The 121,896-nt window shown below is 46.2% G+C and overlaps 1 protein-coding gene across 3 annotated transcripts; it reads right to left on the reverse strand.

Annotated features, from left to right (window-relative positions):
* Positions 1–52,289: 52,289 nt before the first annotated feature.
* Positions 52,290–116,983, reverse strand: HMCES (5-hydroxymethylcytosine binding, ES cell specific). 3 transcript variants are annotated; one of them, XM_078661772.1, is made up of 7 exons: positions 116,858–116,983; positions 104,247–104,464; positions 100,893–101,036; positions 99,040–99,174; positions 71,623–71,783; positions 56,240–56,432; positions 52,290–54,948 (listed from the first exon to the last, which is right to left on the reverse strand). In XM_078661772.1, exons 2-7 carry the CDS (start codon positions 104,433–104,435, stop codon positions 54,742–54,744), a joined length of 1,029 nt encoding a protein of 342 aa, XP_078517898.1. In that variant the 5' UTR covers positions 104,436–104,464; positions 116,858–116,983; the 3' UTR covers positions 52,290–54,741. The 3 variants fall into 3 exon arrangements, with proteins under 3 accessions (XP_078517898.1, XP_078517899.1, XP_078517900.1); XM_078661773.1 differs by lacking the exon at positions 116,858–116,983 and adding an exon at positions 116,669–116,857; XM_078661774.1 differs by lacking the exon at positions 116,858–116,983 and adding an exon at positions 112,717–112,735.
* Between the last annotated feature and the right edge of the window lie 4,913 nt (positions 116,984–121,896).

The raw sequence follows: 121,896 nt of genomic DNA on the forward strand, positions 1-121,896 counted from the left end.
AGGATCACGTCGCGATCCCGAAAGTTGAACAGGCGGGCTAGTACCGGCCGTGGGGGCATTCCTGGCTTGGCTCTGCCACCCGGCACCCTGTGTGACCATTCTACGGAAAAGAAAGTGGATAGTCCCTTAGGCTGCAGCCGCGTTTTAATGAGGTCCTCAACATATAGGTCCATCCCTTGCGAGCCCTCACTTTCTGGAATGCCAAGGATGCGCACGTTATTGCGTCGCGATCGTCCTTCTTGCTCATCCAGCTTGTCGAACAACACTTTATTTTCTTCCTCTAGGCATGTTACAGTTTTTTGCAAGGCTGCTGTTTCTGTGGTCAGGGTTTTCACCGTCTTTTCAACTTCTGTGACTCTAGTTGTGATTTTTTGAAAGTCCGCGCTGAGTAGGGAGACGTCAGTGGATATAGAGCCTACCGTGGTCTGCACGTTGGTAAGCGCCGCCATTATATCTTCCAGGGTCACTTTTGCGGCAGCATCTGTCCCTGCGGCGCCCCCTGTTGCTCCCTGTCCCGCCTGAAGCGGGGGAAAGTCCTTCGAATAGGCGTACTTGTCCAGCCGTGCCTGGGAGTTTTGGTTCCTGGCCCCCCTACCAGACATGATGGCCACTAAAGATGGGTCTAGGTGCCTTCTCGGGAGTCGCGTCGCACCTGGCCTTGCTGCGTGTCCACCGCCGGGTTACGTTGACGGATAGGCCTTTGCGACCCCTGTGCCCAGTATCCCCTCTTGAATCTGTGGGGGGTGTGCAATCCTCGGCAATCAACAGTACCGTCGAGGCCAATGGGAAGGGCGGGCCTGACAACGCCGCCCAGTTGAAAGCGGGCTCAAAGCTGCAAAAAAGGTGTTCCCCCTTTGGCTTCTGTGGGGGGGGAGTCGGGCCCCGGGGCTGATGTAGGCCGCGCTAGGTGTGCGTGGTATTTTTATGGCCAGTTCAGTCTCGGAGCTGTGAGCACCGCTGGGCCACCACCAAGCTGGAATCCCGCCGCCGGATTTGTCTTAAGGGAGTAGGGGGGGGGGGGTCAGCAGGTCTCGAAATCCGCCCCTTGTCACCGCCGCAGTCGGGCCGTACGACGGCCCCGTCACCGCCACCAGGCCCCCTCGCTCATCAGTGCTCTCCGTTGCCTCGATGGTCTGTAGGGAGGTGGGGGGTCACTGCGTGTGGTCCTCGCGGGCCCCGCTCAGGCTAATGTGGTGCGGGCACACCCGGAGCCTTCCGGATGTCTGCAGCGTCGATAGTAGTGCCCTAGTCCGGGCCTCAGTGAAGAGGCCACCTCTGCTTCCGCCCTTTGCGAACTTCCGCACGGGGCCTCGGAGAAATCCAGGTCCGGGCTCTCTATGCGCTGTAGGCCGCAATCACGTCACCTCCGAAGCTCCGGGATGCAGCAACCGATTGGCCCCAGGGTTTCTGCAGTCTCAGCCGCTTGGTCGCCGGCAGTCGCAGAGAGTCCTACAACTCAGCTAGGCATCGGATTATTGTACGGATTTTGCCGGGAGGGTCCCGCTTCGCCGGAGCCTCTCTAGCACACAGCCATCTTGCCGGCTGCTAGCCACGCCCCGCGTAATCTTTTTATTTTTAATCTCTTTTATGCGCGCGTGTGCAGCGCTTCTTTGAATGTCTTTAATGCGTGCATGCACATTGACTCCACACTGCCTCCTTTCTTCAAAAATTAACTTTCCTTTTTGTGCGCCCTCTTCGAATCAACATTAAATACTGGCTCACTGTCGCGTCTTCATTCACTTTTTGACGCGCACACACCCAGCCTTCCGCTTACCCTAATTACTCTGCTCCACTTAACCTCACCTCTGGAGGACTTTTCAGGCAAACACCATAAAAAACATCCCTCGCTCGATCAGCTGCTTCAGGATTCCTCCATACGGACGACTCCTCACAGCTGATTAGTAATCAATCAGCTGCTTCAAGATTCCTCCGTCGACTCCTCGCAGCAAATCTTCATTTCGTAAGTTTTCTTCACGTTCCATCGTCGCCATTGTAAGAAAGTATAGTTATAAGAGTATTGTATATATTATTTATTAGAGCACTTACAGTTTGTCATGACAGCTCTAAGTCCCTGAACTGTCACAATATCTAGTGAAAACCCCTAACCTTCTCTACTAGAATCTATGCTCATTCCAGATGACATCACAGTGTCATCACATCATTACAGTTGTTACTGCCATTAACACTGAACCCTGCATTGATTTAACTGACATTCCATTTCCAACTGTAAACTGATGTACTAGGTTGAAGGATCATGTGTCTCAGAAATTAAGAAGGTGTCTTAGTCACGGGTTATTGTGTATACACTGTATACCAGATTGTAAAAAGTTGCTCTGTTACATCTGCACAAGTGGCTGAACCCGTTGCACTCACTTGTGCCTGCGTCATGGCTGTGAAATAGACTTTTACCGTGTACACAGACTCAACTGTGAATTTGGAGTAATGCATGACTTTGGGCTCCTCTGGATGCAAAGGGACATCTTCACATCTACAGGGACCCTCATTAAGAATGGTCAATATGTACCATACACTATGGTGCTGCTCCAAGATAAGCCCCCTTTGGGAGGGAGCCACGACTCATATGCACACAGCCCTGGGGAAAGCTATAACACTTCCACCACAGCTCGGGCTATTGAACATCTGGGAGGCTACTGACCTAACAGAAGTCGAAAGGCAATTCACAACGCTGGGTTACACACTGGTTAAGAGAGAAGTGGCTAGGGGCACATGCGCCCACCTCATGTCACCCTATGGGCCAAAGAAATGGATAGATGTATGCTGGCGGAGACGGAGGTCTATAAGGCTCGGGGGTGCCCCAAGAAATGGGATAAGAAGTGGTCACGGTGGAACGAACACAGGGGAGATCTATGTGTGTCACCCACAACTGAATTGGAAATGCGAAGGCAGAAGAGACTGGTAGGAGGTATGTATTGAGCAACTCTTGATTAATGTTTCAACTGGGATATTTTGATGAAAGTATGCAATGTGTCGTTCAATCATGTAATGTAATACTGTGATTTTAATCAATAAACAAAGTTTAATAAATAAATAAATAAATGGTCAATATGCCCATATTGTACTCGCTGCACTATTTTTACCAAAGCAGATCGCTGCAGTGAAATGTGCTGCTAATCAGTATCCTCACAATAAGGTATCCAAAGGAATGTCCTGGCGGATTCAGCTGCTAGAGTGGCCTCATTGACTGAAAGTGCTTATATAGCCAGAAATGATACACAAACTGATTTATTTCCTGTGCCTTCTCTGAATGATTTGTCTAGCCACTGAGAGCGACAGGCAGTATTGGATCAATCAGAAATGTGAAAAGGACCCAGAGGGGTGTGGAGGGACAGTACTGGGTGTGCTATTGCATCAAAATGTCTACTCCCAAACCTTGCACAGATGTATCACGGTGCCATCCATGTCGATAGGATGACATGTTACATGTCGTAACCACCCACCGTTTCTTTCCTCTATAGCCCAAAATCAAAGCCACTTCTCTGTCACTTGCCAGTCCCATAATGTTGGGAAAGGATTGAGACCACCCAGCTACTCACTCTCCTCCTAGGGGGCTCTTTGTGCACCTGCAGATGGATTTCATCCAACTGCCGAGGTGTGCTTCATACTCATATGTCCTGGTGATAGTCTGTATCATTTCAGGGTGGGTGGAAGTCATCACAGTTGCAAAGCACAGACTTTGGGATTTTACCCCATGATCTGAAATCCTGAGTCGCCTCTCGAGCGACTAAGGGACATACTTTAGGTGTAGTGAAGGAGATTTGCAAGGCCTTAGGAATAGATCCGCACTTCCATAATGCATATCATCCACAGTCAGCAGGCAGAGTGGAAAGGAATAACGATACCCTTAAGAATAAAATACCAAAGATAAGTTCTGCGATAAAATTAAAGTGGCCTGATGTTTTATCCTAAGCTTTGTGATCCATCAGGGCTGTACCGACATGGAAAATTAATCTTAGCCTATAAGAACGAATCATTGGATGCCATATGATGTTGCCTTCAAAGCCTCCCATCTCTGCTGCTAAGTTAGACTTACAACTGAATCATGATGCAGTCTTATAATACTGTGAAATCTTATATGGTGTCCCCATAGTTTCTGTTTTTAGGTCCAAGCTGCTTTACCTGAGTTCCCAGCTGAACTCCATTCCCTTTGTCTGGTGAAAGGGTCTTCCTCTGCCATCAACCGCTTTGGTGGGGGGCCTACCAAGTCCTGCTGATCACAGCTGCTTTGTATTATGGTCTGGCGATGTGGATCCATTCCTCCCAGTGCAAGAGTGCTGCACCGCCCACAACAACATTTCAGCCTTTCCAACCTGATGTTACTCATCTTGCTATATCAAAAAGGGGATTGGTTTGCGAGCATGGCAAAGAGGACAACCAAAGGACCTCATTTATGAGAAACTGATGCATCGGCATTGATGCGTCAGTGCCCTCCTTGCAACATGATGGATGCGCTGTATTTAATGTACAGCACTCCATGTTGCAAGGAAAGACAGATGCGTCAGAAATCCTGACGCATCTGTCGATGCAAAATCCATGCATTGCTGGAGTAGTGTCATAAGAATGTCGCAACTCCAGCAATGCATGGGGTATGGCACTGTGTCACCTTTACGCCTGCCATAAGGCTGGTGTAAGGTTTTGACGCATTGGCGTTCTAGAAGTGGCGCAGTGAAATCTGATAGATTTCACTGTGCCATTTCTACGAGACTTACTTGCGGGGAATGCCCACCCTGCATACATTATACCTGATGCAGGGCTTTACAAAGTGACGCATCTTCCTTGATGAGTCACTTTGTAAATAGGGCGCAGCGTGGCACATATTTTACGCTGCCGCTGCGTCACAAAAAGTGACGCAACAGCGGCGTAAAAGTGGTGCAGGGGCTCATAAATAAGCTCCAAAGTGTCTTTGTGGGCCACGCAAATGTGACACTTGTTGTAAAGACAATAGGTTTTATATATCCTCCCTGTGAGTACCAACTCCCCACTGGTAAGTTGTTTCACAAACATCAACACTGAGAAGGATATGCTCACTTAATCTGAAAAGGAAGTAAAGCCTGTCCATAGCTGCCTCAAGAGGGGACTGAAGTCTGTTACTCTGGTTATGTCATTCCTGCTATTTGACATTCTGCTGTTCACTCTTTCCCAGGCAGCAGGTCCACCGTGAGATTTATTTTTTAATTGATTCTTTTCCATTCCATTTTCTACGTATGGTGTAGCGCAGGCTATTCAAAAGGCTTGGGCAATGCCAAAGTACTAGAATTGCTAGCCAAAGCAAACACCAGTTCACTGGATTAGATTACTGGTCAGTTAGATGCCCAGAAAACCATGCTTCTCCAGAACGGAATGGCTTTAGATTACCTCCTGGCTGCCAAAGGAGGGGTCTGTGCAATAATCAATCAATCAATCAATCAATCAAAGTACTTGTAGAGTGCGCTACTTACCCGTGAGGGTCTCAAGGTGCTGAGGGGAGGGTGTGCTGCTACTGCTTGAAGAGCCAGGTCTTGAGGAGCCTTCTGAAGGCGAGTAGGTCTTGGGTCTGCCGTATGTGGGTAGGGAGGGTGTTCCAGGTCTTGGCGGCGAGGTAGGAGAAGGATCTGCCGCCTGAGGTCGTTCATTGGATGCAGGGGACAGCGGCGAGGGCGAGGCTGGCAGAGCGGAGTTGGCGGGTGGGGGTGTAGAAGCCGAGTCTGCTGTTAAGGTAGGCTGGTCCGGCATTGTGGAGTGCTTTGTGTGCGGGGGTGAGGAGTTAGAAGGTGATCCTCTTTTCGACTGGGAGCCAGTGTAGGTCTCTCAGGAGGGGGGGGATGTGGCTGCAGCGGGGTACGTTGACGATCAGTCGGGCGGAGGCGTTTTGGATGCGTTGTAGTCGTCGTAGGTGTTTGGCTGGGATTCCTGCATAGAGTGCGTTGCCGTAGTCCAGTCTGCTGCTGACGAAGGCTTGTGTCACTGTTCTTCTTGTTTCGGTCGGGATCCACTTGTAGATACTGCGGAGCATGCGAAGGGTGTTGTAGCAGGAGGAGGAGACGGCGTTGACCTGCTTAGCCATGGAGAGGGAGGTTCTGTGGGCTTTATGCCCCTCACCAACACCTCACATAGTATACAAGAACTAATAAACCACATTATGAATAGTGTTAAGAAATTAAGTGAAATTCAAAAAGGATTTAATTTTAACCTAAGTGGCATCTTGTCTTGGTTGTAAGGGATATTCAGGAACTGGAGAATGAAAATATTTAAAGTTGTGATTGTGATCATTTTTATTGTGGTTACCATATATGTATTGATCAAACTAAGGGCCTTATTATGACTTTGGTGGTCTCAGAGTGAGGCCGCCACGCTACCACCCTGCTCTGAGACTGCCAAAGTCATTAAAGACCGCAAGCAAGAGTTATTTTTACTCCGGCTGGTGGTTCTTTGGTGGTGCCTTTGAAAAAGGGCCCGCAATGGGAGCGTCAAAGGCAGTTCCTGCAGGGCATGGACTGTCAAGTCTATGCCCTGCAGGAACTAAGGGTGCATGCACCTAGGGGGGCACAGCATGCACCCCGTTGCACAGAGGCAACAGGGGGCCCTGTAGGACCCATTTGTTTCCTCAATGTCACACTTTTCATGGCGTTTGCACCCCCATGAAAAGTGTGGCAGTGAGGAAACTCCTAATATGCTTGGTGGTGACGCAGCGGCACAGCCAGCATATTAGGGGCCTCAGACCGCTAGGCAACCACCAGGGATTGTGAATCTCTGGCGCCAGCAGCTGTCCAGTGGTGGTCCAACCACCACAGGCCACCCGCTAGTCGGACGGTCCACGGAACACCAAGGGTTTGGTGGTCCATTGGGCTGCCAAAATCGTAATCAGGGCCTATGGCATCACCCATCACTCTTGCATTAATAATGGGTTGTCCTGCTTATCCGCTTAATACATTTAATGATGATGAAGATAGTGATAATGAAGAAATGGAGACTGGAATAATCAGACTCTACGCAATTAAATTGTTGTCGAGGTTTTGCCTCCTGGCAAAAGAAACGAGCCTGGGAAAGTAGATTTACTTGTATCTGTTCCTTTCAAGACCATTGAATGTATTACGAACACCAATGCTTCTATATGCCTTAACCCGTTCCATGCGTCGGACTGCCCCCGGCCGTCCGACGTCACGGTGGGCATGTGCGTAAGACGGCGAAGGCCGTCCGAATCACGCCCGTGTGGAATTCGCCCGCACAGTAAGGGCTTAAAAACTTGGCTCTTTCCCAGCTAATTTTCTCTCCATTTCCCCCCTCTATACTTGGTTGTCGTTTGTTGCTAAGCGCCTTGAGACTTTTGAGAAATGTGCGCTATACAAGAAATTATGACTATGACTATGACAGCGGGGGAATAGGCACAGCGGTGAAGGTGTTAACATGTATCATTGCATGTTTTTTATTACTGAACTGTTATGTGTCATTTTAACCCCTTCACTGCGGGGGTTAATCCCTCGCTGTGCTGGGGGGGGAGGGGCGCACGCACAGCGCCCGCATGCCCATGACGAGCTCAGCTCGTCATGGGGCACGGCGCTCCTGTGCTCTTGACGAGCTAAGCTCGTCACAGGTGCATTACCTGCCGTGGAACGCTCAGCACAGCTGGGGAATTATCCCGGCATGCGAGCTCAGCTCGTCATGAGCCTCGAAGGGGTTAAACCAGCCTAAAGACTATTAAAACCCTAGTACAGTAACTGAAGTACATGCATTTCTAATATACTGATGACATTTTATTTCATGTTGTACAACTTCACATTTTTTGCACTGTGTAGTAAGCGTAACTTCGTTCTGAGGATTGGCACAATGAAGTAAGAATTTTTTCGTATAGAGCTGAAGGTCTTTTCACATTCGTTTTCAGAAGATCATACAGCGGCGGACCCCCATTAGGGCGGAGGAGCGTTGCCCCCCTGCTGCTAGTTCAGCAAAGGTGAAAAATAAAATGGTAATAAAATGAATTGTCGTTTTCTTTTTCACTGCTCCCAGCACGAGCAGTGTTTGAGGGAGGGGCCATTGCTGCTGTCTGGCAGTAGGGAAGGAGTGGCAGTCACTCCTATTTAAAGTGTACATGTCACTTTGGCCGGCTGTCTTGTGACAGCCAGTGTGACATGCGCACTTTAATCCTCTCCACCTAGCTGGCTTAGAAAGCAGGGTGGAGAGCAGGCACAGGCCTTCAGTGCCTGCTGGAGCGCTGCCCTCTCCATCCAATCTTGGTGCTGCTCTAATGCGAACACCTGGACTTCACGCCTTCTGGACAGCGGGGGGAGAATATACAGAATTTTGCAGAACATTTTGAGAATGCCATGGCAGCTGGCAGAGAGCTTAGTAGCCAGGGCTTCCAACAACATTGCTGAGCCATACTCCCACACTTTTTAGAACCACCTTGGGGGCGGGAGGTGAGCCCAGGCGTTATGGCCAGCACAGTCTCAAGTGGAGGTTGAGGTTGTTTCCTAGTATCATTAGGTTAGTTTTGTCACCATTTAACTTGAGGCAATATTTATTCATCCAACTGGCAATTCTTTCCATACAGGGGCCAAAATAGGAGGATTGGGGATCCTGTTTTGGAGAGAGAGAACCAGTTGGATATCGTCAGCGTAAGAGACTGGAGATCCCAAATATTGATACAATGTCTGCCAATGGGTGCATGTATAGGTGAAATAGCGTAGGGCTTAATGACAAGCCCAGAGGTACTCCAGAGCTCACAGGGAGAATGTCAGCGGTGCAGGGACTCAAAAATATGGAAGGTCTTGGCTCTAAGGAAAGAGCTAAGCCATTTCAGGGCTAATCGTGAAACTCCCACACAAGAAACTCTTTCCATAAGGATGTCATAGTTAACAGTATCAAAGGCGGCGCTTAAGTCAAGGTGGATGATAGCTGTAGAGTCTCCCTGATCCAGTAGCCTCTTTGATTCCTCCACCACCAAGAGGGCGGTTTCTGTGCTCTGCCAGGGTCGAAATCCTGTTTGAGTTTCATGAAGCGTGTTGTTAAGTTTTAGAAATTCTGGGTCGGGTTAGCATGGTTTTCAAGTATTTTGCTCAGATCAGGAAGCAGCGAGATGGGTCTGTAATTTTTAGGACGCACAGAATCCAGTGTAGGCGTTATTATTAGGGCTTTAACCATGGCATGTTTCCATGCCAACGGAACAATTTGCTTTGCTAGCAAAAGATTAAGCACTTCAGTCAGAGTGGGCATGATGTGTTCTACTGCTTTAGCAAAGATGTGTGGAGGGACAGGGTCTATTTGGGAACCTGATTTCACTATGTCAAAGGGAATTACTGATAGATCAATCTTGCTGCTTATTTCTCTTAGGGGAGGGGCTAGTGTCCTTGGCGGGTTCTTGAAAAGTTAGATATATATCAGTGATTGGGAAAAATGTCTGGACAGATCATTACACCTGGATACTGATGGTTCAGGCTTGGAGCCACTGCAGGATGGCTCTAATAGTGCCTCAACAGCCGGAAATATGTCACGGGAGAACAGAAGGCTTGGTTGATTTTAGCATCAAAGTAAGCAATTTGAGCGATTTTGATTTCCGAATGATACTTCCTTATTAGTTTACGATAGTTTGATTTATTGGTTTCGCTATAGTCTTTCCTCCATTTCCTCTCTGCCTTTTTGCATTCTTGTATTTGTCGTCATAACTGGGGGATTGTACCAGAGAGCAGATTTTGCTTTGCCGCGTGAATTTGGGTTTGTTATAGGGATACAATGATCGAGTGATTGTGTGATCCACTGTGACACCTTAGTGTTCGCAATTGAGGGGTCAGAGCCCAAGTAGGGGCTTGAGAGCCTGTATCCAGGTTTGATTATCTAATGTACCCCATCTGCGGTCTCTCCAGGTGTTTGTGGTCGGGGGAGGGCTTTGAGGATCATGAAATGTTAGGGCCAAATTACCAGGAATGGGTCCAGAACTTTTAAGAAAGGTTCATTCGCAAAAATGGGGTCAAGCAAGTGACCTTTTTCGTGAGTGGAACCAGATACCAATTGGATAAATTGCATTGTGGAAAGGTCTTACAAGAGTCTGGCTGCTTGTGGACCGAATGCCTCTTCCATGTGGATATTTAGGTCTCTTGGTAAGGTAAAATTAGGTTTTTGCTTGGCAGAATGGCAATTGCATTGGACACGGCCTGGGTGAAGGATCCGCTGGTCCAAGAGGCCAGTAATGGAGCGCCCCTGAGAAGGTATATATAGGAGATAGCGAAGGTGATAGCTTCACAATCTGGAAGATGGGGTTCTTAGAGACATCTAAAGGGTTCCTTATGTATTATTGCAAGCCCCCCACCCTTCTTGTTTTCTGGGTCTTTCCGCCAAATATAATACCAGAAGGCAGGGCCTGGGCGAGGTCAGGACCTGACTCCGCGTGGAGCCAAGTTTCTGTTAGAAAGACCACATCCGATTTATCTTCTAAAAAAAGAGAGGAGTTCCAATTTATGGCGAGGTAGGGATCTACAATTAATCAGAAACATTTGGCAACTAGTCCTATCCGTGTTGAGAATCTTGGGACTGCAGGTGAAATGGAGGGGAATAAGGTAGTTTTTGCACTGAGATTCCACTTTAAACAGATTTACTGAATGAAGGCAATTTTCCTTGATGTTTCCCTAAGAGCAAATAATTATGCAAGGAAATAAATTACCTTGTTTGAATGAGAAGGAGTTGGTTGGAAGCACCACTCCCGTCTCACTGCTGCAGCTTTTGTTACATTGGGCCGATATTGCAGCTATGCTGCAAAACCGGCCCTCGGTAACAAAAACGGCCCCCAGGGGTCCAAAACTGGCCCCACTCTGGCAGCCCACTAGGGAAAGGCCCGGTGCCCGCTACGCCAGTCTAGCCCTGCCCCTGGTCCTGTTCGGGCGCAGACAGGCTTGCCTTTGGCACACCTTCTAGCCCTGGCCAAAAAAAGCTCTTGAATTAAATCTTTAACTTTATCAATCAATCAATCAATCACATAATTTATGTAGCGCACTGCTCACCCGGTAGGGTCTCAAGGTGCTGGGTGGAGGGGTCCGTTACTGCTCAAAAAGCCAGGTCTTGAGTTGCTTCCTGAAGGAGAGATGGTCCTGGGTCATCCGAAGGTGGATGGGGAGTGAGTTCCATGTCTTGACTGCCAGGTAGGAGAAGGATCTTCCTCCGGTGGTGGCTCTGCGAATGCGTGGGACGGCGGCGAGGGTGAGGCTGGTCGATCGTAGCTGGCGGATGGGTGTGTAGAAAGTCAGGCGGTTGTTGAGGTATTTGGGGCCCAGGTCGTGGAGAGCCTTGTGTGCGTGGGTGGGGAGTCTGAACGTGATCCTCTTGCTGACGAGGAGCCAGTGCAGGTATTTCAGGTGGCCGGAGATGTGGTTGTGTCGGGGGATGTACAGGACGCATCGTGCGGAGGCGTTCTGTATGCGCTGGAGTCTTTTCTGTAGTTTGGCTATGGTGACCGTCTTCCTGGGTTCGGTGGGGATCCATCGGAAGATCTTACGGAGCATGCGCAGGGTGTTGAAGCACGATGATGAGACGGCGTTGACTTGTCTGGTCATCGAGAGGGAGGAGTCCAGGATGAAGCCCAGGTGACGTGCGTGATCCGTTGGCTTGGGAGTGGTGCCCAGGGCAGGGGGCCACCAAGAGTCATCCCAGGCGGAGGGCGATGATCCCATGATGAGGACTTCCGTCTTGTCTGAGTTCAGTTTCAGGCGGCTGTTCTTCATCCACTCGGCGACGTCTTTCATCCCTTCGTGTAGGCTGGCTCTGGCGGTGGCGGGATCGTTGGTGAGGGAGAGGATCAGCTGGGTGTCGTCGGCGTAGGAGATGATGTTGAGGTTGTGTTGGCGTGCGATGGCTGTAAGAGGGCTCATGTAGACGTTGAAGAGGGTTGGGCTGAGTGATGATCCTTGGGGTATGCCGCAGATGACTTTGGTGGCCTCGGATCTGAACGGGGGAGGCGGACTCTCTGGGTTCTTCCGGCGAGGAACGAGATGATCCACTCCAGTGCCTTCTCTTGGATTCTGATGTTGCTGAGGCGCTGTACTAGGGTGCGGTGGCAGACGGTGTTGAACGCCGCAGAGAGGTCCAGGAGGATGAGGGCCGCTGTTTCCCCGTTGTCGAGCAGGGATCTGATGTCATCGGTGGCTGCGATCAGGGCGGTCTTGGTGCTGTGGTTGGCTCGGAAACCGGACTGCGAGGGGTCGAGGGAACCGTTCGTCTCGAGGAAGGCGGCGAGCTGTCTGTTGACGGTCTTCTCGATGACTTTGGAGGGGAAAGGGAGGAGCGAGATGGGGCGGAAATTCTTGAGGTCGGTGGGGTCAGCTGTAGGTTTCTTCAGGAGGGCCCTGAGCTCGGCATGCTTCCAGCTCTCCGGGAAGGTGGCGGTGTTGAAGGAGATGTTGATGATGTCCCGGAGTTGGGGTCGATGATGGAGTCGGCCTTGTTGAAGACGTGGTGGTGGCAGGGATCGGTTGGGGATCCGGAGTGGATGGTGCTCATCATGCGGGTGGTGTCTTCAGTGCTGACCAGGGTACAGGCGCGGAGGGTGGTGGTGGGGGGCGTTGGTTCTGTGGTTGGGTGCGTGGTTGGCACGCCTAAGCTGTTGTGTATGTCAACGATCTTGCGGTAGAAGAACGAGGCGAGTGAGTCGCAGAGGTCTTGCGAGGGAGTGATGTCGTTGTTTCCGGCGCTTGGGTTGGAGAACTCTTTGACGATGCTGAAGAGTTCCTTGCTGTTGTGCGTGTTGTTTTCCAGTCGTTCTTTGAATGTTGTCCTTTTGGTGGTGGGGATCAGCTGGTGGTGTTTGCGGGAGGCGTTCTTGAGGACAGTCATGTTTTCTGTGGTCTGGTCGTGGCGCCAGGCTTTCTCAAGGGTGCGGCAGTTCTTCTTGGAGTTTTTGAGTTCGTCGGTGAACCAAGAGGCTTTCTTGCTGCCGGGTCTGCTGGGAGGGTTCTTCAGTGGTGCGAGGTCATCTGCGCAGTCGGTGAGCCACTGAGTGAAGATGCGGGCTGCTTCGTTGGGGTCCGTTGTGCTGGTGGGAGGTTTCTGGCTGAGGGAGGTGGTGAGCTGGTCGGCGGTGATCTTGCTCCAGCTCCTGCGGGGAACCTTTTGCGGGTGGTGGTGGGTCGTGGTTCTCCTGAAGCTGAAGTGGATGCAGCGGTGATCCGTCCAGTGTAGTTCGGTGGAGTGGCTGAAGGAGATGTGCTTGCTGGAGGAGAAAACGGGGTCAAGCGTGTGGCCGGCGTAGTGGGTGGGGGTGTTCACCAGTTGCTTGACTCCGAGGTTGGCGAGGTTGTCCAGAAGGGTGGTGGTGTTGCTGTCGTTGTTGTTCTCCAGGTGGAAGTTGAGGTCCCTTAGGAGGATGTAGTCAGAGGAGGTGAGGGCGTGCGGGCTGATGAAGTCTGCGATGTCTTCGCTGAATAGTGTGCGTGGTCCTGGGGGTCTGTAGATGAGGGTGCCTCTGAGGGTCGTCTTTGGGTCGGTGTGTATCTGGAAGTGGAGGTGTTCGGCGGCGGTGAAGGTGTCGTCGGAGTTGGTCGTGATGCGGATGGTGTTCCTGTGGACGATGGCGATGCCTCCTCCGGTCTGGTTGGCGCGGTCCCTCCGGGTGATCTTGTATCCGTCCGGGATGGCTACGGCGATGTCAGGCGCTGAGGAGGCGTTCATCCAGGTTTCCGTGAGGAAGGCGACGTCTGGTGATGTTGCGTCGAGCAGGTTCCAGAGTTCGACGGCGTGTCTGTGGACGGAGCGGGTGTTGAGCAGGATGCACTTGAGGTGGTTGGCGCTGGTGCTCGGCTTGGCGGGTGCGGTGCAGGTCCGGAGGCAGGTGAACTTGCAGGCTTGGCAGGTGAAGGGTCCGTGGGTGCGTTTCGGGGTGGCTCGGTAGCAGTCGGGGTTCCGGTCGGGTTTGAGTGCGTTGAGGGTGGCGGCGTCGTATGTCCGTCGTGTGGGCTGGCATCTTCGGGGGCCAGGGGTCATGGCGCTGGGCGCAGTCCAGGCGCGGACGGGCGTAGACGGGCTTGCCTTTGGCGCGCCTTCGGCGCACAATCGGCGCGCCCGCTTCGCATATGTGCGGGCTCTATATGAGGCTAAGTGGGAGGGAGGAGCAGCTGGGGAGCGGGGTGGGGGTACTGAAGAGAAAATGGGGGCGGGGCCGCGAGGGAGCAGCGGCGGGAAGCGGGGAGCGGGGGGGGCACACCAGAGGGGACAATGAACAATAAGCACAATAAGCACAATATCACTAAAAAGCACAGTATCACATTACCAGCAGACAGGCAGGGAGCAAGTACAATCACGAGGGGCTCGAAAATGAGGACAGGAGCAGCTTAGAAGAGCGAGCAGCAGCGAGGGGGCACCGGGGTCACAGCTGGCGAGCCGTGCGGCGTGGGGGTGTCCTGGGGTCACTTTAGAATAGAATATTGACAACCGTGGTGTGTTTGGGGGAAAGTCATGGCTTTTAAATAAAAGCTAAGCCTTCTACATTCTCTCAAAACTACAATTAAAATGTAATCTTTCTGATGGCTACATCTAAGTGCAGATTCTTTAACTTTTGAATGTTTTATAGGGGCCAGATTGCATACACCGCAGCAAATAGCGGTCTTTGGGGAGGGCGAACTACAATTTTCAGGTGCAATGCCAGCTTCCTCTGGAGCACCTTCGGCTCCCATGGAGTCGCAGGGGCCTCCAGTCGGAGCAAGTGTGTCCTCTCCTAATGCCATCCGCAACCCCCTGCAACACATTCCAGGGCCCTTGTTCTGGAACAGTCTCTTACACTAGCTCTGAGATCCACACTTGTTCCTGCTGCACTAATGCCAACTCCGGCACGGCTAACGACCCAGTGCTAACACTCTTGTCAGATCCCCAAATTAACTCGGCCAGAGCCCAACCAATGTTAAGTTGAGATTATAAAAGCACGGCCGGTTGCCCTTGAGCCTGATTTCAACTCGGTGCCTATATGGCGATGCAGCTACCTCAGAGGTTCTCTTCTCCTTTTGACTCTATGCAGGATCCATGTACGGTTCCTCAGGATACTGTTAATGAGCACCAAGGAGATGGTCTTTTTCCTCCTCCTTATACTGATGACACAGGTCTAGGTATAATGCATCATACTTAGACCTACACAATGCCAGTGAGTTAAACAAATGCTCTAAAACCAAGTTTGACTCACCATATAGACGAGCAACAGAGGAAAGTGCTTTGTTTGCACTAGAAGTGTTACAGCAAACAAATGATGGACAGAATGCTGACAATGCAAACATTCTCCCCCAGTCAAAATATCGAGGTTAAATCCATCGTTCTTTTGCCCACTACGCCACCCCAGTTTGGACCCAGCCATATGCAAATCAGTCTTGACCCTGTGCCTCATGGGAACAGTCCAGACCGAACTGCCAGGCCAGGTCCTCCCTGGACCAGAAACAAGCATCCTGGGACTGGTTTCAGGGTATGTCACCCTTCTTCAGCTAGGTTAGCTTGAATCCAGTGGCACAGTGAGCAAGGGACCCACGTCTGGGCATACCCAGTGTTACAGCAAACAAATGATGGACGGAATGCTGACAATGCAAACTTTCTCCCCCAGTTAAAAGATCTGGGTAGCACTTCCCACCCTAAGTGGGATGGGTATGCCCAGACGTGGGTCCCTTGCTTACTGAGCCACTGAATTCATGCTAGCCTGGCTGATGAAGGGTAATACCTAGAAACCGGTCCCAGGAGGCTTGTTTCCGGTCCAGGGAGGACCTGGCTTGGCAGTTCGGTCTGGACTGTTCCCACGAGGCACAGGGTCAACACTGATTTGCATATGGCTGGGCCTAAACTGGGGTGGCATGGTGAGCAAAAGAACGATGGATTTAACCCAGATCTCTTGACTGGGGGTGAATGTATGATTTATTCAGCATTCTGTCCATCATTTGTTTGCATAGCACTTGTTTGCACTAGAGGACGGGAGGAGCTGAGGTGCTAGAATTGCAGTTACCCTCCATTGAAACATAGTCATATGTCCTCAGAGAGATTCTTCAGCCAGGACCTAAGACCTCTGATTGCCTTTTATAGAGGATCTGACCCTTTAATAGCTACATGGTTAAAACCTTGTTCTTCCCAGCAGTTGCATACCATTAGCACAGCGACACAGACCTGAGCCTGGTGACCGAGTTTTTTTGATTAAACACCCTACACCGGAGAGCCTTTTTGTGCAGGCTATTGATAGCAAGGGTAAACTGAACTCTTTTCTGAACAGCAATGGTAACCCTAACTCTTTACTGACCAACCAGACAGGGAATTTTTACAGATTGCCGCATTTCAAGAGAATGTTTTCATCTGCGTGTTTGGCGCCAAGGTGCCTAAATGCTCTCAGGGACATGGCCAGCAAGATCTTACTGACAGTTCCAAAGTATTTCAGAACCTCCTTGATAATAACAATACATTAGTGGCAGGATGCAGAAAAGATTATGATGTGTGCTGGCCTGAATACTACAGATTGCACTGGCAGAGCTGTTATTACCAGCGTGGTCTTGAGCCAGGAATGGATAAAGTTTCAGGGAAAAGCCAGATTCCGCTCTAGACCGGTTGAAAGGCAGCTGAGCCACAGCATTATCCTTAGAACTATTGACACCAGCTAAAACAATTTCTCCACCAGTTCCATAAGTTCAAAGGTTTCTCTAGGGGGGTTGGCCTATAAATAGTGACAGTCATTCCAACTAGAGATGCAGCAACCAGCTCAGTCCTCTCAGGACACCGGACAGAGTACCAGCAGACAACTAACAGTTCAGCAATGACAACAGTCCTCCAATTTTTCTTCTTCTTCAATGACTACCAAGCTTCTTTAATTTTAATTTGTCCTTGAAGGCCTATGCTAGGCCAGTGGGGGATCGTATCCAACGTTTCCTCCATGGATGGTGAGCCATTTCTTCAGACAAATGGATCTTACAGATAATTCAAAATGGACACATTTCCTCCCCACCCCACTTACCTCCCAAACCAGAATTACCTTTGGGGGGAGCATGTGCAAATCCTGAGGCAGGAAGTATTCTTGTGCTCCCCAAAGGTGCCATTTAGCAAGTATCGTACTCAGAGAAAGGCTAGATGTATTATTCCTACTATATACTCATCCCTTGCACTGAAAAGGATTGGGCCCCAGGCCTATTCTGGACCGCCGCTTGCTAAATTCCTTCCTATGGAATAACAAATTCAGTATAAGTTCTTGGACGACTGGATGGTATCCTTGGACTTGCATGATGCAAATTTTTATATACTCATCCTGCAGTCCCACAGTCGTTACCTGTAGTTCAAGGTGGACCAAGTACACTTTCAGTTGCCCATTCTTCCCTTCCACCTTACATCAGCTCCTGAGGTCTTCACAAAAGTGATGACGGTGGCCGCTGCCCATCTTCAAAAGTCGTGAGTACATGTATTCCTATACTGCAATCTCTTGCTGATAAAGATGGGCTTGCCACTGTCATTTGTGGACTGGCTTCAGACTGCATACAGCCTTTTGACATTGTTGTGGTTTGCTAAAGGTACACCTGACGTCTCACAGAAGACCTCACTCATTTGGGCAGTCCTGGATACGGTGGCGATCAAAGCGTTCCTCTCCATCCACCACGAGTCTGGGATGGATTAGTTACTTACCTGTAATCTTAGTTCTCTTCCAGGGGTATACTCATTAAAATCATAAGCAATGAACAATCTCCGCCCATGAGCGGGAACCCGGAACACATAACCAAATACATATATGTGTGTAAATATATCACAAGCACTGGCGTTGCCAATAGGTCTCGCAGTAGGAAAGTTGGAGCTATTGGTTTTGTAAATGACATTTTATATTTATATATCGTTATTGGCATTGTCAATAACAATATATAAATATAAAATGTCATTTACAAAACCAATAGCTCCAACTTTCCAAATGCGAAACCTATTGGCAACGCCAGTGCTTGTTTTGAAGATGTAGTCCCCAAATTTGAGACTCCATGACAGAGAGCGGCTGTGAAGGACGAAGAGGCGACAGGCAGAGACCACATGTGGAGGACATCAAAGGAAGGGTGGGAGGGGAAAAAACGCATTAGCGAGCGAGAAAAGCCATAAACACCAGGGGGGCGGGGAAGCAGATTGCCTTCAAGCCTTTGAAGACAAATGATGGTGGTGCCTCTGATGTAATCACCAACACCCTTAAAGTACAAGACCACAGAGAAAAGATAGAGGGAGAGGGGCAGGGAGGGGGGGGGGAGCGTTCATGAAGGCCATACATGTAATAAATAATCACAGATGTTTTAGTTTAACCAGCCTATGATGTCTGAAGGGACGTCCTGAACTAGATTCTGGCATGTAACTACGAAAGGATAAACATTGAACACATTATGTGGATTCAATCTTTGCCAACAATCGATATCAAAATAAACCAAACCATGAAGTGATGCGAACCATTGCAAAATTGTATTACATTAATCATCCCTATGTTTTAATTACAGCTGAACTCCGCATGCGCCACGAGACACGCTGTGTCTGATTTGCAATCATGATAAAGAACGAATGAGTTTGAAATCCGCTTCATACCTTTACTCTTAAAAGTATTGCATTAGTGACGTTCAATTACAAGTCATGCAGTTGTGTTACCTTGTAGCTTTGCATATGACATCATTCTCGAAAGGAAAATAATCCGCACAACAAACATGCTGTTGTTACACTACATGGTTTTCTTGTTGGTGTCCATACAGGTCCATGCGTGGAGCGTTTGCAGGCATGGTGCAACAGACGGGGGCGAGGGAGGGGAGACAAGCTGAGTGCAGGGAAATGAAACCAGCAAGATGTAAACCACAAGAGACCCTGTTGTTTGGGATGGTCACGAGCTGAGTGCAGGGAAATGAAACCCGCAAGATGTAAACCACAAGAGACCCTGTTGTTTGGGATGGTCACGAGCTGAGTGCAGGGAAATGAAACCCACAAGATGTAAACCACAAGAGACCCTGTTGTTTGGGATGGTCACGAGCTGAGTGCAGGGAAATGAAACCCGCAAGATGTAAACCACAAGAGACCCTGTTGTTTGGGATGGTCACAAGCTGAGTGCAGGAAAATGAAACCCGCAAGATGTAAACCACAAGAGACCCTGTTGTTTGGGATGGTCACGAGCTGAGTGCAGGGAAATGAAACCCGCAAGATGTAAACCACAAGAGACCCTGTTGTTTGGGATGGTCACGAGTTGAGTGCAGGGAAATGAAACCCGCAAGATGTAAACCACAAGAGACCCTGTTGTTTGGGATGGTCACGAGCTGAGTGCAGGGAAATGAAACCCGCAAGATGTAAACCACAAGAGACCCTGTTGTTTGGGATGGTCACGAGCTGAGAGCAGGGAAATGAAACCCGCAAGATGTAAACCACAAGAGGCCCTGTTGTTTGGGATGGTCACGAGCTGTGGTTGGACTTGAACATGCAGCAAGCAAGAGCATGTTAGAGAGCATATTGCTTATAATGCAAATACCGCTTTTAATAATGCAAACCGTTACTCGGTGAACCTCATGTAGGATTACCACCTTCTTAGAACAAAATGTGTTTACCTTTTGATGTCAAGTAACGCATAATAAGAACTGTTATGTAGAAAAAAATCGAACAAAGAACAAGAGCGGCAGGGAAACTGAAAGTACGGCCGGCCACCGGCCAGCCATGAATAATTAGGGGAGGAGAAGCCGCAGAGCACACGCTGGGAGAAGCCCTTTGATGTGGTGGCGGCCGTGAAAAAATGCAATTAGGAGGGAGGGAGGGAGGCTGATGCGCGTGCTTGTTTGGTCACGTGATTCACGTGATCTCGAAGAAAACCGCACTAAAAAACCCGTGGTTTCACGAGTATTTTGAGCACTTGAATTCTCGCCATTTCCCATTCCTTCGGAATGGAAAAGGCAAGACCTAAAAAAAAGATGCGAGCACAGTGTGAGGGTGAGGGGGCAACGCAGGGGGCAGGATTACAAACACCACGGGAGAGGGGAGCAATTGGAGTGCGGCGGAAGCATCAAAGGGCTGGGAATGCGTGGGGGGGAGGGGCGCAACACAGTGACAATGTCACATACTTAAGTGGAATGAAGCAGCAGTTGCATGCAGTGATAAAAAGAGAGAATGTATAGGAAGCAAAGAAGACAAAGGGATATGCAGAATCTAGCATATAGCTTCAGTTTTTAGAAATAAAGCTAAATGTTGAAAAGGTCATACCTCCCCATTAAAATGTCTGTGGTTTTGATTTGTGCATTAAATAAATTACTTCCTAATGTATTTGTTTGATGTACACGTTTCTGTATTATGGTGTATTGTTTGGGGGTTGACATCGTTAAAAATTGGTTAGGCGGAGATCAGTGGCTACTAAAAGGGATTCATTGGAGGTCCTCAGCATTCAGAAAGTTAAGCAACACTTGCATAGCGCTTCGACTTTTAAAAAGTGCTGAAAAGCTCAAATCTTTCCATAAATATATCAATATATTTTGTTTCTGAATTCAATCAAGTACGAGAACAGGTGTAAAGCCGAAAGAAAAATAGAGAGGGGACCATTAGAAAACGCCAGTGCACTCGTCACACATCTCTGTAGCGTTCACACACAACGGCTAAGTATGCAGGCGCTTTTTTCAAAGCGGCGCACAATACAGACTGGTAAGTTCAAACAAGCGTAACCCATGCATTTCTGCGAGTGTAAACTCTGCAAAAATAAACTTGAAAAACAACACCACCAGAAAGAAATGTTTTAGAGAAATACAGTCATGCTATTTTCCCAACAATCCACTTTACTATGACCTGGTTTGAACCGCAAAGAAGCACAACCTTCAACAGCGACAACAAATGCATTGGACATATGGACATATTTTGATTTCAGAAATAGTAAAAATATAAAAAGTAAAAGAAAACAAAAAATCACAAAAGAAAAACATGTTTTCACTCGCACGTGGGACCTACATCTCCACAGAGCCTAATGATGCCAGGGAACACTGGGACAAAAACAAACAAAAACATATTTAATAACGTTAAAACAAGTAGATCAGCATTTAGTAAGACACTCTTCTTACATCGTATTTCTATGCTAACTCGTACTTGGGACAGTCACGAGAGCTGCTGAAGCGGGGAGTTGTCCGATTGCTGTCTGCAGACTTTGTCCCAGAGGAAGAAGTAGCGCTGAGAAGCAGCAGCAAGACACCCAGAACGCAGTACATTTTGTTTTCAGGCACAACTAAATAGCACGCAAACACGGCTCGGGCTTCTACAGAGCAGCAACAAAAATGCCTGTTAGTTGCTCTGTGCTGAATTTATAGGTTCCCTCCTCTGATGGTTGTATAATCAGGGAAAGGGTTCTACACACGCATGCATACCATATTTCAACAGTATACCAAACATTGAAACATTTCATCGTATACGATATGCGGAAGTCATATTTTGCATGAAATACGTCTGCATGCGACTTTAAAGCTTCTACTGTGAGTAAAAGCTGAATCAACCCTCAGGAAACATGGCTTTAATGTGAGATTACCAACCTTGTGGTAGGCAAGGCTAGAGCCCGTGCAGGAATGGAGACAAGTTTAACAAGAAGCGCAAGCAACAAGAGCGGCCGGGAAACTGAAAGTACGGCCGGCCACCGGCCAGCCATGATAATTAGGGGAGGAGAAGCCGCAGAGCACACGCTGGGAGAAACCCTTTGATGTGGTGGCGGCCGTGAACAAAATGCAATTAGGAGGGAGGGAGGGAGGCTGATGCGCGTGCTTGTTTGGTCATGTGATTCACGTGAACTCAAAGAAAACCGCACCAAAAAGCCCTTGGTTTCACGAGTATTTTGAGCACTTGAATTCTCTCCATTTCCCATTCCTTCGGAATGGAAAAGGCGAGACCTAAAAAATAGTACATAGTACTAAACAAATTTTACACATATACATGTATAAACCAATAATATGCAGCCCAACCATAACCTATAGGCTAATAAGGCCATCATTACATACTTTCTGCAGCATGAAAATACACCATATAAACAATGCAATAAACAGGCATGAGCCTAAAATGCATTCCATAAATAGCAAAACCTTTTATTTTCATCAAAGAACCTGTAATAAAAGGCAATTAGCCTAAGCAGGCTGCATATAGAAAAAATATCCCTGTACAGATAATCAGACTGACAACTCGCCTTTAAGGCCTCAGAGAATGTGAACACTTTGCCTTTAAGGCCTCCAGGGGAACTCTGTTCCCATCATGCCCCACAGGTGACAGTTAGGTCAGTTCTTTTGTACGGTACAGTAAACCTCGCAGGTATCTGCATATAGAAGTGCAATAATAACATATTACAACTGTAAAACCACTGCTCGCCCGGGGAGTCGGGAGGGTGCTTATGACTTTAATGAGTATACCCCTGGAAGAGAACTAGGATTACAGGTAAGTAACTAATCCTTCTCTTCCAGGGGATACTCATTAATAGTCATAAGCACTGAATAGAATAGCAAGCTCATACCCACTTAGAAGCGAGCTAGCTGAAAAAGAAAATAACAACAGCTTTGACACACATATCTTAGTTAGAATTAGCAAATAAATTCCTGAGCGATGCCTGCCCAACCTGAGCATCTGCCTGTGTGTCTGAATCAAGACAGTAATGGCGAGTAAAGGTATAAACTGAACGCCATGTAGCTGCCTTACAGATTTCTGCCATAGAAACATTTCTAAGGAGAGCTGTTGTGGAAGCTTTCCCTCTTGTTGAATAAGCCTTTGGCCTTCCTGACAAACACCTGTTTGACAACTGATACGCTAGGAGAATGCAAGACACAATCCATCTAGATATGGACCTCTTGGAAGCCGCAGAGCCCGTATTAATAGGACCATAGTTAATGAACAAACGGTCTGAGTGTCTCAAAGTCTTTGTTCTGTCCAGATAAAACTTAAGAACTCTCTTAAGATCTAAAGAGTGTAGAGCTCTTTCAGGAGGATTGGTAGGATTTGTGAAAAAAGTCGGCAAGGTTATAGTCTGATTAATGTGAAAATCTGACACTACCTTGGGCAAAAAGGCAGGATGCGTCCTGAGTACTACTCTATTAGTATGGAACACAATGAAAGGTTCCTTGCAACACAGAGCCCGGATCTCGCTCACTCTACGAGCAGATGTAATGGCTACAAGGAACGCTACCTTCCAAGTTAAGTGTTGCAAGGAGGCCTTATGTATAGGTTCAAAAGGAGCACCCATTAACTTAGTTAACACCACATTAAGCTCCCAAGGTGGGGAAGGTGACCTGACCGGCGGATACACCTTTCTTAAACCTTCCAGAAATGTTTTCACTACAGGCATCCTAAAAAAGGAGGTCTGAGTAGGCGATTTCCTGTAGGCCGTGATCGCTGCAAGGTGGACTTTAATAGAGTTAAACTGAAGACCAGACCTCGCCAAATGTAACAGATAAGGTAGAATCACCTGTTCCTGACCATGTATAGGATCAAAACCATTGTTCTCACACCACAGAAAAAATCGTTTTCATTTAAAACCATATGATTTCCTTGTAGAAGGTTATTTCGCCTCTTTAAGGATATGCATACACTCTGGATTTAACTGCAAGTGTCCATACTGGATGACTTCAGGAGCCATGCTGCCAGGCGTAGGGAGGACAGGTTGCGGTGGAACACTCTCCCCTTCTGCTTGGACAGAAGATCCGGGAGACACGGCAACCTCCTGTGTGGCACTTCCGACAACTGAAGGAGTGACGTGGCCACTCGGGAGCAATCAGAATCATCCTGGACTTGGTTTTGTACATCCTGTTGATTACTGTTGGTATCAATGGGGTCGGAGGAAAAGCGTACAGTAAGTTCTGACACCAGTCTATCAAAAGGGCATTCCCTCGAGACCCGACCTGGGGAAACCTGTACGCGAAGACGGGGCATTTTGCGTTTCCCACGTCTGCGAACAGGTTGATATCTGGAATTCCTTATGCCTGAAAAATACTGTTTGCGACCTCCTCGATGAGGACCCAATCGTGAGCCTCGACGAAGTCCCTGCTGAGGAAATCCGCCTGTGAGTTGAGGGACCCCGGCAGATGCACCGCTGTTATCGACAAGTCTCTCGCCAGTAACTAATTCCAGATGGTCTGGGCTTCCATGGAAAGAGTCCTGGACCTGGTACCCCCCTGCTTGTTTAAATAATACATTGTAATTGTATTGTCTGTTTGCACTAGAGGGACCGAGACTGGAATGATGGAAACAGGGACTTGAGAGCCAGATGAATGGCCCTCAGTTCCAGCAGGTTGATGTGATTGCCCTTCTTGGAGTCTGACCATAGCCCTTGTACTTGCAGAGGGCCCATATGAGCGCCCCAACCCTGGAGAGAGGCGTCTGTGATCAGAGTTTGAGTAGGAGGATCTTGATGAAATGGCACTCCTTGCATTAAGTGGGACCTCTTCATCCACCATCGGATGGAATCTTTGGCGGACTGATGAAGGAGTATTCGATCCTCCCAGCACCCCGTCCTCTGTCTCCATTGATCCTCTAAACACTGTTGCAGAAGATGGCGGCGTGAGCGGACGCATCCTTCTGAGCTCCCGCCGTCGGCCTTCCACAGCACGGGCTCCGGCCTCTCGGAGCCCCTCTTCAGCGACCCCATCAGCTCGCCTGGCACCCCCTGTAGCACGGGTGATCGGCAGGGGCATTTTTTGGGTGCGCGACGCGCTCACAGCGAACATTGCCGACCGATCCGCGGTGCGGCCTACAATCGCGTAAGACGCTGGGGGAGGAGCGGACGCCGAGTGAAGCAGCGGCCGGGCCGGAGGCCCGAGATCTGGGCCCACCCTTTGCGAGGTCTGGTACGACTTCGGCGGGTCTGACCCGCTCATACCCTGGCGCGAGGCATCGGCGGACCCCCCGCTCGATTGCTACTGCGGACCCGCCGCCCAGACGCAGGAGCAGTGGATGGTTGCGGGGCCCACAAGGGCGAAGAGGTGAGGAGGTGGGGGAGGCGGCCACGTATAGAGACTCGCGCCGAACACGGAGGCCCGACCCAACAGCTGAGGGATTCGTGGTGCGAACCGGGACCGGGCATCATCTCGAGGGACTACTCAGCGGCACCGAGGCTGGGGGCCCGAGGCCTGGGGCATTTCAGTGAGGTCTAGGACGGCTACGGCGGGCCCGGCCCACGCACGTGTGTTGCATGATGCAACAGACAGGGAACGCGTCTGTTGCTGATGCGGGCCTGCCGGGTGGACTGTTTGGAGGCGATTGCGGACATTTGCCCCGGACCCAGTGGTGTGGAGAGGACCGCGTAGTTGCCGGAAATATTCACCGTCAGATTGCACCTTGGCCCTTGGTCTGGGCTGTGTTTGAAGAGAGCGGTGGCCGGTGGTAGAGGCTGTAGCGTGACGTAGAGAGCTGTGACAGTGCCTACAGACACCTTGGTTGAGGCGACCCCAGGAGCGGAGTGAGGAGTGGGCCGTGGTGTGAAGCGGAGGTGTTACGGACGGCGCCCAGAGTGGTCAGGGTTTTTGAGTTGGGGGGAGCCCAGTTGGCGCCACTTTCCTAGGCGGCGGGTGTCGGCCGACAGTGTGCAGTTCAGTAGCTGGCGTAGCCTAACCATACGACTGTCTGGGTGTCCACACGCCCGACGACTGCTCTGGTGATCTCCACGGGGGAGACCCTTGCCACGTGGCGGCCATGTTGACGGGATCGAGGGCCCGTAAAGACAAGACGGTGAAGGAGATGTTCGCCAAGGCTCAGTCGCCCTCAACGGCTAAGGACGCCTCGAGCACTGGAGCACGTCGGAGCGACCCGGAGGTGGCGGGTTCGGAACCCATCATGAAGGCCTTCCTTGAGTCCCTCTTCACGTCTTTAAGGGAGGACATCCACACCCTCAAAAAAGAATTCTCAGACGAGATCTGAGCGGTGCGGTCAGACTTGGACGGCGTTGGAGAACGAGTGGCGGAGCTCGAAACGAAACAGGACAATCGCGATGTCGAAACAGAGGCACTCCAACAGGAGAATATACGATTGCATGACCAACAGGTGGACCTCCAGGCACACCTAGAAGATCTTGAAAATCGCTTCAGGCGACACAACATACGTATTCGGGGAGTGGCTCGCTCGGACGAAGACAAGGACCTTTTTAAATTTACCATGGGAGCTCTTCAACCATGTCCTGGGCCGGCCGGGAGATACGGCACTCACGATAGACAGGGCGCACAGGGTTGGGCCCCAGCGAACCGGGTCGACCTTTCTGGCGGACATTCTGGTGTGCGTCCAGGACTACCGCACTAAGGAAGATATTATTCAGAAGGCGAGGCAGATGCACCCAATTTCCTTTCGTGGCCATTCCCCGACTCTCTTCCAGGACCTATCGGCACTTACTTTGCAGAAACGCCGCTGCTTCAAACCGGTCACGAGCTATCTCCAGCAGCAAGCCATACCTTACAGTTGGGGGCACCCGTTCAGGATCGTGTTCAAACTCAATAACAAACTTTACCAACTCCGTTCTCTAAAAGACGCTTGTCAGGTGCTGGGCATAGACCCGTCGAAAGAGGAGGAAGAGCAACCGCCACGCCAAGGAGGCGCCGGAGAGTCCTCGTCTCAATGGCGCCAACAACGGAGTCGGCGCTGAGTCAAGAAACCCCCGAGGACGGAGATCGAGGATGGCCAGAGGGCAGCAGTGGAAGCAGTAGCTACGGACTTGAATATGCAGCAGCCGGGTTGATTTTTTGCCTAGGACTCGCACCATTTGGAGGTCGACGGAGGGAGGGACAGAAGAAGAATTTGACTTCATATTCCCCGCAATACCTTGTACCCAGTCATCTGTGAGAGATGACGGACAATTGTCTAGTTTTCTATTTTTTCATTTTCAAGGTTGTGTTTCAGTTGGAAAGGGGATGGGGTGGGGGAGGATGGAGGGAGGGGTGTTGGGGGAAAGGGGGGGGGGAGACGGGTTGCACGACTTTGTAGGGGTGATGGGGGGGTTCCAGGTCCTTGGGGATCCGCTGAGGAAGGACGCTAAGAGTTCCCAGAGTATTGGGGCAGGTTGCACTGGGTTGCGAAGCGGGCCGGTAGGTGAGCCATCCATGAGGGGCGGTGCCATCTCGGGGGCGGGTCTCGGGGGTGTAGAGCAGTCACAGGTAGGAATGACTCATGCCCCCTACTGAACTCCGCATCCTCTCCCTAAATGTTAGAGGGCTCAACAACCCGATTAAACGGAAGGCAGTCTTCTCGTGCCTTGAACATGCGAAGGCCGACATATGTCTCCTGCAGGAGACGCATCTACTACATAAGGACTTATCTAGGATGAAGGCGCGTGGCTTCCCACAGCAATTTTTCTCGTCCACCACGAGTAAGACAGCTGGGGTTGCGATCTTAGTTGCGCAGCGATTTAGAGGGCGGGTGCTGCGGAAGGGAGCGGAGATAAAGGGAAGGTTGCTATCCCACCATTTTTCTTTGGGGGGGTCCGAATTCACGATCTGCTCGGTGTACGCCCCCAATGAGGGTCAGGAACAGTTCTTTCAGGCAGCGCTTAGCGAAGTGGCGGCATCCGCAGACAGACATATCCTCATTGGCGGGGACCTCAACTTGGTACTAGATAACACTTTGGACAGATCGGCGCAGCACACCACACAGACGGGGACCCTCTCTGACGGGGGGCTGACGAGATTGGGGGAGCTGGGTATGGTAGACCTCTGGCGCAGCTTCCACCAGGGTACTAGAGCATACTCCTACTTCTCGAGCGCACATCGCACATACGCAAGATTGGATTACTTTTTAGCTTCTACCTCTCTTCAGGCCTTGACATCTACGGTTGACATAGGGGTTGCATCCCTCTATGATCATGCCCCAATTTCCGCGACGTTCCTCTTTCCCCCGTTGACACGACCCACACGCTGCTGGCGACTCCGCGACATGCTGCTACACCGCAAAGACATAATTGAGAAAATAGTAGGCAAGATAAAAGACACATTACCACTGATCTAGGCGCTATCGTTGGGGGTGAAGAGGCTGACCATAGCCTTCCACGCTGCTCCTGTTGTTGCTGCCTCATTGTCTGCCGACTGCCTGCTGCCCCAGGACATCGCGGCGCGGCGGCGGCGGACCGGGGACTACATCCCCCAGCGGCCCTAGCGCCAGGAAGGCGCGCACGCCCTGTCCCGCCCCCGGAGGTGCCTGCAAGTACGGCGAGAGCTCCGGGGGAGCGTGGGTACACATTACCACTGACCTGGGCGCTATCGTTGGGGGTGCAGAGGCTGACCATAGCCTTCCACGCTGCCCCTGTTGTTGCTGCCTCATTGTCTGCCGACTGCCTGCTGCCCCAGGACATCGCGGCGCGGCGGCGGCGGACCGGGGACTACATCCCCCAGCGGCCCAAGCTCCAGGAAGGCGCGCACGCCCTGTCCCACCCCCGGAGGTGCCTGCAAGTACGGCGAGAGCTCCGGGGGAGCGGGGGCCACATTACCACTGACCTGGGCGCTATCGTTGGGGGTGCAGAGGCTGACCCTAGCCTTCCACGCTGCCCCCGTTGTTGCTGCCTCATTGTCTGCCGACTGCCTGCTGCCCCAGAACATCGCGGCGGCGGCGGACCGGGGACTACATCCCCCAGCGGCCCTAGCGCCAGGAAGGCGCGCACGCCCTGTCCCGCCCCCGGAGGTGCCTGCAAGTACGGCGAGAGCTCTGGGGGAGCGGGAGAAACATTACCACTGACCTGGGCGCTATCGTTGGGGGTGCAGAGGCTGACCATAGCCTTCCATGCTGCCCCTGTTGTTGCTGCCTCATTGTCTGCCGACTGCCTGCTGCCCCAGGACATCGCGGCGGCAGACCGGGGACTACATCCCCCAGCGGCCCTAGCGCCAGGAAGGCGCGCACGCCCTGTCCCGCCCCGGAGGTGACTGCAAGTACGTCGAGAGCTCCGGGGGAGCGGGGGACACATTACCACTGACCTGGGCGCTATCGTTGGGGGTGCAGAGGCTGACCATAGCCTTCCACGCTGCCCCTGTTGTTGCTGCCTCATTGTCTGCCGACTGCCTGCTGCCCCAGGACATCGCGGCGCGGCGGACCGGGGACTACATCCCCCAGCGGCCCTAGCACCAGGAAGGCGCGCACGCCCTGTCCCACCCCCGGAGGTGCCTGCAAGTACGGCGAGAGCTCCCGCGTCGCGGGACCCGCCCGGGCGGCGCCGGGCTAAGCCCGGGACAAGGGCGGGACCGTCTGTGGCTGTCCGGGGCCAGAGGAGGCCGGGCTGGGCCACCCCCCCCTTAGCTGCATCATGGGTAAGCGCAAACATCTGGGCACTGATGGTCAAGGGGTTAAAAATGCCAAAGTTCCACGAAAGGCTGATACTATTATATCGTATCTAACGTCAGCTGTAGGCGCTATCAGCAAAAAAATCGCCAATGCTGAGAAAGAGCTAGAACTTGACAGGGCGACTGACTCACATATCCCAGATACACTATTTGGTTCGACATAGGCCCCGAGTGAGCGCGTACACGCAGAGGCGCTATTTAGTCAAGAATCTGTGCCCCAAGCTCTGCTAGTTTCTCTAGAGGGATCCTGCTCCAATGAACCTTCGACTTCGGTTAGACCCAAGTCAAGAAAATGTTTCTGAAAGCTAACCCCCTGAGTCACGAACATAATGATGACATTCTTGCAGACTTGGGGGATAAAGTGAAGGAACTGTTTATTGCACGATTAGAGCCCCTGCTGGTGGGCATTGGTAAAGACATTGTTGACTGTTTGAACACATGTGTAGCTGGCCTACTTAAGAGGCGTGAGAAAATTGACTCTTTCATAAAAGAATACCGAAGCCTAGACTGCCACAAGGCGAGTGACTATAAAACTGTTGAGAACCAAGACACAGAGCCCATGGTATGCTCAGGGTTAAATGACCACCCAGGGAATCCACGCCCCCATGTGTCTCAAAAATCTTTGTCATCAGCAACTACTCTGGATACGGCGAGAAGTGGCACTGGATCTCTTACTACACTTTCAAGGGCTCTACCTGATATAAAGATAAACCATAACACACAAGCTCTGTGCCCTAATATTTCCAATGTCGCATCTAAGTCTTGTACCCCCAGGTTACACCTCCCACCTGATGCTGCTCCCTTTGTGGCAGTGTTAACGGGGGTCCCTCCCCTAGAATACAAGGGGAGAGAGTCTACTGAGGAGCTTTTAGGCAAATCAAGGGAATGGTGTAGACACTACTCAAGTGGGGAGGGCGATATATCATCTTCTATCATCATGGCTAGAAGGGTGGGGTGGGTAGGTCACGGACCTAAGAACATTACCGGTGACTGCATTGTTGTAAACTTTGGTGGGAAGAATATTGCCGAAAGATTGTTCTGGGATGGATCTGATTTCTTAAACAAAGGAATAAGACCAGTACCTCTTGGTTTTTTCTATCCTCCACGGGTTAACCAGAACACACGTCTCCCAGCTCAGAATGTAACAGCAAAAAGAGATACCCCCACCCTAGGACCGTGTGATTTTGCTATGCTCCCAGATAGTGGTGTCTCTGCCCCTTTACCTTTGCATCCCCCCCTACCTCCAGTGGCTTTGCAGATTCCCGAAGTCACACAGAGCGGGGACTTGCTATTGTCAAATCGTTTCCCCCCCCTGCTCCAGTTAGAAAATTCTGATTGACTACATAACCCATGTGGCACTAGAAATCTGAGTGCCCCTAATCCAACTAACAGAAACTCCTGTAGAATACTTAGTTGGAATATCGCTGGGAGTAGATCTAAAATCCTTGATGAGAACTGGGTAGGTTTTGTCACATCTTTTCATATAATAGCCCTCCAAGAAACCTGGGACACAGCAAATAGCCCTTTTCTAGATGGGTACATCCACTTTAGTATTCCCGCAAAACCTAGTATGGCGGGGAGGGCAAAGGGAGGATTAGCATTACTAATCTCATTAAACATAAATGGGTCAGCAAAACAACTAGAGACAGGTTCACTGCATTGTTTAGCAGTAGAACTACTGGGCGATAACTCCCCCACCGTTTTATTTTTACATTTTTATAATTCACCAGCAACTGTCAGTCCCAATCAACATCTAGAATCTCTTGGGGAATTCTTAGAGATGTATAGAGCAACACACAACAGTTTTGAGGTCATCCTCTTGGGTGACTTCAATATACACCCATGTCCCTTGGAGTGCACTACGGCAGAAAATGGGGGGCCACCCTATGCGTTGCCCACGCACTTTGAACACACACATCAAGGGGATGTTTTGGAGAGTCTTCTGGCCTCCTTTAACCTTTATGAATCAAGCTGTTGTGTTGACGGGCCTAGACGCCCCACGTTTAAAGGAAAAGACACGGGATCGGTTATTGATTATATTTTTTTATCAACTTTTATTTTATCCATGATTTTAACATATAGGGTAGAAGACTCTACTTTTAGCGATCATAACCCTGTGACATTGGAGGTTGCTTTAGGGGGTTTATTGGACTTTAAAGATATTGCGGTCACATGTGCCATGGATCTGACAACTAAAGATCAGGGTAGGAGGCTGAAATGGTCCAAAGTCACTCCGATCACCTTTCTACAAGATGTGCTGGCCAAGGTTGAAGCAGAGGTTGGTATTTGCTTAGATGCCACAGCCTGTAATAGTGGGACAACTAAGGCATTTAATATAATATGCCAACAAGTGAATACTGATCTAACGGTCAAAAGCAAACCAGGCGCTAAAAGATGTAAAGATGGTTCGATTCAAATTGTTCTAAGGCACACTCTGCTCTCCTAAAAGCGCTGAAGGAAACACCTAGAAATAGAACACACATAGTTTTCCTTAGGAAGCAATACAAACAGGCCATTCAGGATCGTAAACGTCAGATCAAGGATGAGGCATGGAGTGACCTTCAATCAGATGAAGTGTTGCGGGATAGTTCTAAATTCTGGGCGGTCATTAACCAGCCCTTTTTCTCAGGGGTGGAGAACCAAAGTGTGGAATGCATTATCCCAGATGAACAGTGGATTGACCACTTTGGAAGCATTTATAGTCAGTCAACCCCTGGCCCCACACAGGAGAACTTTTCCTCCCACTATGCAGGGCCAATTTTGGCCTTTGAGGAGGAAGATGTGGAAAAAGCCATAAACGAGACACTCAAAAATAAGGCCCCGGGCCCGGATGGGGTTCCTGCGAACTTATACAAGTGCACACCAAAATTTTGGGCCAAAATTTTGACCAATGTTTTTAATGCCTCAAGAGAAAACAACTCTCCTATTTAAGAAGGGCCAAAGGGGTGATCCTGCCTGCTATAGGCCTATTTCCCTAATAGACTCTGCCGTTAAAATCCTGGGCAGAGTCATCCTAGGCAGAATGACAACATGGCTGGAAGGCAGAGGAACCCTGTCCAATGCCCAGTACGGCTTTAGGGCCAAGAGGAGCACATTGGATCAATGTGTAAATCTTCATTTGATCATCAGCAAATACACAATAGTGAAGGAGGGGGCCCTGTACATGGCCTTTATGGACCTCTCCTCAGCATTCGATCTGGTCAACAGGTCGAGGCTGTGGAGGGTCCTTTTGGACATGGGCATCGATCCCCCTCTTGTGGGTTTCCTAGCTGACCTTCATTGCGGTTTACAGGCCTCTGTTAGAGTCACCCGGGAGGGAAGGTGCACCAATTACTTCAAATCGGAGAGGGGGGTGCGGCAAGGATGTATCGTTGCCCCCTCCTCTTTACACTATATATAAATGCACTCGAACCAGCCTTGGCCACCTCAACGGTGGACGTTCCGCGTGCAGGGGAGACCAACATCCCGGTCCTCTTGTACGCGGACGACGCCGTTCTTTTGGCACGCACTGGGGTGGCCCTTAATAGATTATTGGTCTCTTTCGGCGACTTCATGACCTCACTAGACCTAAAAATAAATACCCAAAAATCCCAGGTCATGATTGTCGGATCATCTAGCAGGAAGAAGAAATCAATAACTTTTTTTTGTACAGGCAAAGAGGTAAAGAGGGTCCCGATTTGTACCTATTTGGGGGTGATCTTTGATGATAGAGGAACTTGGGGTGCCCAACATAAGTCAAAAACCAACGCAGTAGCAAGATCAGCTGCAGCCCTGTTGAGCTTTGCTAAAAGGATGGGGGCACGACCAATGGAGGCTATCCTTAAAGTATATAAAGCCAAATGCTTGGCTATAGCCACCTATGGTTCTGCGATCTGGGGATATATTAAATCAGACAACATCCAGACTGTGGAAAATAAATTCTTTAGGTCTTTGCTTTCTGTTCCCCAGTCCACTCCTACTTTTACAATACATACAGAGCTAGGCATAGGGTATGTAACAGACCTAATAAAATCCGCTCCCGTCATTTGTTGGTTAAAAACCTGGCTTAATTTGGAAATTTCTTTAAACCATCTGATCCTCAAAGACTGTCTTGCACTGGACAGAGCCCATAGAATCCCGTGGCTGGTCTATGTCAAATCAATGCTTACAATGGTGGGGCGCACTGATCTCTTTCATTTTCCTAACCGCATTAAAAAAGAGGATGTCATGGAGATAAAATCTGCACTGGTAAACCTGTTTGTGGCAGAGCGGGAGGAGACTGAGATGAGAAAACCATTTGTTAGAAGGAATTATGTACTTACAACTGTCCCAGGTATTGAACCATATCTTATCCTTGTAACCAGACCATTCCATCGTTTTCTTTTAACTAGATTCCGTTTTAACTTGATACATTTTTTGCTCAGTTCTTACACCAACTGGGAGATCCCTGCTAACGCTAATCCATGCGATTGCGATCACTTTTCCACACAGGATACATTACATTTCACCATGTTCTGTGAACACTATGCACAAATAAGGAAAAAATATTTGTTACCTATTTTGCGGGAGGCGGGCTTTTTACAGGTCAGACCAGCACTCCTGTTTTTACAACTTTTATCGAGTGCACGTGTAACATTCCATGCAGCAAGCTTTTTAGTGGCAGGTGTTCGCAAAAATAAGAAGCGCTCTAATTTACGTCACAGACATACAACAATTGAATCATGTTTGTAGTGTCGTTGCCTTCCTAAAACCATGTAGATAATTTGTCAAACGGAATCTTTTAAATTTTTAATTGAACTCATGAAATATGTTCATTTTAAATATGAAATGTTATTTATATTCTTGATGTTTATAACTAATTGTAATTGTATGTAATGCCGTATTGTTTTGTATGTGATTTTTTGTACCCCGTGTCTTTTTCTGATTTTTACTAATCGAATAAAAGTGATTGACTGACTGACTGACTATTTGCTTCATAATACCACCTCCGATACCTCGCCAGCGACACATTGGGCGGCTCTGAAGGCAGTTCTTAGAGGAGAGTTTATAGCCATATCGGCGGAGGAGAACAGAACGAGGGCAGAGAAAAGGGACGAGCTCACACAAAAAGTTCAGGAGCTAGAACGCATGCACCAAAGGACATGTGCCCCCAGGATTTGGAGGCAACTGACAGTGGTTAGGAAGCAGCTGAGTGCGTTGGATCAGGATAGGGCAGAATTCGCAGCTTTGAGGGTGCGTCATATGTACTACACCAGGGGGGGTAGATGCGGACGCTTACTGGGCCGGGCACTTAGGGAAACGCGGCAGCGTCACTCAGTGAAGGAAATCAGGAAACCGGATGGAAGTTTGGCAACAGAGGATGTGGAGATTGCAGCCGCATTCAGTGACTTCTATACTTCCCTGTACACGGGGTCCGCACTGGACCGGGCGGCGGGCGAGGCCTTCCTGGACTCTTCCCAACTCCCGGGGCTTACACCGGATCAAGCGGAGGCCCTGGACCGCAACATCAGACCCGAGGAGGTCATCTCAGCCATCTCCAAGCTCAAACTTGGGAAGGCTCCGGGCCTGACGGCTTCACAGCCATTTTTTATAAGACATTTTGCGCACAGGTAGCGCCTTTGCTTACTACTCTCTTTTACTCCCTTTCGGAGCCGGGCGCAATCCCAGGGGACCTCTTGGATGCCACCATTTCTGTTATCCCCAAACCTGGGAAGGACCACTCAACATGCGCAGCGTATCGACCCATTTCGCTACTTAACATTGATTTGAAACTGTATACAAGCATACTCGCGACGGGACTTGCCCCGCTCATGCCGAGCCTGATTGTTCCGGACCAAGCCGAATTCATCTCGGAGCGGCAAACCGTAGACAACACCAAGAGGGCACTACATTTAATTGAGAAGGCCACGCGTACAGAAGGGGAATATATGATGCTCACGATTGACGCGGAGAAAGCGTTCGATCGAGTCCACTGGCCGTATCTGGAGCAAGTCCTGTTCAGGGCCGGATTGGGAGACAGATTCCGCACCTGGATCCTGAATTGCTACTTGAGGCCCTCGGCGACAGTCCGTGTAAACGGCTGCTCCTCACCCCGCTTTCCCATCGAGCGGGGCACGAGACAGGGCTGCCCGTTGTCGCCTCTGCTCTTTGCCCTCTATATGGAACCGCTGGCGCAGGCCATGAGACTCACCCCTGCGGTCCATGGGATTACAATGGGAGCTTTCGAGCATACCATAAGTTTGTATGCTGATGATGTTCTACTGTCGCTATCTTCGCCCAGAGAGTCGCTGCTGGCTTGTGTGGACATTCTCGACGCTTTCTCTGGGGTGGCAGGCTTTAAGGTCAATCTGAGCAAATCAGTGGCACTTGACCACTTCCTAGAGGCGCCCACGCGTGCCTACTTGCAGGGGCTCTTTCCCTTTCCGTGGGCCTCGGAGGCTGTCCCTTATTTAGGCATTCAGCTGGCGGCCACCTTGCAGGGCACAGTTCACCTTAACTATACCCGGCTCCAGCAGACGATCAGGTCCGAATTGGGTAGATGGAGACACCTTCCGCTATCCTGGCTGGGCAGGGTCGCGGCTATTGAAATGACGGTCCTGCCGCAGGTCCTCTACATGTTCCGCGCCATCCCTATGAGGCCCCCGGAAGGCTGGATCTGCCAGACCCAATCCGAATTGGTGCAATTTATCTGGAACGGACGCCGGCCATGGATGAAGCTCCGTTTGGAGATGCTGCCTCCTGAGAGTGGGGGACTGGGTCTGCCGGCTTTGTTGTTATACTATCAAGCGGCGCAACTGCGAACACTGGTGAAATGGAGCAAGTGGGAATCTGAGAAACCCTGGCTCTTTCAGGACCAGGCAGTGGTGGGCCGTACACTCCAAAAGGTTCCTTTCCTGCGTCTGCGCCATTGGCACCCTAATCTCTACGCCCCGTATATCACGAGGACACCACTGGAGGTATGGGATCTTGTGAATGTTACGCATGAGCTGACATCCTTCCCATCTCCGCTGACGCCCTTACTGAACAATCCAGACTTCGGTCCTGGTCAGGATGCTACGGCCTTCGCCCGGTGGGGCCCGGCGGGATGTAGGGTGCTCTCACACATGTACGCGGCGGAGGGAGTCATCCCCTTTGATGCCTTCCGGCGAGAATATGATATGCCCGAGGAAGAGCGCCTCCGCTATCTCCAGGTGCGACACTGGGCACTCCATACACAGATCCGGGGTGGGGCAGACCGCAGACTCAGTGAGTACGAATATTGGCTGATCACGAGGAAGTCTGATCGAAAGCTCATATCAGACCTCTACCGCATGTTGTTAGGGAGATACACACACGTCCACAACTCAGGGAGGGCGAGGTGGGAGAGGGACCTGGGACGCACATTCAGCAATAAAGAATGGGGAGGCATCTGTTACCGGGCCCGACACTCCGCCTATCACATGGGCTTGACTGACACCCTCACTAAAATCACTACATATTGGTACTATACCCCAGAGAAGCTCCATGAGATGGATCGTACGTGTGATGTGTCCTGCTGGCGTGGTTGTAGTGAGAGGGGTACGCTGGTGCACCTATTGTGGGACTGTACTCACCTACAGGGATATTGGAAACAAGTATTGGATGAGGTGGACTCACAATTTGACACAACACTTCCGAGATTCCCCGCGTATGTGCTGCTGGGCTTACCTAATCCCATTACCTATCCGCTGCGCGCCCGTCGGGGTCGACTGATGGCCATAGCTCTAGGCTCAGCGCTGCAGAATGTTCTGGCTTACTGGCGCACCACACACATTCCCACCTTTCAGGGCTGGTTGCACCGTCTTTGGAACATCCTGGGAATGGAGAAGCTATCCTTGATTACAAAGGGGGAGGGGGACAAGTACCAAGATCTGTGGCAACCCTTCTTGACTCTTTTAGCTACGGAATTTAGGGAAGTGACCTGTCCCAGATACCTACGCCTTCTGAGACTCTCACAAGGAGAAGACTCGGAGACATCCAGTTAGACAATAGGGATCGAGTGGATGGAATTTGGACCTGGAACAAGGGGGGTGGGCGGGCAGTTTGGGGGGAGGTGGGGCTCAGAATATGGGGTTTGGTTGTTGTTTTCATCTTTAGACACTGTTATGATGGCCCAAATAGACCTTGCAAGCGCGACCGTTGGCTCGCAGTGATATTGTGTTTCTTCCGCACTACTGTCAGCCGTTTACCTATGCTTCTTAATGCTATTTTACTCAGATGGTCCTGTACTGTACGAATAATTGCTTGTGTCTGTCTTTTTCTGCCAATAAACAGATTTAATACTAAACACTGTTGCAGAGGACGCATGTGCAATCTTGCGTTTGGAACTATGAAGATGCACGACGCCATCGACCCCAGGAGAGAGGTAACTTGGCGAACTGTCGGGGAAGTGGCTTGAAACAGAAGCTGACATTTTGTCCTGATTGATAACCCCTTCTCCTCCGGAGGACACACGTTTTCTTTTTCTGTGTCCAAGAGAGCTCCCAGATAGTGGATTTGCTGGGTTGGGTTTATTATCGATTTCTTGAAATAGACCTGAAGACCCAACTTGTGCATGAGGTGAAGGCATATTGAAAGATGATCTTCCAGAAGAGATGGAGACAAACTTTTCAGGAGCCAGTCGTCCCAGTAAGGATATATGAAAATCCTCTGTCTCCAAAGGAAGGCAGCCAAAATGAGAAAAACTCCCTCGTGACCTATTAATTTCTCAGGGTAGTTACTCCAATTATACAGGCATATCAATACAACACATTTGTTTTACCAAAGAAAGGCAGCTACACCGCCCTACACTTTGAGAATGTTTGGGGAGCTGACTTCAGTCCGAACGGAAGGACTGAATACTTGTAGTGATTGTAGTGATGAACAGACACTTGAAATCTGTGAAATGTGCGATGCCTCTTTGAGATTGGAACATGAAAATATGCATCCTTCAGGTCGATGGAACACATCCAATCCCCCTGATGTAACTGGGGAAATATTTGATGAAGTGCTAACATCTGAAATTTCTCCCTTTGAATGAACCTGTTCAACAATCTTAAATCCAGTATAGGTCTGAATTCTGCATTGGGACCTTTCTTTCTCACCAAGAAGAAGCGGGAGTACAGACCTTGGTTTCTCTGTGAAAGAGGATCTTTCTCTATGGCGTTTTTGCACAAGAGGATGTTTACTTCTTTTTGTAGAAGTTTTTGACTTTGATGAAAAACTCTCTTTGGATTTATGACAGGAGGAGGTGATTTGAATTTGAGGAGATAATCATTTTGGATTATGCTGATGACCCACCTGTCCTTTGTTAATCTTCTCCACTCGTGCAAGTATAAAGCAATGCCTCCTCCTACCGGAGTGGACAACAGCTGTGGAGGAAGTTCTTTCTCAATGCTTCTGAGGCTGTTTCGCAGTAGAGGACTGCTGTCTATTTCCTCCTCTGCCTCGCCCAGGCCTGCACTGTTGAAACTGCGACCTCTGTTGAGACTGGCCCTGGTTTTGAGACGACCAGTTTGATGTTTGTCCACGCTGTTGAAACGACCTCTTGTCGTAGGGGCGAAAACGACGGCGGAACTCCTTCTTTTTCTCTAGGCCAACCGCTTTTAGAGTGTCAAGTTCCGCTTTCATTTTGGTCATCTCATCATCCGCATGAGATCCAAATAATGTTGTCCCATTGAATGGCAGATTGACTATTTTCCTTTGGGTATCTGGCTTAAGGCCCGTGAGGCGCAGCCATGCCGACCTCCTAGAACATATGCCGTGGGCATAGCCATGCGCTGCAAGATCCGCAGAATCAGCCGCCGCACTTATACTTTGATTTGCAACCAAACCACCTTCTTCCACAATCTCAAGGAAATCCTTCTGGTCTTCCTTAGGCAGCTTCTCCGCAAACCTAGACATAGAGTCTCATAAGAGGTGAACATAGCGACCCAGCAAAGCCGCAGCACTGGCCACTCTCATGACTGATCCAGCCATGTTACACATCCCCGGCCCCAAGGAGTCCATGTTTTTACTGTCTTTCTCTGGCGGAGCAGATGAGACAGATGTAGCTGAGTGAGCCTTCCTGGCCGCCGCCACTATAAGAGAATCTGGTGGTGGATCTGTATGCAGGAAAAGAGGATCTTGATCCGGCGCTTCATACTTTTTTGCAATTCTTGAAGGTCCTGAACCCACCGTAGCTGGTGTCAAGAACGTCTTCATTGCCGGTTCCAACAAACCAGGCACCAACGGAAGCAGAGGATTTATGATGTAGAGTTTCAAATATGACAGAAGACTTCACAGGAGGCACTGCCATCGTTATATTAAATTTGCTAGCCCCACGGCACAATACCTCATTGAAAGTTCCCAGATCATCCACCGGATATATCCTGGAAGGTGGTGTTGATGAGATCGTGGGTGAATAGTCTCTGTAAGACGACCTCGATGGAGAGGAAGAGGCAGGAGATCTATGTCTTCTCTTAGGAGTAGAAAACCGATGAGACCTACTGCGCTCCCTAGAATGCGAACGCCTCTTCACCGGAGATCTAGATCTTCTCGGAGAACCACCAGCCGGTGGTCTTGAAGCTTCCAAAGTAAGAGGCAAGTCATTGGGCCTTGGCTGCATCTTCCAATCGCGTATGCTTTCCAGCCATCTAGGAGACATGTTCACAGGAGGTGTTCTACGCACCGGAGAGCCCTCTGGGGTAACCTGCACAATCTGAATTCCCATTGAGGAAGAAGACACGGAAGAAGAACTCCGTATAGACTGTGGAGATCTTGAAACCACCTCTCTGGGGACCAATTGCCTCTCCCTTGACGTTGAATGTCTCGCCGTCGAGCCAGAATGCGCCACAATGGAAGATTCTTTATGCGGAGAGGCTCTGACTACTGAAGACCTGTCCACAGATTCCCTCGACGTCAGGTCTTTTGACGTAGACCTTGGAGTGTCAGCCAAAGCCCTCGACACCGGGTTCGACCTCGACAAAGACCTATGAGAGGTCCGAGAGGCCGATCTAGAATGTCTCGACGCTGACCGTGAAGCAGGTGGCGGAGACCTTGACATCGACTTCCTCGACGTCGGTTGCCCTTTCACGCCTCGAGCCCGAGGCATGTCTCGACGTCGACCCATGTCTCGACGGCGACCTTGATCTTCTTCTTTTCTCAGGTCTCGACGTTGTACCTCTATCTCTCGACGTCGATCTCACTTTCTCTCTCGACGTCGCTCTCACGCTTCCTCTCGACGTCGACCTCACTCTCTCTCGACGTCGATCGTCTCACTCTCGACGTCGTTCTTACAGCAACCGACACCAAATGCCTCGACGTCAACAAGCTTCTCGACGGTGACCTCGATCTCAGCTTCGACGTCGACTTGTGCCTTAACGGCGATGACTTTGACGTTGATGTACTTCTCTCCATTGGTCTCGACGTCAACATACCGGACGGCGATCTAGATTTCGACGTCAAACTCACTTTCTTCAACGTCGACGCTTCCTGATGTCGTTTTTTCTTATTTTCACCTTCAGGAGAAGCAGACCTTCGATGTTTTGCTGAAGAAGAGGGCCTTCCAGATGACAACTCACTTCTTGCCCCCTTTTCATGATGTCTTTCTCTCTCCAGAAGTCCCAAAAGCCGAATCTTCTCTCTTTCTTTCAAGGTTCTTCTGGAAAGCTTGAGGCAATGATAACATTTTTCCACATCATGTGTGGAAGGTAGACAAACCACGCAAACAGAATGGGCATCTGTTTTAGAAATCTTCTTCCCACAGGAAGGACAGTTGTAGAATAAAAGTGGCATAACTGACTAAAAAATTTTAAGACTTAGTCAGAAAAGGTAGAAAATTACCACCAGCAGCAAATACTGTCAAATAAGACAGGAAAAAAACAAATTTTGACTGAAAACAATCAAATTCAGCAGAGCTCAAGTTCCAGGTTCCTCACAGAACAAGCCGGAAAAAAGAACTGACCTGTCACCTGTGGGGCATGATGGGAACAGTGTTCCCCTGGAGGCCTTAAAGGGAAAGTGTTCAGATTCTCTGAGGCCTTAAAGGCGAGGTGTCAATCTGATTTTCTGTACAGGGATATTTTTTCTATCTGCAGCCTGCTTAGGCTTATTGCCTTTTATTACAGGTTCTTTGATGAAAATAAAAGGTTTTGCTATTTATGGAATGCATTTTAGGCTCATGCCTGTTCATTGCATTGTTTATATGGTATATTTTCATGCTGCAGAAAGTATGTAATGATGGGCTTATTAGCCTATAGGTAATGGTTGGGCTGCGTAATATTGGTTTATACATGTATATGTGTATAATTTGTTTAGTACTATGTACTATTTTTTATATATTTACACATATATATGTATTTGGTTATGTGTTCCAGGTTCCCGCTCATGGGCGGAGATTATTCAGTGCTTATGACTATTAATGAGTATCCCCTGGAAGAGAAATTCAGGATATGATCATGATGTTTCGGCATCAGTCTGGGTCTCGATGAGGATGCCACTGAGGCTTCGTAGTCTCCTAGCCTCATGCATCCTCCTTATCCCTTACTGCCAATGGCACACTAAGCCTTGCAGTGGAACCTCTCATAGCAGTGGGTGCAGCATTAGAACGGACTGTCCTGACACCATACTGATCTCACACGAGACAGCTCACAGAAAACCATGTAGAACTAAAATGAATTATTTACTGTGATATAATTTTCAATTTAAGGTAAAAAATAAGATCCCGTGATTATTTCATGGTCAATGTGCCAAGGGAGCAATTAATAGAAACAAAATTATAAAATGGAATCTCCACACCATGTTTCTGCTGGTTGTATCCGATGCATGAAGCCTTCAAGAGTTCACAGAGGAAGATCTACTGAGAGGATTTTAAGAGGAATGTGTGGAAGTTGATAGGTGTCCCTAAATTTTCTGGTCAGCCACTTAGTCCTCCATCATCATCTTTTACATCCCAGTAAGGGGGGGGGGGGCAATGAATTCCTTGCCTCATCTGTGTGCCACTGTGGCGGGAGGGGGGGGGGGCTGTGGGGTGGAAACTTTGGCACATTGTTGAACATCCTGGGAGCAGACCACAACTCAAAGAACAGATGATTAACTCCCAGATCCCTTGTCCCACTCATAATATATGGCACCAGTGATGGTTTCAGTGAACGGAAAAATGCAAGGTAGGCTTTCTTGAGATTCAATTATGATATTCAGATTGAGGCTGTGCACATAGAGGATCTTCTCTGCTACCAGTCTTGAACTGCTTTCAAAGGAACTTGTTGATGAAGGGAACGTCAATGACAAGGCATAGGGCCGTCTGTTTCTTCTGCACCTGGCATGTTTCTCTTATTTCGTTTGCGTGGTGATACACTTCTATCTAATCTTTACTGAAAAGTGCTAGAAGCTCTTTTTTCCAGCCAACAAAGTTGTTCCCCCAATTTCTCATAGCACTGTGGGGGATGAGTCGGCTTCTCTGTGGATTCCTATATGTGGACAGATGCCAAATTTTTCACCGCCCACCTGTCTGAAATGACCGCATCGCACATCGAGACCATGTGAAAAATATCCCCTGCTTGGCTAAGAAGAGCCAACTTGTTATCCTCAGATTCATCACTATTTGCTTCTAGGTGTGTAGTCCCTGTCTCCTGTGATTACCTGAAGCGCTTGTTGACATCACCAGGATTACCAGCAATAGGTCAGGATAGCGAAGAATGGTTGGTGGAATTGTGGATCACTTTGTCCATAAGGGAGATGGATACTCTATATTCAGGGCCCTAAGAGCCTTTACCAAGCCAAATCCAGCCTTGTTTAACTCGAACCCCTGATCAACCTCCTAGCCAAAGAAGTCTAGCACCCTGGCCTACAACTCGGACTGAAAACTGGGACACATTCGTCACATGTCATACACAAACACAGATATGTAGCAAAAGCCGCAATTGTACGGCTTAGTGATGACAGAAAGGTGGAGAGCAAGTCCTGGGCTCTAAACTTATCTTGTCTCATGAGGATTGTCAGCACTGAGTTTGGGTTATTGGGCTCCTTCCAAATGTGGTCCAGCAAAGGTGGGGTCAGTGGTTTCTCCAATTAATTCTCCACCACAGAGGATGTATGGAACGTCTTCCTCTTCAGGCCTAACTCAGATCACAGTACCGCATAAGGTGACAAGATCGAGAGTTGGGACGGACAGGAAAGTCCTTTTGAACTAGTGCCAATGTGCAGGTATAGGTCCTCGCAGTTACAGTCTGATAGTTGCTAGGTAATATCCATACTCCTCGTGAAAGAATAAAAGTACCCTAAAGTGGTCAGTCACAGCTATCTACTCACTTTGTTCCTGCTTGTATCCCTGATTGCCATGGCTTATTCTCTCATATTCCCTGAAGATCTCTTGCAGCAAGCTAACATGATCCTCTGACATATTCAGTTCCTCAGGGAAGCATGGCGTCTCCTCCTATAATCAATGACTTTCAGTGTTGCTACTTGCTTTACTTTACCTCAGGTACTATTTCTTCTTCCTCAATTTCTGCTTCTAGCTCTCCTAGGACTCGTCTTTCTTACGTATTTCAGCTTTTTTTCACTTTAGAAGAACAATTTTATTCTTCCATGCTGAAGTGAGGCAAGAAGTCACTATGGCCAATACTGACAGACGTGATGCTTATGACATCAGAGGCACCAGCATCAGCTAAGACTCTAGCATCAGTATCTGATATGATAACTTAGTGGACTACGCTGCCGAAATAATGGGGCTTGTCAGGGAGCGAAATGGCATCAGTCAGTGGTAAAAGGCTTCCAGGACTCAGGAGAATCTAGACACATTTGGGTCAGCCACTTGGCAAGAGGTCCAATCCTACCTGAAGTCTTCTGTTCTATTCTCTGGTGGTGCTTGAGAACTGGAATCTTTGAAGAGAGAATAATTTAGATTCTGCTCCTCTGGGGACCCCTTTCAGTTTGCGACTGGGTTACCACCTACTTGAAGTAGGCAGTAAAATGCAAATGTTTCGCAACCACATTTTGGTCGCAAAACATTTGTACATAGCACTGTGAATAGCTCTTAGGAAGGAATTCTCCGAACAATTGCCTTCCTAATACAGAATCGCTAAGCCATTTTGTGATTCGGCAATAGGTTTCAGAATGAAAAAAGGCCTTTTTATGTTTGCAAAAACAACAAAAAAGCTGCGTACATGTGGCCCCTGGACACTAACTGGCATCAGTGGGCATTTGTGCACCAACTCAGTTATAAAAAAAATTTTCATGAACACACGCATGTATATTAGATGCATGCCTGGGTCCTTCCCATCTCACGCTAGTTGTAAAGTAACCCTACAATTGGTTTACCTCCGGAGGTACATACTTGACAGTCACACATTTAACTGCATTTATCACCGATAGTTATCATAAAAGCTGCCACAAAAATAGCCAGTACGAATTCTATCCACATCAGGGCTTCCTCAGTAGTGTGAAATACTGAGGGGTAGCTATATACATTTAGGCCACATGCACTGTTCCTGATCCATATGGTTAGGTGATTACAGATGTAAGAGTAATAGCACACATATAATTCAAGTCCTCTTCATAGGCACCTTCTACAATCCACCTGCTACTATTTCTGAACTCCGAAAATCACGGATGCCCTAAACCTGACACTTGAAAGTATCCAACACGCACAGTGACCTATGCTCTGCCAAACACCTCACACGGTTCTTGCACTCTCTTGTGATGGACTTTTTGTTAAACGCCTCTTTCCTTTCAGGAACTGGTTCCAGTTCTCAGAAACAAACCATCATCACCCCCTCCTGAAATACAATCTGGTAATCCAAAAATACTGGCCAATTACCAGACCCTCTCCAACCTTCCATTCCTCTGCAGAATCATGGAAGGCGAAGTGATAACTTAAGAAGCACTGGCAAATATGGGGGAAGAGATTATCCTCTCCCTGGATTGGAAAAACACTCCAATGTTTGTTGACCTGTTCTCAGCCTACAGCACCATCCAACCACACAATACTGGAAACAGTCAAACGCTGGGCGGGTATTCCCAGTCCGGCACTGCAGCGTTTCCATTGAGTCCTCACTGAACGTAGTCAAAAAGTCAGAATCAGATATATGAAATCATCGCCAAGCCCAGTGCAAATAGCATTCATCCCTGATACTCCCTCATGTCTTCTTTCCAACATGCAGGTATGCCGCTCAGGACACCTCCATCAGAAGAACTAGATCTGCATGCAAAGGTACGCCAAAATACAAAACTCCATTTCCACTAGGAAAAAAAGGGTCAGATAACCCATCCAACATTACCATGAGCTTGGACAGCATGTTTTGCTGCATGAAGGGGAGAGACCTGTGCATGAACGGTGCTATTAGAAAGATACTAGTGCCCGGCAACCCTGATCTTGAGGCACAACTACTTAACTGACCCAATGGACTCTGAAAGGAGTAGTTTCTGTCCTGTAACTCCAGTTCTGTAGTAGGGGTATCTCTGTTATAATCATAATCTAGTGAATAGTCCCGCCCATGTGCGAGGACCCCGGCAATCAAAAATAATCTCTTAAATTGTCAGAAAATTGCAGAACTGCAAAGACACTTAAGAGAGAATTTAAAGACAAATAATGGAGCCTATATCCACAGGCTACACTGTCCAGTACTTCAACTAGAAATTCCACCAAAAATCCACAAACAGCAAAGCCTGTCCAGATTTCGCTTGCTTTAACAGCAAAAATCCTCTGGAATGAAAGAGAGGAAGGAATGGACAGACAAGCCCCATAGGCTGCCATTATGTGGCTTAAATAGGATGCAGTGCCTTTAAGAGAACTTTCCAGAACTTCTCCCAGTATCCCAGAATGCACAGCAGGTCCCTCTTACTTTCAGTTCTTTTTGAAGGCGTAACACGCCAGACCTGTAGCATTCCTTTCATGAACATTTCTCCCCACCGGGGAGGCGGGGGGGGGGCGCTTATGACTATAACAGAGATCTCCCTACTACAGAACTGGAGTTACAGGACAGAAACTACTCCTTCTGTAGTAGGGGATCTCTGTGTATAGTCATAATCTAGTGAATAGAATGGCAAGCCCATCCCCACACCAAAGCGGCGGTGGAGAAAAGAGAAATAACACCTCTATTGTGCGAACAGGTTTCGCAGCGAAGCCTGCCCAAACTGAGCATCTGCCCTGGCATCAGTGTCCAGGCAGTAATGCTTAGCAAAGGTAAGGACCGACTTCCAAGTGGCCGCCTTGCAGATTTCTGCAATAGGAACATTACGGAGCAGAGCTGTCGTGGCAGCTTTGCCCCTGGTGGAATGAGCCTTAGGTTTACCCCGTAAGGTCTTATTAGCTTTTTGGTAACACTACTTCTATGCAGGACACAATCCACCTAAAGATAGACTGCTTGGAGGTCGCAAGACCCGTCCGGACCGATCCATAATTAATAAACAATTGATCTGACCTACGAATATCCTTGGTTTTATCCAGATAAAATTTCAACACCCTCCTAACATCCAGGGAATGCAACGACCTTTCCGCTGGAGATGAAGGGTTCTGAAAAAACATAGGCAAAGTTATGGTCTGGTTGACATGAAAATCAGAAATAACCTTGGGAAGAAATTTAGGGTGAGTACGCATAACAACCTTAGCAGCATGAAATACAGTATAAGGTTCATGGCAACACAACGCCTGAATTTCACTCAACCTGCGGGCCGATGTAATGGCCACGAGGAACGCCGCCTTCCAGGACAGGTGCTGCAACGAAGCCTTATGAATAGGTTCAAAAGGTTCCTTCATCAATCTGGACAGCACCACATTCAATTCCCATGAAGGCGAAGGAAGCCTGACAGGAGGGAACACTTTCTTCAAGCCTTCCAGAATGTCTTTGATCACAGGGATCTGGAAAAAGGAAGTCTGTGAAGGGCATTTCCTGTAGGCAGCCAATGCAGCGAGATGAACCTTAATGGAATGGAGATTAAGGCCAGACTGCGCCAACTGTAGAAGATAAGGAAGGATGACATCTTCCTTACATGTCGTCGGATCATAGTTCTTGGACTTGCACCAGATACAAAATCTCTTCCACTTGTACGCATAAGAAGTCCTAGTGGAAGGTCTCTTAGACTCCTTCAGTATGTCCATACAATCTGCAGGGAGATTCAAATGGCCATATTGCACTATCTCAGGAGCCATGCTGCCAAACTCAAAGACGAGAGGTTGGGGTGCAACATCTGCCCCCCGAACTTCGTGAGAAGGTCCGGCCTGCACGGCAGCCTCATGTGAGGAAGGAGAGACCGGTGAAGCAGGTCCGTGAACCACCACTGTCTGGGTCATTCCAGGGCAATCAGTATCATCCGCGCCCTGGACTGGGACAGCTTGATGAGAACCGTCGGAATCAGGGGAATGGGTGGAAAAGCGTACAGAAAGCTGTTCGACCAGTTGATCCATAACGCATTCCCCAGCTGATAGTACCTGGAGGCGAAGTCTCGGCATTTGCTGTTTTCGGCGGTGGTGAACAGATCTACGTCTGGAGTCCCCCACCTTGCGAAGACTTCTCCTAGTACTTCGTCGTTTACGACCCATACGTAGTTTTCCTGAATCAGTCTGCTCAGTGCGTCTGCCTGAACATTCTGCACACCTGGTAGATGGGTAGCCGTTATTGTCAGTCCTCTGGCCAGAAGCCAGATCGCCTGCGCTTCCTGCGACAGGGTGCGTGATCTCGAGCCCCCCTGCTTGTTGAGGTAATACATCGTGGTCGTATTGTCCGTCTGTACAAGTAGGGAGTTGGTCTGGAAGGACGGAAGAAAAGCCTTCAACGCCAAGTGAACAGCTCTGAGTTCCAGGAAATTGATATGGTACGTGGACTCAGTCTGTGACCACGTCCCCTGAATCTGTAAGTTTCCAGAGTGCGCCCCCCAACTGTGGAGAGGCGCGTCCGTCACAATAGTCTGAGTGGGAATGTCCTTGTGGAATGGAACCCCTCTCAGGAGATTCTCCGCCGAACACCACCACTTCAGAGACTGAAGCGCCTGCAGAGACAGTCGTATCCTGTGGTCCCAAGATCCTTTCCTCTGATCCCACTGGTCCTCCAAGCACTCTTGCAACGGTCTCATGTGCAGTCGTGCATGAGGCGTTAGGAAGATACACGAGGCCATCGACCCCAGTAGAGAAGACACCGTCCTCACTGTCGTAGATGGACTGGTCATAAGAGCCTGAGCCTTCCGAAGCAGTGATAATCGTGGCTCCTCCGAAGGAGACACGCTTGCTGACAGCGTATTGATGGAGGCTCCCAAGTACTGTATGCACTGGACCGGAGTCAGGACCGACTTGGACATGTTGATATGCAACCCCAGCTTGTTCAGTAGAACGCACGTCTTCTGGAAGTAAGCTTGCGCTTCCGAGAAGGAGGAGGCCTTGATCAACCAATCGTCCAGGTACGGGTAGACAAACACCTTGCTCTTTCTCAGGTGAGCCGCTACCACCGCCATGCACTTGGAGAACGTTCTCGGCGCAGACTTCAGTCCGAATGGCAGTACTGTGTATTGATAATGATTGGCGCCGACTTGGAATCGCAGGAACTTCCTGTGTTTGCATGCAATGGGCACGTGGAAGTATGCATCCTGGCGGTCTATGGCACACAGCCAGTCTCCCAGTTGCAGCTGAGGATAAATCTGATGCAACGACAGCATGCAAAACTTTTCTCTGCGAATCCACTTGTTTGCCTGCCGCACATCCAGAATGGGCCTGAACTCGTTCTTGTCCTTTTTTCGAACCAGAAAGAACCGGGAGTACAGACCTCTTCCTCTTTGAGACCGAGGTACGTCTTCTATCGCCCTTTTCCTTAGCAGGATATCTGCCTCCGCCTGGAGCTCGTGCAGTTGAAACAGCGAGCTGACCGGTGGGATTGATGGAGGAGGGCTGGTGAACCGAAGACTGTATCCATTGCAAACAATATTCAGCACCCACTTGTCCTGAGTAATTTTTCTCCACTCTGCGAGAAAAAATTGAATGCTTCCCCCCACCGGAGTGGGTAACAGTTGCAGGGGAAGTAAGCGCTCAGGGCCTAGACCCGGTCTGGCCTTTAGTCGCTGTTGCACTGATGACCTGATTTGCCACCAACATCCCCTCATTCAACACCTCCTGGAAGTCTTCTCGCTTGTCACGCGGTAGATGTTCCACAAACTGTTGTAGGGATTCCCAGAGGGCTCGGTCATACCGTCCCAACAAGGCCGTGGCACTAGCGGCCTTCATGGAAGTCGCCGACGCCCCACAAACCTTTCTCCCAGACGAATCCAGCCACCTAGATTCCTTATCTGGTGGAACTGTGGAGGACGGAGTGGTGGCATGCTGCTTACGAGCTGCCGTCACAATCACCGAATCTAGAGGGGGCTCCACCCTTAGAAAGGCCGGATCCGATTCCGGAGCCCGGTATTTTTTCTGCAGTCTCGAGGGTGCCGCCTTAGTCACCGCCGGGGTGAGAAAAAGGTCCATGGCCGGTTCTTCCAGGCCCGGTACCAGTGGTAGTAATGGCCGAGACAAATGCTTCTGGTGCAGTGTCTCGAAGATCACCGATGTCTTGGGCGTGGGCACCGTCAAGGCAATGCCCAACTTTGCTGCACCTCGTAAAAGTACGTCCTGGAAAGACACCAGATCAATCGGTGACACCCTCGTTTCTGGCGAATCCGACAAGGTCGGAGAATAGTCCCTGAAGACCTTGTCCGGGAACGAGATCTGTGCCTCCTGTGGCGTCGTCTCGACCGTGTGGACGACCTGTTGCGCGATCGTTCCCTCCTCCTGGAACGAGAGCGCGATCTCCCAGCACGTGGGCGCTCCACCGGTTTCCGTGGGGGCGTCTTCCGTGGTCTATCCTGGGGTTTAGGTTTTGGAGTCCCTTTAGGCGGTGTAGGAAGCGGAGGCAGTGACACCGATCTCGGTGGTAGGACCGGAAGTACCTCCGGACGAGGAGAGGGCCCACGAGGTGGGACCGGTGGAGGAGGTTGCCCCGCAGGAGGAAGTGGAGGTAGTGGAGGTAGCGGCGGATTGGACGGAGGAGCCTCCTTAGGTAGAGGAGGAGTGTTAGGCCGAGGTGGTGTGTAGACCACCGAGTACACCGAGCCCGGTGACTTCTTCGGGGGAGGAGACTGCGAACCAGACCCCCCAGAACGTGAGCGACGACTCCGGCGTCCTTCACCAGATCCAGCGTAACTTTTCGCGCCAGAATCCCTCGGGGATGCCGACCTCTTTCTGCTCGACGTCGCACGTCGTTTTTCAGGCGTCGAACGTCGACCCTTCGACTCCGGCGTCGAACGCCGTCTCCTCGACGTCGAGTGCTTCTTCCTCAACGTCGACCGTTGCCACCTCGACGACGAACGGTCAGTCCTCGACGACGAGCGTCGACTTTTCCTCCGCGTCGACCGTTTCCTCGCGGTCCTCGACATCGAGGATCCCCTAGACGGCGACCGGCGGTGTCGCTTCGACGGCGAGCGCCGATGCCCGTCGGTCCTTCTCCGACGTTGATGGCTCGACGCCGAAGAAGACGCCGTCGGCGGTGACTTCGACGGTGGCCTACCCAGGCCTCTCGACGTCGACCGTCCACGCTGTTTCGACCCGGAGCCCCGGGGAGAAGGGGAACACACCGTCGTCATCCCTCTCGACGTCGTTGTCGATGCAATCGACGTCGACGGAGACCGGGATCTCTTGCTGGGCTACGTGCCTCTGGGGAGCCCCCCAGAGACCTCAGCAGGGGCAGAGGGAGCATTCCCAGCCTGCCCAGACCCACCTGCAGCCTGCAGTCGCCTCTCTTCCAGGCCTTTGAGCCTAATCTTCAGCCGGTCCCTCAGGGTCCTTGTAGTAAAGGTCTGGCAGATGTCACAATCTTCAGGGACATGTGCTTCAGGGAGGCAGAGTATGCAGACGTCCTGTGGATCAGACTTGGCCTTCTTCCTTCCACATGCTGAGCACTTGTCGAAGAGAGCAGGCATTTTAGAGCCCTAAAAAGCCTGAACGAATACACAGCAATGAGGGGAAACACCAAGCACACAACAGATAAACACTTTTAAATCCAAAAGTGCACAAAATCCAATAAACCCTTGAAAAAGGGAGAGCTCAATGCACCAGGGTCCTGTTAGCGGGAGCCGGAAAAAAGAACTGAAAGTAATAGGGACCTGCTGTGCATTCTGGGATAAGTTCTGGAAAGTTCTCTTAAAGGCACAGTATCCTATTTAAGCCACATAATGGCAGCCTATGGGGCTTGTCTGTCCATTCCTTCCTCTCTATCATTCCAGAGGGTTTTTGCTGTTAAAGCAAGGGAAATCTGGACAGGCTTTGCTGTTTGTGGATTTTTGGTGGAATTTCTAGTTGAAGTACTGGACAGTGTAGCCTGTGGATATAGGCTGCATTATTTGTCTTTAAATTCTCTCTTAAGTGTCTTTGCAGTTCTGCAATTTTCTGACAACTTAAGAGATTATTTTTGATTGCCGGGGTCCTCGCACATGGGCGGAACTATTCACTAGATTATAACTATACACAGAGATCCCATACTACAGAACACCTCTTTCGCCTCATCAAAGTAAGAAACTTGAAAATTCTCTTTGACCCCACTCCCAAAACATAAATACATAGACACTTCAAAACCAGACCGCCAGAATTCACCTTAGCCTTTACTAGCAGGCATATATCAAACCTGCTCTTAAACCTCGCTCTTAAACCTCGCTTCTGGCTCCTGGTACAGGACAGGATTAAACTTAAGGTCTTATGCACGTCACCAAGCATAGTGGGGCAGGAACTGACATAACACTACATCCCTATTAGACACCCCCACTCAATATCAGCCTTTGGGATTAAACGAAGATCCTTAGAAGGATGAAAGATTGTGGAAGATCTGTGGGTGCACAAGAACGGAGTCAAAGGAATGCCCAGAACCACACAGCTAGACTGAACCAAATTATGTCCATGAATTCCTGAAAATTAAACTCTTCAGACTTGCCTTCACTAGTGTAGAGCGAAAAAAGCAAACGTTCTCTTCCAGAATGGGAACAAGAGTGGGTATACTTAATATCCTATGAAGTAAGTACTACCAGTAGAAACTATACTATGTAACATCCACGAGCTGACTTCGTAATGTTCAGGTCTGTCAAGGTGCGCTGCTGGAAAAAAAGAGACTATGCAAGAGAACAATGTTTATTGGAAGTTGTAGCATAAAATATTAAATATATTATTACAAAAACAGATCAAGTTAGAATATTTACAAAATGTTGAAAAGAACAGTTAAGCTAGGTGGAATTAGAATTTTATAACATTTGCAACAGCATATTTAACTAGATCTTATTCGCTACTTTATATAAAAAAGTTGGAACCCTAAAGCAGTTAAAGAACCCATGACATCACCTTACTTTAAGCTGATTGAATGAAGCTTATTTAAAAATGCGGAAACTTACATCCATGATCTCGAATTTTGCTGCTCTAAACCACAGCAGAACACTAAGAAGTAAATGTGTCACAGTCCCCAAAAAAACGATGGCAGGTATTTAAGCTGGTTTCATATGAAAAGGTTGCATGGTACATAAAATGGTGCTGTTTCATCTTAAAAGCCTGAAGTGGATTTAAAAGTATAAAAGCCAACTCTTTCCTGAAAGTGCACATTCAAGGGAGCTAAACTGCCTTACCACTATTATTCTATCACTATTTATATGGCAAATAACCTTCTACTTGGTCCTCAACAAACATCTTGAACTACATAAAAATGTGTTGCAGCTCGCAGTGGTCAGTCATAATTTTCATTAAGTCTTCTAAACAAACTACTACTAGCACATTTTGTCTCTGCTAAACACATTTCCATAGCTGGCCAAATTCACAATATATGTTTCTTACTTGATAGGTGTTTAGATGCACAAAAACTCTACTTTGCAAAAATAAATATTCCGCCCTGAATAACAGAATGAGAATTTGTGAAAGTTTGCATTTTGCAAAGTGCTTTTATAAATGTAAAAATGTGCCGTTAAGGTGTTTTTTAGCATTCACAAATGCAGTAGGGGGGAGAGGGCCAAGGAAGGTTAAGAATTACAATCTGGTAAGTTTGTAGGAATGAATATATCCAACGCAGGTATTTTTCCACCCTGAAAAAGAAAGGCACATTTGCTACTGCAAAAGGCAGAAGAGACTTAGCAGGGTGGAAATTAAGAGGGGAACACCCCACACCCAATATTGGAGTAGATTTTCCACCACAAAATCCATTTTCACCATAAGAAAAAAATTCTATGTGTAAATGCACGTTTGTATCACTTTTATGGAAGCACAATTGTCACCAAATCGAAATTTCAAGCGCATAAACTTTTGGCCTGAGAGTATGCATAGAAATGTTTGATTACCATAGAGCATTTCTTATTCAGGAAATTTGCTGCAAGTGTAGGAGCAATCCCAAGGAAGCAAACTACAGCATTTCAACTAGTGCCCCAATCAGGCCAGTATGCCATTGCCTGCTCACTCATTCCACATTTGCGACATTGCGCAAAGTGGAAGAATGCCAAAATAATGATGCTTGCACTTTCACAACCTGTAAGCAAATCAGTGTCATATTGTATTTAAGGCATATACTGGGTGGTATTTAAGATTAGATGTGCTGAATATTTAAATCACCTTTGTACTACTACAGAGTTTGAAACAGCTCTTCTCGGCATTTTAGTAGAGATTTATTTTTAACACAGCTAAGTTATGATGCCTAACCTTCCAGGTCAAGAGGTGGACTTCACGTTATTACATATAAGTGCAGGATTACACTGAATCAACCATTCCTACCTTTGATCTACAATGTGAACTAGCTAATTCAGTGAAAACAAGCACTCTTGTATGATGTGGAAATCTGCCTCAAAATAAAGTCCTACCTCACTAAAGATGGAAAAGTGACGTTAAGAAGGTTTAACCAATCACTGGGATTTTAAAGGTGAATATTTCATCCTCAAACATCAAAATGTTTTTCTGACGGTACTGGACAGGCTGATGTAAGAATACTACTACAGTAAGATAAAGTTCCACTTTAACAAATGACAGTTGGTCTAAATAGTTAGTTTACTACCTATAGTACTATGCAATTCTATATGGATATCAACTGTGGGTCAGCGTGTTCTTACTAGGCTGACCTCAAATCTAAAATAAACGGAGTCAAATTAGGGGTGGCATCTGATAAACAGACCTAAATAATACATTGGCACTGAAAGAAACTTGTTTCACAAACCCGATTTAAAAACTATCATTAACTCTCTCACAAGAAAATGAGGCTTGTGAAGAGGATGGCATGGATTCAGAAGTGCAATGAGATCATTGGGTCACGCAATCTTATCTCAAAGAACGGCTGTTTATTTCTGGTCAAAGGATTTAAATGGCACTATCAACTACAATAGTGGACATGATTAATGCTTACCGTTTATTAGTGTATAGGCAAAAAATGCCCCCATAAGAACAGGAACAACAACAGATTTAAATGTCACATAAGAAATAACATATAAAGCAAATGTGAGAGGTAAAGTTCGTTATTTGGCACAGAAATGCCCCACTAACACCAGAAAACTATGGGCTGATAATGATGGTTCTATTCACTTTGCAAAACAGTCAAAACTGATCTCAATTCATTTTTGGCCTCTTTGGCGAAGGCTCCTCGTCTTCTTTCTTCAGCCATTTATGCATTAAACCTGCACTGGTTTTCTTTGGTGGTGTCTCTTGTTTGCAGAGAGGTTTGATTGATATGGGAGAACAAAGTACTTCCTTTTTCGGTGATGTACTTTTCAGCCAGCTCAACATCTTCTTGCTGCTTGCACTTAAAACAGGTTCCTTTAAAAACAAAATGTGATTTTGAAAAATCTTTCTTCCAGGTTTATTACATTGTGTGTATTAACAGCAAAATTGAAGGATTGTGATCAATAAATTTTGTTGAATGTTAAAACTTCAAAAACAATCATAATATTGTTAGAAACGAATGCATTTTATCAACATTGAGAATAAATAAGTATTTCTTCTTTCCTTAAATCGCTAACTACTGTATTTAATTTCAAATGGTTGTGTGCTCCAGGGTTTAATAACTTGTTGTTGAAGTAACTGCTTTCGCAGTTGACTTATTTGCACCTCACTTCAGCAGAGGTGTAGTTCGCAGTAGCACTGTGTAATAACGTCTTTCTTGTACTGACATCATTTATTTGGAGGTACGTGTGCGGTTCTATGCTTTCCACTGCTGCCTTTATGAACTCGTAGACTTAATTCAAACACCTGAATGATTGTACGCTGGAGATATCATTTGTTTGTAACGCTTATAATCTAGATCACCTGAATTTTGCTTTTGTATCTCATATAGCATTATCGCTTACCATGTGCAGAACCACAATTACAAATAAAATGTTTAAAAAAAGATTCCTGGAACAATTAAAGATGCTTGCCTCTATATGAACACGGATTAATAAACAACTATGAAGTCAGAACCTAGAAATTGATAAGACAACATAGTATGATACTCAAATCCACCACTGCAATAATTTACAAAAAGGGAAAAGACTGACATTTTTGGAACTCTAGAATAATCAAAAATATTTTTCTGAATTTCTACATCTCAGATTCTGCATCTTGCATATGGACGTCAGGCACAATTGCGTAAATGTTGTTCAATCATATAGAACCAACTTTCATACAGAAAAATCCCTGCCACTACTCCTACATTATCTATGGGAGTTCCTTCCCCATGCACTTAATCCTGGGTTTGACAAGAATACATTTGCATTCATTTCCAAGGTGCAAACTACCTACAAAAGGTATGTAAACTACTACCTACAAAAGGTATGTAAACCCCAAAACTTGTCTTTGAATGCTTACTACATTTGGGCATACAGGTTCCCTAGGTTGACCACAAGTTTGCTGAAGCCCTAAATCTCAGAATGCAGAAATTCCACCATACTGACAGAATTTACATAAACACCTATCCCTTATGTTTGTGTAAAATTCATTCAAAGACACAATCAGTATTGCGATTTTACCCTCACAAACACATTTATTTAGACATCAAGATAAAATAGGATCAATCGCCAACATGAGCATGAGAACAGGCATCTTAAAACTGTACAGACTTTAACCTCACCTTTTTGCATTTCAAGTCAACAGGCACGGTGCACTCCGGTGTATTGTTGCGGGCATTGTTCACTGTTTTGGAGACAGGGTGGCAAGAAACATTTTCTATGGGATGAATATACTTGAGGGCTTCTTGTGCTGGCACCTGCCCGAAGTCGAGCCATTTCTGGATTGCCTCATCACCATCTAGTATAGCTGGCATTCTAGAAATGTAGATGACAGACTTGATTAAAAAAAACAAATTCACCTCTCAAGCAGAAAACTAAGAGTGCCTCAAATTTCTCGTTTAACCCCTTGCGCGCTGTGCTAATTCTCCTGCTGTGCGGGCGAATTAGCGAGTGGGCGGGATTCGGGCGGCCCCCGGCTGTCCTCCGCACACGCCCACCGTCACGTGGGACGGTCAGGGGCCGTCCGCAGCACCGAATGGGTTAAGGTCCTGGCATGTAGTTAAAGGGACTAGAAGTGGAAAATGAGGGTTACTAGAGTGAAGTTACGGTGGAGAAGAAATTACTTACTTACCTGTAACTCCAGTTCTCCAGTGTTGGCATCTTTCATATATTCACAACTTGAGATTGTGATGGAGTATCTCTGCACTGTGTCTAGAGAGGAACCTAGAATACTTTTTCAGTGGTATTACCAGAAGTGTGGATTGTCTCAGATGTTAGCTGTACCAGTACTGGGGTGACAACACCAGGACAATGAGAATCAGGGTACAGCGTCCCACCTTCATCTTCCTCAAATCCCTGGAAAAGAGGGGAAACTGAAGAAATGTGTATGCAGAGACGTCGGACTATCAGACCGAAAAGGCATTGCCCTTGGTTACTGGTACCCAAAACCAGCTGGAGTAGCACCAATATTTGTTGTTACTCAGTGTGGCAAACATATCTAGTGTGGAGTGCCCCTATTTGTGGAGATGCAAAGATTCATTGCACTTTATCCTACTGGAGCACCAACTTGTGGCAGTTCGACACTGCTCGACTGAGTTTGTCTGCCTGACTGTTTTGGCATCCTGGTAAACGTCGAAAGAGATTTTCATCTGGTGGGAGATGGCCCTGTACTATAGCAATGCGCACATCTTCAGGAGAGAGGCTGGGACCTTGTTCTTCCCAACCCGGAGATGTAAAACATTAGCGTTCTGTTGTCATGCTAGTTTTCGGAGGAATGATTGTAAGCGCAGTCTTATAGTTTGCAGCCCCAGGATGTTTATGTCGAGCAAATTTTCTGCAACGGACCTGAGGCCTCCTGTTGGCAGTTCTTGCATGCAAGTTTTCCAGCCCTCCATGAATACATCCATCGTTATCACTACTCTGTCTGATGATGGGTAAAACATGGAGGCCTGCACTGAGATTTGTATAGAACCTCCACCATAGCAGCACCTTTTTGAGTCGGCTTGCGACTTAGTCCATGTCGACCCACGAGCCGCCCTTCTTCTCCTATTGATTATTATGTTTTTGTTGAATGGGGTTTATCCAGAGGCTACAAAAGGGTATTGGGCTCTGAAGGATGACATCAGGTTATGTTATGTTATGTTATTTATTTCTTCTATAGCGCACGGCTACTCCAAAGGAGCATCCCGGCGCTTTAGCGAAGGAAACTTATGCAGAGTAACAAACATAACAACTAAAAGCTGAAAGAAGAGAAGAAACCAAAAAAGAAAAAAAACCCTATACAGAAAAGAGCCAGGTCTTTAATTCCTTTCTGAAAACAAAAAGATTACTTGCTCTTCTTAAAGCCAAAGGGAGCTCATTCCAGCCTCGCGAGGCCAGGTAACGAAAAGCCCGGCCTCCAGTTCTGGAGCGGTTAATGACCGGCACAGCCACTTTGGCTAATGAAGCGGAACGTAGAGCCCTGCTAGGCTGGTAGAAGGAAAAACGTTTCCCAATATACTTGGGGCCAATACCATGAAGGGCTTTGAAAACAAGAGTGAGGCTTTTAAAGAGGATCCTCTTAGAGATGGGCAACCAATGCAAAGCTCTTAAAAGCTCAGAAGCGTTGGCCCGTCTCGGAAGTCCAAAAATAGCTCGGGCCGCAGAATTCTGCACCACTTGCAGGCGGGTCAAAAGATATTTGGGTAGACCCAAATAGAGGGCGTTCGCATAGTCTAAACGCGACCCTATTAATGCCTGCACGATGGTTCTTTTGTGGTGAAGTGACAGCAAAGGAAGAAATTTCCTAAGCGTCCTCAGAATGCCAAAGCATTTCCCTGAGAGCCCGATGACATGGGGCCGAAAGGATAGGTCACAATCAATCAGAATTCCTAAATTCTTAGCCTTCACAGAGGCAGTGTCCGGGGGAAACAAGTCCTGTGGCCACCAGGTCCAGCAGAGATTTGAATAGCCTGGCTGTGACTGACCGCTTGGCAGAAAAGGTCATTGGAATGGCTCAGAGCCCCAATGCTCTATCCACAGAGGGAAATGCCTTCCCCAGTTGTGTGTCCAGTATTGAAGTTTCCTCACTGATTCCATTCTAGTCAATGTATAGTGTCAAATATATTCTGTGTAACAGAGTGATGCAGGCTGCTGTAGAATTCTTTGCCTCTTCACTTAACAGAGCTTTGATGAGCCAGTTGTCCAAGTACGGATATACTTGGTGACCCTGCCCTCTCATAAAGGCAGCAACTGGCACTAGGTGAAAATCCAGGGTACCGGCTTGAGGTCGAATAGAAGTGTCCTGAATTGATAGTACTGCCTCTCCAATGAAAAGCTGAGGTACTTCCTGTGTTTCCGTTGTATGGGGAATGTCAAAATACACTTCTTGAAGATCTAGTGAGGACAGGTAATCTCCTTCCTGAAGCATCAGTAGGAATTCGTGGAGCGTTCCCATGTGAAAGTTCAGGAACTTGTTCAACTTCCTGAGAATCTAGAATAGACTACCACTGTCCGGTTTTTTTCTTTCATCAAAAATAACCTGAAATTAAATCACTGGCTCCTCTAGGATTTCGGGACGCACCCTGAGAAGGAGAAAGATAACTTTCTATTGTAGCTATCTCAAGTGAAGATAATGTTCCTTCCTGGGTAGGCAGGGAGATGGTTCTGTACCCATTCCAGAGTGTGTCCTGAGTGTGCCACACCCATTGGTCCAAAGTCATTGACTCCCATGTGGGGGCAAAAAGGGAAATTGTCTCTCCTGACCTGAAGGGTTGGAGATGGTAGGGAGGTAGCTGTGAAGAGTCATTCTCTCATTGGTTGTGCTGTAAAAGGGAATGAGTGGCGCCTCTTTACCATTTGGAAGATATGCCACATCCTTGCATTTGGTTTCTGATGTATGTATATCCTTAAGCATATCCTGATGTATGGGGTAATATAGTCGCCCTTGACCTAACTATTTGGATTCATTGTGAGCCACGAAAAGTGGCTAAGCCAGGACTGGAACACTACAGAACCTTGAAGGATGTCACAGTTTCCCAAACAAGGTGAGTCCATGAAACGACAGGTCTAGGATCTTTGTTTGCACTTTTGAAAGGAAAGCTGCAGAAATCAGCCATCCATGCCTCCTTAAAACAGTTGCTCATGAGAGCTGGCGGATGCCCGCATTGGATATATTCATTGCTGTATTGATGATGACTGAGGATGTTAGTTGCTCCCACAGTGACGAACGCCTCTCTTGTCTTCAAGTATGAGGTTGATCAGTGGCTAGAAATCATGCCACATCTGGCAGTCGTAAAGGACTGAAATTGGCAAGGCATTTGCAGCTTTGATCAAAAATGCCGCTGTCAAACTAACTCTCCGCCCCAAATTAACTACCCATTGGCTGTCTCGGTCAGGAATTGGCAACGATGTAATAACAGAATCAGGCTTTGACCAGCCCAAAAGGCAGGCTGAAAACGAATCGGGGGCTCTGGTTCATTTATCTGCATGGAAGGGATTCTGGTTGAACGGGTGTTTTGTCTTCCTCCTGGGTAAGTTTCACTATTAATCATGGACTCTGTGGTCTCCGTGTGTAAGTCCACCATCTTCCAAATCCGAATATTTGTCCGAGTGCCCCATATCCTTTGGGGTTGTCATACCAGTAGGTGGGTGACAGCTGTGGGAGGTGTCTCTGATAATACAAGAGGCAAACAGTAGGAGGTGGATGTAGAGTAAGCAGGGATGGAGCCTAGCACAGGGAAGATGTTGGCTGCCTGGCAGGCTGTTGAGGTATCCTCCATTAGTTACAAAGTTGTCAAAAACGCAACTTCCACCGGCAGGACTACTGGTTCCTTAAAGTAACAACGAAGTTCATAAGATTGAAGGAGGGTTGTCAGCTACGAAGGCCTGTGGCTGATACTCCTGGTAAATTCCCTCTTCATCTAAGCATCTTCGTCAAAGTTAGGTACATCATGCACATCCAGCCCCCTCTGAACTACTTCCGAGACAATGTCCTGGTTGCAGACATCTGCCTTCAGCTCAGAGTCCAGAATCTGTGTGATTAGACTTCCTGGCACATTCCTAGGTGATAAGCAAAATTGCATTGAAAAATCCACTGTTTTCAGTATTGACGGTGCCCTTGAATGGGCTGTTGTGGACAAAGTATTAAGCATCAATTACAGTCGACGGTGAAAGATGGTTCATCGTCCGCATCAGAAGAAAAAACATCCTTAGGATAGTTACCGATGGTGGTCTTGATGCAGAAGGAGCAGTTGTCAACTAGGCTGTTGTTGACGAGATCTCCTCAAGAAGATCTCCTCACAGTCGTCGTGGAGGGCCCTCCAATTAGTTGCACGGGGATGTTATCACAAGGTGTCGTCAGCAACTGCGCCTTTTCCTTCATTGTTAACAAGGATGACAGATGTTACCAGTGAAGATGGCAATTCAGCTAAGGGTCCATGGGTGCTGGATTTTCCCACAATTGTTTGAACAGGCTGGTGTTCACCTTTTCTGGAGCGATTTCCTAAGGAAATTCCAGCCGGAGTTTACTCTGAGGAGATGACTGCAGGCACTTAAGGCTACACATCCCTCCCAATGGAATGTCAATCTAACCCTTTTTGTTTTCCCAGCTTCAATGGTCTATAGGCTATCCTCACAGTTTCGAGAGCCACGAGACATGCTACCCATTAAATTATCTACAGCTTGCACCGGTCCTAGTTAGAAAACTTTCATTCAGCCAACTGAATAAATAAGCAGCCGGATGGTGTATTCTATTTCACATACCCACCTTTAAGCTTCCGTCTGCTGCATTCAAATTTAACGTGCAAAAATATTCCCAGCTATGCAAATCCTTAGCATGGGCCTGACTACCATTCTAGGATGAAGAGTTTGATTTCTGGGACACAAGGCAGAGGAGAGCACTAAAAAAGAGGGCGGGGAGAAGGAAAGAATAATTGAAGGGGCTGATATCAATATTGAAAGAAGGAAATAAATAAAAGCAAAAGTCCTTTATGCCCAATGGACAACGTGATCTGGCATGGCACACAATGTGCAAACACTCACAGTCACTGTTTTTTATCAAAGCTTTGAAAAGAGTGGGAAAAAATGAAACAACGCCCTGCTATTCAAAACAGGTAATAACTGAAAACAAGAAACCTTAAAAATAAAACGCTGATATTTAGGACATTTTTTATTAGAGCTGAAATAATCAGATCGATAAAAGGTTTTTGCACCTTCTGTACTCTGTGTGCTCGCTGTTAGTACAGAAAGGTTGTCAATAATCCTGGTGGATAAATAGCACTAGTAAAAGAAGTTGTGTCTTGTAATCAAAATAGTGAAAAGTGTGACCTATGTCTGCAGTTTGTTAGTGGTCGGCTTTGCAGTTAGTGTCTCATTTAGTATCAGAGTCCAGATATCATTCTTGGTTTTGAGTTTGTTGATAGATTACTCATGTGTCTTCCTACTTAAAGTGAAAACGTCAAAATGTAAGTTATATTATCAGAAGTACACCGAGAGTGTATTATTTTGTGTGTATTTTTTGATAAATGTTGAGGAGACCTATAATGAAATAGAAATGACCAGAATTCTGAAGTCAACTGGAAACAATAGATGAAATTTGGACCGGGGAGATTGAAAAGATTACATTGAATGTTGACCATTACTGGTCAGCCATGAACGATGGTTCAATCCAATTGAACTCAAAATGTGCTGAGCTTGTTATATGGTGGATGTTCGAACATTGGAAAGAGGTTGATAATGTGACGAATGCTGACTGTTTCAATTAGAAGCAAACAATGTTGCCAGAACAAGTCAGAAGCCGACGAAGTGAAAACATTGGTCTTATGTTGACATGGTGATGTATTACAATGAGCTGTGCACGATGGCTCTGCTTGCATTAGCAGCATCGTGTTTTATCCCAACACGTCTCAATGGGCTGAGAGTGACAATTTCTCTCGGCAGACTACAAGGTGCCTATTTGAGTCCGGTATTGAAGGTGGTAAAACCTGTGAAAGAGGTGGTGGTGTACCAGGATGAGGTTGCATCCAAATCAGTGACTCGCCAGTTTCAGGCTCAGGGATAAGTCACAGTTCATTAAAATATTATAATTCCCTTCGGGGGAACTTATCTTAGAATAGCCATTATCTGTATGTGGTAGTGTGGCTGATGGTAAAGCAGACAAGGCTAGAAGTATGCCTCTTCCTCATACTATTGGCCAACAGCATGAAAATGCTCTGAGACACTAGGGGCACAAACCGGTAACCTTCCCCTTTCTCAACTTTCACAATGTCCTCCTCTTTTTCTTAAGGATTTTTTTTTCCTCCTCAAAAGTAACTTCCGCTAGAACCCGAAGAAAGTAAAGTAATGATCAGTGATGTAACTTTTGTGGAGGTTAGATTTTCCACTAGATTGGCACACTGATCCGGTCCGATATTTGGGGATATGGTACAGCAGAGACCCTGAAGAAGTTATCCGCACAAACTATGGCAAAGTACTGGACAAGCTGCAGGGGCAGGTCGACCGCTGGATACAACTGCCATTATCACTAGCTGACCGTATTGCCATAGTCAAAATGAATATCCTCCCCAAGCTCCTATACCTGTTTAACAATATACCGATCACGCCCCCCAAAGCAGTGTTCAAAAATATAAACTCGATGGTTCTCAAGCTCATTTGGGCAGGTAAACAAGCCCGCATAGACTTGCGAACACTGACTTTACCCTATGAGAGAGGTGGCTACTGTGTGCCTGACTTTTATTTGTACTACCTCTGCGCCCAGGCACAGTATGTGACATATTGGTATCACGCAGTTCCTTATCTCACACACACAGCGGTGGAGGAAGGGGACGCCTTTCCGATACCACTTACCGCAGTGATCACGCATAAACGCCCGCCATTACATACAGCAGACATTAACACAGTGGACACGACTGTGGCAGCTTGGTACTCACTTGGCCGCTTGACGCACAAGACACCACTCTATGCACAGGCGCTACCATTACATCATCACCCCCGGATATCGGTCACTAACGAACAAGTGGGTATGGGTCTCCTGCTACAAGCAGGTATTGATACATTGGGTGACCTCTATCAGGATGGCGTATTCAAGACTATCGCTGATCTGTCATATCAGCAATCAAACTGCACTGTTCCGTTTCACATACTATAGGCTACAAAGGGCAATCCGTGATCTTTACCCGGACTTCCCGACAGAACCCCCTTGCCTGGACACAATGCAATGTGTCATCACCTCTTCAAATTCAGCACACCTAGTCTCCCGAATGTACAAGCTGGCCCAAAGCGAGATACCATTCAAGTCCAAGAAAGCCTGGACGCGTTGGAACGAGTCCCTACCTGCCCCGCTAACTGAAAAGGAATGGTACACTGCCTGCACACTGACTAAATTAATTACTCACTCCTAATGGCAATTTACGCATTCTACACCTGAAATACCTCCACCAGTCGTATCACACTCCGTCACGTCTCCATAAGTTTGGGCTGAGGGAGGATGCCAAATGTAAACGATGTGGGGAACAAGACGCTGGCTTCATCCACCTGGCCTGGTCCTGCCCGAAAATACAGGACTACTGGGGACAAGTGACCACAACCCTTCGAAAAATGGTGGGAATGGAGTTTGACTGTTCTATAAAAATGTGTCTGCTAGGCCTGCTACCCGGGGTCAAAGCCGGGAAACGTAAATACTGTGCAATTTCTCTCTGTTGGCCAAAAGGCAAATATCTCAAGGTTGGGGTGGCACAAGAGTACCGAACACGAAACAATGGCTAAAAGACCTGACTCACTGCAAAACTCAACTGCTGACATATGAAGAAGAACTACCAGCAAGATCTAGACCGAAAGACTATTGGACTTATCTAACGAACTATCTGCAGAACGTGGAAACTTCTGAAACTCCGTGAACTTTAAAAATAACTAGAAATGTCTAGCCTCAGGTGTGACACGTGACATTTGTGCACTAACTCGATATTGCCATGTAAACTGTACAGACTTAACCCCTTCGACGCTGATGACGAGCTGGGCTCGTCATGGCGTAGCCTCCTCGCACGCTGATGACGAGCCCAGCTCGTCACGTAAAGTGCGATTTAAAAAATCTCAGAGTACGAGCGGAATTCCGCCCGCACGCATGCGGTTAAATAATGTCTAATTGTTCTCATACATATTGGGATGACGGATGCGGGAATGTACTGGTACTTGTTGTATTGCCATTTCTGATGGTTGTACTTGTTTTTTTTTTTTTTTTTAAACACCAATAAAAAGATTTATAAAAAAAAAAACTTTTGTGGAGGTTATTTTGCTGCTATTCAATGAGTACATTACGGACGAGGGCTGTTTCTATGCCAAAAGAAAGATCTCAATGGGGTAGTTATCGTCATGAATGGTTAATGAAAAGGCTTTCTTCCTCATTAACAATTGTTTATTGATGGAGTTGTCATTGTCGACAAGCATGTGGGGGCCATAGGTTATGTGGTCCTTAACAAGGTAGACTTGAGTAGACGTGGTCAAAGCATGATCTCCTACGGATGCTGTAGGATTGAGTTTCTTAGAGGTGGTCATCAAGCACAGGCGATTTTGATTGACTTATACTCTAAACTGTAGGTGGACTGTCACTAGGGAAGCACATTCTCATCACAGATCAGTACATTTCTCTATTTTATCCATTGAAGGTGTATTTATTTCTGCTGACTCTTAGAAGTTGAATGTGACACTACACTCCCAAATACTTAATTTCCTTGAGGAAAAAAGCAACTTCTCAAGGTCTCTCTACGTTTTAAGCGATAAAGAATTTGAACATTGCTGAAGCACATTTTAGATGCATACATGAAGTAAATACACTGCAGAGGGCGGTCATTAACTCACAGATTTGTCAGGGTTTCAATAAAGCATGCAGAGGTGCAATCAGTATCAACCAATGGGAAAACGAAATAATTTTACGCTGGACTAAGTGTGCAGAGACAGAAAAGAAAAACAAGCATTTACAATGCAATGGTCTTGGCATTATTAAAGGTAGAGCTATTGGCATTGCTCATGAATTTTTTTTTAAATCATAAATAAATGGCAGTCATTTACATTGCCAATAGCTTAATAGTTAAATAAATGGCATTGTCATTTACAATGCCAATAGCTTAATTGCTCGCAAATGCATGACCTATTGCATTTACACCTACACAGAGCCACACACACAAAGCCACCCACACACACAGCCACCCACACAGAGCCACCCACACAGTCATTCACATAGAGCCACCTACACAGAGCCACCCGCACACAGAGCCACCAACAAAAGCTATCCACACAGAGCCACACACACGGCCACACACACAGACAGAGCCACACACACACACAGACAGAGCACACACACACAGACAGAGCCACACACAGACAGAGCCACACACAGACAGAGCCACACACAGACAGAGCCACACACAGACAGAGCCACACACAGACAGAGCCACACACACACAGACAGAGCCACACACACACAGACAGAGCCACACACAGACAGAGCCACACACAGACAGAGCCACACACAGACAGAGCCACACACACACAGACAGAGCCACACACAGACAGAGCCACACACACACAGACAGAGCCACACACACAGACAGAGCCACACACACAGACAGAGCCACACACACAGACAGAGCCACACACACAGACAGAGCCACACACACAGGTGCTTTACGAGTTCACAGCCTCCCCTGGGGCGGGACTTCCGCCTTCTGCGGGAAGCCCACGCCCGCAAAGTCACTGGAGGAGAAGGGCAGAAGGTGGAAGTCCCGCCCTAGGGGAGGCTGTGAAACGCTGTAGGCACGTAGGAGGAGCAGAGTCCGCCGATGCAAGTGAGGGAAGCCCCGCGTGAAGTAGCCTGTAGCCCAGTGAGTGGGGCGGGTGGGGCTTAGTTGTAGGGGGGGTGCGTGTGCCGTAGGGGGGGGGGGTGCGTGTGCCTACAGGTGATACCGGCAAGGAACCGGCTCACAGATGAAACGCATCACGGGGCGACTACTGCTTTCCTTTGCAGGAAGTCCTCTGGACTGTCAGCGCAGGAAAGTAAAGTCTAAATGCATTAAGGGGTGGGTTTAATGCTTAAACGTCTGCAATGAGAGACCTGATCACGGGGGCAGGGGGGCCTAACTTTTTGCCTTGAACTTTCTAAATATACATAACCTTTAGGAAAGCGGTAAAAATGGTGATTTTGCTCCATCCGATTGTATGCAAAATGAAAATCGCTTTTCTCCACTGTAACATGCAAACATGAAAGTGTACAGAATTGATTTGCTGAATGTTTTCTGTCCTGAAGCTAAACTGTGTGCAATACGCCACGGCCTACATCTATCGTCAGAGTATGTAAACTTCTTTAGCAAACAAATTTCTTTGATGGGCTTGCAACAGGTAGACGGTACAAGCTCCTTTTTTCAGACCGCAAACGTCATTGCCACCTGTCAGATATGCGAAGTTGGTACATCTCGACTAAACCTGGGTTTTTTCTTAAGGTTTGTCAAGGAATGAGTGGCATTTCTTATAGGTAACGAAAGCTACAAGTAGCAGTTCAAAGAACAAGCAAACATACAAATGATAACAAATAAGTACACACCCTGGCAATGATAACGAGGGATTGTCTACCTGAACATTCTACTGAAGTTTACTTTTGTTTTCTCTGACACAGGGTAACTTTTCAATGCAGTATTGCCCCCACCACTACTATTAGCTATTATTATCATATTATCATGATTCTTCGTATTAATAAAAGTAACAAAAATAGTTATTTGTGTAAATTATTTAAAAAAATAATGACAGTAACAACATTATGTATAATACTTAGTAAATGTATGTGAATAATAATAGTAACACCACTGCAGTTTACTGTTTGAGTGCTCCTCTTCACTAGCAACACGGCCTTTTGTTGTAATCATTATCTGGCACCTTCCTGGGGCATCTTGTATGGCACCCTAAGGCAGCAGCCTAGAGTAGCTTGGATGTAGTGCGCTGCTTAGTTGCCTTTAAATGGGGCGGCATCATGTGACTCTTAAAAGCATCCGAGGAGGTCCCATCACTGCTGGAAGGAGTGGCGAAATGACATTTTACCCAGGCGGCAAAAATCATCGCAACTGCCCTGGGGAAAGACGTCTGGAAGGCGCATTTCTTCCAGTGCGGGCTGCTTGCCAGGCAGGAGGGGAGAGTGCTTGACCAGGGGGACGGAAGGGGTTATGTTGTGTAAGGAGGCCGTCCTTTGTAGAATAGATCCGCAATGACAGCCGCCTCGCTGTCATAACATGACGGGAGGCAGCGGTCGGTCACATGACAATCATGGGGCGCACATGCCTCGATAGTTATGGTCATGTAGTGTGTGCAGCGATTGCAGTGTAGGTTAAGATAGAAAAGGGTAGTTTACAGTGGAAGCAGTTACCTGTCTGGCAAGAGAAGATGCAAGGGTACTTTGATACCCATGCAGTCACTTATTATACTCTTAGAAGCACTCCGTGCTGGACGATATTAAATGAAAGGACAGTATCTTGGTTTTGATGGGACCATTTTACCCATCTTGCAGGTGAAAAGACCTGGTCATAGCGCCAACCATCCAGATATTTACAAGCAGTATTTGGAAGATCTGATGTGACGGTCTTTGAAAGAGGTGTGCGCGGACACTATTCAGGTGGACTGATGTACACTTAGTTGAAAAGAAATGAGTCTGCACATTAGTGCTGTTGGTTACCAAATTTAGAGCTCACTAGGCGTTTGAAAGTTCGTGAGACTATCGGTTAACGCCTAGTACAAAATCCGGTATGCTTTAATGGGTGGACGTGTTTAGTTTTTACCTATGCATACCTTTCCACCCCAGCTGGTATAAAAATGCATTTTTTATTTCTACTCCAAATGAGGAACACTGACTTTTATATGATGCCTGTTTTCACGAACACGAGGGCACCAGCTACTGCAGTCAGACGGAACTGTTAGCTGAAGATGACGCGTGCGGGCACGGGAAGGAGCTGAAGATGACGGGGGCGGGCACGGGAAGGAGCTGTGACGGGGCGGGCACGGGAAGGAGCTGAAGATGAGGGGGCGGGCATGGAAAGGAGCTGTGATGGGGGCGGGCACGGGAAGGAGCTGTGACGGGGTCGGGCACGGGAAGGAGCTGAAGATGACGCGGGCGGGCACGGGAAGGAGCTGAAGATGACGGGGCGGGCACGGGAAGGAGCTGTGACGGGGGCGGGCACGGGAAGGAGCTGAAGAGGACGGGGCGGGCACGGGAAGGAGCTGTGACGGGGCGGGCACGGGAAGGAGCTGAAGATGACGGGGGCAGGCCGGGAAGGAGCTGTGACGGGGCGGGCATGGGAAGGAGCTGTGACGGGGCGGTCACGGAAAGGAGCTGAAGATGACGGGGGCGGGCACGGGAAGGAGCTGTGATGGGGCGGGCACGGGAAGGAGCTGTTACGGGGGCGGGCACGGGAAGGAGCTGTGATGGGGGCGGGCACGGGAAGGAGCTGAAGATGACCCCGTACACTGTATTTCCCCAAATGTGCAGTTCTGGAGTGGAAGGGCAGTTGGACTTTCTAGTCCGATGTGGCACAGTACCTGCTGATGCGCGGGGGCCCCACGGGGTGCGGGACGGACTCAGGACGCTGGTCTGGCAGAGCCGGTCCGGCTGGGGGGCAGACGTCCTTTGGTGGCAGGCTGGCAGCTTCCCCTAGAGAGGCGGCAGCAGCACAGGGCGGCCTGTACTCGAGTACAGTGCGGCCCTTGGGTGCGGCGCGGCCTCGGGGACAGGGTGCGGGCAAGATGGTATGCTTCCAGCGTACGAGGGCGAGAGGGTACGCTTCGAGCGTAAGGCGGCAAGTTGGTACGCTTCAGCGTACGAGGCGAGCTACACCCGAGCAAGCTAGTGCGAGTCGTACCCGGCAGAGACCCACAGGCCGGTACGGCTTGCAGGATCAGCGGTGCTTGTTCTCCAACGATTGCAGGCAGATGCGAGGCGTGCGGCCCCAAGGCAAGGCGGTACGTCTCGTCAGGTTTAGCAGCAAAGGCCGGAGCAGTTGTGTACGCTCCTAGCGTATGCTACGAGGCGCACTGGGGCCGTGCAATGGTGTACGCTTCAGGCGTACGGGGGCAATTGCTGGGCTGGAAGGCGGAGTGCGAGTTGTACCCGGCCGGTCACAACACGCCGGTACAGCTTGCAGGATTACGGGCAAGGCTGGTTGTCAGTGCGCCTCCAGCGCACTCGTAGGACTTGAGGCACGTTGCGCACACGGAGTGCGGGGCGAACTTTAGCAGTAGTGCGGGGCAAACTTTCCAGGCAGGTACGAGGCGTACGGCCACACGAACAGGGCGGTACGTCTCGTAGGGGGCAATGAAGGCTGGTGCAGTTGTTGTACGCCACGGGCGTACGCCACGAACAAGACAGGGGTGCCGGGCACAAAGCGGGGAAAAGGCGCTTCACTGGCGGGGCGCGACGTCTGGGAGAGGGTTCGCTTCAGCGTACCAGGAGTCTCCGGGGGTTACGCTTCTCGGCCAGGGTTCTCCCCCCAGTGGGGATGCGGCAGGCAGTGCGGGACCCTTAAGAGGAGGGCAAAGCGGGTGAAGAGGAGGGCGAAGTGGGTGTGGGCAGCCCAGCGACACTGTGTGATGATGGCTCAAGGGCAGAGCGGGTCACACGGGGTGGCAGGCACAGGACGGCTTCACGGAGGTCAAAGGGGCACAGGACGCACTTGTAGCGGCTCCAGCGGCAGGGGGAGAGACAAGCAATCTCTTCGCGGCTTTAACACTGAAAACGGGACCAAAAAAAATGGCGTCCGCAAACATCAGAAAATTTCGGATTCGTGGGCGTGTTTTGGCCTTCTGAGTGACGGGTGACGTCACAGTCGAAAGAACGCAAAAAAAAACACGCCCCCGAATCCGAAAGAGACGGGGCTTTATTGGAGTGACGCCTGTCTCCTCCAATGGCTGGCCTCCGTTTAGGAAGCCAGCCTATGGAGGAGAGAGGCGGGTTCAAGCCCCCATACTGAAAATGACTCAAAATCATTAAATCTCCTCCCGGAGACTGCGCAAGCGCAGCCTTCGGTCCTCGACCTAAAAAGGCCTTGTCTGCACGTCAGCGCAGTAAATCCCTGGATTAAGGGTAAAAGCTGCATACACTTGTAAAACCTGTAGCAATTGCATTTCTTCCGATACACCCGAATCAGGCAGAGTACTGCCGATTTTTTAAGCAAAAAAAATGTTTCATGTTGGAATGTATGTAATAGAAACGTTTTCCAAAAGTTGAAAAGTAGGCTGGGCCATTGGAACTAAGCAATTTTGAGGCCGCCATTTCTGTTTAACTATGGAATTGTCGTATTTACCGCACAATCAATCATCTGCGGCATAATCTGGAGATTTTAACAAAAAATTTGGATTTTCACTCAAATGGATTAAATGTTACTAAAAGTGCAGCGATGTGTTGCTGCGCAGTGGAAAGTGCTTCACAAACGTCGACCGGTCATCTTTCTCTTGCTTATTTCTGTATTTGGGTGTCAAAGTGATACTAATGAGGTGAAACGTGGCACAGATAGTGTCGACATATGTAAAAATTCCAAAATAATGAGGTAATGCTAACAATAAGTTTGCTTTTTATTGCCACATATTTTAAGAAACCCTGCTGCATAATTTGGTCATTCTGTGCTGCATAATTCGAGTAGCCCTGAAACTAAGGCACAGCTGCTGTCACAGAGCACAGCTCTTAGGACTTTCATTTTCGTTTACCTGCTGAGTTACCAGGTTATGGGATTTCACCAAAAGTGCAAACTGAGTTATTTGGCAAATTAACGATACACATTGCATGTTAGAGGTTCTAAAGCATGTTTCTAAATCAAACAAACTAGTGTGATTGTGTACTCTTAGGGCAATCCAAGCATTGCTTAGAAAACGGGAGAGAGGTGGAGGAGGGGTAATACGATGAATTATAAGAATAGAGGTAAGTCAGTGAATGGCAGGTTTAGATTTACTAATGTAGATTTACTAACATAAACCGATACTAGACACTTGGCCCTTTAATCCTTGCCTGTGATGGATGAAGTTTACACCTTTGGAAGCTTCCACTGTGATGATACTGTAGGAATATAATGGTTCCTCTCCATTTGGTGGCTCCCAACAATCAAAAACCCCAGCAATGGTTAGCAATCTCCATCCTTTCCATTCTGCAACATCATCTTCCACATCGAACTGCAAATAAAATACAAAACAGCTAATCTTAGAAACAGAACACGCAGCACACACTTATCAGTTAAACGTGTGTAAAAGGAAAACAGTTCTAAAAAGCAAACTAATATTTCGCCCACTTTTGTGACTGGTTCAGATTTCTTTCCACTGTGTGCAAGAGCCTGACACTACCCACCACCAGTTCTTAATTTGTACAGATTTTTGCAGGTGGTGAACACCAGCAATCATTTTTAGGTCTGGCCTATAAGACAGCTTTAGCTGTGTCATCTAACTATTGTTTGTATAAAAAAAGTATAGTATACTTACATGTAGGGAACTTAGCTTGTAGTCTTTATCTTTTGATCAGTTATGTTGTCATTCATACTTTCCTTCCGCCCACTACAGCGTAGAAGATAAAGCAATGGTACAGCCCACTTGAGCCATTGGCTTACCATTTTGTGAGTGCCTGCATTTAGCTTGTGCACAATGTGCACACCCAGCATGAATATAGTTGACGTCAGTATCAAGGCCAATGTGCTATTTTTTTTTAATAAATATTTTATTTTGACAATCATAATCATTGATATACATTATTTCCATTTTCAGAGCGCCAGGCAGCTCCCCTCACACTGCTATCGAGCCGTCCGCTGCTGCTTGCAGTACGCAGCATCTAGTGCAGGAACTGCTTTGGTGGTAGCATTATTTTAATTTCTTTCTTTATCATTCCAAGATGTCCGAGCGCTCCTTACAAACTACCAGACAACCTTGGATTGCTAAAGAACAGTGGTTCACTGCATCTTCCAGGCTATTAGAGGTCCAGCGTTTGTCACTAAATATGCAGGTATTTATGAAATGCAAGCTCTTGATTGCTGTAACCTCTGCTCTGATGTGCTGGTACTGACACAGCTACTGACTTTAGAACTGAGGAACCCAGTTCATGTCTCAGCCTCGGCTCAATATCCTGTGATTCAGGGCATATTATTTAATCTTCCCGCTCCTGAGGAGAAAAAAACAATCTGACCTTGTGTAATGTAACTGGTGCTCATGTAAAACCTGTAATGACTTTGGGCCGAGTTCATTCTAAATAAAATAGCCAAAAAGAAAACGCTCTTCAAACCTCAGATTTGCGAGTGTCTGTAGAACCAGTTTGAAATTACATGAAGCGCTCTATGGCAAGCAGAAAATTATGTTTGCAATATTTGGCTTAAAATTAAAATACTGAGGAGAGATTTTCATTTGATAGCACGATGACCCAGTCCAGCTTTAATAACTCAAGCATATTTGGCCCTGGTGTAGAACTGCTGTAGGTGGGGGTTTCTGACGTGAATACAGGAAGCAGTCTATCCTGTTTCAAAGATCATAGAAGGTTTGCATGCATGTTCCCTTAGATCATGGATGTAGTGCCAACGTTACTTGGTTTCGGTCTGTCAAATGAGAGGTGCGGCAATAAATCAAGTTTAGGGTTTGAGGGGCTGCTTTTTATAGCTCAGACGTGACCCTTTCATTCCATTCCTCCAGGGCATGAACTGCGCAAACTCAGCTTACCCAATGCCTATATGTATAGTCTGTTTTTCGTTCCTCCTTGACATCTGTACATTGTTGGCTTCTGCTTTTTTAGGTCGAGCCTGGGCGGCGCATGTGCTGCTCTGCGACGCATGCTGTACTGAGGAATGGAATAAAAGCTCCGCCCATTTATCGCACATCTTTTCAATAGGCTCCTATTACGTTCTTTCAAAATAGTTGCTTTTCATTCGTGAATAGGCTTACTAGTCCCTCCTACCACTTGCTTGCATTTGTAACCTCCCATAACGACTGGACTTTTTACTTGTGGTCTTACACGGTCTGCTTTATCTAGTCGGTGAGCACTATTTTCTTTATTGGTAATTAATGTAAAGAGCGAACGCCAGCTTTAGCAATGGTGGCCTTTTGGGAGGTGGGGGGGGGGTATTTGCAGCACACTATGCATGCTTTCACTTAATGTGCGTTAGCTATAAATATGCCCCTCCAACTCCCTGCACATACACCGTGCGAAGCGTGCGCTGTTAATTTGCCAAAACTGTTTTTTACTAACTCAGCTCCATAAGTTTGAAATATGCTCTGTTCCTTGCCCACTCCTCCCGCTGCACAGACGGACGCATTTTTTTCTCACTATTTACATTTTTGGTTGTTTTCAAGCGCCCCATGCTGCTCTTTTACATTAATAGAGGCCACATACCTGTCTAAAGAAAGGTCTGTGGCTACTATTAAAGTGAAACCGCGGCATTGGGGCGCTTTTGCCAAAAAAGCATTTGTTTGTCAACTTGACAAACAAATGCTTTTTTTGGGTAAAAGCTCTTCATACCACACTTTCACTTTAATAGCAGCCGCTAAAAATCAACACATAAATAAAAAGCATTTACAATGCCAATAGCTCAAACTCGCGTAAATTTGAGACCTATTGCATTGCAAATGCTTGTTCTGTTCAGCGGTTAGTCCTTTATATTTTTAGCGGTGCTATTCTTAGCACTTGCAATTTTGTCTGCAGCTCGGTTCCTTCTGCTGCTGCACGACCTCTGTGAGATACGTTTATAATTTCTCACGTATGCATGGATATTTCGGACAAGATTCTAATGGCTGCTTCTGAAGGGCTTGTTTGTAGATTGTGTGGCTGCTCAGTTGCTGTATTACCGGATAGCATAAGGAGTTAATAAACCTGGGATCATCACTAAACAGGGTCACTAAGCACTAAGCAAGCAGCTGATGTCACATTCGTTTTACTCTGCTCTACTGTTAATTTTTGACCGGTCATGTGAGATGTGGTGGCAGTAAGATTTTTTTCACAAAGGCAGTAGCCATGGCGTTACTTGTTGAATGCTTACAAAGTGTCTGTATTCTAGGTCTGTGGTTCATACGTCTCAACTACTAAATTAAAAACAGACACCCTGCGTACAGTCCTCAGGAAACTATAGCAGTGCAGTCTTAATTGCCTTGTTTATACATGGTGTGTTCTCTGGCACAGACGGCTCAAACAAAGAATCACAATACTGAAAACAGTAGATAAAGAGGGATACTTGAGATACAGGTTTTATAGTACTGTACAAACACCTCACTCGGCTACAAGGGCACCCTGTCACCATTAGAAGTTAAATGTTTCATGGCAGACTTGGGGTCATTCACTTATATTTATAGTATTTTGTATTTCTGTAGCTGGTTATATGCTGAAACCTGTCAAAGTATTGGTCAGTGCTACAAAGTTGCAGCCTATAGAAGGAGTGATTGGGATGCTGTCTGAGCCACTTCTTTTCAACTTACAATATAACAATATAAATGTCATCTGCTGCATGTAGCTTCAGCGTCCAAATCAATTTCTTCCAATGCTAGCATCAGCTACCAATGCTTCCTAAATAGGACTAACTGGGTCAGCTAGCAAGTTGTACGGGCGGTTGCATTCAAACCCCCTTATCATAAAATGCCACAATGCAATTAGTAGACTTGTGGTATATAAATAAATAATACCGGATCTAGGTTTGACTGGACATAGCAATAACAGATAGCTCAATAAATAAGAGTCAAGATTCGAGGTAGTAGGAGTTTGCAGGTTTAATACAGCATAAAGGACAGGAACAGGACAACCTGCACGGGAACAGGATGGCAGCGCTGCCGGGGGCAGGATCAAGGAAAAGGATAACTTTTAATAACAATGCACAAGCATATATACTAAAATAGTTGCATTACAATACATATGATAGGCGGAGCAGTGGGTGTGGTCAATAGCAGTCGCGAAAGATAAGGGTGAAAGTGGGTGTAACAGGAGGCGTATACATGGACATGTGATGTAAACGTAACAGAATATGTCATAAATGGGGCGGAAACATGGAGGGGGCTACCTAAGGAGCCGGGACCTCTAACCTAAATGGTGCGCGCAAACTGACAATGACGTGTTACTAGGAGAAGCTGGGGGCTATGAACTCTGTGCTAGGAGCAGAGACTGAAGTCTGGAGAGTCAGGGCGATATGTACCTAAACAGTATCTAGTATCTGATGTTTAGAGAACATGTTGATATAAACTAAAAGTTATCGGGGTAAAGGCTAACAGACTCTAAGACTGGAGCATGCATTATTCTACATGTAGTGCGTGATGAAGAATATTAAATGACCATTAAATACAGTATTTCCCTTACATGGAGACGTAAAGGCTAGACAATGACGGAAACTATTGATGCGATTCAGTAGCTTAGGAATGCAGAGAAGGAGGGCTGGACTGATAACTAGAATCATAACATACTCTTGGCAGACTAGCAGGCAGAGCCAGGCCGAGCCGGGCACTGTGGGGCAGGAAGTAAGTGAAGGGTCGAGGATACAGGTGGGGGCTGTATCGCTCCTCAGCGAGGGTTCAGGAGACAGGAGCTGAATCTGGTGTCCGGGCCCTTTTGAGGCCTAGAAACGGGGACTTTTCAATGAAATAACGTGCACACTGGGAAACGTGGCAACGTAACTTTACATAGGCCTGATATTCGTAGTATTCACGAGAACTGGAAACTGGCATACTAGGGATGGACACAACTGTAATTGCGTCTTTAATCGAACATGGGGAATACATATGCATATTAATCATACACACATAACATAAGATGGGGAACACGTAGGGACACAGAACATGGCAAAATTTACTTTTCCACATTCCCTCCTTGTCACTACGTTTCCATCAGGAAACATCAATATTCATGATACCATCTATCATTTCATACAGTATCATTTGCTCGTCTCGAATTTTCTTGGAACGGGATTTAGGACGGGACTTGGGACTAGGAATACAAGAGGTAGCACAAATGCCACAAATCGCAGGGCCACATTGTATACAGAGGCAGCAACTGAATATGATCGCTACTGCAATACCTAGAAAGGACAATACTTTCCATCCCCAGGCGGAAATTATATTCCAGAACCAACCGGACCATGTCCAGGTGCCTGGATCTTGGTGTAACATATGGGCAATTTTATGGAGTCTGGTTATAGCTGAATAAACAGACGGCGCGTTATTAGGAATGAAAATGCAGCAACTAGATCCGATGACTCTACATGCCCCGCCCCTATCGGCCAGTATGACGTCAAGGACGAGACGATTCTGGAGCACGACAATTCTCATAAAGGATTGCTCTTCGGTCAAGTTACCTAGAGCAGAGGTAGTCTCAATCACTACTGCTTCAAGGGTTCTGGTTAATCTACGTATCAGTTTACTATTCACAACAGTACCTAAATAAGGAAAGACACCTTTATTGATATCTATGTATTGTTCTAGAGCAGTTTCAGTATAATCGACAATTGGGAGGTCTCTCTTGTGTCTGATATGTACTAGGTGGGAATTCCTATGGTAGTCAGGTGGGGCTAGAAAAACTGGTGGCAGTAGGAAGGCAATGTAACAGGTTCCCTCCCAATCGAGGGGCAGACGAACATATGCGGTCTGACCACAAACAAAATAAGAATGACGTGAAGCTTTGAAAATAGATTTCCCACTGTCACTATACTTGACAATAGTAGTACAATCACTATGTCCTACATGTACGGAACCATTCTTTCGGACACATAATTCACCTTTGACTGGTAATACTGACATAGCAGGTAAGTCTGGAGTAGTATCAGACTGAACATTCAGGACCATGAAATTCGAAGAATAATTACCTAAATTATAAACTTCATTTTCTAGATCTAACCCTGTTCTGTGGGGAAGACCTTGCTTGTCTGGAAAACATGTACTGTTAAGAAAAGACATATCTGTTGAGGATGACGTTAACGTGGACCATGCTCCACACGAACCATTATGTGAAAATGGATAAGGAAAGAGTGGCAGAACTCCCTTCGGTGTCTGGAAAGGGGGGAGTCGACCACACACCCAACAATTAGTGGCATTGCTGGTCTGGTGTGAATAATGTAACATGCGGATAAAGGAATTATTACGCATAGCAAGACGATAAGATAGTTCATGAGGAGGCAGATCACTAAACGTGTGCTCTACTGTAGCAATAGAAGACTTATTTACATGAGAAACTGGAAAACACAAATAAAATGCATAACCTGTGCAGGTAAACATAAGGCTGAAAAACAATATGAAACTTAGAAAAACGATACATCGGATTGAGTTTTGACTAACTCTCTCACTATGGGGGTCTATTTTATACATGTCAGAAACCGGTCTAACCGTTTCACCTAGGGGAGGACTTAGACAATCAAACTGGCTGACTTATTTTACTAGACCTTAATTTTAGCTTGTACTCCTGTTGCGGAGTTTTCTCTAACAGGGAGGGTTTAGTATCATTGTCTTTTGCGGGACAGTCCTTGAGAATAGTACTTTGGCAGTCTTTCAAATCCTCGGAAATGTTCTTTGAAACAGTCTTTAGTCCGTAAAATCTTTTCACATGAGACAGGTGGACCCAGCCCTTCCTGCCTTCCAGCTTGACGGCAGTACGGGTGGCCAGGAGGACCTGCTTGGGCTCCTTCCAGCGGGGCTCCAGCGGACTTGAACGATCAAAATTCCGGACAAGAACCATGCATCCGGGAACGATTTCATGCGGTGCCACCTCGGTATTGTCTGGAAATGCGGCGGCAACCTGTGAACGACAAGAGTGTAGGGCAGACATCAAGGAAGCTAGGTAATCTGTCAGCATATTACTTGAAACATCGGTAATACTTCGGGGTCTAGGTGTACCCCACATATTAGGGGGGCGGCCGAATACGACCTCATACGGGGACAGACCTGATCTGGAATGTGCGACCATGCGCATATAAAACAAAGCGACTGGCAGAGCTACTAGCCAGTCCACACCTTTCTCTTTACATATTTTAGCAATGCGGATTTTCAGGGTCTGATTATGTCTCTCTACGAGACCGGCTGCTTCAGGATGGCGTACACAATGGAACTTCCACTGGTACCCTAACAAAAGGGAGACATGTTTCATGAGTTCAGATGAGAATGGCTGGCCGTTGTCAGAATATACGACTCTAGGGAGTCCGTAGCGGGGGAAGAATTCACGAACCAACTGCTTGGCAGTGGTCGCGGCTGTGTAATCTGGGACTGGATATGCTTCTGTCCACCTGGACAAAGCGCATACAACTACAAGGACATACTTGAAACCTCGACATCGCTCCATCTGAATATAATCCATGTGGAGGACTTCAAAAGGGTGGTCAGGAGGCTGGAATCCACCTTGTTCCACCGGGACACTTTTACCTGGATTAAACTGGCAACATATCATACAGGTACGGACTTTCTGCTTGGCTGCAGCTCGTAAATGCTTGTTGAACCAAATGTTCTGGATACTATCTAACATAGCTTTTTCTCCTAAATGTGCTGGACTATGTGCGGTATTGATAATGACTTGAACCATAGAGTCGGGGAGAAACCATGTGGCTCTACCCTTCGTTACCCATCCCTGATCTGTCTGGACCCCTCCTTGTTCGAACCATTTCTTGATTTCATCGGGAGTAGCATGTAACTGGATATCTATGACATCTTGAGTAGGGTCCTTAACTGTCATGCATGTAGTCGGATCTGGAGTAGGTGTCTGTGTCGGATTAACTGGAATGTCTGGAGTCTGTGCTGTAAACTTGGCTGTGCGATCTGCTAGATCATTACCTTGGGAAATAATGTCAGTAACTTTCGTATGTGCTTTGCATTTCATGATAGCAATAGATGTCGGTAAATGTATGGCATCTAACAGAGCTTGAATAAGGAGACCATGCTGAATCTTGGTTCCATGAGAAGTCATGAAACCTCTCTCCTGCCAGAGCACTCCAAAGTCGTGGACGACTCCGAATGCGTAACGTGAATCTGTGTAAACATTGACTTTCAGGTTCTTAGCATGTATGCAGGCTTGGGTCAGAGCAACTAGCTCTGCTGCTTGAGCAGACAGGGTGTCAATACGGTGTGTTTCTATAACTTCAGTGTCAGTAGTCACTGCATACGCGGCTACTAGTTCTCCTGTACTTGTTCTCATACATGAACCATCCACATAAAGTGTCAGGTCGGGATCTGGTAATGGGATATCTGTCAGATCTTGTCTTGGCTTTGTCATAATATTAACTACTTCCACACAGTCGTGTGTGGCAGGATTCGAATTAACTGACGGTAACAGTGTAGCAGGATTTAGAACGTTGCAGCGTCTGATTTCTATGTGTGGCTGGAACAGTGTCAGTTCATAACCTGTTAAACGTGCAATTGTCAAGTGCTGAGTCTGGGTTCGGTTTAAAAGAACTTCCACGGAGTGTGGAACTTGTACTGTCAAGGAATGTCCTAATACTATGGAATCACTTTGTCTGATAGCTAGAGCTGTGGCTGCAACTGACTTAAGGCACGCAGGCAGAGCCTGGGCTACAGGATCTAGTGTGCTCGAAAAATAAGCACAGGGCTTGTATTGTCCTGCTTGATCTTGTGTGAGAACAGATAATGCTGTACCTTCGCGTTCTGTGACGAAAAGTGTAAAAGGCTTACTGTAGTTCGGTGTAGCTAGAACTGGAGCTTGACATAAAGCTTTCTTTAACTCATTGAAACTAAGTGTATGTTCAGATGACCAAGGGAGGACAGTCGATACGGCTGCCTCCTGTGTCGTTAACTGTATCAGTGGCTTGGCTAGAAATGCATACTGAGGAATCCATTGTCTGCAATAAGAAGTAAGGCCGATAAAAGCACGTACCTCCTTCTGTGTCTTGGGCTGAGGAAGACTCGCTATTAACTGGATACGGTCTGGTGTCAACTGCCTACCCCACTTGGACAGCAAGTGGCCTAAGTAGATCACTTGCTGGACACAGAATTGAAGCTTCGAAGGGGACACCTTGTGCCCCATCTCGGCAAGGAAATACAAGACTGTAAGTGATGCTCGCTCGCAAGCACGTTCAGAACGGGCTGTGATCAGTAGATCATCGACATACTGGAGCAGGGCAGTGTCAGTTGGCATGTGAATATTGTCTAGTTGTCTCTTAAGTGCTTGACTGTAAATACTAGGACTTTCCGTGAAACCTTGAGGAGCTCGTGTGAATTTATAGCTTCTTCCATTTAAACAAAATCCGAAAAGAAACTGGCTGTCTGGATGAATGGGGACACTGAAAAACGCGTTCTTGAGGTCTATGACTGTAAAAAATGAGGCTTCGGAATCAATGGCTGTCAATAGGGAAGAGATATCTGGGACAACTGGGTACTGGGGAATAATACATTTATTGAGTTCTCGTAGGTCAATCACTAATCGATATACTGGGGGTGCATTTGGATCAGTACGTTTCATGACTGGAATGATCGGAGAATTACATACATTGGAGTCAGTTTCTACAACTACTCCTTGAGCCATGAGCTCGTCAATAATTTTGGATAAGGCTGCTACAGCCTCAGGTGGCAATCTGTACTGTCTGATTCGTGGTAACACTACACCTGGCTTGAGAGTCACACGATGGGGTGTGATTTGCATATAACCTACATCAGTTGGACCTTGCGCCCATAGATGCTGCGGAACATTAGACAATCTCGGATCAAAATCTCGTAATACATAGTGACCCTTGAAGTCACGTAGAAACAGGCGTATTCCCTCTGGGGAGCAGCAAATAACTGCACCTAATTCTTTCAGTGTTTTAATACCTAACAGATTTTCTGGACATGACTTCGTAAGTAACAGATCAGTAGTTCGGGACAATGGACCTACTTCTAGAGTAACTGGCTTAGATATCTCGTTTACAATAGGCTTTCCTGAAAATCCAAGGGAAACATTTCTAGAGCCTGAGAGCGGAGCCCCTGGAACTTCGGCGTGACTGATGGTGGTCCTACTTGCCCCTGTATCAATCAGAAACTTTCTGTCTTTCCCTAGTACTTGACTATGAACATAGGGACCTTCTTGATCTACAGGAATCTCGATGAGAGGCAAGCCTACCTCCCTCTCTAGGCTGTTTCATGAATATGGCTGATACTCTGGATACTCAGACTGTGCATACTGGTACATCTGCTGTGTAACATGCTGTGTTGCAGCAATAGGCTGCGGTGCTGGAACTGTCTGTTGTGCATTCTGTGGCTGAGAAGTCTGTGAAACTTGTTCTTGTCTAGGCGGACGTGGTCTTTCTTTAGTCTTACCGGTAGCTATGTTGTGTTTCAGAACTGCACACTCGTTTATGAAATGACCTGGCTGTTTACAATAATTGCATGTCCCTTTAACGGGAACTGTAGGATGACTGGCTTGATTCGGACCCCTCTTCTGACTGTCTTGAGGAACAGATTGTGCAACTAGTACTTTCATTTTCGTGTCTTTCATACGTTTTCTTTCGTGTTCTTGCTCTTCTCTGATTCTATTCTGGTGGTACTGAAGCATCTGTAACATCTGGGACGGGGTACTAGCTTGCCATGTACTTTCGACTTTCAAAACTCGATTCTTAACTTGTGGACTTGAATTCTCGACTAATTTAGTAACAAAAAGATGAGGGTATGACTCACTACTTATCTTGAGGCCACTGTTTATAATAAAGCATTTCTCAAATCTAGAATAAAAATCACTAGTGTCTTCGTCTTGTTTCTGTTTACAGGCTGAGATTGCATCCCAGTCTTCCTTTTTAGTGGCTAACAATCTGGGCAAAACTTGTATTAACAGTTCAGGTAATTCTTTACATTTCTCTCCAAGACCGGTACCTGGTACTCGTATCTTATCTTCAGCTTCTAGAACTGCCCAATCGATCTTTTTCTCTCCCACCTCCCATTCTTTTTCCTTGAGTTTTTCATATATGCCTGCGGGCAACAGAACTTTTAACATTTTAATTATATCTGGATACGTGTATTCTCCCATACGGAGCATGTCTTTTAATTCTCGGTGGAACCCTGCTGGATCTTTGTCATGACAGGGAATTAATTTCTTCATCTCTAAGAGTTCCATCTTTGTAATCGGAGTGTAAACAAACACTCGTTGCATTTCACCATCTGCTGTCCTGACTGGGTGTACTTCTCGTAGCGGGTTCTGTCTATCTATGTAAAATGGTTTACTTTCTGGAGGTGAGACATGAACAAAATGCGGGTTCAGGAACGTTCTATATTTGTGACGCTGTTCTAGAATGACACTAATTAAATCGGTACCTAGACCTTTCCATCTATACTGGAGTAACTCGTTCAGGACATCATGTAACGGACCTGGATCAGAATGTTGACCCTCATACAGAGTAATGAGGTGTTGGATCATATACATACCCACCAGTCGTTGCTCGGCTGGGGGCAATTTCAGAAACATTTGTGCCACTATTTCGTCTGGAAAAGTGGTAGAATCAATAATCCATCGGACTGCTGATCGGGCTAGTTCTTGTTCATGCATAGTACTTAACTTACTATAACCGATTCGTGATTTCAGAATGTGATCGGTAGCTTGAAATACTTGTTCTAGAGAACCTTGTTCTGGTGCTGGGTGATGAACAGTTTTCTTGCGTTCTAGGCGTAAATGTCGGTCTGGAAATCTAGATTTTCCTACATACGCTATTCTGGCGGGATTCTCGTCCTCTACCTCTTCAGTAGAAGAGTCATTCTCTTTCTCGCTTACTTGTGCTGCTTTACGTTGTTCGTGTAACTTTATTATTTCCTTACGAATTCTCTTGTACATACTCTCTATACTACTGATAGTTCTGTGCTTACCCTCGGCTATATTATCACTCCACCTTGTCAGGATTTTCATTTCGGCCGGATCTTTGGTCGGATAATCTTGTTCCCTTATTAAACAATTAATCAGAAACTTTAATAACATGAGCTGGATCTCAGCTTTCCTTTGAGACATGGCTTCGCCAATACTTTCTGGATCATCCCCTGTACGGATGAAACGATATATTCTGTCTAGATCTTCTTTCATATTCGGTAGGGTGTCCAAGTACCCGGTCACCCGTCTTACACGGATGGAATATATAACCGTACTATCATCACCTGCAAGTGGATCATAGCGGCATTCAGTAAGAGCTCGTCGGATATCTGCAACGGACTTATATTTGGGCGTACGCTGTAACGCACTTTCATGTAACTCGACTAACGTTACTCGTTGGTGTGGTGGCGGGGTACCAGGAGGACCTCCTCCTGCGGCCCCTATACTGGAATCGTCGACTGATACTCTTCGTGCTGGCAGAGTGGGAAATTGTAGTGTAGGCTGGACCGGGGGTACCGTGGCAGGTACTCCGGTGTCTGGAGGAGCAGGATTTACATTATTTACAGGAGCTGGCGGAACAGGATTTGCATATTCTGGAACCGTGTCGTCCAAATAGGACGAGATAAAAATATCAGCTGCGGTCGGTTTGTGACGTAGCTTGATCGGAACTAATGGTGGCGGAAAATTACTGGATGCCTCCTGGGTTGCTTTTGGCAAGCCCTCGGCAAGAAGAGGATACATACCCTTAATGAGGGCATTCCTCTGTCTGTCGGACTGTTCGGTTCTGACTCGTTCACCTATCTCGATTAATTCCCTTTCTTGGGCTCGTTCTAAGGATTCTCTACTTAATTCTGACTTTCTGATTTCTTTTTCGGTTCTTTTATGAGATTCTTTGCGCCATAACTCGATGGCATCTTTCTGTGACTGTCTGGCTTTCTTTTTCCATAATGCTTCTTCTACTCGCATGATGCACTCGGCATCCCATGTGCCTGATACAGGCCATCTATACTTTTCTTCTAACTCTTTGGTATACTCTACCCATAAATCTAGATATAATATGGCACTTATGCCATGCTTCTGATACATAAAGTGACCTGGACTGTCCCTAGGCGGGACAGGAACTGCTGCTTCTAACAGACCTTTTCTAGTTCTTAACTGACGTAGTCTGGAAAATAACGGCATGACTGAACTGTAATCTAGACACAATTACAATACACAATGAACACGATAATTACACCACTCTCATACCACGACATTAAAATACATGAAGAACATTTAAAATAACAGGTCTGACAAAATACTAACTGGAATACGGAAAACAGAATACATGGATTTTCTCGAGAACAGGACTGACTGGAACAGAAACTAGATGCACTGCTAAAACAGTACGAAACTTACCGGTCTCATAAAGAGACACGTCAGGACCCGCATCCACCGAAGTGGGCACTTCGTTTTGGGATCTGTGTACCACCAAACCCCACGGACCAGAGACAATTAGATTGACCCTGTCTAGATACTACCCCAGCAACGGTACTCACCGGGCAGCAAGAACGGAAGGCCTCGGACTGGACTGGACTGCTTCGACGCCGGACGGACGAACTTCGGACTTCAGTTACGGGTGGGCCTCCGGATACCTCGGACCTTGGACTCTCGGCTTGGGCTCTGGTCGGGACTCGCCGCGTTCCTCCACCGCCTCGTCTGGATGCTGGACCGCCACCTCCGTCTCCTCCGTGGGCCTGAGGGATACTTGAAGCAGAAATATCTGCACGTGCACGGTATGGTTCCGTCACGGCTGCAGAGGGTCAGGGGGCCGGCGTGGCTTCACCGGCGCGTGGGGAAAGGTCAAGTCCCTGTTCGGGCGCCATTATGTGGTATATAAATAAATAATACCGGATCTAGGTTTGACTGGACATAGCAATAACAGATAGCTCAATAAATAAGAGTCAAGATTCGAGGTAGTAGGAGTTTGCAGGTTTAATACAGCATAAAGGACAGGAACAGGACAACCTGCACGGGAACAGGATGGCAGCGCTGCCGGGGGCAGGATCAAGGAAAAGGATAACTTTTAATAACAATGCACAAGCATATATACTAAAATAGTTGCATTACAATACATATGATAGGCGGAGCAGTGGGTGTGGTCAATAGCAGTCACGAAAGATAAGGGTGAAAGTGGGTGTAACAGGAGGCGTATACATGGACATGTGATGTAAACGTAACAGAATATGTCATAAATGGGGCGGAAACATGGAGGGGGCTACCTAAGGAGCCGGGACCTCTAACCTAAATGGTGCGCGCAAACTGACAATGACGTGTTACTAGGAGAAGCTGGGGGCTATGAACTCTGTGCTAGGAGTAGAGACTGAAGTCTGGAGAGTCAGGGCGACATGTACCTAAACAGTATCTAGTATCTGATGTTTAGAGAACATGTTGATATAAACTAAAAGTTATCGGGGTAAAGGCTAACAGACTCTAAGACTGGAGCATGCATTATTCTACATGTAGTGCGTGATGAAGAATATTAAATGACCATTAAATACAGTATTTCCCTTACATGGAGACGTAAAGGCTAGACAATGACGGAAACTATTGATGCGATTCAGTAGCTTAGGAATGCAGAGAAGGAGGGCTGGACTGATAACTAGAATCATAACATACTCTTGGCAGACTAGCAGGCAGAGCCAGGCCGAGCCGGGCACTGTGGGGCAGGAAGTAAGTGAAGGGTCGAGGATACAGGTGGGGGCTGTATCGCTCCTCAGCGAGGGTTCAGGAGACAGGAGCTGAATCTGGTGTCCGGGCCCTTTTGAGGCCTAGAAACGGGGACTTTTCAATGAAATAACGTGCACACTGGGAAACGTGGCAACGTAACTTTACATAGGCCTGATATTCGTAGTATTCACGAGAACTGGAAACTGGCATACTAGGGATGGACACAACTGTAATTGCGTCTTTAATCGAACATGGGGAATACATATGCATATTAATCATACACACATAACATAAGATGGGGAACACGTAGGGACACAGAACATGGCAAAATTTACTTTTCCACAGACTGACACCCTTCCATCTAGCAGGTTGATATAGAATTACAAGATGTGTGATTAGTTGGAGATTCTTGAGAGCTAGACAGATTATTTAACAACTCTGTAGAAGGAAAGGCATCAAATTTTAAATATGAAGAGCATTATTTCAGGCAGAGATACCATGTTCCAAATAATGCAAGTACTTAACTTTATTGTATTGAATTCTAAGGTTTATTAAACTGGCTTCAAATGTCTGGCAGTGCTAACAATGTGAGTGTTAATACAACTGTGCATGTGATGAAAGCTTGTGTAATTTCACTTCAAAGTCATTTAGCCTTGCACTCAGTGGTGAAAGAGGGGCGTTAACCCTGGCAGTGTGATAAGGTTCAACTTGCAAATCTGTCATCTGCTTATTTCATTTATTTGTGGGGATTTACCTAGACATGTTTCCTGCGCTGCTTGTTCTTCTGAGCAAGCAAGTGTAAAGTACCTGAAAGGGAAATTGTCTATAGTGTAACCATCCATTTTACCACACAGAATCATCCTCAATGACATAAATGTTAGCTATTTCATGCATGAACCTTTAAACTTTACTATTAGTAGATAATGTAACCCAACACAACTAAATGATAGTCTACAAGTGGTAAGAAATAGCTGGCGCTCAGGCACGGATACCCTAATGAGTGAGTTTTTGACGTTTAAAAGCAGTTGTACTAGAAGTGGGAGCAACATATATGGTGTAAGGGTGTCCCCAAAATTCACCAGTCAAAGCTGATATTGAAGGAGATCTCTTGGCATTCATCAGTGGACCCTTTTATTCTGGTTTGGCCTAGATAAAGCTTTATGCCAGACTAAGGTTTTTCAAAGTATTCATAATAAAAATGAAACAGGACGGACTAGTGCATTTACTAGCTACCTTGCATTGCGAGAAATGGTCTATGCATCGTCAAATGTGCACAGCTGCCTTGAAAGAAGTGCTCTTTAGTTCCAGGGTTAGGGTGCTGGCCAACTCCTTTATTTTCATATTTGTGCCATTTTCCTGCAAAATATATATGTTTGCGGACAAAAAAAATGTAAAAGAAAGAAAGGAAAGGTTTCTCCAAGGCACACAAATTAGCTTTGCCATTGCTTGTTAAAGAATGAGACTATTTTGTATCGTCTCACTTTGGCCAAGAATAAGAACAAGGCAGGCAGAAAAGGGGGGGGGGGAAAGACTTCAAAACAGAGGCAAAGAGAGGAAGCAGGGATGGAATAGAACCAGCAAGAGTGAGAGAACGAGGAAGTGCAGGGTGGTGAACAAAAGAGGCATGAGGTGGAGTCAAGACTAGGTGACCAGCAACCTCGGTATTGAGCAGCACGGGTGACAGTCTCCTAAGAAGAACTTAGGACCTTGAACTTATTTTTTATTTATTTTACAAACGATGTAAGCACTGCCCACCACAGTGCCATTTACCATGTGTTCCCAGTTGCAATGTTTTTCCAACCCATTTGGTGCACACGGTATGCCAGGATGGGTGGTGTGAATGAGGAAATAGAAGCACCATAAAGGTAATTTTTCCAATACACATGCATCTTGTTATCCATTTCCATAACTGATTTGGAACGACCACCGCCAAAAGCGCTGTAGTGAGCAGAGGGATTTAATCTGCCTCTAGTTTATTTCACTCTGTTGGAAGCTGGTCTGGACAAAACTTCCCTATTGGGGTTCAAAAAGCATCATGTTAGAGTCTTTTCTGGAGATTTTATATGTGAGATATCAATAATGACAGAACGTCTCTGGTGAAAAATAGGTGTCAAGGGTTAGAATTCTTGACAATATATATTTGTGACCTCATGAAAAGTCACAATATCGTGAACCAGAGAAATTCTAAAGAGGATGTATATAAGAGACCAATGACAAAGAAGTCTTTCCAGGTTATTCAGTGCCACATGTCTAAAGCATCTCCACAACCTTGAGCTACTAAAATGGCAGTGACGAGGAGCAGATTCATCTCTGGGGCAAGCCTTACCCTTTCAATGTATTTTCCTGTTATTGGGCCTCTGGCCTAAGCCATCCTTTTGGCGAAGTGACTACTATGGCTTACCATAGCAGCGAGGGCACTTTTATTGGCTGCGGCTGCTGAAGGGCAGGAATATGGGCATCTTCCTGCAGTGGTAGGAGCTTGGTTTATAGACTATCTGCAGGTGACCTCCTGTGTCCTGCTAACAAGTCACTGTACTCGTCCTTTTGCTTTATTCAACAAGTACTTATATTGTTAGTCAAGTCTAGATGATGAGATTGATATCTATTTGTTTACTTTTCATATAACATTCAAATGATGTGTCGACATCAGGTGTAAGATCAGCCTCTTGTATCAAGCAGAGATGAACAGCAAAGTTGGGTGACCTTAAAGTAGGTTTATTCATGCCAAGCAGTAACGACCCCATCCAGCTCAACACCTGCAACTGTCAACTGACCAGATGTTTACATTCTACCCCAAATCATGTTCTACAAGTTCCATGTTCCAATTCTAGTAACCTAGGAACAGTGAGGTAGGTTCTGTTCTAAGACAAGAACACTACATCACCTCCCCTCTTAACATTGACTAAGGAAACCAAAACAGACATCATCGAAAACTTGAGGGAGGGGTATGTACAAAAGATAAAAGGAAGGTTTAAACGTAATCATGGAATCTAGCAGGGCGCTGAACAACCCTACGAGGTCTCACATTCCTTTGTGGTGGAACAACCTCAGTTTCTACCAACTCTTCTGTGGGTTGACACTTAGCTACCCTGTTTAAATTCCATACTTTATGATTACTGGTCTTCACAGCATTCTTGAAAACCTTTATCACTCTGAAAAGGACAGTAAACTTTGATCCAGACTTGCCCAAACGAGGAGATCTTATTTTCACCCAGTCTCCCACGGAAACCACTGTGTGTTTGACTGCTCTCCTCTCATTGTACCATTTCTTCCTCGTCTCTTTAATCACACTCTCTCTTTCTCTCCACCCCACCACACAATCAGTATTCCCATCCACTAACAGTCTCTTAGAAGAATCCCATGAGGGACAAACTTCCATATTGGCCACTCTCTTCTTGAACAAACGAAAAGGCGAGTCACCCGTGGAGCAGTGTGGAGTGAATCTGTACTCCCTAACCTTTTTCATCATGGCTAGCCCCCAGTCAGCACCATTTTCAACAGCTTGTTGTACACCCTCTTTCAACACCTTCACAGACATCTCGACAACTCCATTACTCTCCGGATGATAGAGGGCTGCCCTCTTGTGTTTGCTGCCCCTAGATGACAGGTACTCTTCAACCACCGCTGAGGTAAATTGTATGCAATTGTCAGAAAGCAAGGAAAGGGGAAATCCTTCCCTTTCAAAATGACCATCCAAAAATTCAATCACCACCGAAGATTCTACAGAGCCTACCACCTTAATCTCAGGCCAGCGAGAGTACATGTCCAAACAAACAAGGACGTACATATCACGTGATTTTATCTTAATGGGACCTAAATATCAATTGCAATGTCTGACCAAGGCCCATTAGACTGCTCTCTCACCACCATTGGTTGTGTTCTACACTTCAAAACCTTGTCATTGCATTCACATTCTGAGCAACTCCTGACCTCTCTTTCAATCCGGACATCTATGGCAGGCCACCAACATGCCTCTCTTAGCCTCTCCTTAGTTTTAACAATTCCCATATGGCTGGCATGGGCACTCTTCAGTAACCTATCCCATAAAGTGCGAGGGGGGATCAATCTGCTACCCCTCAAAAGGATACCATCCACAACTGATAAATCGTCCTTAACCTGCCAAAAACTAATCAACTCCTCGTCACAATATTTTTTATCACACCAACCCTTTGAAATAATGGCAATCACCTTTTGTAAAAGTTCATCCTCAACCAAAGCCTTCTTCCAATCATCCTAAGATACAATACCAACACTTAAAAAACAAACATCAACCTCTTCTTCCAATTCCTCGTCCCGAAACTGATCACATTCCAAAGATTCCTCACGTTCAGTGCCCAGTCTAGACAAGCAATCTGCAAGCGTGTTAGAGACACCTGGCAGAAAGGTGACAACAAAATTAAACTCTTGTATGGCAACCAATGTTCCCTCTAATTTTTTTCCTCTGTGTGCGGCAGTATAGGGTCTCTGTGCGCTGCAACTAAGGCTATGTGCGCCGGGAACCAGACCGCTTATGTGGGTGCAGCGCCAAATATCGCTCAAAACCTGTGCTTAAAGTGAAAAGAGAGTGCATTTCCACACATGCAGCGCCATATGAAGGGTCTTAAGGCAGGTTTTCAATTTAGATCTACACGCAATTACATGAATTGGTTACGCAGGCAAGTACACTTTGGGTTTAGAAAAGCACAGGACTCAAATGGTGGTACCACAATACGATGTTACTGAAGATCCTCAGCTCAAGGAGTGTTCATAGGGTGGGGAATGTTAGGAGCCGATACAAGATCACACATATACACAATTACATAACATATTTACAATTTGATGGGCAAGCTACGGAGTAATGTCTGGCTTTCCCGTTAGAGATAGTTTGTCACCAGTCCAAAAACTAGCCCCCTACAGCAAGTCATCGTAACAACTTCTGGGTTAAAGTAACTTGTGGTAAAACGCAGTCGGGGTAGTGAATGCTTTGCAAAGGCTGGTCGTTGTTGAGACTGCGAGGTAAAGGTTTCCCGTGATTAATCTTTCTGCTGGAGATGTTTGTCTGGTTGCAGTTTTGACTCATCATAAAGTAGTACAGAGGGTTAATATGCCTATTACAAAAATATGTACCATACACATAACAGAACTGTATTTTATGTGGATAGCTTAGTAGGTTACTGCTTTTGTTGTAGAAAACCTTTTGTTACTTACAGTTCATAAGTTACAATTATGATATAGGACAGTAACCTATGAAGTGTCAGAGCGGCGTGCAGACTGCATGGTATAGGTTAGAGTTACGTTTTTTTCCCTTATCTTTCACTATACTAAAGATGATAAATAGGGTTGGTTTGGGTAGAAATACATTCTTATTAGTAAAGACAACAGTATGTGGGGTCTTTATTTTCCTAATTGCGTTCAACGAAGGACCATCAAACGTATTGTCTTATTCATATCATTATAAAACAAGCATTTGCAAAGCCAATAGGTCTCGCCTTTAGGACCTTATAAATATTTAAGTCATGCTGCATATTAACCTGAGTGCTACATCTACTGTTCTTTAATATGGAAGCTTTGACAATGATAGGTACATTATAGCACTGCATTGAGGAGTACTTAAAACTTTATTTGTGTATAACTGTTAGTTTGAACTCGGATATCTGGGAGTACTTTCATATGCGATAATGAAACAAAAAAGATTTTAGTGAAATAAGTAATATGCTTGATAACACAATTTAAGAGAGGAAGACACAAGGGTCCAGGTTTTTTGGTTTAAGTTTGTACAAATCAGTTAATAAATGGGTATCAATATGTCTTAACTGATTAATTCTGGCTCTATAAGTGAGTACAGTTGGCTCTGATCTGAGATTCTCCAAACGGCTGAAGACGGCTGTAATGCCAGAAACCGGTCCTGGGAAGCTTGATTCCGGTCCAGGGAAGACATTGCTTGGCAGTTCGGGCTGGACTGTTCCCATGAGGCACAGGGTCAGACTGATTTGCATATGGCCATGTCTGAACTGGGGTGGCGGAGTGAGCTAAAGAACGGTGATGGATTAAACCCAGATCAGTTGACTGGGGGTGAGTGTTTGTATTGTCAACGCTCTGTCCATCACCACCTTTGGTTTTTCTTTGTTCGCCCTAAGTTGGCAGGGTATGCTCAGACTTGAGTCCCTTGCTCACTTTGCCACTGGAGTCAAGCAAGCCCGGCTGAAGACGGCTGTAATGCCAGAAACCGGTCCTGGGAAGCTTGATTCCGGTCCAGGGAAGACATTGCTTGGCAGTTCGGGCTGGACTGTTCCCATGAGGCACAGGGTCAGACTGATTTGCATATGGCCATGTCTGAACTGGGGTGGCGGAGTGAGCTAAAGAACGGTGATGGATTAAACCCAGATCAGTTGACTGGGGGTGAGTGTTTGTATTGTCAACGCTCCGTCCATCACCACCTTTGGTTTTTCTTTGTTCGCCCTAAGTTGGCAGGGTATGCTCAGACGTGAGTCCCTTGCTCACTTTGCCACTGGAGTCAAGCAAGCCCGGCTGAAGACGGCTGTAATGCCAGAAACCGGTCCTGGGAAGCTTGATTCCGGTCCAGGGAAGACATTGCTTGGCAGTTCGGGCTGGACTGTTCCCATGAGGCACAGGGTCAGACTGATTTGCATATGGCCATGTCTGAACTGGGGTGGCGGAGTGAGCTAAAGAACGGTGATGGATTAAACCCAGATCAGTTGACTGGGGGTGAGTGTTTGTATTGTCAACGCTCCGTCCATCACCACCTTTGGTTTTTTTTTTGGTTTTTTTTTTCATTCTCCAAACACAGTCTGAACTCTTGCTCACTGAAAGTATAGCTTCATGTACAAGGTCATGGGAGCTCCAGGGTGATAAATACACCAGATGCTGAGAGTGTTCTGGTTTTGCCCGCTGCTGGGGGTGCTCCGCAGTAGCTCCTGCTCCAGAAGGTGAAGTTGCTCCAGGGTGCACTGCCGCTTCAAGGGGCGAGGAATCTGGGATTTGTAGTTGCTTCAGGTTGGGCTGGTGATACAGGGGAACTTCTGCTGGTTCATAGAGGGGTTGCAAACAGAGGGACATGAAGCGGTCAGGAGAATAGAGACAGACCAAAGGATAGACATACAGGGGCATAAAGTGAAACAAAGAAGGTGGGATAGAAATCAAGATGAGGAGACAGACAAGAGCAAACCATGTGACAGAGAAAGTGGTATGGAGAGAGGCTGCAAAATCAAGATAGAAGGACAGAGGCAGGCAGTGTGACAGAGTTAAAGAAAGGAACAAAGAGCAGAAGGCAGAGGAACAGAAACAGGTAGAATGACAGGTCAACCGAACCACAGGATGAAAAAGAAAAATATGCTCTGGGCCAAAGTGGGACAGTCAGGCAGAGGTAGATGGTGCCCTGGAGATAAAGGCAAGGCAGGAAAATGCAAGGAGAAGAACAGGGGCATAGACAGTCAGAAGGACAGGACTGGGATAACACAGAAGGACAGGCCCAGAGAGAGGAACAGGCAAAAGGATGAACAAAGGTTTAATGTGACTGCCAGAGAAGACCACCTTTTTTATGGTGATCTGTGTGATATGCCATATCTTCACTATAAGTCATAATAAAGATGTTAGTGAACAGACTGACACTGAGCAATAATGAACTATTAATGGGGGATCTGGCTCTGCAACAGAAAGCCCCAGAATACAAACATTACTTGGGCTTAACTTTCTAGAAATGTCTTCTTTTTTAATTTATTATTAATATTTTTAAATATATAATTGTGCCATGTTAAAAATATGTGAAGATATTAAAGGACAGGGGAGACCACAAAATATAATTAAAAAGAAGACTTTGGAGCTTGGAAAATTAGAATTTAGGAATACATTGAACATGTTCTCAAAAATTAGGATGTGGTGTTTTTATTTCTTGACATTGTTACTTCTAGTCTCCTAATTATTCCTGTGGAAAAAAAGAGAAGTTACGTGCAGGATCATCAGCATACTTAGCCTTACGTGCAGGATCATCAGCATACTTAGCCTTACGTGCAGGATCATCAGCATACTTAGCCTTCCCACCCCGCCGCTCACCTTTGTTCCTAATGCTGCCAGCAGAGCGTGTTTCCAGAAAGGCTGAACAAACACGCATTTAGAGAGGGAAGAGCTACAAGCATGGCGGTAGGAAGGGAGGTTCTTCTAAGGAATGGAGAGGGATGGGAGAGGAGGGGGCAACACAGGAAAAACAATGTGTTTGCCTCAAAGAAATGACCCACTGGAGTTACGTGCGGAGTGCCAGCAAACTTTACCACCTCACCCCCTCTCAGCTATGTTCCTAATGCTGCCAGCAAAGCATGTTTATATTTTATTTATTTATAAAGAAAAGGCCGACCAAACAAGCATAGGGAGGGGAGGGGGGTGCTCATTCTTTTAGCAAGTAGGAAGTGTCGAGGTGCAGGGGCTCTAAGGAGGGGTGAAAAAATGACAAAGTTCATTAACGTGCAAATGGTCTTTTAAAGACCATAGAAGTACTCGGGGCGGCTGTTGTATGTCCTGGAAGCTTTCTCAGCCGGGGGGTCCACACACGACGTGGGTGGGGTGGGGTGCGCGGGCTGAAACTGTCAGAGTCAGTCTCTGAAAGGTACCTGGTATTGTAAAATACTTATAGATCACGTTAAATGCGACTGGAGGGCAGGGTTTGTTGGGGTGAGAGGTGTGTGGCCAAGAAATTGTATTCTTTCATGTGTCTCGAAACTGGTTTTAAAGTTCGATCTTTTTAAAATTAACTTATTTTGTACATGTTGAGAGAAACCACAAATGTTGCCATTCCACCGGAGTTTAAATAACAGATGTTGGTGTGATCCGGTTTAATGACTTTCAATCTATCGGCCTAAGAATGATAAAAGGCGGAATGAATCATGCCCATTTTCCAACTTATCAATTGCTGGGCACAAACATCTCAGGTATCGCAGTGCGCTGGCGGGTGGAGTGGGGGGCAGTCTTTCCCATGCGAGAGGGCCCCCCTCAGCTCACTCTGTACTGTGACGCTGTGGCATGGACAAGAATTAAACTCGATGTGAAGACTCCCTGTTTTCTACGAAGATGAAAGATCAAACTGCGACGCAGTTGCAAAGGGAGGGGGGTGCTCATTCTTCCAGCAAGTAGGAAGTGTCGAGGTGCAGGGGCTCTAAGGAGGGGTGAAAAAATGACTAAGTTCATTAACGTGCAAATGGTCTTTTAAACGACCATTGAAGTACTCGGGTGCGGCTGTTGTATGCCCTGGAAGCTTTCTCAGCGGGGGGGGGTCCACACACGACGGGGGTGGGGTGGGGTGCGGGGGCTGAAACTGCAGCCCTTTGAGCACAATGGGCTTGGCACGCCTCCAACACCATGTCTCTTCCTCTCCTTCCAGCCTGGATTTCGCGACGCTCGCGTTTTAAAAGCAGCGTCTCATAGGGATGTCTCTGTCACAGTGTGCGCGCTAATTCCAGGCCACTGCGCGCTCCGGGTGACCATCGTGAGCGCGCGCCCACGCGCGCACCTTGGTGGGAACAGTGATGGCAACCATCCCCTTACGTATTCGATGAGAAACAAAATCAATCCCCTTTTTTGCAAAAACTTCTTTCAACGGCTTATGATCCGTTAGAACTTCAAACTTGCTTCCCCAAAGAAACTTGCGTAACTTGCGAATAGACCAATAGATAGCGAGGGCTTCTCTTTTTACAACGGAGTAGTTATACTCTGCCCCTCTCAAAGGCCTGGACATGAACAATACCACTTTCTCTTTGCCTACCGATTTCTGAAATAAGTCCACGCCCAAACCTTTGGAACTCGCATCTGTAATTAAATAAGAATCCTTTATAGGATCAAAGCTACTAAGATCTTGTGCATGACTTAGACAGTTCTTCAGATTTTGAAATTCCTCATCGCAAACACTCGACCACATGAACTCACAACCCTTTTTTAAAAGATCTCGTAAATGTCTGGTGAACCCTGCAAAATTTGGCACAAATTTGTGATAAAACTCGGCCATCCCCAAGAATTTTACAAGTTCATCTTTGCTTTGGGGAGCCCTGAGTTTGCAAATTGTGTCAACCAAAGCGGCCTTGGGCTTAACACCATTCACAGAGACGAGGTGACCCAAATATTCGATTTCAGCCACATACAATTTACACTTGTCAGCCCGTAAAGTTAGTCTGGCATCACATAATCTCCTCAACACTGCCCTCAGCCTAGCACCATGTTCTTCAGCATTCACCCCAAACACAAGAACATCGTCTTGGTATATCTTGATGCCCTCAACGCCCTTCAAGACACGTTCCATGACCCTTTGGAATACTGAAGCAGCGGAAATTAAGCCAAAAGGCATTCTCAAAAATCTGAACGTGCCATAAGGCGTGACAAATGCCGTCAGATTTTGAGAGGAGGGGAGTAATCGGACCTGATGGTAGGCTGAAGACAGGTCATGGGATGAGCAATGCTTCCTCCCCCCACCCCACCGAGGTAGCACAACATCTCATTAATATTGGGCAATGGATAGTGATCCACAACCACCACCTTATTAAGCTCCCACAGGTCAACACAGAGCCTGGCCTCCCCATTGGCCTTCCGGGCCATAAATATGGGAGAAAGTCATTCGGTTGCTTCGACTTGCTCTATAATCCCATTGGCCTTTGACTTGTCAAGTTCGGCCATCATGTTCTCCTTTGCCACAAGAGGAACGTTACAAACCTTTGCTAAAAAATAAAAAAAATAAAAAACCTTGGGTAGTGAACCAGGAGTGTTTTTAATTTGGTGCATGTAGTTCTTAAGACACCCCAATTTATTATCAAAGACTTCAGGGAACTCCTTAACCCAGTTTTTACATCCTGCCGCAACCTAACAGACAGAAGGTATCTCTTTTAAGCACACAGAGGGTTTTTGAGTAGGGTCTAAAAGGACATGCAGATCGCGTTGTTGAAACCAGCTCAGAAGTGAATCTCCTTTCATTGAAATATAGACTTTCCCGGGGACAATTCTTCCTTTATAATCAATTGTTCCCCAGAACCATCCTAGGACATCAATGATTTCCCCACTGTAACCCCTTGGTCTTAAGTCTGGCTTCATTAGGGTGACTTTACCCAACAAATACTGATCAAAGAATTTCTTAGGGATTAATGTCACTTTGGCCCCAAAATCAAATAACATTTTCACAGGTGCATCGTTGATTAGAACGACATCTAGAAGTACACTTCTCTAACTTTCTTTTGGTCTCTCCCCGACCTACAACACCTTGTAAAATGGCCTTTACGACCACACGTGTTACACACTGCCTTCCAGCCAGGACAGTCCTTGAAATTCGCTCTAGGTTGAGAATCACCCCTTGATGATTAAAAATTCTTCGAACTAGTATGTTGAGTGTCCGATCTATATTGCATTTTGCTCTTTGGCACTTCATGTTTATTCTTATCTTTATAACTGTCTACTTTCAATACAGAGCTCTGCCCTCTATCATGCAAAGACGGATTATTCTTCTGCCATAAGTTGTCCCTAGCCTTATCAATGCTACATCCTAACATCATCTGATCTCTGAGGCGCTCTTCTAGTGAAGCACCAAAGCTGCACGTCGAGGCCAACTTGCGCAATTCAGTAATATATTGTTCAACAGTTTCTTCACGTTTTTTCATGCGTCTGCCGAAGTGGTATCTTTATGGAACAGTATTCACTTTGGGTAAATAATGTAAATCAAGTTTCTTTATAGAAATTTCAAATTCGTTGAGACCTGAAGAGTCACCGTCTGAGAGGTCAGGAAGATGCTCAAACACTTCCTGCCCCTCAGGTCCAAAACAGTGCATTAAAAGAGAAGTTTTTCTTCCAGCGCTGAGCGATGTTCCACACACGTCCTGCTAACAAGTCACTGTACTCATCCTTTTGCTTTATTCAACAAGTACTTATATTGTTAGTCAAGTCTAGATGATGCGATTGATATTTATTTTTTTACTTTTCATATAACATTCAAATGATGGCTCGACATCAGGCTCAGATGATAGAGCCCTTTATGTCCTAAGAGGCTTCAAGAGCAACAGGTTGTTAGTGTAGCTCTTGATGTGGATTGCCTTCACGACAAATAGTTTGGCATCCGCAGGAAGTGGGAGAACTTGACCTCAATGGTGTGAGAATCTCTAACACAAACTGAATAGGCATCCTTTCACCACTTCCATCCGCTGCAGGTGGGAGACATCAAAAGCCTAGATAGCGATTGATAAAAAGCAGCTGAGAGAAGACCCAACTTTGTTGAAAAGGAAGATTACCTTCAAAAGGCTATCTGACTTTACTCGGTCTGAAAAGGCTCAGCTGTGTTTAGGAATCTTTGCTCCATAAAGCAAAATATGAATTACCAGTGAAGCCACTGGATCTGCTACATGAGCAGTGTCAAAAGTATTCCTTGTGAGTGGGGTTATACATATACACCATTCTCTGATTTTCCCTTCTTTTAGGAGAATCAAAGAGGTTTCTTATATATGCTGGTGTAATTTTAGAGTTTAAATTGTATACTAGCGGGCTTTTAAAAAGGTAAAAAATATTGTCTCCTGCAGGCATGTTTTTAACAAGATATCTATGAAAAAATGTATGAACATCAAGGAAGATCCTATAATGTGATAGGTTGCATTCCATGGAAGAAGATACACACAGGATGCCTATTCAGGACAGGCCTATATATAATAGTTAAAAACAGATCAGGATCACACTGGGGGTCCATAACCAGGCAGAACCTCAACTCCGAGGAAGAAGTGTTGAGAAGGCAGTCTGAACCAAACAAGATTCTAGTGGTTGCCTATTTACCAGGAATTTCTTCTTCATAGTTCAAACAATAGCAAGCACAAACTATGAATCAACCAACAAGTAACTGCTCTGCAAATGTCAGCCACAGACATGTTGAATAAAAGTGCAACCATAGCAGTCTTACTTCTTGTCAAAAGCATACACAAAAGCCAAGGCACATGTTATACATGAAGACAATACCTTTTCCTCTTTGACCTTTTCCTCGTTTCCCTGTGGAAAGTAGATGTAATAGGGCTGTTTTTCTCCACTCTGTCTCTGCCATTCGTAGAAACCTTCAGCCAGGACAACACACCGATTTCCTTTTGTCAGAGGAGCCTTGTAGATATACCAATTGTACAATCAGAAGAAAGCAGCATTAAATTAGCAGTAAACAAGTTATAGGAGTTCAGCACAACAAACACTTACTACAGGTCACATAATTCAAAATTTAAATAAGAAGGGGGAAAGGCGGCGAAACAGGAGTAAACAACAGGCATTCAGTGAAAGGCCAGGGGTGAGGAGAAGAGTGGCAGTGGCAAAGCAATGGGTTCAGAGGCCGGGAAAATTACATTGCATAATGGCAAATTCTGTATACCGCGGCTACTGTGCCATGGTTACACCATAATGTAAGCCACTCTTTTAGAAACCAAGGCAATGTAACTAGATTTTTGCTCCATAGCCCACTAACAGAACACTAAAGCAATAGTTTGTACCTAGTGTGGCGAAAGCTACTATCATAACACTAAAAAGAGCTCTGGGAAGGCCCTAACTGTTAAAAATACCTTCCACTTTAGAAGCTTGAGAATGGAGGAAGGTATGTAAAGGGTGCCTTGGAGGAAGGGGTGGAATATTATACGAGGAATAAAGGAAATCTGAATAAAAGAAAGCTCAGAGTCACTACAATTTTTTTTTACGGTAGTACTGTCGCCCATGATATCAAATGCACCTTGTTACACCATAGATTTAATTAAGGCTCAGACCAGCTATGAAATCTCACATTTGAGCTCAACAATATTTTATCTGGAAATAAATCTGATCACCGTTCACAGGAGGACAAAAGTGAATCTACTAGCAATCATGAACAGCATTCTCATTTCCAATTTGCCAAAAAAACAAAAACTGTCCCAATGACATACTGCACATCCTGGGAAAAATATGGCCGCAGTTATGGATAGCTGAATGGATTTTACATCGGGGGGAGGGGGTGGGAGTAGAGTAAACTGCGCCCCCCCAACTGAATTCACATTAAGCTGCCACTCACTACCAGTTGCTCCACATTCTGGTACAAGAGGACAGTATAGAATCTTGATGACATGAGAAACTGTGCTTTGTATATATACACCTATATTAGCTTAACTTATGTTCTACTGAACCCCCATCTTCAGATAAGATGGGCATATGAGAAAGGCACATAAATCAGGCTAAAAGATGGAACAGGTCCGGGTGACAGCTTTCCAAGGTCTTGCTAGGACTTCTTTCTCAACATAAATGGGTCCATGAGATTAACTGAAAAAACGATTCACCCTGTGCAAGTTGTATTTTCCTCATAGTGGTCCATAGCAGCACTGATACCATATTCATCTGCAACTCCTCAAGAGAAACAAGGGACCAAATAATATCTAGCAACTTGGAGATTTATTCTGCGTTCATGTTGTTTCTTATTTACTAATTCCAATGTTCACCAAGCAGGACATCTTGGTCCTTATTTAGAGTGCTTTTCCCACTAAATGTATCTATATATATTAATAAAGCAATAGTCTGCTTGAACACAAATGAACTTGCTAGTCGCTGCAGGTTTTTGTCAGCAAGGTTGGAAATAATAAGCAACTTTCCACAGCAACTCTGGAGCTTTCAGTTACAAATGGGTATTGGACATATAGGATACCTTTGTATCCTTAATATTGTTTGCATTGACTGTGTTGCCCAATATACCGAAATGCCTCTAGATGTAATAACTTGATGCTTGCGAAATCTGAATGCTATAGGTGTTTAGGTTCTTCCATTTAAAATGATGTATGGTCGCCCTTTTTTGTGTGAATGGTCTTAAAACATACCTTATACAGGGTTTTCTCCATGATGGTATCACTGCGGCAGTTAGATGTACTGTACTGCATTTTGGACGGGTCGCTTTCTCTGAACCAGGAAGGGATAAGACCCCAACGCATGGCAGCAATAACACGCTCAGAAGAGTCTACATCCTTTAAAGAAAAGAAGATCACAATAGTGTTCAATTCGATGAGAAATAGGGCGGTATTGGTATATTAATGTTGGCCAACTAGCCAAACACGAAACATAAAAAATACCTAAAACTAACTAAATAAACTTTCTGATAAACATTTTGATTAGTAAATGTCAAATCTAAATACTGCTGAAGTGTGATATTAGGCCCACAGAAGACATATGCCTTCTTCTTTAACTGACCCTCCCAGCCCCCGCCCAAAAAAATGAATATATTAAAGTATATTTTGGAATAAACTCCACGAGAATAGATCATCACAGTTTTCTTTAGATACTCCCGCTGAGGTGGTGCGAATTTCTCAAAACATAGAGGCAAACCCCAACCCACCAACTTGCGTGGCATGCTTCATCATCATCAACATGGCCCTAGAAATATGCCCGGCACTGTGATGGACCTCACATCAAAGAATACTAAAATGCAGAAATCAATTTTTAGGCAATTCAACTACTTATTCATAAAATTAGGTTTTACAAATCTTGTGTGTGTGTGAGATATATATATACACACACATAAGTATATATCTCATGCATGGACAGAGAGACATTGCAACCTGCTAAATAGTTAGCAATCTTAAGCTACTATTGAATTCTGTTTTCTTTGACTGAAGTTTGCAAATATAGCGCACCTTTCTATCTCAGAGCAAATACTGCAGTTGCAGAAAGATTAGCACAATGAAACAGATTTTCACCGATTTGCCTTTTGGAAGTAAAGCAGATGTGTCTGTTAAAAAATCAAGGTGTTTTAGCTTTCTTTACGGTCAACAGAAAAATATCACAACTTCAAATTTCAAATAATACTTAACCATATACCTGCAAATGTACTGATTTTCAAACATGTCTTACCATTATTCAGCCTTACTTTCAGAACGAGAAACTAACATAGCAAAGGAAACCTTCTGCCAATATGAGTAACCGCAAGAAGCCATTCAACTTCTCCAACAGAAAGAATGCTTTACCCAAGGTTCAAAACGGACGCCATTCTTCGCAGTAATGACTAATGGCGCAAACATCACATTCTGGTCATAAACAGACAAGTGTGCAGTAGTAAATAAGTGGTGGAAATATTTCCTGGTTGTACTCTAGGCCCACAATGAAATGCACTCGCGTTTAGGTTACAGTGATGAAATACTTTCTTAGTGTAGTCTTCTCCGTTTTATTAACAGAACTGGAAATTTGCATATTGTGCTAAATATGACCTCAAAACACCAAGCAAAAGAGGAAGCGATATTAATGACGTTTTGACAAGAGTTTACAGTCACAACTCTCAGTTTGAATTAATCGGAAGTCAATTACAGCGATCTGATTGTGCCTTGATTTGGACAGCCTCTTGTGTCGAAGTAGAGGAAATCAGAGCTGCAGTATTACAGGTACTGAAATGCCGAACAAGAGTTATTTCTTTCACAGAAAGAGCTGTGAATGCATAGAATCGCCTCCTACCAGATCTAGTTCAAACAGCAGGAAGGGGATTATAAAAAACTGAGAAAACAGCAGCAGGATACCCTGAATTAACTTGTCAGGAGACTAGAGGATTAGTAGACAAATTCAATACGTCTCTCAGGGCCCGATGTGCGAAGCACTCATTGCAAAATACTGGTTTCAATTTGCGACCAGTGTGCTATTTTGCAAACCGACTTGTGTACTAATAAAGTATGTTCATAAAATACTGATACGTAATGGGTAGAATTCGACCGACCTCATGAATATTAATGAAGTGACTTGCAAACTACGATCTGCTATAAATCGCAACCATCACAGGAATAGTGACCTACTGATGTCAGCAGACCACCAAGTCTGTGACCGCTTTTAAATAAAGCAATTTTTTATGCAACCTGTTTTCTTTAAAGTAAAACAGAATGTTTAAAAAAAAATGTAACTAACATTTTTTAAGAGTAGGCAGTGGCCCCGCGACCACTACCTACTTCTACAAAAATGTTTTGCAACATTCTCAAAGGGGAGAGGGCTCCATGAAGACCACTTCCTGTTTGCGAATAGCTAACCATTACATTTGTATGGTGTAAAGTAGTAATGTTTTGCCGCCGGATTATGGTTGCAAAACAATACATACCATACTGAATCGGTACTTGCAAGGATGCCGCCCTAAACATTCTCCTTCTAAATTCCTATTCGGTGTGTATACCGACATTGCGATTCAGTAACATGTTACCAAATTGCACTTTGGGTTTCTTACATACCAAAAAATGCCCCTTTGCTGTTGCAAATTGCACGATTCTGCGAATCAGACGTTTGGAGAACGCAAAAAGGCTTTGTAAATCTGGCCCTTACTCCTCAAGTGCTGTGAAATTCAAGTTGTAAAGTAGAAAGAAGTTTTTCTATACCAAAAAGAGACTGGTTGTGGTTTCATGCTGCACTGCTTGAACTATGATCATTGTACTGTTTATTCAGAGTTCTTGCTGTTCCCTGATTGACACTGTATCCCCTTACCCCTCTGAAAATCATGATAAATAAAGGATACAACAAAAAGAAAGTAAGTCACAGGTATTCAGAAAAGAAACCTCAAAGGGATATATGTACTTCTAAATAGTTCAAATGTAGGTTTCAATGCATCTAGGAAATGTAATTGACCAATTAGGTTCAAAAGGCAGAACACTAGCCAGCGTAAATCCTTGTCTAACAAGTGAAGCACTGATGTGGAGAATACATCTACCTCAAGAACACATTTGATTTGAATGAAATATAGGTTTCAAAGTTGCACCTGTAATTACTCAGGAACCTGCAATTGTCTATTTTAAAGGAAGCATCCAGCATTTTCAACGTGGCTTCGATTGAGGTGTCCTGGAATCGATCAGTGAGAATTAAGTGTTGAGGAGAAGGCCCGCTTATAAAAGGTTTTTGCATGCGTTTATGTAACTTATGCCTTCAAATTCACGAGTACATCACACTAGCTGACAAGAAAACATTTGTAAATCGTCCCCATGGAGTGTCAATACCACAACTTTCACTGTTAGGCTTCGACCAGTAAAAAAATAAGTTAATGAAACAATTAAGAATCAAATTCCCAAGTCTGAATAACACAGGTATCCATGCTTAAGTACGACAGTCCAACTGGCACACAAATCAGAACCTTATTAATGGCATGCTAATTTTCCACAAGCACTGGTAACTATTATATTTCCCTAATGCATCAAGCATTTTTCATTGCACTTTGCTACCTTGTCAAAATGTCTTCCAGAGACAAGAACAGGGTTGTTTGATTGAGGAGCCTTGTTGTAAGACGGAGTATATTTGTTGGCATTGTCATCTCTCCATTCAGGGCGGCGTCTTCTGCCGTGCACATCTCGGTATGTGCAAGCTTTACTGATGTCATCTGGTGCCAGTGTGCAGGCAGTGCGCCCACACATTTTGCAAATCTTTAAAAGCTAGTAAAAAGCTGAAAAATGAATAAAATACCAAGTAACTACGTGAAATCTGTAATGCGTGTGTTATTAATTCAAAACATTAGTTATGTTACAATATGTGTATGTGTACGATAGCGTATGCCACAAAAAACACAAGTCAATCTCCCTTATAATATGACTTTCCTGTAAAAAAATTCTACAATCTGTTAGAAGTATTGAAAAAGCTTGTTTTTTCCTTTTAGGGACTCCGTATACCAAACATTGGGCTAATTTAATTCAACTTAGCAGAATATAATCTACTTTCCAATTTCACTACTAACCAATTACTACTCGTCTGCATAAAGAGAATGATATCAGGTTCAACCAAAAGAAGCACTGGCAAAGCCAATAGGTCTCACCTATACGAGATCTATTGGCTTTGCTGATGCCTTTTATCTATGTTGTACAGCAGCGTGGCTGCTTTTCAGCATGGGTAAAGGTTAGTGGCCTGGCACAGAGTGATGTAGAGTACAGAGGCACAGAGTGCAGTGACGTGGAGTGGAATGGAGTAGTGGCATAGAGTGGAGTGGTGTATCACAGAGTGAAGAGGTGTGGACTGTAATGACGTGGAGTGGCACAGAATGGAGAAGAGTGGTGGAGTGGAGTAGCACAGAGTGCCATAGAGGCGCACTGGGAGGAGTGAGTGGAATGCCATGGCATCGAGTTTAGTGGCAGAGAGTGGAGTGGCATAGAGCGTAGTGGCAAAGAGCAACGTGCATAGACTAGAGATGAGTGGTGTAAACTGGACTGAAGTAGAGTGTAATGGTGTGATGTAGAATGGAGTAGCAGAAAGTACAGTGGGTTAGAGTAGTACAGAAGTGGGTATAAGTAAGCTAAACAAGGAACCAAATTTAAAAGTCAACACATAGGTAAAAGGCATAAAGTGGATGAATGGCTGAACGGCCACAAAAATAGGTACGCAACAACAAGCATCATGAAGGTGCAAATGTAGTGTTAGTGCACCATTTTTAATATTATAACTGCTTAATTCAACCCAGGTAAAATGTAATTTATTTTTGTTTTAAGAGTAATTGCTGGAGGAGCGTGGGGTGTCCCAAATAAAAGACCCTCATGCACGTGATGGGTATGGTGGTAAATCTAGCGGTATATCTTGATTTTCCGCTTTTAATCACGTGTGTGCATAATCATTAGGTCAGTGTGGTTATGCAGCCTCCACCAGGAGGTTCTTACCCAAGGTTGATACAGTAGTGAGCCAGTGAATAAAAAATGAAAAAATTGAGGGAAATAATAAAAAATCCCAAAAGTCAGATATTCGTTTTATTCTTTCTGTATTCGGGACTGGTAAACTCTGGACTAGTGCATAGTATGGCACTGATTATGAGTAACGGATGCACTCAGAGTATCTAAAGAATGAGAATTGTGAGTTAAAAAAAAAATGGTCGACATGTTTCTGCCTCGACAGCCTTCAGTTAGGACTTACGGGCATTCATCAGGACCTCAAAGTGAATAAAGTGAGGAAAATAGTTAAAATATTTACAAAAGTGCTCTTACAAAATTGTGATAGGAAATAGGGATATCTTAAACCTGTTCCTTTGTTAGCGAGGTCATATTGTACCTGTAAAAGTAAGAAAAAGGAGAATTGCGTATAGACAAAACAAAGGGCGGGGTACATTGGGACACACATAGAGCAGAAATCTGCTTCAATAGTCTATTTATTGATAGACACATTCACAACTAAAAAATGGCAATACTTCATAGACCAGTTAGTGTATGGCAATGTCGACTCACTCATTGCCCCTCCAAACTCATGTGAGAGACTGTGACATGCTCAGGGTAGTACACACGGGCATGCATTTTGTCAGTGGTTCATTCATAATGCGGGCGTGCATCTAATATTGCCAGTGCAGATGGTGCGGAATGCCCGTAGTTCATATTGTGAAGAGGACAGGTTGGTGATCTTAAATGCATCGTGTACATATTCTGTGACCTCCCTGTAGTAAATGCTAGCATTATTACCTCACGCGCTTTACTAACGCGTTCCAATCGGGTGGTAGAGCCTGAGAAGGACTAAGCGGTAAAAAATAACAATAACATATTAGGGCTTGGTCTTTGCCACATTGTACTTGCGGTTATTGTTTGTCGGGCTCTTCACGCCTGGTACCTATTGCGTCTTCTTCTGTCGGCTTGTTGGCGCGCTCTGCTCTCCTCGACCCGGAAACCGAGAGTCTGAGTCTCCGGGTCAGGATAGAGGACGCGGCTGTGACGCCTAAGGAGCTGATTGGTTACCCTTGGGGTTGCTCTGGTAACCGAGTATCAAAAAATAGCCTGATGGCGCTGTTGTTATGCAGCCAATGCGCGGAATTTGATTACATCAATGTTTTCAATGTTTATTGAATGCTGAATTAGTTGTTAGGCTTTAATCAATAAAGGAATGATTGTGATTTCTCTAGAAAGAGGAATGGGGCGGTCATGTTGGGAAAGTGTGGAAGTGCCTCAGTATATATCAATAGTTAACTGTTAAGACCGAGGTATTTTGACATTTTATCAGTTTTTTGAGAGGCTCAACCAAGGAATATTATCGTTTAATCCTTCGCAGTGGGTGTTGAGTCTGTGCACCCATCTCTGTTCTTTCTCATAAAGGATTTTTTCGGAATTTCTGTCTTTTGTAGACAGGGTTTCTAGTACGACCCAATTTAAATCTTCAGTGGTATGACCCATTTCTAAATAGTGATTTGCCATTTTCGTTGTGCTCTTCTTACACTTTACATTGCTGCGGTGTTCACACATTCTCTGTTTTATTTTCCGACAAGTCATACCGATGTACCTGAGGTGGCAAGGGCATGTGATCATGTATACCACATGACTGGTATTGCAATTCGTGTGTCATCTCAGCTCCCACTTGAAGTCGGGTCGCAATTGTAGCTCTTTTGTGGCTCTAGTCAGGCTGCATATTGAACACGACCCGCATGGATAATGTCCCTTTACCTGTGGATTACCCCACGGGTTCATCGTATCTCTCGATTTTTTTGGAGCAGGTCTCGTGTGAACCAGAATGTCCTTTAGGTTGCGACTTCTTTTATTCGCGAACCTGGGTTTGGGCCAGCTTAAATCGCCTGATGTTAGAATTCTCCAGTTTTTGTTTATCATTTTCTTGATATCATTCGTCATGGAGCTATATGTCGTCACACAAGTCAATGTTTTCTCAGTTGGTTCTTTTAAGGTAGTCTCGGGCAGAGAATCTCGATTTTGATTTCTTGCCCGTTTCTTGCATTTGTTTATCGTTTTCCTTGGGTAGTCTCGGGCTTCCAGTTTTTTGCAGAGATCACTAGCTTGTGATTTATATTCTTCAGTGTCACTGCAATTACGTCTCAACCTGAGGAACTGGCTGTATGGCAAGTTCTCTCTCAGGGAGCGAGGGTGACATTTTTGTTATCTGGCAAGGAGATAAGAACGATCTATCCCAATTTCATAATTGGATGAATGAGAGAGATGAATGTCTCCGTTTCACCTACTCAACAGATGAGAAGAGTATTGATTTCCTAGATTTAACAATCTATGCTGAGGCAGGCACCTTACAAACACGAACCTTCTTTAAGCCAACGGCTAAGAACAGCCTGCTTTCATACAAAAGCTTCCACCCTCGCTCCCTGAGAGAGAACTTGCCATACAGCCAGTTCCTCAGGTTGAGACGTAATTGCAGTGACACTGAAGAATATAAATCACAAGCTAGTGATCTCTGCAAAAAACTGGAAGCCCGAGACTACCCAAGGAAAACGATAAACAAATGCAAGAAACGGGCAAGAAATCAAAATCGAGATTCTCTGCTCGAGACTACCTTAAAAGAACCAACTGAGAAAACATTGACTTGTGTGACGACATATAGCTCCATGACGAATGATATCAAGAAAATGATAAACAAAAACTGGAGAATTCTAACATCAGGCGATTTAAGCTGGCCCAAACCCAGGTTCGCGAATAAAAGAAGTCGCAACCTAAAGGACATTCTGGTTCACACGAGACCTGCTCCAAAAAATCGAGAGATACGATGAACCCGTGGGGTAATCCACAGGTAAAGGGACATTATCCATGCGGGTCGTGTTCAATATGCAGCCTGACTAGAGCCACAAAAGAGCTACAATTGCGACCCGACTTCAAGTGGGAGCTGAGATGCCACACGAATTGCAATACCAGTCATGTGGTATACATGATCACATGCCCTTGCCACCTCAGGTACATCGGTATGACTTGTCGGAAAATAAAACAGAGAATGTGTGAACACCGCAGCAATGTAAAGTGTAAGAAGAGCACAACGAAAATGGCAAATCACTATTTAGAAATGGGTCATACCACTGAAGATTTAAATTGGGTCGTACTAGAAACCCTGTCTACAAAAGACAGAAATTCAGAAAAAATCCTTTATGAGAAAGAACAGAGATGGGTGCACAGACTCAACACCCACTGCGAAGGATTAAACGATAATATTCCTTGGTTGAGCCTCTCAAAAAACTGATAAAATGTCAAAATACCTCGGTCTTAACAGTTAACTATTGATATATACTGAGGCACTTCCACACTTTCCCAACATGACCGCCCCATTCCTCTTTCTAGAGAAATCACAATCATTCCTTTATTGATTAAAGCCTAACAACTAATTCAGCATTCAATAAACATTGAAAACATTGATGTAATCAAATTCCGCGCATTGGCTGCATAACAACAGCGCCATCAGGCTATTTTTTGATACTCGGTTACCAGAGCAACCCCAAGGGTAACCAATCGGCTCACTTTCCCAACATGCGTGTCCAATTCTTCGCTCGGAAATTACAATCATTCTTTTTTGACTTAAGACTCACAATGAATCCTGCATTCAATAAACATTGAATTTAAAACATTGATGTAACAGAGTTCGCACGTTGGCTGCGTGAATTACATCAGCGCCACCAGACCGTTTGTTGACAAACGGTTACCAGAGCAACCCCAAGGGTAACCAATCAGCTCCTTAGGCGTCACAGCCACGTCCTCTATCCTGACCCGGAGACTCAGACTCTCGGTTTCCGGGTCGAGGAGAGCAGAGCGCGCCAACAAGCCGACAGAAGAAGACGCAATAGGTACCAGGCGTGAAGAGCCCGACAAACAATAACCGCAAGTACAATGTGGCAAAGACCAACCCCTAATATGTTATTGTTATTTTTTACCGCTTAGTCCTTCTCAGGCTCTACCACCCGATTGGAACGCGTTAGTAAAGCGCGTGAGGTAATAATGCTAGCATTTACTACAGGGAGGTCACAGAATATGTACACGATGCATTTAAGATCACCAACCTGTCCTCTTCACAATATGAACTACGGGCATTCCGCACCATCTGCACTGGCAATATTAGATGCACGCCCGCATTATGAATGAACCACTGACAAAATGCATGCCCGTGTGTACTACCCTGAGCATGTCACAGTCTCTCACATGAGTTTGGAGGGGCAATGAGTGAGTCGACATTGCCATACACTAACTGGTCTATGAAGTATTGCCATTTTTTAGTTGTGAATGTGTCTATCAATGAATAGACTATTGAAGCAGATTTCTGCTCTATGTGTGTCCCAATGTACCCCGCCCTTTTTTTGTCTATACGCAATTCTCCTTTTTCTTACTTTTACAGGTACAATATGACCTCGCTAACAAAGGAACAGGTTTAAGATATCCCTATTTCCTATCACAATTTTGTAAGAGCACTTTTGTAAATATTTTAACTATTTTCCTCACTTTATTCACTTTGAGGTCCTGATGAATGCCCGTAAGTCCTAACTGAAGGCTGTCGAGGCAGAAACATGTCGACCATTTTTTAACTCACAATTCTCATTCTTTAGATACTCTGAGTGCATCCGTTACTCATAATCAGTGCCATACTATGCACTAGTCCAGAGTTTACCAGTCCCGAATACAGAAAGAATAAAACGAATATCTGACTTTTGGGATTTTTTATTATTTCCCTCAATTTTTTCATTTTTTATTCACTGGCTCACTACTGTATCAACCTTGGGTAAGAACCTCCTGGTGGAGGCTGCATAACCACACTGACCTAATGATTATGCACACACGTGATTAAAAGCGGAAAATCAAGATATAGCGCTAGATTTACCACCATACCCACCACGTGCATGAGGGTCTTTTATTTGGGACACCCCACGCTCCTCCTGCATACCAAAGGTTGTGCAGGACAAGTGATCCTTCCCCACTTGATTAGTATATATATATCCAGGAAACTGAATGGATCAGTCTTTCTACCTCCCTCTTATGATTAGAGAATGTTTTAAGATTAATCCAAAAAATGCAGGAGTAGATGAACACCGTCCAAAAATGAGTTTGAAATCTGAACGAATGGAGAAAGCAGCACAAGAACTGAAAACAGAGGAAGTGTCCTGAAATGGGCACCTCAATCACAGCACGATCAGCGGACGGAAATTAATTAAGCTGAATCGACTGTTCACAGCGTTTACCATTGCATGCGTAACAACGCATGCCATAACAACGCGGTCATTACAACGATTGCGTTATTTCGCATACCGTTACAGCGCAAGTCCGAACAACGACTTGCGTTGGGGGGCAGAAGGTGTTGGATTCAAAATCCAACACCTTCCCTAGTGTCCGCACAGACTGGAGTTGGAATAGTAAATTATACTATTCCAACATCCAACGCCCCCTAACGCAAGTCGTTGTTACGACTTGCGTTGTAACGGTATGCGTAATAACAACGTGGTCGTTGTAACGACTGCGTTGTTATGGCACGCGTGGTAAACGCATGCAAAGAAAGATCACATATTCGAATCAACCTGCGCTTGGTCCACACTCCATAGAAAGAAAAGGAAGTAGTGCATGTCACGCACTGGACAATTAGGTGGCAGCAAAGAAGTGACAATGAAGCTAACGAATGGTAGTCAATTGACGGGTTGCAAGTCTTTTATTGTAAATAATACCCCTTGCTAGCGAGAGTGCATGCACTGTTGCACGTGAGGCCTAAAAATAGGCCAATGTACATTAGTTGCACTGACATTAAAGATTATGCAGCTACTTAGTTATAATAAAAACAACAGAGGTGATTATCATTAGTGCTCGCTGCATAGATCCTTTGTGGCATATGTATACATGTGATTGGTGTCTTCAACTCTCTACTGGGGTGTCAATGATATCACTTAATTCTTTAAAGTATGTTTCCTCAATTGCAGGGAAGTAAAACACAAGAATTTTAGAATGATTCTCATATAATTATTAGCGTGTTGTGTATTTACATTATAACGAACATTCTTGATATTAAGAAGATTCATGGATTTTCCAGTTTAAAGTAATAATAATCATCTCGGCTGGCTCTTTCACAGCAGTGAAACAGCCAGCATTTCCTTTGGTTGGATCATCTGGCTGAGCATACCGTAGAGGGCAGGGTGCAAGTTGGAGGAGGACGCAGGTCCTCTTCACAATTCTAGAGAGAGGACTCCATTCCCTACCAGAGCTTAAAGGAGCCTGAGAGGTGTTGCCTAGTATCCCAGCTCTGCCTGCATTTACAAACACCATGCAAGGGTAACTTACGTATGTAGCCTGGCAAGTGTTCTACCTGTTGTACCACTATTTTAATGTCCTTGCTGGTACAAAAATTTTGAAAATCACTTAAGGCCATTTTTTCCATCTTATCAGTGCATGCTTTAAACAGTAAATGTAAAGAAAAAACTTTAAAACGTGTTCTGCAGCTGCCTTAATGATGCAGGATCATAAAATGTGAGCAGATGGCCGGTATGTTTCTCTTGCAAAGGTGGCAACCCTGGATAACCTTGCCTCCTCGTGTTCCTAAACCTCTGTAGCAGTCCTTTTATTTGTGAGAGCCACGGGGGGGGGGGGGGTATCTTAGAACAGTGATACTTAAAGTAAGTACAGCCCCTCTTGACCTTTACATACTTCCTCCCCCCCCCCCGCTGAACAGTGGAATAATCTGCTGTTTACTTGCTGAGCACTAATAAGCATAAAACATGTTAAACAAACAGGTAAGCATTTATTTGCAGGTTAAATAAATGAACTACTGTGGTGACCTGCATCACTTAACTTTGGTAACCCTGAAAATAAATGCTTGCCTGTTTACTAAACATTTTTTAGATCTCCTTAGACAATCCCTGACCCACCGAGGACCCCCTGCTGCTCAGTGCAGCCCTTAGTCACACCAAAGACCATACTTTGCGGCCCCTGGGCAAATGTTTACGAGTACCCATGTCTTAGAATGTCTTGTTAAATAACATGAACTTCATACCATTAATCCTTCTATCGGCTAAAGAACAGCAAATGTGCAGTGTTTTGAAGCTAGACGAAGAAAAAAACACAACATAAAACAGAAATGCAAATGCACCTCTTGTTAAATTCTCCAAAACAGTTTAAAATGTAATCTACCGTTCCACGTACGTTTATAAATAGTGTCCCTTTCAGCCAATTCCCTCAATTTCCCACTGAAGAGTGGAAAACGTGTTTTATTTATAAAAAGTCAAACATCCCAAAACATGTTCTGGTCACATTTTTGCATAATTATCTTAACGTGTTGCTTTTCTAAAACACAGCTGTTCCACATTATAAGCAAGGAACATTATAAGGACATGACATTACTTATTGTGGTTTTCCTTCCTGTAATAATTGCGATTTATGGAATTAATACCCCCTGCACATGCACACTATTTTTCTTAGGACTTGTGCCCTTGTGAAGCCCGGGAATAGTCTACAGCAGTAACACGAAGTTGTGAATTACAGAACACGAGAAATCTGAAGTGCTAGCAGCAGACTCCCAAACCATAGCACTGAAAAACGATTTTTTTTGTACAAGACATCTGCTTCACAGTTCTATCCAGGTTAATGTGAAAGTCGCTCACCATAATGTGGTCAAAGAAATGAGTTCTGTGGCATATGCTTCAGTGACTCCAGGCCAGAAGTATAAATAGGCCTCAGGAGATAGCTCGGTGCACCTCCTATTTGCATAAAGTAATCCCAAGAGATACCACACGACCAAACTGAACTACTGGTTAGAGTTTAACAGACCTGCAACCCAACCAACACACTTTGCACTCAAAAAATGTGTGGCCACTCACCCATAAGGAATAGGTACTAAAAGAAAGAACTAAATCCCTATGACTCCTATACCTCCTTTTCACAGACCTCTAAGGTTACAAGCAGTGATTGGGAGTCATCACTTCTTATTTAATTTCTAACTGGCTGAGCATTTGGTCTCCTTAGAGCCACATTTTAAAGAAGAAGTAAGACTACTCATTTGCACTTGCCAACTAACTGCCTTGCACTGAAGCAAATGGACACTTTATTAAATGCCTATGTTTAAGGGGCACCACGGTCTTATTTGTTGGAGCCAATACGCATGACCACATTTCATTAGAGACCCCGTGGGACAGCAACCTATCTTATCAAAGAACCTAATGCTGCAATCAACCCCATTAGACACCAAGCGCTAAGAAAGAATTCCTTCATTAGTAGTCCTCATTGATGCAAACCATCATCCCCCATAATTTAAGGGGGGCGGCTCCGCTCCCTTTAGCCATAGGGGGCTCGATGGTCAATTTAATTGCACTTTTAAAGACTCCTTTTCTGCGCGCCACTGCAGCTTCTTTTTCTTAATGAAAACTATGAAAACATTGTACCCAGTTTACATGCAACTGCATTGTGGCATTGTGTGGGGGGTTTAACCGCATGCGTGCGGGCGGAATTCCGCCCGTACGCTGAGATTTACTCATTCGCATGTTACGTGAGGAGCTGGGCTCGTCATCAGCGTAGCAGGAGGCTACCTCATGACGAGCCCAGCTCGTCATCAGCGTCGAAGGGGTTAAACCCCCAGGAAACAAGCTCCTTATGAGTACGAATGGTCAAGGACAGGGTTATGTTTTGAAGCTCGTTGAATGAGGCAGGAAATGCCCAACTTTCACCATTTTGCCCTTTGGTGATATTACAACGAATGAACGTGAAGCTCATGTGAAGTGATGCTGGTTACAAACATCAGCAGGAAACAAAAAGTATTCACACCAAACAGTTGAACACGTTTTATTTATACACAGATTTTTTTTTTTTACATCTACTAAGTCTTAGCCTTTTGTTTGAAAATATGGCCACTACGCTTGTGTGTGTAAAAATGTTTACAAAAAGTAAAATTCCTTTGACGTTTCGATTATGGAGTCAGGAGGGAACTTAGTTCCTTTATATATGATTTCATAATAAGCATGATTAAATATTTACAAATGTATTTATTTGTTCAACTAGAAATTGGGAAGACATGTACTTTTACTGCTTTCGATTCAGACAAGTAGATATAGGTGGAGGTGTGGTTTAGATAAGAACACTCTGTACACTTAGCTGCCTAGTTTTCCACGCATGAGTAGATACTCTAGTCTAGCTTTCTTTCTTTCAATACCGGAAACTGTAGAGAAAACCCTGGGGGGGGGGCAGATTTACAAGCCCCTTGCGACACTTTTACTCCGCCGTTGCGTCACTTTTGTAACGCAGCGGCACCGTAAACAATGCGCCACATTTACAACGTGATGCATCTACGGAGATGCGTCACGTTGTAAAGCTCTGTGTCTCATTATACCGGTGTCAGGTATAATGTATGCAAGGGGGCATTCCGACGCAAGAAAGCGTTGTAAAAATGACGCAGTGAAATCTACGTCACTTCTACAACACCATTGCATCAATACCTTACGCCTGCTTGAAGCATGCATAAGGAGTGATGCAGCACAATAGGAATAGGCATTCCTGAGCATTGCTGGAGTGGCGTTGTGCTTCCCACACGATTCCAGCAACACGTTACCTTTACACCAACAGATGCGTCCAGCATCTGTCAATCCTGGCGCCACATTGTAAATGGGACGCATCCATGGTGGCGCAAGGATTTTTTAGTATGAAGAAATTAAACAGACGCACCTCTACTAAAATGCAGAGATGCATCAGTTTCTTGTAAATCTGCCCCCTGGAGAGGAGCAGTTCGTCTTGCCTGGACCTGGCACATTGATGGAGGTAGATTGAGTTACTAGTTGAAAGACAGCCGTTTACCAGAGAGACACAATTCTTGTCCCAGTTTCCACATGAACAGGGCGATAGAACCTTAGCGCACACGCCAGCCGCATAGGGTGACCAACCGTCCGTAAATTTCACATACCGTCCGTCATTTTAGTATGATGTCCACAAGGCGTCCGTACAGACGCCTTACAGACATAATACTAAAATCGAAATGGGAAATCTCAGAAAGGAATGGTGTTTCCCCCACGAGAGGCACTGTGAGTTAAAAAGACTTCTCTCGGGCCTCTCGCTCTTATCTTTTAAACTGAAGAGGCTGCCTGCAGCCACCCCTCCCGGACCTCCCTCGTGCAGACTTGTCAGTCTGAGACTGCAGCTGATTGTCATTCTATAAGTGCTAATGGGCCCAATTGTAGTGACAGCATGTGGGGTGCCTTCTCCTGCGTGGGACTAGGGCAAAGCATTCTGCTTTTGTCTTGGCGCCATGCTGGAGAAAATAAAAATAAAATAACTAACATCGTTTTCACTTTACAGACAGATTTCAACATACAAATAAAAAATACTATTTATTAATGTTTATTGTTACTAGCACAAATCTTGATTGCAGAAATGGACCGATGTTGCTTTGCAAAGTTGCGCGCATACTGAAAAACTGTGAAGTGCACGATTGGCTCAACCTTATAGAAACTTATTTTGACTTGTATTTATTTTGGTTGTCTATTTACTTATATATTATTGTGCCACCTCCTCTGATATGTCTGTAAAACGTATGTTTTGTCCCAAATTTTTGTCCTGAATTTTGACCTGTCCTGAATTTTGACCCTTTGTCCTGAATTTTTACACTGACCGTCCTGAATTTGCACCCTGCCAGTTGGTAACCCTACAGCCGCATAAAACTACACTGCCCAGAATACACCGGGTGGGGGCTAGGATAATGAAAGAGCCGGAGCCGTTCGTCTCCAAGGACTTTCCTCTATGCATTCACAGCATGTTCCTCCAAGGATACCGCTGTCTCAGCCGCCCTCTCCACCACCCTTCTCCAAGTCCCAAACAGTGCGCACTTTCCCAAGATGTGCCCGTTCGGGAGTTGGAACACACTTAGCAACCTCAACCGGCCTCCTCCTGGTCTTACGGAGGCGGCTGCCCCGGGCTCACGTGTGCCGTCCCCGCCGGGCCTACCCCAGACTCTGGAGAGAAGGTACCTCAGGTGAGGGCGGGCAGCGGAAGCGTGCGGCTTCTCACCCGGGGGGTGCTGCCCTTCCCGCGGGAGGGACTGGGGACTGAAATCTTTCCCTCCCTCCCCATAGGTTACAGGAAAAGGCGCCCTGAAACCGTTCGCACCGCGGGCGAAGCGCCTTAACGGCCACCACAACAGTAACGCTCGCACTTACGTCACAGCTTCTCCCGCCACAGGAGACTGCCTCTGGTTAGAGGAAAGACTCTGAGCAGCGACGCGCCGTCACGTAACCATCAGAGGAGGGTACGTCATGCGTCTCTGAGTCACGCATGGATTACATTAAACACCAAAAAAGTCCAGGGAGTCAGAAGATGTCTGACTGCCAGGGCAACCTATACCTTGTGGAATGCATAAAAACTACGCAATAATATCCTTAATTTATTACTGGTTTCTTTATTTCAGTAGTCAGTGTAAATATATTTATCTGATTGAAAGACAGTTACGCGAGCATCTAGTTGTTCCAATAAAGCTGAATTAAATAAACTGTGAGTGGTTCACCTAGGAATGGCTGGCAACAACAGACAAATATTGTCAGCTGTAGTACGAGTTCGAGTTCTTGAGTACTCATGCTCTGGTTGCATCTTTTTGTGTGCGGGACTCTAGGGTTATCATGCATGATTATTATTGCAGATCCTTTACAAATAATTAAATACATTTTAATAAACTGTTTAATCATCCAATATTTTAGTGACTAACTAAATTAGCCTCGCATAACCCTGAATAATACATCGCATAAAGGCAAGTTAGTGATGCTCTTCTCAAATTGCTTATGCTTTATAGATTTTCTAAACGTGAGAGAGGAGACAAGTCATTTCCTGTTTCTCGTCTGTGCCCCTGCATTCTTCTCTATTTGTACATCCTCTTCCCTCTTCACTATTGCAGTGTCGTGCACCCCCTTGTGGTTCTCGGCAAACTCCTTACAAAGTTACATAATCAGTTGGGAGGTGTCTGGGTGTGGTCAATAAAGCTTATGACATAGTGCGTTCAGTTAACGGTTGCATAGCTGCCAAGGTTTCAGATTGCTCATGTGTGACATTTTCATAATTTGTGTAATTATGAGTGACATTCAACGACTATGAGTGACACTTTCTCGCAAGCAAAATCCAGCAATGAAGACGAGGGAAGCATATTAAATAATATCCTCCTTCTTTCTCCTTGTGTGTTTTTCTCTCTCTTACTCTGGGTCAAAGTCATGCATGCCTGCCAAGTGTCACGCATCAGGCGTGACACTAGCGCATTTCAGTGTGGTAATCCGCATTACCGCACTGAAATGCATTGTCACGTATATGTGTGGTGCCTCAGCACTCTGACTGTGAAGTGCTACCACTGTAGTAGAAGCTGTGCTCCATTAGGAGAAGCAGCATGAGCCTAGTGCGCTGCTGGCAGCATGCAGTGGACAAAGTGTGAGCTATCTGACCTCTGCCTGCTGCACACCTAGTGAAGAATTGCAAACTAATTTATCTTTTGAGAGACTGAGTTGGCAGGCACCCACCACGCCGCGACATGGGGGCTGGCTGTATTCATCAACCGGAGGAGTCTCACTCTCTCATCCCGGCCGTGGTGCAGCCTTATGTAACTTGGCTGTCGCAACAAACGGGTCGCCAAACGGACAGGGTCCAGGTAAGGTAAGTGTACATTCTGGGCAAAGCTGGGTGCTGATAAATAAAAGCGAAGACAGAGTAGCTGTTATAGTGTGAGGCTGTTTATCAGCCGCGCATGTGATTCGACAGCTCTTGTGTACAGGACACGGACGGAGTTTATTGGGTTTGGAGGCGGCAGTTCTCTGCTTGTTTCTTGTGCCCTGCACTTCACGTCCAGACTAAGTGACAACGCTTTGTGGCCTACTCTGTAACTGGTGTTCATTGGCAGTGCCCGTGGGCAGCACCCCCCTTCTTTATGCCTCTTAGCCAGTGTGATGCTGGGCTTCTTGGTGTTGTGCGTGAGGTGAGGCAAGCTGCTGGATTTATTTCAGTATGTTAATCAGTATCCCCACAGCCACTTCAGCTGGCGTGGAGAGGCAGCCTGCAACTCAGGCGGCTCCTTGACACAAGTGGAGCTTGCCCGGTGAGTGAGGCAAAAAAAACCAGGGAGAGTAGAGCCGAGCCGGGCCGGCTCTGACTCGAAGAGTCTGTACACAAGCCGAGCCTTTAAAATATTTGCCACATAAATCATGCAGCAGAGAGCTATTCACAAACTGTGGGACTCGTTGCACAGGACTGTTTTTCAACAAATGCGCATAACTGTGACACTAATAACATTTGCATATCATTGTAAAAAAAAGTGTAAATATTGAAAATGAGGAAGAAAGTAAGGAAGGGAAGTGACAGAAGGGCATTAGGGACCGTAAGGGAGAAGTGGAGGGATGAAAGATATACGGAAGGAGCATAGAAGAAATGAATAGCTCAAATACGGATGAAAAAAAGGTAATGTTAAAGCAGCGCTTTGTTTTTGAAAGTTTCTGAGTGTCATGTGCGAGTTTTCAGTATTGAAATGGAAGTCAACAGATGCTGTTTTGGTCACCCATGGCACTATCATGGATAGTTCAGAGTCTGGTGAAGAGACCCTGGAGTTGTTGTGTTCTATGGAAGAGTTTACACATCTCAATAACGGCACCAGCTGCAGCACAGTACACACATAAATGGTGGAATGCTTTCAGCTCACCACACTCAGATTCAGCAGTGCAAGTTTTCCTCATGATTTGACTGTGTGTGTGTGTGATGGTATTTATTTGGTGGTGTACATTTGTGTTTGTTAGAGTAATTATGTGTGTCAAGACAAGTGTTTGGCGGAGTGAGATAGTGAGTGTTTGTTGTAGTTGCCAAGTGTGGTGGTAATAAATCTCAGACCTCCTTCGCTAATCCTCTCTTTAAACTCAGGAGCTAAGGATGTGATGCTAAGGCCTCCCCTCAGGTGGGCGGCACGTTTCTCGGTGGTACTTACTTTCCTTTCTTCTATAGGTTAATGTCAGCTGACATATTACTTAAGAATTGGAGTGCGAAGCAATAGAACTTAGCCATCAGTTCCAGCACATACTCTGTCAGCATTATATCTCCTCCAACACCCCCATCCAATGCTTAAATTGAGCTCGTGGTTGCAGATGGGGCCTACTAATACTAATTTTGGGAGGCCATCATGACTTTGAACCAGAGTAAGAAAGAGAAAAACACACAAGGAGAAAGAAGGAGGATATTATTTAATATGCTTCCCTCGTCTTCATTACTTGATTTTGCTTGCGAGAAAGTGTCACTCATAGTCTTTGAATGTCACTCATAATTACACTGAAATTATGAAAATGTCACACATGAGCAATCTGAAAACCTTGGCAGCTATGGTCAATATTTACACATTTTTTTTACAATGATATGCTAATGTTTATTAGTGTCACAGTTATGCGCATTTGTTGAAAAACAGTCCTGTGCAACAAGTCCCACGGTTTGTGAATAGCTCTCTGCTGCATGATTTATGTGGCAAATATTTGAAAGGCTCGGCTCGTGCACAGACTCTTCGAGTCAGAGCCGGCCCCGGCTCGGCTCTGCTCTCCCTGTTTTTTTGTTGCCTCGCTCACTGGGCAAGCTCCACTTGTGTCAAGGAGCCGCCTGAGTTTCACGCTACCTCTCTACGCCAGCTGAAGTGGCTGTGGGTAGACTGATTAACATACTGAAATAAATCCAGCAGCTCGACCGGCATCAGACTGGCTACGAGGCATAAAGCAGGGGGGTGCTGCCCACGGGCACTGCTGCCAACGAACACCAGTTACAGAGTAGGCCACAACGCGTTGTCACTTAGTCTGGACGTGAAGTGCAGGGTACAAGAAACAAGCAGAGAACTGCCGCCTCCAAACCCAATAAACTCCGCCCGTGTCCTGTACACAAGAGCTGTCGAATCACATGCGTGGCTGATAAACAGCCTCACACTATAACAGCTGCTCTGCCTTCGCTTTTATTTATCAGCACCCAGCTTTGCCCGGAATGTTGTGAATTACCTTACCTGGACCCTGTCCGTTTGGCGACCCGTTTTTTTGTGACAGCCAAGTCACATAAGGCTGCACTACGCCCGTGATGAGAGAGTGAGATTCACTCGGTTGTTGAATGCAGCCAGCCCCCATGTCGTGGCGCGGTGAGTGCCTGCCAACTCAGTCTCTCAAAAGATAAATTTGTTTGCAATTCTTCACTAGGTGTGCAGCAGGCGGAGGTCAGATAGCTCACACTTTGTCCACTGCATGCTGCCAGCAGCGCACTAGGCTCATGCTGCTTCTCCTAATGGAGCACAGCTTCTACTACCATGGTAGCACTTCACAGTCAGAGTGCTGAAGCACCACGCATATGCGTGACAATGCATTTCAGTGCGGTGATGCGGATTACCACACTGAAATGCGCTAGTGTCACACCTGATGCGTGACACTTGGCTGGCATGCGGTTGCACGCTAAAGAATAAAGACGTGTCATACACAGCTCTGTGTGTGGCATGGTTATTTGTGTGCTCCAGAGCTGGGGAGGACGCAACAACTGGCAATGAGTAGGGGATATGTGCCCCGAAGAAACAAGACGGCTCTCGCTGAGAGTTTGCCAAGTTCCAGCAAACTGCTTGTGCTTGCCACGGGCGCCTCAAGAAGCAGTCTATGGTTGGCGTATGGGGGAGTCAAAGCTCTGCTCTAGCTCGTACAAGCCTCTTGAAGAAGGTCAAGGAGAAGCACAGTCAGAAAGCCTGCCAGAAGCCTACTGGTAAGACCAAAAGAAGAGGTACTGCAACAGGCTGGTGCAAGAAAGCGCTAAAGGCAGTGATAACCAGGTGTGAAAGTACAAACGTACTTACCGGCACGAGCAAGAGAAGTGCAACACAACCTTGAATAGGTGTGATGACGAAGCCCGGTTGTGCCGCTGGTGTATGCAATGCAGCAAGTGGCATCCAGTACACCGAAAGGCCTTCAGCATGGCCAGTCCTTGGACTTTTGGGGCACTGGGCGAAAGGAAAAATGTGAGGCCCCTCTAATTTGCATGTGACAACACAAGAAGTGACGTGACATAAAGTGAAATAGCAGGACTATTAATCATCTTTGGCATCACTGAAGAGGCCTAGTCCTTTCATTTAGATCCTAAACTCCTGCATTTATGAATGAAAATTAAAAATTGAAGTTTCAGAATGCAAGGAAATAACAGCAAGATTAACTACTTACATGTGGTATAAAGAGGCAAT

This window comes from Lissotriton helveticus, chromosome 9 (genome assembly GCF_964261635.1).
Source record: "Lissotriton helveticus chromosome 9, aLisHel1.1, whole genome shotgun sequence".
NCBI classification, from domain to species: Eukaryota; Metazoa; Chordata; class Amphibia; order Caudata; family Salamandridae; genus Lissotriton; species Lissotriton helveticus.

Excerpts from the sequence above, each read along its gene's own strand:
- HMCES (XM_078661772.1), bottom strand. The coding sequence starts at position 104,435 with ATGTGTGGGCGCACTGCCTGCACACTGGCACCAGATGACATCAGTAAA. Across the intron at positions 99,175-100,892 it reads TGGAGAAAACCCTGTATAAG|GCTCCTCTGACAAAAGGAAA; the intron begins GTATGTTTTAAG and ends TATATCTACAAG. Across the intron at positions 56,433-71,622 it reads GTAAACTTCATCCATCACAG|AATGCCAGCTATACTAGATG; the intron begins GCAAGGATTAAA and ends CTACATTTCTAG.